Below are 144,096 nucleotides of genomic sequence, written 5' to 3'. Positions count from 1 at the left end.
CAATTTCCCAGAACGATGACTCAAAGCTGGTCACTGTGTTCCTGTCTGGGGTTTGGAGGGTAAGGTAAGGACTTGGATGGGAGTCAGGGGCACTTAGTTAAATTGGGTCGAGATGTGTCCATTCTCCATCCTCCATCTTGGCAGCAATGCCATTGGATAATGGCTCTTCTTTGACCGAACAGCCAGGGAAGAACGGAGTTTAATTACACCTGTGACTTTCCACTTTAATTATTGTCTACAAACTATGTCTTTTAGAAATGAACTATCAGTCCTGCCCGCACCGGAGGAAAGACTGCATAAACAACCCCGTGTCTGTGTTCTGGGACACGGTGTCCAAAAGGGTGAGTACCAGGCATGAACTTCGAGAATTTGGGAGACCACTGGGAGACCACGGAATGGAGAGGCCATCTAGCCAGTGGTTCATTTGGATTCTCTTTGGATCACACATCTTTTTAGGAACAGAAGTTTGGGATTCTTTCTTGAGGAAAATGTCCCTGAGTACATTCTAGAAGATTTTTCACACACAATTTTAGGATATGCATTGGGGGGGGGGGGGCATGGGCTCCAGTAGGAGAACCCCTGGTCTTACCCATTTTTTCTTTGGCTTTGGCTGCCAGGAATCTCCTGCTTGGTTTAATCCTCTGGCCCAGGTCTTGGCCAATCCTAGATTCCTGGACCAGTCTTAGCAATTGGCACCTTCAGAACTTCCTGTGTGCCAGGCACAGTCCTGGGCTTCACATGGGTTACAACCTTTCATCCTCACAAGTACCCTCTGAAGTAGGTACCATGAGTATCACACCATTTTACAGATGAGCAAATAGTGCTGCGGGCAAGAAAGCAACCTGCTACATGTCCACAGGCAGTGGCAGGTCTGTGAGTTAAGTGCAAATTGTCTAACTCCAGATCCAGAATCCGGCTGGGAAATACTCACCGTCTTCCCTGCCACTTTCTCCCTATTTCTGACTTCACCCTAAGCTACCTTTGTGGCTATTTCTTTTTCTTATAAGTCACTCCTTTGCATGCAAGCAGACTAGGAAAAAGTGGGAAAGAAAAGAAGGAAGAAGTGAGGGGAAGAAAAAGAGGGAGAAAGTACAACTATACTACCTACAATTCTCCAAAATTAAATCCAGACACCGAGGAGTTGGGGCAGTGGAAACTCACACTTGTTAATTGCATATTTATGACAAGTCCTGAGCCAGGTGCCTTGCCTATGTCATCCCATTTAGTCCCCACAGTAGGTGCTGAGGGAAGGTTACAGGTGAGGAAATGGAAACTCAGAGGTTAGGGTCTCATCCAAGGCCAATGGGCTAGTAAGGAGATGCAGGTAAACCCTGGTAGAGACAAGGAGATAACCTGGGATTTGAAGTCAGGAGGCCACGTCAACGTGCACAGGTCCTTTAACCATCTGTTTGACCTTCAGATTCCTCTTTTGTGAAATGGAGATAAAACTGGTGCCTGCCCCATAGGGTTACTGCAATGTATAAACAAGATGCTACTATCCTTTTCACTAAGAATTCATTCCTTTAATGCATATTTGTTGAGTAACTACTGTGTGCTGTGAAAAATCAGAGGCACTGTATAGGTTTTGTTGTTTTTCTGGGGGCGGGGGGGGGGGGGGATTTCTTGCTTTTCCTGAGAAAAGTGTCTATTTTATCATTCTATGACATGTTTGGGGGCAGTGCTGTTGCTAAAAACTTTTAAAGTCAAGTCACATGTTGTATGTGGCAAACCCTGCTTGTGTTCCCCATAGTGCCCTTGGAGCTAGGCGCAGAGTGGTGAAGGGGATTGAGGTACACCCTACCATTGTGAGCTACACTGGGACTGCGCCTTTATTTTGGCCAAATGCTTGCTCACAGATGTAGGTACATAGCCTTCTTTTATTAGAGTAGATCCTTTCTTTTTCTGACAAAAGAGGCAGTGCTTCTTGGGTTTGAATCCCCATTCCACTTTCTCGCTTCCAAGTAACCATAGGGTAAATGGGCTCAACACTTCCTTCCCAGGGCTCTGAGGATTGCAGAGCATTGCAGGCCAGTGTTTGGCATCAACCCTGTGAGCGCTCAGCCGAGTTAGCACTTGTGATTGACATTAATTGGGCCTCTATCTTCTGCTCATCACCCCAACAGAAAGATGGAAGCCACAGTGGGTTTTCACAGTTCCATTTCAAATTGCTTCGTGGTATTTTATTACCAGTAGATGAAAGGCCAGATTTCTTGGCAAAGCCTTCCATAAAGGAACTTATCTATCCAACTTCAAAATCCACTGAAGTTGCCCCCAAACACCACTGTTCTCCCAAGTCCCTCGGCATTTCTGTTCGCAGCTGCCTCAGTGTTTGCCAGGGGAAACCCTATTCATCCTTCAGCTTTTGTCACCCTATGTTATTTTGTTTTTGTTTTTGTTTTTTCTATTTCTTTCCTAATCTCCATCACAGAGTGTTTGGACTTTTAAGAAAATATTATCTTTATTGTTGAAAGTATTGCAGATGTCTCTCTCCCCCTCACCCCGCCATTGACTCCTTCCACCCCACTCCTACATGTTTGGACTTCTCCCTTCCTCTTTTCCTCCCTACATATTTCCACAGTGCTCCGAGGCTCCCGGGCTGAGCAGCAAGCAGACAGCCAGGCTCACAGCTCTCAAAGAGCTCTCAGTAGCAGTGGCCAAGCCTACAGGAAGCTCATCCTCACCATGTGCCAGTCCCAGGGGATGGGCTTCCTGGAGGAAACACATAGATTGCTTTGTTTTGTTCATATTGTTTCCTCCAGTTCCTAGCAAGGATTCCAGCTGAATGTTGCATGAGGAAACAAAGCTCTTCACTTAATAATATTCCTTCATTCATTCATACATTCTGCATTTCTCTTTGTGCCTGTGCAGGCCTCAGTGTCGCCTTTCTTGGTGTCCCCATTCCCCTTACCCCAGGATCGGCCACCCTGCTCCCTAAGTGAAATGCGCAATGTCTACAGTTTATGGCACCAAGAAAGCACTTTTCTCTTCCTCCTCCAGCGATGTTCCTCTTACTCAGCTGAACCTCTGAGCCACCTGCATATTTAGTAACAATGGTGTTGAACTTCATTGTGCAAACACAGATGAGAGCAGCTGCTTCCAGAACTCTTCCGTGTAGCATAAGCCTCCAGTCATTGGGCTGAAAGTACATAGACCTGGGAATGCTGAGCTGGAGCCATACAGGGTACCTTCCCCCCGCTTAACCACCAGCGCTGAGAACTGTTTTGGGTGCAACTGCTGGGGCTTGCTGATTACGTTTACATGCTGAGGAATTGTGAGTTTTCTTTTTCTCTTTAAGTTTGCAGAAAATGCCTGTGGTGTGGTGCAGGTGGTGCTCAATGGGTCCATCAGTAACACCTTTGATAAAAACAGGTACTGGGGGAGGAGGGTGATGGGAGCTGGGAGAGGGTGTAGGGAGGATAAATGGTGATGGGGGGAAAAGCAGGTACTTATTTCTTTGCATTCTATTTGCAAGGGTTAGCACAGCCTCCTATTAGATAGTTTGTCTATAGAAAAATATACTTTTCCAGTATAAGGTTAGTCCTGAAGTTTTGGCCCCCCCCCAAAAAAAAGGTAAAAATTTTGTATTCTATGGAGAGATTTTTCTTCCTAAATAAAAATTATTTTTGTCCTTGAGCTGTGTCCAGCTCCTCCTCTTGGCTTTTTGAAGTCTGATGGAATGTTCTCAGCTCTCCCCTCCATTACACTCCATGCTGCCCATTTCCTGCCTTTGTGCACGCTGTTCCCCCACCTGACCTGCCCCCTCAGTCCTTCTGCCTATTTGAATCCTCACCAGCCATGAAAATCTGTCCTTACCCCTGTTGCCTCCAGGAACATGTCCAGTACCAGTCCAGCACCACAACTATTGGGAACATCAGGAGCTGTGCTGTGCTCTTGCCCCTCACTATGTCCTTGTCGTCAGCACTTCAGTTAAAGGCGGGACTCCAAGAGGCCATCACGTATTACATAGGGGATTTTATGCAGGCACTTAACATCTTTGAGCCCCTGTAGTGTGTACCGGCAGAGGTGGTGGTGCTAGGAAGATGAACGGAGATAGTGTGTGAAAAATAATGAGCTCTGTGCTGACAGAGAGAAGGTGCACAATGAGTATCAGCCATTATTCTCTCATTTAATTCAGACCATTGACATGCCAATGCCTTTCTCCTCTGCTGCCTTCCATACTTACAGTTTTCACCACTTGGATTACCTTTTCAGTCTTCGTTCTCCAATCTTTCTTGGGATAAGGCTGGATTGAGAGGAGGGACCACTCTAGGGGCCCCAAATTAAGTTCCCTTCTCTCCTATTTTAATATTTAATTCTATGAAGAAGATTGTCCTTTTGTCTTCTGCTTTTGACCTCGACCTTGTGGGCTTTTGGATGAAAGTGCTAACATTCCAAAATTTTATAATCTGGTATAAGGGACCTAAGTGCTTTCAATGGGAGTGGCAGGTGTCAGAGACTAATGGGGAGGGGTTTAGAAGTGGTGTTAGAGCAGGACATCAGGGTCTTTCTCTCTTTCTTCCTTTTTTAATGTATTTTTATTTATTTCAGAGAAGAAGGGAGAGGGAGAAGAGAGATAGAAACATCAATGATGAGAGAGAATCATTGATCAGCTGCCTTTTGCATGCAACCTGGGCATGTGCCCTTGACTGGAATCAAATACAGGACCCTTCAGTCTGCAGGCCAACACTCTATTCTCTAAGCCAAATCAACTAGGGTGCCAGTGTCTTTCAAAGCTGTGCTCCAACTTACCTGAGCATTTGGATTGCCTGGGGATTGCCCAACTGCAGATTCTGGTCCAACAAGGGGTGGTGGACTGAGATTCTGCCATTTTAACTAGCTCCCAGGTGATGTCATTGTGTTGGTTTAAGGTCCAGTCTTGGGAAAGCAAGTACTTAAAGAATCAACATCAATGTCCAGATACGGAATCTCATTTTGATAATATTATCCACTGGGGGTCATGCTGAAAGAGTAAAGGTGGCATCCGTCCCAGAGGGTGGGTTTTAACCAGTGGCACCCTACCTGCTGGCTTTTCACAGGGGCTAGGGGTGCCAGAAGTATTCAGTTTGGGGTCAACAATGTTCTTTGTCTCTTCTATCTTAGCACTTTTGGACGTGTGGAAATCTATAATTTGCATCCAGGGAAAGTTTCTAGACTACAAGCCTGGGTGATGCATGACATTGGAGGAGTTCACAGGTATATGTTACTACTTTGTACACATATAGTCTCAGGTTTACTTTAGGAATCGATCAGCAAAACAATCTACAGTCTCAAGAATGCATTGAGGAAAGACTGGCTCAGGAAATGAATAGGGCCTTATTCTACATTCAGCCCATCCCAACAACCTCTCAATTTTATTTCCATAATAGGTTTCTACCTAGTTTGCACCTTAGGCTCCCCTGTTGACCTGTGAACTCTCAGAGTTTACCTCTGCTTCACCTCTTTATCCCAGAGCTTTGTGCAAGGCCTGCTACCTAGAAGAAAACGACTCAGGAGATGTTTGCAAAATCTTGTTATTTTAACATTTTCTTCTTTCTTTCCCAGTCACTCATGCTCGAGTCCTATCATAAATGATTTGAAATTTATTTTAAGCAAGAGGAATATTTCATTTACCTGCCAGGATGACTACAGGTAATTGATTTGTTCTTGAAGAAGAAATAGCCATCTTGCCATCTATGGCATCTTCCCTCAGGCCTTGACGGTAATCTGGGATGGTGACCGATGGTGATATCTCTTCCTTCTCTCTCCATCCCCAGCCTAGCCCTTAGGTGTCCCCAGCTAGTGACCTTCTGAAGAAAACAGGTTGCTGCTTTTGCTGTTTCTTGATCATCAGCTGACATTCATGGCCCTTGTCTGTGCCATGCCAGAGCCAAACATTCATTTTCACCTCCACATATCATCATCAAACATCCCTTCTCAGTATTTATTTTATGATTTAACAAGTGAAATGAAACTAAACTGGGCCCCACTTTAAGTCACTCACTCCTGAACATGAGCTTTCTCCATGTTGTTGCTAGAGGAGAGGAACTTGTGTGGATGCTAAGTGATTAACACATACCTTTGTTGCTAACAAAGGGACTTCTTTCCTTGATGAATTGAATGGTAGATGTATTGTTTTGCCTCTAGATCTCTTTTTTTGCTTTCTTGTCACAGGCCTATCAAGTTTCTTCAGTGTGTGAAAAATCCTGACCATTCGTCTTGCAGTTCTATAATATGAACCATCGGCATGGTGCTTTACAATCTTTGAGCCCTTGTGGTGTACATGGCTGTGTGTGACTCAGGAGACACGCTGATGGAAAGCTGAGGATTTGGAGGATCTTCTGTCATCATGTCATACCAGAGATGGAAGCCTTTCCCCCCAAAGTCTTAAAACAGCTTGTTATTGGCATATTTTTTTATTTTGATCTCTTAACATTCAAGAAAAGATTAATTATTATATAAAATTAGAATGAAATTTTTATGTTATTTTAATTTTCATATGATTCTTTTATGTTGTTTATATGTTGGACAGAATACGACTCTGTCTGGAAATAACATTTCCCAAAGACTATCAGGAGCTTCCAGGTTCTCCAGGAGGGCAATAACTGTTTGGAAGCCTCTTAGTCAAGAAGAACACTCAAAATTACCCCACAGGCTGGTCAGGCACAGAAGTCGTTCTTTTCCTGAGGACACTCGGCTGTCACTTTGCCACTGAGATGTAGCCATTGCTACTTCTGGGAATAGCAGTAACCAGAGTAGATGGTTCATGGTGATGGGACATGAAGTAAGGCCCCTGCCTCAGACTCACCAGCCTCAGGTTCATGGCTGCACAGATCCACCTGCCACACAGGACCTAGAACATGGAAAGTGCTTAGAACAGAGTTCAGAGCTCAGTTTTTCTACCTGTGAAATGGGGGTGATGACAGTGCTGACCTCTGGATTGTCTTGAGCATTTGAGCAAGATGCTAGAAGTATAAATCTTAGAATTGCATTTGATATTAGAAAGAGCTCTGTTAAAGTTAGTGTTTTAATTTTAAAAAAATGTTGAAACCTGTTTTTATTCCTGAGGAAATTCCTTGACTAGCCTACTTGTTTAGAAGCTGAGGCCCTGGGAGTAATGGAGATGGGAAGGTTTTGCCCTCTTGACAATCAGCAGGGTCAGACACACTCTCACACAAGGCTTGAATAGTCTTGGGTGGTTAGAACTTGCCCACCTGATGGGACTGAATAAGGTATCCTCCTGAAATCTTTAACTAAGAGCTGGCTCCCATCTCAAGATTAGCATTGACAATGGTATTAAGAGGTGATGCCCCTCACCCCACCCCTCGCCACCAAATCTAAGGATTTAATGTTTGTAATTGTCATTCTGTAGCCACCATGAGTTCAACAACTTCCCCTGGCATTGCCGATCCAAGCCCTGCTTGATCACCAGGGCCCACCACGCTGGTGACAGTAAAGGTGTGCATATCCCTTAGTAGAATGAAGTCAGAAGACACAATGTGTTGGAAGTACCACTTCACTCCAGTGTAATCAGTGCACTGAAAGAACATTGGGGAAGAGTGAGACAGAAGGAATGGGGTAACTAACCCAAGTCTTCGTTACAAGAACAAATCTCCCTTTGTGAATACTACTTAATAATCAGTTCAGTTTCCACAGAGTTGCCTTCCAGAGAATTTCCCTGAAGTGGCAGAATAATCAGATCCAAGTTGACTGCTGGAGGAAGAGAGGCCCCTTTGGAGCCACTAAGTCTCAGATCACTCTTGGTTGCTCAGCATTAATGATTTTGGCCCATAGAACTCAGAGCTTCTCCAAGCACAGATTGCTTGGACCAGTGAGGCAGGAGGAAGTGGCCATGGGTGTCCTTCCTGCTTTCAGCTTCTAGAACATGAGAGGAGTCATTGGGTCAGTGCTGTCAGACTGGATTGCTTTAAAAATGTGTTGTTTTTTAAGTGTCATCCATGACAATTAACATGTCAAATACTCTCTTGTTAATGAACAAAATAGACATTTCTGTAATAATTTATTACAGAATCATGAAAGAATTATAGAACGTTATTGCTTCAGAGCAGTAACTCAACCTCTTCTCTTGGCAAGTGAAGAAGTGGAATCTCTCTCCTGGGAGTCCTAGAGGGTGGGTGCTGAGTGGTTGGCAGTAGCTTAAGAGCCAAGATTTTCCTCACTCGATGTCTCTCTTTCACATCACGAAGCTTAAGCCCTCACAAACAGGAGTGGTGGAGATGACTGGTTCTTGCTTAGTATTTATTATTTTCTTGTTCTTCTTGGTAAATAAACAGTAATCATCAACTCCCCATTATAAACTAGAAACCTGGTTTCCAGCCCACAGAATACATTCTCAGCTCTATAGTCGGGTCTGGCCAATGGGATGTGAGTTTGCCTGGTTATTTTTAAAGACAGAGATACTACCCTGATTTTCCCCTTTCCCTTCCCATTGCTGAACGATAATGCAACTCCAGTAGCAGCCTAAGACCTCAAGATGAAGCCAGAGCTTGTGGATGGCAAATCTGACTGGTCATAGAGACTTCTTCGTCCCTTCCCCATCCTGAGTCACGGTCGCCCAGAATCTCAGTTCCATGTGCGTAGACTTGACCTGTTTTCTTCATTGCTTTATCCTTCACCCCAGGCATGTGTTTCCATGACACCCTGTTTCATTCTTGCCTCTGCATCTCAGCTCCCTCCTCTGGACTTGGCTTTGCTGGCTGCTTCAGCCTCAATATGACTTACCGATTGTTCATTCAATCACCAATATTAGTTGGTCCTTTTCCTGGATAGAGTCTGATCTTTGAATTGAAGAGAAAGGTCAATGTGTAGTTTTAACAACATGTGATGGAAATACATTTTATCTGAATAAATTGTGTATGGAAAGAAAAAGGGTTGGTAGAATTAGATGGAAATTGCATAGATTATTATAAAGTGCTTGAAATGTAAGTTAACATGATGTTTCCTTTTAATTTAACTCAAGTAAGACATTAAGTTCATGAGATGTCACAACATTGTGTACACACCTGTATGTTTTGAATCAGAAACGTGAACTTGAATATGAAACTTCAGAACCAGGTAAAGTGTGTTTATCTATATCTTTTATATTCAGCAGCTTTGGAACTTGGGTGCTTTAAGAGTCTTTGAGGACATAAAATTTAAGGATACAAGCGTCTTCTGATGCTTAGTCAAGGGAAATTTTCCCATCCAGAAGTTATGTGAGCTTCAGAATCCTCACCTGTAAAGAGAAGACAGTACCTACCCACATACCTGCCAACCTGACAGCTATAACACTTCCATGCCAGAACACAGTGTAGGCACTAAAAACAAAGTCCTATGGGTCAATGCAAGCTCCCAAAGGTCATGTTCACCTGGATTTGAAGTTCTAAAAGTTGAAGACTTACTTATGGAAGGAGATTGTATAACACCCTGCTTGAAGGGAAGAAAGAGAGAAGTGCCGAGTCATGCTCTGTAGAGGTCATGGTGGATGTAGGCCCAGATGTCCGGGCAGAAAGAGGAAGCTGTGTGGACGTGGGGGTAGAAAATGGTGTGTGCTCTAGAATTAGGTTCAAATCGCAGCTCTGGCATATGCTGAAGTTTTCAGGGACTATAGGCAAGTCATTTCCTGTCTAGTGCTCAGAGAACACAGGTGCAAAATGGGGTTGGTAATGACAGCTACATCCTAGAGATGTTGGGGTACTAAATGGCCGGTGTACTTACTGTGTTCAGTGCAGGGGCTAGTGTGGCGTGAGAAGGCATTAGTCCTTATTATCAGGGAAGGTTAGAAAAACATTACCTAGGATAGAAAGTGTCACGGTGGTCTCTAGCCTGTTTTTCATGTTATCCAAGGTTCTTAGTCACGTGGAGCATCTTCCTAAGTGACAAAAAAGAAAGGATTCATGGCAAAACTTTCTACCTGAGTCCTACAGTGAGCAAGTCACATCACCTTTCTGAGCCGCGGTTTTCTCTTGCATAAAATGGGAATGACAGCCGAAACCGGTTTGGCTCAGTGGATGGAGTGTCGGCCTGCGGACTGAAAGGTCCCAGGTTCGATTCCGGTCAAGGGCATGTACCTGGGTTGCGGGCACATCCCCAGGAGGAGATGTGCAGGAGGCAGCTGATCGATGTTTCTCTCTCATCGATGTTTCTAACTCTCTATCTCTCTCCCTTCCTCTCTGTAAAAAATCAATAAAATATATTAAAAAAAAAATGGGAATGACATTTTACTTACCTCACTGAGATGATGTGAGATCCAATGAGAAAATGCAGGGGGGAAATGTTAGGAAAAGCATGGGACAAAGGTGAATTATTGATGTGGTGGTGATGATGATGACAATGACATGAGTTTTTTCAATTATCATCTTGTAATTTGAGGCAAAAATAGAATTTCATAAACCTGGCTCTACTTAAAATGCCCTTATAAAAACTGAGTATGTAAAGGAAACCTATAGCAAATATTCAAGGTCAGTAAAATACCAGAACACTACCTAGCAAAGACTAGCCAGTATGTAAACAAATATAAGAACTGCCAGCAGAGGGAGGCAGGTACTGACACACGTACAGTAGCCCATTCTTCTCATCCCCAGGGTGGATTTGACAATACAGACGGTGTAGCATCTCTAGGCTGTTGCTTAGCAAAGGGAAGGAAAATTGGAGCAGTGTCTCTGTCTTTAAGAATAACAGGAAATTGCATGAATCATGCACACTCATATCCCATTGGCCATACCCCACTGTAGAGCTGAGAATGTATTCTGTGGACGGGAAACCAGGTTTCTAGTTTAAAATGGGAGTTGATGAATTCTGTTTATTTAACAAGAAGAACAAGAAAATAATAAATGCTAAGCAAGAGTCAGTCATCACCACTACTCCTCTTCTGTGAAGCCCTCCTTGACCACCCCATATATGTTGTACCCCTCCATTCTTCTTACAGCCTTCTGCCCCTTCTCTGCATTAATTTTCTCCTATTAATTAATTTAAAACTTTCATGGTACTTCCTGTGTGCTAGATACGATCCTGAGTATTTTAAAAATATATTGCTTACTTCTCGAAAAAATCCATATGAGGTAGGCATTATTTTTATTTGCATTTCATAGATGAGGGACAGAAAAGTGTGTTGCTTGACCAATGTTCCAGAGTGAATGTTGATGGAGTCTAGCTGTACAAACCCCACTCCTCAGTCTACTCAGCTACCTCTCGTTGCACTTAGTGCAGTGGAACACAGAATTTCAGTATCCACTTATTTATTTTCTGTCTCCCTTACTGGAATGCAAGCTGTAAGAGGGCAGGAACTTTGTTAGTTCCTGGTCCCCACCTCCAAGACAGTTTATAATAATGGTCTCCTTCTTCTTCGTCTCTAAGATTTTAGAACAGTGGTCTCAACCTTCCTAATGTCGCGACCCTTTAATACATGTAGCTCCTCATGTTGTGGTGACCCCCAACCATAAAATTATTTTCGTTGCTACTTCATAACTGTAATTTTGCTACTGTTATGAATCATAATGTAAATATCTGATATGCAGGATGTATTTTCATTGTTACAAATTGAACATAATTAAAGCATAGTGATTAATCACAAAACAATATGTAATTATATATGTGTTTTCCGATGGTCTTAGGCGACCCCTGTGAAAGGGTCATTCGACCCCCAAAGGGGTCGCGACCCACAGGTTGAGAACTACTGTTTTAGAAGACAGGCTCTCTGCTATTTTCAGTACTTAATTATAATACATAGTGCTTATTGTTTGAAACTTGAGTATAACAGATTAAAAAACAAAACTAACTCAGAAAGATTGAAATCAAGCAGATTCTAAAATCAATACACCAGAAAATTAACCCAACCATATGTCATATTGATAACTCAATCATCCAGACACAGGGAGTTAATTCAAGTCTTATTTGAACATAATACCCACTGTGCAACATTAAGGGTGAAAACCATCACAAATAAATCTTGAACTTTAATTAGCAGTAGGTATTAACATTTTTCATGTTTTGTAGGTTAGACCAAATGAGTACATAGAACACGTATACAAAATGGGAGACCGTGAGAAAAACACCATGGTGTTGGCTTCGAATTGGTGGGATCGCTATGAACTCATACATATTTGCAGGCGCAAAATCATTAGCTACATTGCTATTTTGCTGTATTTATTTTAATTCCTCTGACATCATAATTCAACAACCTTTGTTGAATGCTTGCCATATTCCAGACACTGTTCTGAGCACTTCACATGATGAGCTATTTTACTTAATCCTCGCCTGTGCACTGTGACATGTACACTTGTTATCAAAGCAACGAGAAGCTTGCCCAAGGTCATGGCAGAGCTGGGTTTTGTCTGACCCCAGAATTGTGCTTATGATCACAATAATCTTAATGCACTCTCATTCATTTGTGACGCTGAATGAGATCTGACTTCTGAAATAAATAAGCTTATTGGGGGAAAAAGACCCACTGGAATCACTTAATTTATCAATAAAAGTATTTGTGCCATTTGGCATAGAGCATATTCTAAGTTGCCTGTGAGGCAAGAAACCTGGTTTGAGACCCTCCTCTGCCCATCCCAGTTGCACAACCTTGTGCAAGCACACTAGGCTCTCTGCATCTCTTCCTTCTTTTATAAACTAAAGGAGCGGAGTGACACAGAGAAACACGGACTCAGATGTCTACAGGAGTTCATGGGTGACACAAAAGAGGAAAGTGGCCTGATGACCTGTGTCCTGTCTGTGGTGGCAGTGACCCCTCACCTCCAGCCCAATGTTGCCAGGCAGGTGTGTAGGCTTGAGGTCATCTGATCTTGCAACTCCTCAAGAGAAGCCAGAAATACAGACTTATGTGACTTTTCTCAAATCTTAAATTAAGAAAACATGACATCATGACATACCAGTATGTGGCCCTCAAGCCAATACCTTGTGATTTTTAGATCAGATGAACTCTGAAGTCCCTTTAAAGACTAGTTGTAGAAAACAAAATGATCTCTTAAATTGTGATGCTCAAATGCAATTGTCTGGTTTATCTTCTCAGAACTTTTCAAGGTTTCATTGGGATAGTGGACAAGTCCTGGGACAACATCCCTTGGGCCAACACCTTCTTACCTGTAGAATGAAGTGGCCTCTAGGGAAGAGAGAATGGTGCTAATATATACTGAGCACCTGTTAAATGTCAGAGACTTATCATGAATCATAGCAATTGTATTAGTCATATTAGTCAGGATTCACCAGAGAAACAGACCAATAGGATGCATATATACACAATCTCTTGGCTGTATTCTGATCTCTCTCTCTCTCTCTCTCTCTCTCTCTCTCTCTCTCTCTCTCTCCCTGAAACCATAGAGTCTATAAATCACCCATGTGTGGAAAGCAATGCTGTTTTAGGGAGATTAGTGTAGCAACAGCTTGTAGGATAGACTGAGGAATCTAGGAAACCCCATAAAAGAGAACACAATGTAGAAAGCCATTTAGGATCAAGGAAGGTGACCTTGGTTTTGACCACAATCCAAGAGACCAAAGTACCCAGTGCTTCCCCTTCCCCACCACATGCTATCCGATACCCAGTTAGCTTCCAGCAATTCATGGTAATAATTTCCACCTTCCCTAATAAGGGCCGCCCAACTTAAGCAATTTTCTAATGACTACTCTATAATTTCTTTGAAAGTGATGAACATTCACTATTTTCCCGGAAGTCTTTGCTGTGATTTTGTTTGTTCCAAGATCAGAGAAAGTTGAAAACACTGTTGAAAGGGGTTAACTCTCTTGGCTTCTCACGACCCATCTCCTTAGTTACACCATGTTCAATTAGGTCAGACAGTGCCACTCTGGATGTGATTTGGCATGGAACCACAATGGCCAGACTCATAATTTGGAAGGCGTCAATTTATCTTTACATCTCACACTTTATCTTGGCTTGGCAGAAATTTATTAGCAACTGGAGAAGTTTACATTAAAATGCCCACATTTTCATTAACTTTCAAGTACCCTTGTTTGAGTTCAGTTAGAAGTGTTTGCCAGAGAGAGGTAGTTAAATACATTTATTTGAGCCAATATAGTAAAAAGCCAAACAAATATGTTTTGGGGGAAGGAATGATATTATAAAATATTTGGCCTATAATTTGTCCTTTTAGCCTGAGAGTGACAATATGTTGACTTTTTCTCTACAGACTGAAGACCAAATATAGTCAATTAAGAATGAATTCTAAATAAACAGGTGGCAAAGAAAAAGCAATGGATATAATTTTTGGATGACAGATTCTAGATTGGAGTAAATAAAACATCAGCATTTGGTCCCAAACTCTCAAGTCTAGGCTCTGCATTTCTTGATGTTATGGTGATTTTGTCAGACTCAATTCAGGGAAATTTTTAAGTTCCTTTTGTTGTGTAATCTATCTGAGGTCAGTGAGAAGTACATCAGAGTTCCCTTTTCTCAGTTTCAAAATGAAAATGATTCATAAAATACTCAAGCTATCTTTTTTTTCCAGTACAAAAGAATTAAATAACAACTCTGCATATCCCAAATCTTGAAATTCACAACTTGCTCTTTAAACTTCTGTTGAACTGATATATCTTATTCTTGAATGCCTTGGACTTTGCAGAGTGGAGAGAAAAATTCGAGGTTACATGTTATATAAATATTTTAGCAAATGTTTTTTGAACTACTTGGTAAAATAAACATCTATTTATTGATAAAATAATTTTTATAACTTTGTATAGAATCACAGAACAGCCCTAGCCTGTTTGGCTCAGTGGATAGAGCGTCAACCCCCAAACTGAAAGGTCCTGGGTTTGATTCACGTCAAAGTCACATACCTGGGTTGCAGGCTCCATCCTTGGCCTTGGTTGGGAAGTATGCAGGAGGCAACCAATCAATGTGTCTATCTCACATTGATATTTCTCTCTCCCTCTGTCTCTCCTCCTCCCTCCCACCTTCTACTCTCTCTAAAAATCAATGGAAAAATATTTTTGGATGAGGATTAATAAAATAAAATTTGGAAAATGTGCTAATAAGAGGAAGAAGAAAATATAACCACTTCTAATTCCATCACTTGCAGTTAATTGCCATTTTCATATTTTTTATGTAATGTTGACCTTAATGCCTGAAAGCAAGTCATTACATGCAAAGTATTAGTTCATTGACTATGTCCTCAAGTCTTTATTATTATGAAATGTATGTACTTATAAATATGTTTTTAATTGCAATCATAGCATGCGCACTGTTTTGTAACTATCGAGCTAACATATACCTCAAAATTGCAAGCCAAGGTGAGTTTTCTGTTTCAAAACAGTGCCCTTGGAAATACTTTCATGACTTAAAACAAGTTGGTAGATGTTTTGCTTTGAACCAACCTAAGGCATATGTGTGCTGTAGGTTAGGTTCCTTGGGAAATGGACTTTGAGAAGGTGATTTGAGAGCAGAAAGTTTATTGGGGTGCTCTGAGATAAGATCAATACTTTGGGAGGGAGACAAAAGAATCAGAATTGGGCAAAAGGAGAAGTCTCACTGAGGAATGCTACTCAGCCTTAAGAAAGGATGAAATCTGATTTTTGAGCAACCCAGTGTTTACCAATTATAAGAATGATATTTTATTCTTCATCTGCTTTAATTCTTTGAATATTCTCAACTTGGGTGCTATTTCTCAGGCCCTTAAAGCCTTAAGACATGTTTATAGAGGAAATTTGGAAACTTCAGAGAAGCGCACACAAAAAAATAACATCCATAATTTCACCAAACAAGGGCTATAGTTAATATATTTCCTTCTGCTCATTTTTTCAAGAGCCCTATAACAAATTACAATAAACTGGGAGGCTGAGAACAACAGAAATCTGTTCTTTCACAGTTCTGGAGGCGGGAAATACAAAATCAAGGTGTCAGCAGAGCCATGCTCCCTCTGACACTCGGGGTAGAACCTTCCTTGCCTTTTTCCTGTTCCTGGTTATGGCTGTGATCCTCGGCGTTCCTTGGCTTCAGCACTCCAAACTCTGTCTCTGTCATCACACGGCATTTTCCTCTTCTTATAAGGCCATCAGGCACATTGGATTAGGGCTCACACTAATGACATCTTAATTTGATAACATCTGCAAAGACCCTGTTTCCAAATAAGGTCACATTCTTAAGTACTGGGGATTCTGATTTCAACATTATGAAGGGAACACAGTTCAACCCATAGCATGCATATAATGGTTACCTCCCCACCTACCTCCCCCCCCACTTAATTTGGGTCAAGAACTATTCTACGCCCTGCATAGAATTTCATCTTTTAAAGTTTGCCAAATTTTAAGAAAATATAACATAAAAATATCAGCTTCCGGGATAGAAAATGACTCTGAAGTGATTCATAATCTTAAAAATGATTTAAGCTCTATAAAAGTTCACTGCTGATTTTCTTACAGTGGAGACTTCTGTTTGGTTCAGATAGGATTTGACTTACACAAGTGTTGTTTACACAAAACTTTAAAAGATGGGCTCTATTGTGAACAGTAAGGCCCACTTATAATAAAGTTAATGAATATACTGTCTACTTCTTTCAGGAAGCATGTTTCCTTTTACTGACTTCTGAGAAATTATCAATTGAAATATGTCTGGTCAAGTAATTAGGGAGCAGAGGAAGAGTTGGTATATAATTGTGTGCTGAATTGTGTGGTACTAACTAAACGTGACTGTGCTTTGAAGTCTATATGTCTGTAAATAAAATCTAGAAATTCAAGTTCTATATGCAACTAGAATGGAGTATGAAGAGAAGGAATAAGAATTTTATTATCAATTTGGGAGAACCTGGGATTGTATTCTAATCTCAGCTCTGCTCTTCACTCTTTTTGTGAGCTTGGGGAAGGTAATTAACTCATCCTAACCCTGTTTTTTGTGTGTATTTTTCTTCCCTAAATTTAGTGCTTTAGAAAAATAAGCATTTTATTGGGCACGATTCTGTGGGCTGGGGATCTGAGCAGGGGCCACTGGAACAGCTTCTGACTGGCGCCATGTGGTCTCAGCAGGGCCTGGAAGATTCAAGATGGCCTCGTCTGGTCCTTAGCTAGAACGGATTGAATGTCTGAGGACTGTTAGGGTGAGTGGACCTCACTCTCCCTGTGATGTCGACTGGAATCACTCAAATGTCTGAAATCTAGATTTTCCTCCAGGTGGTCTTTTCTGTCCACACAGAACACCTAGACCTCTTTACGTGGTCAGCTGGATTCCCCGCTGAGTGCAAGAAGAGTCTATGTGGCTTCTTAGGTCCAGGCCCAGAAGGCCCAGAGCATTGGACTGGCTGCATTCTATGGGTCATACCAAGTCACAAGGCCAGCCCTGGTTTCAGGGTTGGGAAAACCGACTCCTGTCCTGATGGGAAGAGGGAACCTAGAGATCATCTCTGCGGGCAATCTGCCACAGAAACCACAGAGGGAAGTCAGCCTTTGCCACACTTCTCTACCAGCCTGTCTTCTCTCTGGGTTAAAGATTAAAATTAAAGAAACTCAAAGCTACCTAAGGAGAGGACAGGGACTTAACAAGGAGAAAAGGGATAATGAAAGAAAAAGTAATGGAACTGAAAAACAATTCTGACAGGCTCGTGCACATTTAAACCTGGGATTGCAAACAGCCACAGCTACCCGTCACTAATCCTGCATCCATCACGGACAGTGCTAATCAACCCCTAACTTTCTAATGAAGTCCATGCACGTCCTTATCATTCTTCTCAAGTCAGGGCTGTAGGCAATCATTGCTGATCTAATAGTCTGAAAAAAAGAAGAAACCTATTGCCCACACTGGCCCACCTGCTGAGGGCTGGGGTTGGGTGGGGGGAGGGGGCCGTGACTATTTTGAATACACTCCACAGGTTGATCCTGATACTCCCTGCCCTCTCCTAGACGGAGGCCACTGCTTCAGCCCCTGAGCTTGGAATTGCTGAGTGGTTAATAAAGTGGTTAATAAAGTGGTTAATAAAATAACCACCTTAATAAAGTGGTTCTCTACAGGACTGTACTCAGTTTTTACAACATAGCTGAAAGATGAGGAAACCGAGACTAGAAAAAGTGGAACCATTTGCCCAAATTCTACAATAGGATCATGGTGGCCCCAACAATCTCTTTCTACTGTCCATAAAGCTTTCATGATCTCAAACTCTCAGAACCACAGGCCCTGAAAGCTGAAGTGATGTCATCAAGTCCAAACTTTTGTTTTATAGGTCAGGAAACAGAGGCTCAGAGAATTAAAGGTCTTCCCAATGTTCAAGTCCAATAGGACAGGTTAACTTCAGGGTTAGAGCCCAGGGCTTCTGATTTCTAGGGAATTGATCTTTACCTCAGTTTCAGAGGAGTTAACCAATCAACCTGGCCAACTTCAAACCTTTGGCTCATCCATTTGGCTGATCTGTGCTCTGAATTCAAGTGAGGAAGGAGATGGTTTCTCATGGATACTGACCCACTGCCTGAAATGGCCCCTGTACCTCAATTCCATGATAAAGGCTGTGGAACATTTAAATAAATCTTTAGGTTTAAAATTGTTTTATCCAAACAGATGACAAAGATGTGAAATATATTACTGTGACAAATTTTGTTATTGCCATTGCTGAAATACTTTAATAGGAGGCATTTCATGCAGTACCTGAGGCATTTTATTATTAAGAATAAAATGTTGCCCTAGCCAGTTTGGCTCAGTGGATAGAGTATCGGCCCAAGGACTGAAGGGTTGGGGGTTCAACTCCAGTCAAGGACACATGCCTCAGTTACAGGCTTCATCCCTGGCCCCAGTTTGGGTGCATGTGAGAGGCAATCAATTGATGTGTCTCTTTCACATAGACGTTTCTCTCTGTCTTTCTCAACCCCCCCCCCCTTCCACTCTCTCTAAAAATTAATGGAAAAATAGTCTCGGGTGAGGATTAACAAGAAGAAGAAAAGAATAAAATGCTTTTAAAAATCTGATGAGTATTTATGGATAAACATAACTTCACTAGCTTCTCAAATTTTATCTATTAGAAGTGCAACCTCACAATAGGGAGGTTTCCAGCCTGAAAGTTGTAACTAGGGAACAAGGAGACCAGTCAGAGATTGTCATTTTTGAGTGCTATCGGGAACTGAGCACTCGCCCACTTAACTCATTTAGCCTTTACAAAATCTGGGTGAGATGAGTATTACAAGCCCCAGTTACAAATAAAGAAAATGAAATCCAGAGAGGTTTTCCATCTACCTGCATCTGTACCCACACAGTTCTTTCCCAACTATCACCATAGATGATATCGAAAACCACTCACTTGTGGACCAGATCCTATTCCTCTAGCCCAGTGGTTTTCAACTTTCTGGCCCTTTAAATACAGTTCCTCATGTTCTGACCCAACCATAAAATTATTTTAGTTGCAACTTCATAACTGTAATGTTGCTACTGTTATGAATCGTCATGTAAATATCTGATATGCAGGATGGTCTTAGGCGACCCCTGTGAAAGGGTCGTTCGACTGCCAAAGCGGTCGCAGCCCACAGGTTGAGAACCGCTGCTCTAGCCTATTCAGGGACACCCCCCCCAAAAAACAAAACAAAACAAAACAAAACAAAACAATAACCCTCTATTCTCTATAACATAATTTTTTGTTTGTTTTGCTTTTTGCCAGATTATTCTTATCAGCACCCAAACATACAGTCAATTTTTCCATTTAATCAAAAACTGACATATAAACAGAAAAATTCTTTTCTAGACTCTTGCATTGGTGACCTCACTTCCTAACTCCCCTTTGCAACAATATTCCATGGAAGAGTTGACTAAACTTAAGGATTCCTATTCCTTTCCTCCTATTCTCTCTTGAACTCATCCAATCTGCCTTTTGGTCCATTTCTCTACCAAGAGAGAGCTCTTGCCAAAGCCGTAATAACCCCCATGTTGCTCAATCCACTGATCCTTTACCTTCCTTGCATTTGACACAGTTGATAATTGCGTTCTCAGTGACACACCTTCTTCACTTGTCTTCCAGGACACGATATTCCTCTGGTTTATTATTGCCCACTCCTCTCTGTCTCCTTCACTGCTTCCTATCTTTCACTCAGACTTCTTCACATTGGAGGCCCAGGTCTCCGTCCTTGGACTCCACCTGCTCCCCTGTTTGCCTCTAATCTCATGGTTGGATCCCATCCATATACTGATGATTCGCACAATTAGTTCTCCTTTCCAAACCTCTTTCCTGAACTTTAGGCTCAAATATGCAGCTATCTCTTGAAATCTCCACTTGGCTATTGAAGAGCTATTTCAAAATTTGATGTATTCCAAATGGACTGATCCTTATCCACGTCCCCTAAAACTTAATTCTCGGGTTTTATCTCTCTCAGTTGTTGGCAACTTTCTCCTTCCAGTGGGACAGGCCCAAACCTTTGGCTTTCTGTTTACATACCACACTCTACATCAGGCAGTACAATCAGTTGTACTTTCAATATATATATATATATATATATATATATATATATATATATATATATATATATATGGCATATATATTGTTATTTTACCTGCTGTCCCCATGATCCAAGACACTCTCATTCCTTATTCCTTATTTGGATTCTGGCAACAATCTCCTACCTGCTCTCCCCCTTTTGCTCTTGTTGCTTTATAGTACTATATCTTCCACAAAATAGCCAGTGATGTCCTTTTAAAATATAAATCAGAACAGGATACTCCTTGGCTCAAAACATTCCAATAACTCCTTATCTCTCTCAAATAAAAGCTGAAAGCCTTGCTGAGGGTCTCAAGGCACCAATGTTCTTTTGGATCTTGTTTCCTCCTTCTTCATGCTTGTCCCTTCGCCAGTTTCACTGAGCTCTGTACTAGTCCTTAGTACACAAGGCCCTGCCTCAGGGCCTTGACACCAGCCCTTCCTTCTACCCAAAATCCTTTTCCCCTAATCAAGTTTCTTCCATTTTCAAGTTTTCCCCAAAATGTCACCTTCCCACTGAGGCCTACTCTAATAACTCTTTCTAGAAGTGCAACTCAAGTCCTCATCTCCCTCACCTAATTATTGAATGCTTTATTTTTCTTTATGTATTTATCAGGACAGTATAATTTATTTATTTATTATGATATTTATTGTCACCCTGCTCATAGTAGGATTCAAGCTCTTCAAAGGCTGTGATGTGACTCTTGTCTGTTTAGTTCTCTAATGTACTCCAACTTCTGAAACAGGGCAGGGCACATAGTAAGTGCTCAGTAAGCCTTGGTTGAGTGGATAAATAAAGTCAATTGTTCTTGTTATCAGCTTTACTCTTAGTAGTAAGTATTGAATCCTAGTCTATTCATCTCCAATGTAATTGTACTTTTCACTTTGTCATAGTGCTCACAGTTCAGCTTGCGACAGCCCAGGTAGTACTGAAAGTGCATTCTATATCCCTTTTGATCCTAAAAAATGATTCTGTGAAGTAGATACTAATACTCTTGATATTTCCATTTATGATACAGGGTTACATAGGTAATGACATAGGACTTCTCTTTGATTTTTTAAATTTAGTTTATTCTTGGGTTACGGGATTTCCTCTCTTGGAATAGAGAGGGCACTGGCATTGTTCAATAGCCAAAACTATTTAGAAAGATGGACATCGAAAAGCCTTGTCTCCTAGTTATTACCTTTGGGCCACTCACAGCCAATTTCCTCATCTGCAAAGCGGGAATAAAATTTTCTATCTCATCAAGTTTTTGCATGGGTTAAAGAAGGAAACCTATGTAAAATGCCCATCTTGGTGCTGTTCCAGTGTATGTATTCAATAAGCAACAGCGATTTAAACCATTTCAACATGGCTTCCACCACTGGGGCTTTCCTACATTCTAGCAAGCTTTCTCCTCTGGATCCGAAACATCTAAATGTACTTGGTGGATGAAAGGAAGACCTTATGTATAGACCACCTGAGATGAACTTGGGCTTGTGTCAGATCCCAGGAGTTTTAGAGTGCTCTCCCAGATTATTCTACATGAACAGGGCAGCCAGAGGTAAGGAAGGAAGCGTTAGACCCTTAGACCCATTCCTCCAAAGCCTCCAGTCTAGTGTTGCATGAGGAAAAGTGGAAATGAGGCAAGAATAAGAGGTCTTCACATTGGAAAAGGACTGCAGGGTACTATAGGGTCTAGTCCCCTGCCTTCAGGTAAGCCGAATATGCATTATCCCCACTTTACAGGCATTATGGTCCATTTGAGCTAAATGACGTGGCCTTGTAGGGTGAGGGCAGTGCAAAGGGGATAAAACCCAGGTTTCTGTGAGTAGGCAAAGCAGCAGACCCATTGTCACACCTTCAGATGCCTGCAGGGGTGGGCAATATGAATGACTGACACAGGCTGTGGTGACTGTGGTGAAGTGGGGGCAGCCATACTCTGTTCCAGTCCATTGTTGCCATGCTCCTGTGGTGTTGCTTATTATCTTCAAGTTTTTAAAGAGAATTGAAAATTTTAAGAGATTTTTGGAATGGGAGCAAACAGATTTGACTATGGTATTTAGCCAAGAGGGGGGTGGTATTTATCTAAGAGGGATTTTTACCAACAACAACAATAATGTTTGACAATAATATAGTATTGTATGTCAACTATACTTCAATAAAAATTTTTTAAAAAAATAATGTCCTATGTCTCCTTTTGCTCATCTGGCCAAGGGTTGGTTCTGGAAAGCACAGCAGTACATTCTTCATTCAGAACATCCAGTGTTGAAAGGATATTGAATGATGCTCCAGGCCGATGTACAGATGAATTCTCTTAATCACAGCAGTTACTCGTGGCCACAGGAAAAGGATGAAAACAGGTGAGTCATTACTGGGTTCAGTGAGAAGTTGTTTCAACCCTGCCCTAATGATCTGGTGGGCAGAGAGTTTGATGTCCTCACAGCTGTCTTCAGGTTAGAACATTGTTAACACAAGTTTGATCACTTAATGTCTCCCTTCAGATTACTTAAATAGGGGAGCTCTCATAATCCAAGAATCACCTATGGAACAATGGGCTGCCAATGGGTCCTCTGATTCATCTTTAAATGTCATAGCACCGTGATTCTTATTGAACAATAAATAAACAGTGATTGTCTCCAGACTAAAAAGTATTGATGGATGGACCTATCAGCCAGACTTCAGAAACACTTCTCTGAAGTAGTTGCCAACCAATACCAGTGATGTTGGACTAAAACACGAAGATGAAACTTTGGATCTATGACCCAGACAGAGCTGTCAGGTTGATTTCTCCAACTTAAAACAATCAGGATTGGTCAAGAGAAAATGATCTGTTAGTAAAACTTCCATTATAGTTGTTTTAAGAACATGCTATTATTGTAAAATGATTTTCTTACTAAAAATTATTTTTAAAAAGGAAATAAATAAATAAAAACAAGAAAAATACTTGTTTTTTTCTGTGGGAGACCACTGACCCCCACCATGTCCCTCCCACTAGTATGAGCTGTGAAATGGATGGAACCCATCTTCCCTATCTATTCTTCCCCGAGGTGCCTGGGTCTACTAGATGTCCAATAATTGTCTGAATGAAATGGCATTTCTCACCCATACATTGGCTGTCTCTGACTCCAGAGCAACTTTGAAGCACAACTCAGCATATTTTTACATTCATAAGAAGACACTGCATTAGATTTTACTGAGAGGTTTTTAGGGAAAATAAGGAAAATCATTTACTTTATAGAGCATTCAGCATTTCACCCTCCAATTCCCCATCGAACAACCCCCATCCTGATGATTCAGGGACCCTCTAGGAGTCACTTCATTAACACGAACTCAGTTATGAAGCAAAGGGACTTCTTATGAATAACAAAGATTCCTATCACCTCTATCACTGTGGAAATTTCAAGAAATGTATAAGCTCTGTACCAGGAACCAAGGACAAATACTGAATTATTATTATTATTAGTAGTAGTACTATTATTATTATATCACAGCCTCTGGCATCTCCCCCTCCAGCCACATTGCATCAGAGACTCTGCTCAAGCTCTTCTTTATCAGAGGTGCACAGGTGTGTTCCCTCACATCACCCTGGTCTCTGCTCAAAGGTTAACTTCACAGGAGGCCATTCTGACCACCACACTCTCTAGCCCCTTCACTTCACTCTATTTGTCTTTGTAGCAATTGTCACTGCCTGACATTCTTTTTTTCCCTTTTTTAAATTATGTTTTTATTTTTTGCTAATTCTCACCCAAGGATATTTTTCCCATTGATTTTTTAAAATGTATCTTTATTGTTGAAACTATTACAGTACCCCATTGTCCCCCTCCACTCTGCACCACACCCCCAGGCCTTCACCGTACTATTGTCTGTGTCCATGGTTTATGCCTATATGTATATAAGTTCTTTGGTTATTCTTTAATATATATATATATATATATATATATATATATATATATATATATATATATTGATTTCAGAGAAGAAGGAAGAGGGAGAGACAGAAACATCAATGATAATAGAGAATCATTGATTGGCTGCCTCCCACACGCCCCCCATTGGGGATCAATTCTGCAACCCGAGCATGTGCCCCTGACCAGAAGCAAACCATTGAACCTGGGACCCTTCAGTCCTCAGGCCAATGCTCTATCCACAGAGCCAAGCCAGCTAGGGCTCTTTAGTTATTCTTTAGAGAGATAGGAAGGGAGGGAGGGAGGAAAAAGGTGAGAGGAAGGGAAGGAGGAAGCGAGAGAGAGAGAGAGAGAGAGGGAGGGAGAGAGAGAGAGAGAGAGAGAGAGAGAGAGAGAGAGAGAGAAACATCCATCTGAGAGAGACTCATTGTTTGTTTGCCTCTGGCACGTGCCCTGACCACTGTACACACTGGTCAGGGCACTCCCTCACATTCTTATAGATGCTTTTTCATTTGTTTATTTCTCATCTCCATCCTCACAAAGAATATAAATTCCATGAAGGCAGGTTTTCACCACTGTGTACCCATAGCATCTAGATCAGCTCCTGATACATGGTAGGAGTTCAAGAAACGTTAGTTGAATGGAAGAGTAAATATTTTCCTAGCTCTGACAGACGGATGGCCTTTGGGTCAAGTTACCTGCTTGATGCTACTAGGATTGAGGCAAAGTGCAACTTCTCAACTTTGCATTTCACAGTTGTGGTGAGGAGCTCTTTCTAATTCCTTTCCTTTCTCCTTTGCCAGGGAAGGCAAAATTGTAAAGTTCTCTTTTTGCTTCATTCAAAAATGGGTGTTTCCACTATGTAAGACAGTATAGAGTTTCCTCAAAAAACTAAAAATGGAACTCCCATTTGACCCTGTGATCCCACTTCTAGGAATATATCCCAAGAAACCAGAAACACCAATCAGAAAGGATTTGTGCACCCATATGTTCATAGCAGCACAATTCACCATAGCTAAGATCTGGAAACAGCCTAAGTGCCCATCAGTAGATGAATGGATTAGAAAACTGTGGTACATCTACACGATGGAATACTATGCTGCTGTAAAAAAGAAGGAACTCTGACCATTTGCAACGGCATGGATGGAACTGGAGAGCATTATGCTAAGTGAAATAAGCCAGTCAATGAAGGAAAAATACCACATGATCTCACTCATTCAAGGATAATAAAGACCATTATAAACTTATGAACAATAATAGATACAGAGGCAGAGCTGCCTCAAACTGATTGTCAAACTGCAGTGGGAAGGCCAGGGAGGGTTGGGGGGCAGGAGGGAGGGGGGTAAGAAATCAACCAACGGACTTGTATGCATGCATATAAGCATAACCAATGGACATAAGACACTGGAGGGTAGGAGAGGCCAGGGGATTGTCAAGGGTGGAGGAAAAAAAGGACACATATGTAATACCCTTTGTAATACTTTAAGCAGTAAAACAATTTATAAAAAAAATGGGTGTTCCTTACTCCAGGTTAGCCAATTGCTCAGAGCTCAGTGGGAAATTTCAAGCCCACCATTCCCTTAACCCAAGAGGAGTTTTCTCTCTGTGATCTCTTGTGCCTTAAATCAGGACCTAAAAAGAGGAGACACTTAATGCATGCTTGATGATATATAAATGGAGAAATGAACAGGTGAGTGACACATGAATAGAAGACACTGCAAAACACACCACACATGGATCAATCCATCTACAGTATTTGCTGGAGCAGGTGACTCAGGATCCACTTTCTATCGCCATATTCTCCATCACTCAAGTTTTGTTATGAACATTTTCAAATATCCTGTCCTCTTTCTTCCTAGAAAAATGGGTGACTCTTATTTGCCCAAGTTTGGAACCTAGCCCTTCAGGAAACAGTTGAGGGATAACAGGTGGAAGCTCATTTTCTTGATCTCCTTCTGAGGTCTGGCCTCTCATGGACACCTAGGTGGTGGAGTCATTTCCCAATTTTTCAACAGTCACCAGCAAGAATGAACATGCAGGCAGTAACAGTCTGAATGGGTGTGCTTCCTCAGGGAAGTGGTCCCTGAAAAATTTCCTTCCTTGGGGCATAGCAGACTTATTCACCCAGGTCATCTGCAAGAAAAAAAGGGTGACAAGACCTCCTTGCAGGGTTTTTTTTTTTTTTGCAATATTTAGTATTTAAATTATATGAATATATTTTGTTAACTAATTTTGTCAATTAAAAAAGTAATAGAAAAAATTAATCTATGTATACATAGATAATCCTCCCTCCTCTGTTGTCTTCCTCAGATACAATTGCTGCTATCATTTTCTTATGTATCCTTCCAGAGACATATTATGCATATACAAACATATTTATGTAGACATGTCCATTTTTCTTATGCAAATGAGACCATCTTGCACACACACTGTTACCTTTCTCCCTTGGACTTGATTTCACATCAGCACACAACACGATTGCATTCCTTTTCACAATGCACACCTTGAGTGGATGACTATGATATACCTTGTCGCTTCCCTTTCAGGTTGCTTCCAGATTTCACTACAACAGCAATCATTCATTATGTTGATGTAATGACTAATCTTGGATAAATGCTGTTCCCCACACATCTGAGTCTATTATAAGGCAAATATCTAGAAATAGATTTTTGGGGTTAAAGGGTTTGTTCACTGACCAGTTTGATTAAATATTGCCAGATTGCTATAGCAATGATAATACCAGTAAGAGAGTGTGAGAATGCCTGCTTCAAAACACCTTTTGTATCCACTCTTAAGCAATTAGAGTCTCACTTGGAGTCTGTTTTAGGAGACGCCCAAGGCCCAGTTTTTGAGAGTGGGGAAATGATCACCAGTCTAAAAATCAGAGCCACTGTGTCCTAGTCCTGCCTCCCTAATGACCTAAAAGACCTTGAACCAGTTACTTCTCCTCTGTGGGACCCAAGTTTCTCAACGGATGACAAGTCCTTTGAACTAGAAAAGTACTGACTCCATGATCCCAAACCTGTGAATCCCATCTGGTATGACAATGGTCATTCACCACAGTGTATAAAAGCAACTCAATCAATAAGCTCTGATGAAGTCCCATTCAGAGCGAAGCTCCGTGTATTAAGTAGGTGCCTGTGAGCTACAGAGGATAAAGCCCGTGGCTTGACCTTTTTTAAAATCCTCACCTGAGGACATGCTTTTTACTAATTTTAGAGAAATCCAAAGAGAGAGAGAGAGAAACATCGATGTGAGAATGAAACATCAATCGGTTACCTCCCACACTCACCCTGACCAGGAACCAAACCCACAATCTTTCAGTGTACAGGACGACACTCCAACTGAGCTCACTAGTCAGGGCAAGCTTTGACCTTTTTAGATCAATAGCTAGCAAGCCTCAAGGAAGTAGTGAACCACAAGTTACAGCGTATAATCAATGTCACATTGGGAGGTATGGGCCATAGGGACCAAAATTGTTCACAGGAGGGAAGACTGACACTATGTAGTTGGTGTCATCATAGCATTAACAGAAAGGTGCCATTTACCTAAGATTTTAAAGGTAAGTGGAAATTCACCAGGCAGTGGTGCTAGAAAGGAAGCTGGGGCATAATAGAACAGGGCTCTGGGACACCGGGAAACCCCCATGGCAAATGTGGTTGTGCCTTATTTCTTTTTGCACCATTGCCGAGAAACAAAAGTGAACCCCTAGTCCCCACCACCAATATTCCTCTTTAGTCTCAGCTAATGGCAACTTTATTCTTTCAGTTTAACCTTCAATTCACTTTTGACTTCTCTTGTTCATGACCCATATCCAGGTCATCACCAAATCCTATCGACTCTACAAAAGAGATCCAAAATCCAGCTCCTTCTTCCTACTTTCACTGCTCTCATGCAGGTCCTCAGTCGCCATCATCTGTCAGCTGCATTGCCATGCATGCCTCTTACCTGGTCCTCTACTTTCACCATGATCCCCTGCATGCTGATCTCAGCATGGGGGTAGAGCGATCCTGATAAAATGGAAGTCTCATCAGATCACTCCTCCAATGGCTCCCCATGCCACCCAGTATGAAGGTCAGTCCTTATAATGACCTATTAGATCCTATAGAACATGACCCTCCACTCCCCTCCTTCAGATCTCATATCTTGTCATTCTTCCCCCTTCACTTACACCTTCTCTTCTCTCCAGCCCACCAGCTTCCTAGCTGCTCCAGATACACTCCAGCCTCAGAACCATTGCACTGGCCATTTCCTCTTCCTAGAAAACCCTTTCCTAAGAACTGCAAGCTCATACTGATACTGTTGTAAGCAAAGGGAAGGCCAAATACTAGAGGCATGTTATTTGGACAGCTTTGTCAGGAAGCTGCAGCTTTACACTCCCCAAGGAGTCCCACAGATCCCTGGGAATGGACCAGGGACGGCGATAAACTCATGACTAGTCAAGTTGGGGGGAATTGGGGAACTTGCTTGCTTCAGCCACATCTGGAAACAGGTCATTGGCCAGAATGGGCATGACCACTCGAAGTGCATGATGATTTGATATATATAATCCCCTAAACAAAGAAGTTAGCTCTTTTGGCTTTTGGGCTTTTGTGCTCTTGGTTGACTCCTCGCTTGCAGGACTCTCACGCTCCTGCTTCCTGCATTCACCCACATGGCCCACCACCACAATGGACTAATGGACTGTAACTAGTCTGATGCTGAACTGGACCCAGCTACAACATGGAATGGAAACTCCGGACACTGGTTTTGCTTTTAGCTCTTTTGAAACTCCAATTACACTACTTTCAGGACTGGATTAAGGAAAATGGGACTTTGGAAACTCAGGGATGTAATTCCGGGCAAATAAAAATCACTCCTCCCCCCATGTGACTCCCAGAAAATTCTTTTTCTTGAGATATCATAAGGCCTCCACCCCCAGCACTCAGTGGGGGAAAGGGATAGCCTACTTCCACCAATAACAATACCCTTGCTATCTTTTCAATGACCTAACCTGAAAATCCTATTATTGTTGCAATCTGCTTTCACCTTCTCTGCACTCTCAATCCCCCTTATCATGCTCTACTTTATCTCATAGTACTTATTTTACTATATAATTAAATTGTTATTTTCTTACATTTATTGTTCACTGCCTATCTCCCCCATCCCCACCCACTAGAATGTCACCTCCATGAGATACAAAGGATAAAGCCTGAGCCTTGATCTTTTTTTTTTTTATCCTCAGCCAACTCATAGATGAACTCAACACATGTTTCTTGAATGAATGAATGAATGAATGAATAAATGAATGAAAAAATCATGGGATTTTCTGATGAGCTACTATGAAAAGAAAATAGGCTCTACAGTTATCATCAAAATGTGTATTTTTCCTCATTCTGTTTTGCCCTCTGTCAAGGAAACTAGAATGTTCTATTTGACTCTCAATTGATGTCAACCAATCTGTTATGGAGTACGAGAAGCAGAAAAGCAGAGTGGTTACACCAAGAGCGTTGCTCCCTGCCTCTGTAGCTCAAGGTCAGATGGAGCTCCTGGCTCCAAGGAATCCAATGGTGGAATTGGTGGGGTGGCCTGGCAGTCACCCTGAAGGCCCTTGCCCGGACATACTCCTCCACTGTTTCCACACCAAACCAGCAATTTCCCCCAGGTTTCCATTTCCTCTCTGTGCAGTTGCCTCCTTATGACAATCTTTGCCAGTGAAGGAGAAAAAGCCAGTTTGTCTTAGGGAACAAAAAAAAAAAAAGCTGGGCTCAAGGCCAACCTTGTAACACATGCCTTCTTGCCTAGTGACTCCCTTCTCCTCCCTTTCCCCCCATAGGAATTAAGGTACCTCCTTTTAAGGGGAGGGGGTTTCAAAAGGAATGAGATGGGTGAGATGAAGGCAAAGGTGGGGGTTAAGAGTCAGTGAAGGCTGGTGGTAGGTGAGGGTAGATGTTGCAGCGGGAAGATCATCCTCCTGCATCCCACAGTGGGCTGAGCTCCATGGAGCAGGTGAGAACCAGGTACCTGGTGAGGGCAGCAACTGTGCTGATTGGCTGGAGCAAATGAGGCAACATCAGGCTGGCGGTGGAAAGGAGTCTGGGAATGGGAAGGGCAGGAAGGACTGGTCTTCTTTTCCCCTGGTGCTTTAGGCAAGCATGTGAACCACCAAGCCCAGGCTGATGCCAAGTGGGTGACTAAGTCAGCCCCAGGCTGGAGAGGGAAAGGGAATTTAGAAAGAATGATAACCGTTTCCTGACTGAGGAATGATAAAGGTTTCCCGACCCTGTACCCCCTATCCCATATTCACAACAGCTTTAAGAACTAGGGGCTGTTTGTATTCCCATTTTATAGATGAGAAATGGAGGACCAGAGAGGTTAAGAACTGCCCACCCACAATAAGCCAGTAAGTATCAACATCAAACTTCCAATCCACAGCACATTGCCTCTAAAGGAATAGAAACACTATAATATATATATTTCCATCAATAAAGCATTTTAAAATTGAAATATAATTGACATATAACATTATTTTAATTTCAGGTATACAACATGATTTCACACTTGTATGTATTGTGAAATGATCACAATAAGTCTAGCTAACATCCATCACCACACACAATTACAATTATTTTCTAATGAGAACTTTTTAAGATGCAGTCTCTTACACATCTTCTCATCTACCCAAGATTTGCTGAGGGACCCAATTTATCCCAGATTTGCTGAGGGACCCGAAACCAATTTCCCTCATTGTAGGTAGTGACAAGGGAGCCCACACACACTTACACCTCCACCTCCACCTCCACCTCCACCTCCACCTCCACCTCCACCTCCACCTCCACCTCCCCCTCCCCCTCCCCCTCCACCTCCACCTCCACCTCCACCTCCCCCTCCCCCTCCACCTCCACCTCCACCTCCCCCTCCCCCTCCCCCTCCCCCTCCACCTCCACCTCCCCCTCCACCTCCCCCTCCCCCTCCACCTCCACCTCCACCTCCCCCTCCCCCTCCCCCTCCCCCTCCACCTCCACCTCCCCCTCCCCCTCCCCCTCCACCTCCACCTCTACCTCCACCTCCACCTCCACCTCCACCTCCACCTCCACCTCCCCCTCCCCCTCCCCCTCCCCCTCCACCTCCACCTCCCCCTCCCCCTCCCCCTCCACCTCCACCTCTACCTCCACCTCCACCTCCACCTCCACCTCCACCTCCACCTCCACCTTCACCTCCACCTCCACCTCCACCTCCACCTTCACCATCACCTCCACCTCCACCTCCCCCTCCCCCTCCCCCTCCCCCTCCACCTCCACCTCCACCTCCCCCTCCCCCTCCCCCTCCACCTCCACCTCTACCTCCACCTCCACCTCCACCTCCACCTTCACCTCCACCTCCACCTTCACCTCCACCTCCACCTCCACCTCCACCTCCACCTCCACCTCCACCTCCACCTCCACCTCCACCTCCACTTTGGGTCATTCTACCCAAAGCCGCTTCTCTTTAATTTCTTGTCACTAAATAAGCAAGTCAAAAATTTAGGAAGTGTCCTCACAGCCCACCCCCTCCAGATTGTTCTGGAGGCAGAGAGAATGGGGCCCATAAAACCCTTCTCTAAACCATCTTGGGGGTTTTCCTTGGTGGGCTGGGGGATCACTCTTCATCACTTACCCACACTAATGCCCCCCAACCCCCGAGTGAACAAGCCAGGATGGGCCAGTCCTCACCAGGTCCTCACCTCTGTGCCAGAGGTGATCCCACCCTCTGTAAGTTTCCAGAAAGCTGAAAAGACATAAAACAAATGTCCCTTAAATCACCAAAGTATTATCTGGACACTAAAGCTCATATGTCCTACTGGCAAATGAGGACATGCTTCAAGGCTTCACTAAAAGCCTAAATGTTCTTATTTCGGTTGCCTAGTTTATGGCCCACATGTCCCCTTTGAATTAACTTTACTTAAGAAAGCAAGGACCCTGTCTGGGTAGCTCAGTTGGTTAAATATCATCCCAATATGCCAAGGTGGGGGGTTTGATCCCTGGTCAGGGCACATACAAGAATCAACCAATGAATGCACAAATAAGTGGAACAACAAATCAATGGTCTTTCTCTCTCAAATCAATCAATCAATCAATCAAATAAAGCAGGGATATGTGTAATCTATTTTCAAATTCATTTATTCAAATGGATTCAAATTTCATAGGTTGTATCCTGTGAAATAGGAAAAATATATATTGGTTTCTGCCCTCAGTTCCTGGCTCAGAGCTCCTAAGCTTTGTAAATTTTTAAGTGAAAGAAGCATTAAGAGCATTTTTTGCTCTAATATTTGTTTTTTACCCCAGTTCCTGGCACAGGGCTCCTAAGTCCGTTGGAATTTCCTGGGTTATAGGAGTGTCTTTTCTTCTAATGAGGTGGACTCCTGGATGGGGGCCGGCCACCAGAAAAACCAAGCCGGGATTAGAAATTTGGAATTTTCAAACCCCTCCCCTCCCTATTCTCCAGAAGGGGAAGAGGGGCTGAGAATGGAGTTAATGATCAATCAAGCTATGTGTGGAAGCTTCCATGAAATCCCCAAAATATGGGGTCTGGAGAATTTCCAGGTGAGGGATCACATCCACATGGGGAGGACAGACCCCAACTTCATGGGGATAGAACCTCCTACACTAGGGACTTTCCCAGACCTTGCCTTATGTATCTCCTTAACTGGCTGTTCCTCTGTGTCCCTTATTATATCCTTTAATAAACTGGCAAATGTAAGTTAGTGTTTCCATGAATTCTGTGACATGTGCTAGCAAATTAATAGACCCGAGGATGGGGTCATGGGAACCTCTGATATGTAGCCAAGTCTGACAGAAGCATGGGCACCTGGTGTGTAGAAGCAGAGAAAGTTACAAATCCCCAAGGCGGGCAAGTTCACTAGAGATGCCATGCTCCCTTGGGGAGGCTGGGCTGGCCCAGGTGGGAGAACAGGCAAGCGTGTCTCTGCTCTAAATGACAGGGCAGCGCCAATAGGAAGGGGGTGGAGGGTGTCTGACTAGGAGTGTGAGGAGCACAGAGTGAAAGACCTGCTTTGTCCTCTGGGAGAAGGTTAGGTAACGGATTGGCTGAAGCCACAATTATCTGCTCTGTGAAGAGTGGCAGGAAAGGCAGCAGGACTGAGACAGAAAACACGGATGATTATTTTCACCCCCTGCTTCCTCTTGGAAAGAGGGTGATTTCTAAAGGGGGCGGGGATGATCATCTGCCTAAAACCACACTGTGTGCCAGACTGCAATTCTGAGAGGTAAGAGAGAGAACTAAGATGCTTTGCAAAAAGAAAAGAGAGAGATTTAAAAATATGAAGTGGGGGACAGTGGAGCCATAGAACACAGATGTGAGCAGACTATGGTCCAAGGAAGGGGAGATAAAGGGGACTATCCTTGAATGTGGACTGGGAATGCATTTTGCTGGGTGGTATGTGATGCCATGGCTCTCCCTCTCCATGACATCCTCAGTAAAATGTAGACCCTCGTGAATGGGATGTTGCAGGTTGAATTTTTTGGAGATACAGCTAAGTATTGAGTCTTACTCTGAGGTGGGCACAGGGGTGAGAACAGAGGCTGCCCAACGACATGCTCATTTCCACTTCTTTGGCCAAAGAAAGTCCAGTGGCCACATCCAAGTTCAAAGTTTGTTAATTCTACTTGTTTGCCAAGGGGAGGAGTTGTTCATATCCATCTCACCTGCGAGGACTGGAAGCCTCCACAGGCAGGTGGTTCCTATCTATCTCAGTGCCTCTAGTCTAGTGTCTTCCACCGTGCTTAGTGCAGAGAGGGTACTTGATTAGTGTTTATTGCATAAAGGCATCTCTGCAGATTTGCCTCATCTTTCCATCACTGCCATCCTAAGTCCAGACTGTACCTGGACTATCCCAGTATCTTTTCCATGGCTCCCCATCTTTTCAGGTTCTCCCATTGCAAATGTACCCTGCATTCAATCACCATAGTCATTTATCTAGCACCACTTTGGTGGTAGCTTGCGTTGACTTAACAAACTTTAACTCCTCCATTCTTCCCTCCTTGGAAACCTTGAAAACCTTAAAGGGCTCCCCACTGCCTAGAATCATGACTACATTCTTCATCCTGAGGTTCAAAGTCGCATGGAGTTCTAAGGATGAAAAGAGCTCAAGGTAGTGAAAAGCTTTTGCAGAACATTCACAAGGATACAGTTATTAGTCATCTGTCGTAGTCATTACTCTTTCCAGTTTTCTCCCACGCACATATGCACAGTAAGAGGGCATTTTTCTGCCCCCCTTAAGCTTGGGTGCAGATACTGGATTTGCATTTGCCAAGGAAATGGAAATGAGTGTCACTGGGTGGAACCTTTAAAAACCTATGCCTGGTTTGCCATGCTTCATCTTTTTTGTGAGTAATGTGACAAGGATACTTTGTCAGCCCATCCCTGAAGGAAAACCCCTGGGCTGATCTGAAAGAGGTGCATGGTAGAAGTGGCTATTCCCATCCCCACTTCATATGACCAAGGAAGGAAGGAAGGAGGCTGAGAAGCCAAATCATTTGCTCAAGTTACCCTGCTCTTCAAGGGTAGAACCAAGGTCTCCCCAGTTCCAGTGGGAGACCTCGTCACCAGTGTAGACCCATTTGGCTCCTCCAGGAAGACATAGACAGAGTGAAAAACACAAAATCTTTGTTGTCAGACCTGGCTCAAATGCCACCTTTGCCATATACCAATGACCCCCAACTTCCCAATCAATAAAATTGCAACAGCAGCCTGTCTCATACGCGTATGGGAAGGGTGGAGAGCCCTGGCAGGCTGTCAAGAAGGACTCGACATAGGTCAGCTCACCTTGTCTCTTTCCCACAGATTGGCTCTTCTCTTTGCCCCTGGATTGACCACACTTGACCTCACTGCTATTTATAAATTCCTCGCCATCTCCTCCTCTTACCACTCTCAAAGCCCAGCTTTTGCACCAGCCCTCTCCTGCATGCATTCCTGCTCACATTCTTTCCCTCAACCTTGGAATTCCACCAGCCCCTGACATTTAATCAGCCACCCATTTTTAACTGTTTCTCCGGCTGAGTGCTTATCTCCCTAAATATATTAGACAGAGAGGGCATTGACCAGCCTCAAGCCTCTTGCATCCTTCCCTGAGCTTGGCCCAGCCCTGGTCCTGACTGTCTTTTACTGAGTGAGTGGCTCTGGACACATCACTGGACCTAATTCGGCATGTGGGGAGTAAATGGGGAGCTCAGAAGGCTGTCCCATTCATGAACACAGGGTGAATGAATTCAACTGCAAATAGGAAGTTACCCGTGAGAATGGTTGGGTTTCCTGAGTAACCCTATGGACCTGGCATTGCATCCAGTACCTAGCATTTTCTCTAGTTGTCAGGAGCCTAGGACATGGTGTGTTTGCAGAGGAAGAACACCAACTTTGGAGGGATTCAGTAGCTCAATTGGCAAAAGTAGGTTGAGAATGATTTCTAAATAATAACCAAATATGTACGTGCAAGGGACTGTGCTAGGGATTCAGAGATAATCACGGAGCTCACAGCCTAGCTGACATGAGAGACATTCAGCGATCATTCTGTCAACCCTTCTCTTCTCACACATTGTTGCATCATTATTTTCTGTGTATGTATGAGAAGCACCATCATCCTTGTAGGTACATCTGACTCAGCACCTTGCATGGATTGTCACCAGGTAATTCCATATGCATTATCTCATTTACTTCGGAACACGTTCTGAAGAAGGGGCATTATGATTGTTCACCCGTGGCTTGGGTTTAAACCCTGATCCTGCCTCAGTTTCCTTCTCTGAAACACAGACGTCCGTACTTTATAGAATTGCAGCATGGGTCAAGTGAAGAGATGTACGCTCCCAAGAACAAGCCCAGTCATCTATCCAAGGACCTCCAGTCCTTGGCAGGCTCTGAATGTGAAGGGCTTTGGGATATTTTTCAAAGAAGCTGTCAGGATTGCTTAAGCAGCTTTTTCTCTTTCAAAGTGAGGAAATCTGTACTGAGGCTCTGGGAACAGGTAGCTACATGGCTCCTCAAACCTTGGCAAGGGGATAATTTGTTTCCTAGTTTGGTTTGCCTTGTGCCTCAGGCAGCATTTGGAGCTGACGGAGAAGCATGCATAGCCCCAAGCTGCCTCCCAACTTGTGTTCATTAGAAGCTTCTTAAAAAGTCAATATTGTCTTGAGAATCAAGGAGCCATTCTTGTCAACTCTCCTGCTAGATTCAAGTTCATGAGCTTTTCTCATTTAATTCTGAGAAGACATGAAATCACCCTGATACTCAGGGGAGAACACATCATGGGTCACCTTCTTACTTTACTGAAAATACCAACTCCAAATTCATGTCCCAATGAAATAGGTCCCTGGTTGGTCTTTTAAAAATTAGTTACTTCTTTCATTGATAAAGAAATGTTAGGTGGGGCAGGGGCTAGGGGGAGAGGAGCATAAGTGTGGGGATGTGGGACATCTGTAATATTGTCAACAATGAGAAATAAATTAAGAAAAAAGCAATGTTAACTTGAGAACATATGAAATTACTGTTTTGTGGATCAAAAGTGATACCGTGTTGACAATTTTATATGGTTCACCCTAACACAAAGCATAGAGAACAAATATTAAAAGTACAAAGGGTACATAGGTCTCTCTCCTATTTCATTCAATCTTCTGTTTTCTCTCCCCAAAGGCAATAGCTACTGCCAGTGATTTGAAAAACAATTTTATACAATTTGAGACATATTTTATACATATATTAATGTATAAACATATGGAAGCATGGTATGCACACTTTTTTAAACACATTTCTTTAGCCGCATTTCTTAGAATAATTCCAACTAACCCCTTCATGGTTTCAACCAGTCCTTATGTATATGCCTGCTGTTTCCAGTGTTTTGCTGCTATAAATAATACCATAATAACACATCTTTGTTATGTGCGAATATATGTGCATACATCTCTACAAGGGGAATGAATAAGCTGAAGGGCTTGAGATTGTAAATTCTGAGAAATATTGACAAGTTTCCCTCAAAATGGGTTGCACTAATTTACATTCTCTTCAACAACGCGTTCTTCTTGCTCTGTAGTCGACGCTTTATCATTGTCAATCTCATTCCTTTGCTCATGACTTGCGGACATTTGGAGGCTCTAAATAGCTCATATCGATGAACAAAGCTGAACAAAATGGTGATGCTCAGAGTGCTTCCAGTGGCTGCTGGCCCTCAGAGCATGGTCCATCTCTCCTGCATTGCCATTGCGTTTGTGGGGTGGCACTGGGGGTGCTGATGCAAACTCATTTCCCAGACTCCCTAGGTCGTTGGCTTCAGGTTAGGATTAGCCAGTGGAACAGTGGGAGGGAGGAAGCCAGGACATTTTCTCTCTGTGTGTCCGGTGGCATTTCTAGCCTCTTTAGTTCTTGTTCCCCGAGAGGGTTCCTCCGTCCAATGTCCTGGCTCCAGCTGGGAGCCCTGGCCCTGGGATCAGTCACACCTGCTTCCTCTGTCTCTCTAGCACTGGGCTGCAAGTAGGAAGCCCCTGGCTTGAGGCTGCCTCACTGAGCCCTTTTAGCTTTTCTTATATCATTGTAACTGGTTCCCTATCTGCAATCATCACTATTGAACTTTTTGTATTTAATTCCCACCTCCACCCCCACCACCTGAACTGGTACACCTGAGGTTGATAAAAATGAGGAGACAGGGCCAGACTCTTATACTGTTGGCAGGAATATAAGTTTTGTAACTTTTTTTTTGGCAGGTAGTTTGGCAATATGGGCCAAGAGCTTTGAAAACGTGCATGCTCTTGCCCTCTCTCTTGGAGGTACAAGTTGAAATATTTACGAATGAAATGATGTGTGTCTGGGATTTGTTTCAAAACAATCCAGGGGAGAGGATAATTGGGACCTTTTCTAGGTGAAGTGAGATTGGCCATGAGTGGATAGTTGTTTAAACTGAGTGAAGGGTACTTAGACATTTAGGACATTCATCTCTTTACTTATGAATGTTTGAGTTTTAAAATAATAAAAAGCTTCTTTTAGAAGCACAGTGTTGGGCCTTGCAATCTGCTTTCTAGGAATTTTCCCTAAAGAAAAAAATCCTAATGTTAAAAAAGATTTATCTTTAAGGATGGTTCCTAACAGCATTGTTTATAATAAGAAACACTTAACAACAATCTAATTTTCCAACAGTGGGATGATCCTACCTTAATTTATGTTGCTCTCTTCTCCACATCTGCCAGTCCCAGCTGTTGATTCATTTTTGGCCACATTGCTTAATAATGAAGATAAATAACCAAGCATTGACCTATGGGCTAGAATCCCTAAGGAGCTTCATCAACTGGGTTTTGGGCTCGATCCTGAGTAGGGGGTGTGCAGAAGGCAGCCGATCAATGATTTTCTCTCAGCATTGATGTTTCTATCTCTCCTTCCCTCTCACCTCCTCTCTGAAATCAATAAAAATATATTTTTAAAAAAGAACATAAAAGGGACTGATGCACCCTATTTACTTAATGGCTTGGCTCCTGCCTGAAGACCACACATGCCACTATTCTCTCATCAAGGGAAGAAGATTGTGAGCTGTGAAGGCAGAATGGGCTTGGAGACCTGTAGACCTAGGTTTCCCAGGTACAGGCTGTGCCTCTTATAGGCTTTGTGACCCCGGCAAGTTGCTCAGCTTCTCTGAGCTTCAGTTTTCTTATCTAGAAAATGAGGATGATAATATCTATGAGACAGAATTGTTGGGAGATTAAATAAGAAAATGGGCAAAGCCTCCGGCACATAATAGATGATCAATAATGGCTGTTTCTTGTTGCTTTTTGTATTAGAGAAAAAACCCTCACACTTTTAAAGTTTACATAATTTTTTGGCCTCCCTCCAAAACCAGTCTTACACTTTGGACTTTAGACCATCATTTGTGTTGAAAACCTACTATGTGAACAGTAGGTGCGACTCTAGGTGCTCAAGATGTATTGACCAATATGTGTCTTACAACAACCCTTAACCCTTTGCGGTCCAATTTTATTTTTGGAATTCAAACAGTATGGTCCAAATTAATTGACGGGATTGAACGTTGAACCGGTTTGCGGTGTTGACCTCAGCCTTGACGTTGGACCTACTCCTAGCGCCTGGTCTGTCGAGTCAGCCTCCATGTTGGACCGAAAAGGATTAAAGATGGTTTCATTATCCCCATTGTTAAGATGAGCTCATTGGAGCTCAGAAGATTTAAATAATTGACCCAGGGATCTTGGTTGAGAAGCAGCAGAGAGAAACCTCTAACTCAGATCCTGCCGACCCCACTATGTTAGAAACAAGGCTCCTCCCAGTTCTGCCATTGGCCAGAGCCATGAGTGACTTAGAAGAACCATTAGCTTTATGGGCTAGAAGGGACCTTAAGAGGGATTTCCCTTTGGCCTGGTCTGGTCTGTTTTCCAATGTTTACATCATCCAGACCAGAGCAGTGTTATTGTTTAATGACTCCTGGAAATGTTTTCCTATTTCAAGACTATGTAGAATTAATATGTATGAGTGGGCAGGGGGGCAAAGGGCTGACAACTGTGTAGACTTTAAGGGAAATGCTCCTGTTGTGTGGCCGGGAGGACCATGAGGAGGGCCTGTGATGTTGGGTCCATACTCTTGGGTGTGGGGATAAGGTTTATAGGTCAGTTGTGTCCTAGAGTGAGTCTGTAATGTTTGATATTTCTGAACATGTCACGCATGACCCAGCTATCGGAATATAAACACCATAAAAAGAAGGATAATTTTCTTTTTCGTTTGCTATTGTTTCCTTCCTCTAGAACCATGCCTGGCACACAGTAGGAGCCCACAGCTTATTAATTAATGTCAGAACACGTGTACCCACTGTCCCCACTATTTAGAACATCCTTACCCAAAAGCGTCACCTGATTTAATGCCTCACTTAATTTAGATCTAGACTCAAAAGTCACCTCCACAGATAGGCCTCCCCTAACCATCTCATCTAAGACAGGTTGTCTTCCATCACTTCTACCCCCTCCTCTTTCTTTACTTTTCCTCTTTGATGCTTGTGTATTTGTAAGCTTACCATTAGTTTCCCCACTGGTAGCCCCATGGGGGCAGAGCATTCATCTCCTGTAGATCGCTGTATTCTGAGCTCCTACAAGAGTCTGATAGTCTGTGCTTAATAAACTGTGTGTTAATTGAGTGAGTAAATGAATAAATATATGTATACTCCATGGGGAAAGGTTAGTATGGTGCCTGGACATAGAAAATGAGAGATAAATGTTGAGTTGATGAAGTTGATGCTGATAATCAAACGGAATCTGAGGCTGACAATGCTCAGTGTAGATCCTGGTAAAATGACATTCTTCCACTCCACTGGCCATTCCTCCCTGCCACCAATCCCCAAGAGGCTCTAAAGAACAGTGCTTTTACCAATTCCGACTCCTCACTTTTTGTTCTTTGTGGAATTGTGACAAGGCGTTGGGGACAGTTTATTCTCTCTTCCCAGCTATAGCATTAAAACACTTTAAGATTCTTCATACTAACATGTAAATTATTGACAGCAGTGTCATCCCTGAACCCCACTACATTCCAGCCATGTGGCCTCTCCCAGCCTCTATAATTTTCTCCTGTCTTTGCCTTTATACATGCTGTTATCTGTCTACAGTGCCTCCATTCTACCCTGTTTCCTACCTAAAGATACTCTCTCCAAATTCCAGCTCCAGTATCATCCCTCCATGAAGCTCAAGCTGAGTTCTTCCAGCAGTTTCTTCCTCTTCTGTTTTTTTCCTTTCCATCCTTTCCATTGGAGCCTTTATCACAGGGCACTGTTCTTATGCAGATCTCTCTCCCTCAGGCTAGAAATGAGCTACTCAAGATCAGGGGTCCTGCAGATGGTGGCTGGCAATGGGCAGCTCTGACTTTGCCAGTAGAGGGTGTTGATCCAGCATGTGGACTTGGCTTGGAGACCTCCTAGGTTCAAATCCTGCCTACTATCTGTGAGACCCTGACAGGTGTCTCACCTCATGCCCAAGGTGCCCCACTTGAAATCAGTACAGTGAGCATCAAACACCACAGAGCAAGGCATGAAAGTGTAAAGATAGGAGTTTGGAGTGGGTTACCTTATGGGATGACTTGGGATGAATGGGGAACAGGAAATCGTTCCTTAGATATTTTTTGCACTGACACGTGGAGGCCTGCTTATGAGTTTGTTGGAACTAGATGCAGAGACACAAACAATGGTTGAAAATTTTTGAAAAATGCACAGAGCTTTATTAATTTTGTTAATTAAACAAAAGAGCATCACACTGAAATCATCCCTCTGGCTTATTCAGCTCAAAGAGTGGTCATTAATGCTCAGATGCACACAGCTTTGTGGGCCATGGAAACACTGCAGTCAACAACCTCTGAAAATCACACCTAAGGAAATGAATATAAAGCGAATTCCAAAAACAAAAAAATTACAAATTCTGTTTAATTCCTGCGTGCTCATAGAAATGTTCGTTTTACAGGGAAATTGGAGAGCTTTACAGCATCCTGAAGGCTTGGACATGCACCTAATGGAGCTCTGTTCTCTTTTGACCTCCTTAACATGATTCACTCTGCACCATGGTGAAGAAGAATTTGCAGAAAGAGCTCCAGGACTCCCCACAGTATTCCAGGGCTGCTTTCTTCTGGTTCATCATGTCTGGGTCCTCCAGACACTCGGGATTGATGGGGGACTCTGCTGGGCCAGCGAGGGTGTTCTCTTTGACCTTGTTAGGCTCCATGAGGGAGGCCTCATTGGTCATGCTCTGCTCCCTGGGAGAGGGCTCCATTGTCTCCTGGCTGGGTTTCTTCCCAATTAGAGTAGAGTTCACCAACTTCAGATTGGATTCTGGGAACTTCTTTCTGCACACCCTGGTCTTCAGGATGCTCTTTGAGTCCCCACAGATGACTTTCTGAGTGCGCAGGCTCCGGCCGATTTGTTTCCAATAGGCACCCTTTTTGGTCGACTCCAGGCACGAAGTTGGATTGCCCGTAAAGGAACAGGAAAACTTGTCATCCTGTCGGGTGCAATCGACCTTCAGGACAATGCCCTCCTCCTTCTCAGTCACCACCCACCTGCAGTCGGCCTGGTCTTGGGTGACAAACTTGCCTTTGGTTAGGTGCTTGGGTGGCTGGCTTCTCTGCTCATTCCAGGGCTTGCCCAGCGTCTGTGTTTTTTCTGTGGTGGCTTTGCTGCCACCTCTTTTCTTTACTTCCTTTTTGCCCTCCACCAAGAACACCTGAGTGGCCAGAAGGAGGACGGACAGCAAAGTGAGGCTGTGAATCCTCATGTCTTTAGTTTGGTGGGAACCTGTTTGACAAAAGGCAGGTGAGTCAATGCTGGGCAGCATTTTCGCACTACAGGCTATAAGCTGACCCTCCCTCACCTGGCACATGCCTGCCTGCCTAGGAGTAAGTTCAAGAATCCTTCTGATTTCTGGAATTACTAGGCAAGCAGTCTGTTTATTCATATTTCTGCTTGACTGGAGTCTTGAATGTGAAAATTTCCTACCCTTCATTCCTTCCTTCACCACTCTCTGAGCCCCATTCATTCACTCACTTATGCCTTCATTTGCTCTTTCACTCGCGCTTTTATTCACTCATTCAACAGGCATTTATGGAGCACCTACTGTATGCCACACACTGGACTAGATGTTGAATATACCAAGGTAAATAAGAAAGTTTCACATCTTAAAAACTTAGAGGCAACTCTTTGGGGATTCTAAATAGTATTGATCAGGAGTCTGTCCCAATTGTGTCCCCAGCTTGATCTTGGGCAAGTCACTCTCTCCCTCTGGGTCTCAGTTATTTTATCTGGAAATCAAGGTGTTGCATGAGACAACTGCCCACTCCTCCAGCTCCGATGTGCTGGATTCCTATATCACAGTTCTACATGGAATCAGATGGCCACACTATGAGGAAGGACACGGGAAATGACATGCAAAGTGATGCTTGACCCAAGGTTAAACATGCACGAGGTCTGTACACTCCGAGATGGGTGGTTTGTGAGGAGGGGCAATTGGGATGAAGTAAGAACCCAAGGACAGGCATAAAGAAGGGGAGATCATTCAATTTGACTGGTCAAAGTGAACCAGGGTAGATAGGAGTGATTTTCCACCACAGCATTTAGACTGCTTAGCACAATCCTGGGCATACAGAATGCCCTTAATCAATTATTTAAAAAAACACACAAAAAAATCCCAAATCATTGAATGAATAGAATGACCTTAAACGCTATGCCAACCTGCATGGATTATGTCAGATGGGCAACAAAACTACACTGAAAAGGAGAAGAAAAATAGCATTTCTGTGCACTTGACCAGCGTCTGAGTCTCACCTTGTTGATCCACACAAGAGTGCTCCTTGGCAGGTAATAATAAATCTCTCCAGGTAACAGATGGGGCAGTTAAGTCTCAGACCAGCAAATCAATTGTTCAAGATCCCATGAAGGGCAAGTGACAAAGCTGGGACAGGCAACCAGAACTTATCTCTCTGGTCCTTTATACCACCCTTCTCACCTTCACCTTACTCTGCCTTTCAAAAATATTGGCAAGAAATAAAAGAGCAATCGTGAACAGCTCAGGATTTGGTTTGGCTTAATTCACAATGGCAAGATGATTCATATTATTGGTGCTCCGTTTTAAAAGAAAATACTGAATTTTATTTAAAAAAAAAAAAAAAAGGCTGGCCTAGGAAATGGCCCTGATCCCATTTCCAGCCTAGGTATTTTGACCTGCTATTAGGATTGAGAAAGGGGAAGGCAGTCATAGGCATGTGGGGTCCCAAAGGAAGGTGGGGCGTGAGGCTAGGTGTACCAGATGAAAACCCACTCATTCCTCATGGCAATGGGACCCCTGCTAGGATCCAGACCTCAGGAACTTGAGGTTGTGGGGAAAGCTGGAAGTGGGGCAGGCAAGCACACTCTTAAAGGGCCAGGCTCTTACCTTGTTCTGAGTATGCAGATGCAGTGCAATCCCGGGTACCAGAGCAAGTCTCATCTGCAGTGCAAGGCAGGGGAGGCCCTTTTTATAGGAGCCCAGGCAGGCAGGGTGTTCACAGGGCACACACCTGTGCAGCTCTCTTCACACTCCTCCCAGCCACGCCCCTTCGGAGGGAGCCAGCGCCTGCAGGGAAAGTGGTTGGTGTAAAGTGGGCGGAGGGTTACACACAGGACATTAGACCGCGCCCTCCAAGCCCTTCCTCTTCCCCCAGCAGCCAGTTTGGGAGGACAGCTCAGCCTCCCAGAGACCCTCTTTGAGGGACTCTTTGATGCAGCAATATCTCTGGAGAAAGTTATAAACAACAAAAATAATCATAGCTGCCAAGCACTGTGCTAGGTCCATTTTACCGAAATCTCGCTGTTCATTCTCAGCGCATCCATTCTATGATATGGGAAGCTGTGATTCACCCCATTTTACAGATGGAAAACTGAAGCACGGAGATATTCAGGTTTTGTCCAAGGTCACACAGCCAGAAGGATGAGGAGCCCAGAGTTAAATCTGGGACTCCCTGCACCCTTTGTCTGATATTTTCCTACCTGCCATTCTCAGTAAATGCTGGGTTGATGAGTGGATGCGCTGGGAAACACATCTCAATGTCCGAGTCTCTGTTTTCACTGAGGCACCTGAAGTGACTATTGGGCAGAGGAATCCAGGGCCTCCGAATGCGGGTAGGGAGTGAGTTCCTGGTCTGGGAATTTCTGCGGAAAAAATCCACCTTCAGGTCACACATGGGATCTTCGTTCTGGTCAACCTTTGATAGGCAGTCTCATACCAGAATGACAGAGCATTCACCTAACCCTTGTCACAGCTGTCACGTAACCTCTCTGAACCTCTGTGTGTGCATCTACAGATTGAGGACAATCACAGTACCTCCCTTAGGTTTTCCTACTAAATTATTTATGGGCATAATGTAATGGAGGATGATTTGGTTCATAATGGGGACTCCAGCTGTATTCCTTAAAAACAGACATATTTCATTTTGATGTTAAACACAGAGAAGGAGACTCACTTGCCAAAGAAGATGTGGACCTCATTATATTTTGCCACCTCCCTTTTCATATCTGGGCACAAGAAGTTGTACCTTTCTTCTTAACTCAGCCATAAGAAGAACAATAGCACACAAATGGCAATAAATGGCAACCAATCTGCCTTTGGGGCTGAGACACTAAAGAGCAGGGGGGACTGTGGCAATCCGGGTCGGTCCTGGTAGTTAGGTCAGCACTCAGCTCCAGTTGGCTGAGAACATGTGGCATTGGGGTTGGTATTTTCAGAAGTCAGAATTTTTTTTTTTTTGTATATACATTTTTTGAAACAAATGGAGAGTTCTTGAACTTTTAAGAAATGCCCCAACATCCAGATGAGAGTATATGGAATTGAGCTGCCATCTAACTGAAATTTTCTAAAAGTGCTGGCCTGGCCCACAATAAAGACACCAAAAGTCCTAATTGTGGTTGGATTCCACTCAAGCTGTGGATGTTGACTGGTTTACTCAGAGGTCCAAAGGGTCTTTACATAAATGCCATCGGAGGTGGCCATTTCCCCAAGCTCTAAGCCTCTTATAAAATCAGCTTATGAAGAGATCCATCCCCATGGTTCCGACCACCATCTTATAGAACACATACTCCCCAAATAGGCACTCAGTGTGGTGTTTTTGGAAACAGCGCCACACTTTGGCCACAGGCCAAAGACACCCCCACCTGCATGTCACTGAAGTCAGTGTTGCCCACTCCCACTCCTACGTCATTTGGAGGTAGACAAGATAAAGCAGCTTTGTTCCACAGGGAGATATAGATCAAGGTGGCCTCTGAAATAATGAGGAATTCATCTTGATCCTCAGGACGCAGCCAGCTTTTTTTTTTTTTTTTTTTTTCTGGAAGAAGACAAAGCGTATTTAAAGGAAACACGTGGACTCCAGGATCTTTTCTGAGAATGCTTCTCTAAGCTTTGACAAGGAACATGGGACTTCCCCCTCTGGCTTTCTGTGGACCTTCAGCCTTCCTGTGATCCCATCCCAACTTCTGCCTTGATCTTTCTATTTCAAGCAAGGGGAGTACAGTATTAGGCCAAGCCATGTAGATCTTTCCCTGTTGACTCAACCTGTCATTCCAAACTCATTTACACACACACACAAAACAAACAAACAAACAAACCAAACAAACAAAAAACAACAACAATCTGGCCACACTAGGATACTCATCCACCACTTTCTGAATACTCAGTTCACTTGCCCACTTCCTGCCTTTGCTTCTCTGTTCCCCGTACTTGGAATGCTCTTCCAGTCTTACTTTGTTAGGCTCACATGGCTCATCCTTCAAGATCCAGCTCAAATAGTGACTTCATATACAGACAACATTCTTTCTATCAGTGTCATTGGTCCCTGATCTTGCCCATGCCTCCACGTTTTTATGGATGTTCATGGAGAGAAATAGACGGTCACCCGAGTAAGTGCTTACAACGCACTGGCATTGTAATGTGTTTTCCCCGTACTATTTCACATCTAGGTACACTGAGAAAATTCTATACTTTTACTACAGGGAACTGGGGAAACTGGAAAGGGTTTGGAGCCCCAGAATGACTGTTCACAGCAGGTTTCTACAACTTCCGTATACTCCCAGGATCCAGGGCATCACTGGCTCATGGACAATGGATTACATAAAGGCGCCTCACTTTGTTCACAAGAATCTGTGAAGGAAAGTCCAGCCTGGATCCTTGTGGTACAGATGTGGAGCTGAGGCTTAGGTCACCCAAGAACATGCCTGACACACAATTCAAGAAGAATTAAATTAAGGCCTTCTAATATTTGTATTTTTAAAAAAAGTAAGGCCCTAACCAGTTTGGCTCAGTGGATAGAGCATCAGCCTGCGGACTCAAGGATCCCAGGTTCGATTCCGGTCAAGGCCATGTACCTTGGTTGTGGGCACATCCCCAGTAGGGAGTGTGCAGGAGGCAGCTGATCGATGTTTCTCTCTCATTGATGTTTCTAACTCTCTATCCCTCTTCCTTCCTCTCTGTAAAAAAATCAATAAAAAATATTTTAAAAAAGGATCATTCTTGGATAAATCTTCTCTCTCCCTCCCTCTCTCTCCTTTCTCATCCTCTCATTAACTATATATATATATATTATTGGTTTTACAAAATATTTTCAAGATACTAGTAGTTACGCTGCCCCACATCTCACCCAGGATTCCCTGTTGATAACCTCTCTGTTGATAATTATTACTCTAGTCCATATTTTGTTTAGACTTCCTTACTTTTTATCTAATGTTATTTTAAAAATCATTTCTAAACTTTATATTTAAGAATGATTTTTGGTTTCCAGCACAATTGAGCAGAAAGTAAAGAAAGTACACCCCACCCCCATCCCCTGTTGCTCATTGACACTGCTTTCCACCCTGTCTCCATTGTCCACCAGAGTGGTACAGTTGTAGCAGGGGATGAGCCTTCCTGACATACCACAATTACACAAAGTCCATGCTTCTTCCAAGAGTGCACTCTTGGTGTTGTTCAATCTGTGGATAGTCACAAATGTACAATGACATATACTCACCATCATAGTGTCATCGAGAGTATTTTCACTGTCCTAAAAATCATCTGTGCATGTCCCCTCTTTCTAACCCCTGGTAATCACTGATCTTTTTCCTGTCTCCATAGTTGTGCCTCTTCCAGAATGCCATATGGTTGGAATCATACAAGGTAAGTTCATTGATCATCTCCAGGTTTTTCATATCTCTTTTAAAAAGGAAATCATTGTGAAACAGGTTAGACATGATTTAAAGATATCTGCTCCTTTTGGATAAAATTCTGAAGCACACAGATGGCTGTGCCCCTCTGTACACACACACACAAACATGCACTTACATACATCACACATGTGCATGCTCACCATCTCCATATTTGGGGCAGAAGAAAACACTGAAGAGTGTCTTTTTGGAATTTCCAGTCTCTAACATGTTCTTTATCAAGAGTGCTGGTTGCCACCCTAGAAAGTTGGAAAAGTGATTCTTTTTCTCTGTCAATGTTGCAAGTCACCACTCACGTCAGCTTGTGACTTGCTACTTCTGTCATATGAAGAGGTGAAGATGAGTACATGAAAGGCACCAGAAACAAGCTCTACAAAGGCCTGGGAGGAAATCCAGGGAGAATGGCACCAGGCCCAGAGAGGAAAAGACTAGCACATGTTGTGGGCTGTTTAGGGGACGTGAGGGAGGCAGGAGAAGACTACCAGAGGAACTGGGGTGGCCTCTAACCAGACTCATTTATTCTGCATGCAATCTTTCATTCTGCTGTCATTCATTCATTCTTCTATTCATTTAAAGAGCACTCATGAAGCAATGAGCATGTCCCAGGGTCTTTCTGTAATGGACTGGAATGCAGCCAAGGAGACATGATCCTTGCCCTCAAAGAGAAGGCAGACAACAGGGGGAAAGACAAGGATGTCAACCATGACAATACACAGGTACTGACTATGTGAGAGGAAAGGCTACGGTGCTCAAGGTGGGGTCATCTAATTGAGCTAGGTGCATCTCTCAGGCATTTCTTAAATCCTTCCTGCAGGGCGTGGGATGGTTGTTGAAAAGGTCAGTAATTGGCCCAGTGCCCAAATTGGCCCAACATTCAAATAATCTTTAGGTCATTGAATGTGAGAGGAGGATATGTATTAGGGATGATGGTATAGTTCAATGCAATCAGTTTAAAAGTATAAATTCAATTAATTTGACAAATATTGACTGAGTGCCTACATGAGCTCAGACAGGGTATGTGTCATTGACTAGGTCCTATAGCCTCTAAAGTAGTTGAATGTATTAGCTGGGTGATGCCAGTTGCTATAACAATAAAGTCCCAACTTAGGGGTTGAACACACTGGAAAGTTATTTCATATATATATATATATATATATATATATATATATATTTGATTTCAGAGAGGAAGGGAGGGAAGAGAGAGATAAAAAACATCAATGAGGAAAGGGGATCATTGATTGGCTGCCTCCTGCACACCCTCCACTGGGGACCGAGCCTGCAACCTGGGCATGTGCCCTTGACCAGAATCGAACCTGGGATCCTTGAGTCCGCAGGCTGATGCTCTATAGTTTATACACTGAGCCAAACCGGCTAGGGCTGGAAAGTTATTTCTGCTTCACCTAAAGCCAAATGGTTGTTTCCACGGTGGAATATCACCAACAAAATTCAGTTGTTGCCTCTATAATCCCAATCTTGCTAGACTTTGTGACTGTAGCTAAATTGTTTACACATTTTGGTAGTTTTCTGTTTTGGGCATGGCTAATACTTTTTTCTCAATCTCTTTGGCACAAAATATCAAAGATCAGTTTGCCTGGAAGATCACCTGGACCTGCAAACACTGTCCTGAATTCTCCCATTTGCCACCAGTGGATGGCAAAAGTAGTGGCACGAGCCTTCTTTCCAGGTGGTGACTACACTGATGATATCTGCTAATAGGCTCCAAGGGAGAGCAGGGGACAGCAGCTTAGGAGCAGATTCTGACTCATATAAAAACAGGGGTGTTGAGTCCTGAGCAGACCTGGGGTCAGCCACCCAAGTCAATTCTTGGGGGTACTAAGGACTGCGGCTCAAATATTGATTCCTGAGACAGTAAAGGAAAAGTCACATGACCAAAGGGAAGCCCAGACTGAGTTGGACTATTTGGGGACAGGAGATAATATGTGCCTCATCTAGGTGTTATTGAGCCCTGTGTATAAACTGACCACAGTTTGTAACAAATTTGCCTGGGTAGCAGGTGTGACAGATTTTGGCCACACCAAAGTAGCACTTGAGACTGAGCTCTGCCATATTTCTGGCTGTCAGGATCAATTACAGCCATATGACATCACACCGTTCCTGGCAGAGGGCTAATGAACATGCCATTCAACAGCCATTTCATGTTTCCTCTCATTCTCAGCTGATGACATCAGCAAGAGGTAGAGAGGACTTTGAAAGCATGACTGGGATAGATCGTGTTGCTGGTCTGATCGCTGGATAGACCGTTTGGGCAGTGTTGTGGACTATCTACATAGCCAGATGTGTGAGCATTATAGCAGCTGAGTCTCAGAGGTGCTGTGACAGCGGCTGCCCACTCCAGTGTGTGCACCTCTGTGATGGGAAGCAGCAATCAGTGATTCAAACACGCATCTCTCATAGGTGAGCGACAGGGTCCTCACCACCCATCCTGGCACTCAAAGTCTGTGCGCAAGCTACTCTGGGAACACATGGACTAGGGTCAGGGATGGGTAGGAGCTGCAGAGCTAAGGGTTGAAATTGAGCAAAGTTAATCATTTACCATGCAAGCCTTCCCCTGGAATTTGCAAGCCTTTACTAGATACCAGAGTTCCAAAAATAGTTACCTCAGACACGCCATTCCTGTCCAAGTGGCAGACAGAGATGCTCCTACTCTACCTATTCCCTTTCCTTTTCTTTTGGAACCAAATGGAGACTCCCCTTCTGGACATCACACATGTAGGCTGACAAGCCTTTGCTTGAAGCCCTACTGACAAGGAGTTCACTGCCTCACAAGGAAACTTGATCTGCTACTTATTGAAAGCCTACCATGGGTGAGTGACATGGGCTCCACTTTGAGTCTATCAGTGTCAGGCATCATGCTGATCATCACACCCATCTAATGAGGTGAGGGCAATCCTCGCCCCATTTACAAGAGGTGATGAGGCTAAGGGAGCTCACGTTGCTTCTCAAGGGAGAGCCATATTGAACTGAGGTCCATTTTTCCTCTAACACATGGCGGGGAACCAAAGGAAATCAAGACAGGAGCTTTGTGCACAAGTGTTAGCGATCTAGCTGGGAGACAGCAATGAAATAAATGCTCATTTAGAATAGATATGTGGTGAAAATCACTGATCAGACCTAGGGGGGTGCTGGCAGCAGTTCAGGAAAGGCAGGAGGGCCTGTAGGAGCCCCTACATGGGAGAAGAGGAGTGGAGACGGACGTTTCAAACTGATGGTCAGCTTTGGGGCTGGTGGTTAGCCCTGGAGATACTCTCAGGACTGGCTCTGCCTTCTGCCTTCCCTCCTGCAGAGGTTAAATAGATACAGGCTGCTTTGCAGCAATCCATTGTTTGTGATGGGGCATAGTCGCATTTCCTGGGCTATAGACCAAGATCGGTCCTTTGTGGTGATTTGCAATACAGCTTGGCCAAGTATAATGTGTTTTGGACTCATCTAAAAAGCTTATTAAAATACACATTCCTGCCCAGCCAGCGTGGCTCAGTGGTTGAGCATTGACCATGAACCAGGAGGTCATGGTTCTATTCGGGACATGGTTCTATCCGGTCAGGGCACATGCCCAGGTTATGGCTGGATACCCAGTGTGGGGGTTGCAGGAGGCAGCCAATCAATGAGTCTCATCATTGATGTTTCTCTCTCTCCCTCTCTCTTCCTCTCTGCAATCAATAAAAATATATTTTAAGAAATACACATTCCTGGGCCTCACCCTCAGTGTGTCCGGGTTGTAATCCGAGAATTAGGATTTCTAGAGCTCCCCACATGCTCCTGTTGCTTTGCGCCCTCAGGCCACACTTTGAACAGTGCTGATTCACATTGCATTTCATCATCAGAAAACACTGGCTACCTATCTGGGGATTTTAGATTGAAATGTTAGGAAATGGTCTGTGCCAAACCCACCCTGGCCTCTGCTGTCCATGTACTAGGAACTAGGAGCCGTGGGATGAGGGATTTGGATCCTCTTCCTACCTGGACACTTAAGGGCTGTGTGATGTTGGGTCACTCGCCTCTGTCAGTTTCAGGCACTTAGTTTATCAATAGGAATACAACTGCTGACCTCATAGAGATGTGGTGAGGATTAGATGAGGGGGCAGGTGAAAGGCAAAGGGCCTTCATAAGAAACAAATGTGAAGGGAGAGGCAGAAATCAGAGTGCTAAGTCCACAAGCCAAGGAATGCCATGGACTGCCTGCAATCATCAGACTCTCAGAGACTGGCATGGATTCCCTCGGGCCCTCTAGGGGAAACCAACTCTGATCGCATGTTGATTTCAGACTTCAGATCTCCATAACCAAGAGACAATGCATTCCTGTTGCTTTAAGCCACTCAGTTTATCCACTTCGTTATAGCCACCCTAAAAACATAATACAGTGCCTTAAATGGTAACTATTTTTTCAAGAAGAAGATATTGAAATAAGAAGGTTTTTTTTTTTCAATAAGAAGATTGGAGTCATATTTTGGAAACCATTCTTTTATTGTTCACACTCATATCTGCTATTTGTGAACTTCTTCCAACTACAAGTCTAACTTTCTGTGCAATGAAATGTGACAAAATTCATGTCTGGTTCCAAAGGCTAAACTGAAAATGAATGAATGTGTTACACGTTTAAACTCTTAGGGAAGACTCAGATGGCGAAAGCCCCACTTCGAAAGGTGGAAAGCAGGGACACACTTTGCGCCCTGGGCCCACGAGGGCATGTTTCGGATGCTACCACCGATTCTGTAAACTCCTAAAGGGCGGGTTCTCTTCCAATACTTGGAGACGCTGCAGACCAAGAACCGTGCAGTTGGATCTGTTCACCAGCTTTGCTCATAGAGGTTTAGAGGCTGACCTGTACATTCTGCAACACAAACAAACATCCCCCAAACACCGCATTATCTCTAAGACGAAGTAGTGACGTCATGGATTACAGAGAGAACATATAAATGGTCATGTGACCACTTGTTAACTCTACAAAGGCAAATGTGCTCCCTTTAAGAACCAAATATTAAAACAACCGTTTTATATATTTGCATTTAACATACAATTTTCTTTAATTCAGCAAGTATTTCTTCAGCACCCATATGCCAGTCCTCATTTTTAAGAGCCATCGGCATTTATTTTTATCTGGACATATCTATTGTTGTTATGTAATTTTAAGACATTATTAATTTAGCTTAAAAAGTCCATTGCATAATAATAAAGACACCCCCCCCCCCGTCCCATCCTAAGAACATGGTTTAAAAAAAGAAAAGGCTTACTTTTTCATGGCTATATTTTCATCACTATAAAACACACAAAAAAATACAATTATTTCTTTTAAATTACTATCATAGCTCAACAGCTGTACCCCCTGCCCCATGTTTTTAGTCTAATATGATGTTGACAGAACCAGTTCAGGAGAAATACAGGTTGAGAAGGAGAGGCGTGATGTGAAAATGAAGTGTACAAGGTCGCAGAACTCAGAGCGAAGGGCAGACCATAGGGTCGAAATGCAAACTAGTGAAAACAGCTACAAAGTCAAGTGCCAAGTCCCCGAGACAGAACTGCAAACAAGAAATAAGAAGGCTGGTTAAGGAAGCCGAGGAGAGTAAGCAAGCAGGGAAAAAATAGTTAAATCAAGCCCGAGAAAGTTGGTACAAAGAAATTATCTGAACAGAGATGACCCAGTAATTTAAAAAAAAGAAAAGAAAAGAAAAAGAAACAAGTTTCATCTCATCAGAGCTCGTCTTTAGCAATCTCTGTGTGGGCAGCAGCAGAGGAAGTGACCCCCAGCCTCTGCAAGTCGCCTGCTCCTACTTACTCTTCGTAGACATCCTCCGAGTCCATCCTCCGATAGTACTTGGCTAGCTTCACAGCAATAATTATAGCCGGAAGTAGCAGTATGGTAGCTTTTCCTATGCCAAACCAAAACAAATTCTAGGGAAAAGGAGAAAACCGGGAGGATTACATGCATGAAGATGGGAAATGGGACACAACAGTTACTTGGGGAAAAGAACTCTATTTTGCAGTTTTTAGAAATGACTTCTAATTTCATTCATTGAAACCACTGGTGAACTTGATAGGAGCCAGCCACTGGGTAACACGCTACAGATTATTATAATTCATTAACTCTTTTTAAAAACCTTGAAGAAAAAGTAACAGAGAGGGTAAGTGAGGGAGCCAGGTTGGCTTCTAGGACATGCAAAATAGCTGTGAGCCAGCCCCCTGTGCTGCCAAGGGTGCAGCATGGACAGCCACAGGCAGGGGCTCCAGTCCCCTTGGTGAGTTGTTCTGATGTTACGGTGACTAGAACCTCTCTGGGCTTTGTCCCGCCTCTGAACCGTGGACAGCAGCGTCCTCACCCTATGACATTACTGTGTGAAGAAGACGTAGCAATGCTTAGTGTGTACTAGGTTCTCAACAAACAGTCCATGTTTATTTTTTTTAACTTTTATGACTCTAGAGAGAAAGAGGAAGGGAGGGGGGGAAGAGAGAAACATTGATTTGTTGTTCCACCTATCAACCTACATTTTTTCATTTTTTAAAATCTTTACCCAAAGGTATTTTTCCATTGATTTTTAGAGAGAGTGGAAGAGAGATGGAAAGACAGAGAGAAATATTGATATGAGAGAAACACATCAATTAGGTGCCTCCTGTAAACCCCCCCCCCCAATCTGGTCCAGGTACATGCCTTTGACTGGTACATCCCCTTTGGTTTGCAGGCCGATGCTCTGTCCACTGAGCCAAACCGGCTAGGACTATCCACCTACATATTGGTTGGTTCTTGCATGTGCCCTGTCCGAGGACTGAACCCACAACCTTGGTGTATCAGGATGGTGCTCTGCTAGTAACCAACTGACTACTCCATCAGGGCAACAAATGGCCCATGTTTAATTGAGCCAATCTTTCAGGTAGCTGGTAAGCTGGATTCAATCCTGTTTTGTCTATAAAGCAATGTTAAAGTATTTTTTTAAATAGTTGCCAATATCCCCAAGTCAGATTTCATAGAGAAATCTGGATTTATGTATTTTCTTGAAAAGTCTGAAGTCATGTCTCATAACACCGAGCCCTTCCTCCCGCATGGCAGCATCGGCTGGGGCTGAGCGCTGGTTCTTCCTTCTGGAGGGTGTCAGCCTCAGTCTGCCACAGCCACACCCCTGACTTTGACAGCCAACGTTGTTTAAACTTGCTCAGCAATCAGAACCGAAGCAGCTGCACCATCAGATGATGCTGTGTGTGCCCAGACAGGGTCTCACATGTGTCCTGCTTTGTGAACCTACAACCCGCCAGGTCCCAGGTTCAAGTATTCATGCTGTGCCTTAGGCTAGTCCTGTAGGCAACTCCAGAGCAGTCCTCCCCAGTCCACCGTGAGGCAAAGGCAGCTTGGGTTAAACGACAACCACCCAAAGCCACCAATGACTATCCCTTTCCAACTATTCTGGACAAATAGTTTTCTTCACAAGGGTCTCCTACCTTCTGTGAACACAGTTCTAGTAAGGAACGAAGAATCACAGCTCAGTCTTTGACTTTTCTAGTGAATTAGGGACACGAACATATTCATTTCTATTTTAGATGTTAGGTCTAAATGTAACACACCTGAGCAGAAAACTATTTTATGTTACAGTGTGTAGCACAATCCTGGGGGGAGGAGAATCAAAGATAATGAGGTTGGCGCCTGTCCTTATTTTGAAAGATGAAATTCTCACCATGGGTCTGGTGATGTAGTTGCACAGAAAGACGTCAAAAGCAGAATCGAAAGCAGTGGCCACAGGTTTGCAGGCTGCGATTTCCTCCATAACCTGAGAGGGAAAGAAACACAGGCAGACTCTGAGCCAGAGCTACAAATGCATGAGAGCCAGGCATGCAGTGCTCCTCCAGCCTGTTTTCACAAGAACGATCTCTGTCCGCTAAGATTCGGAGCTGAGAGCCGGAGCTGAGAGCTGGTTTCTATGGGTGAGTTCAAAGACGTATAAAAGTATGTGTTTGAAAGCAAGGCCCTGAGTCTCTCTGAGCCTCAGTTTCCAGTTTGCTCACCTGTCATTTGTAACAACAGGACCCACCCTACTGGACCCCTGAGAGAATAAAAAAGTACACCTGGGAGAGGATGCGGAGAAAAGGGAACCCTCGCGCACTGCTGGTGGGAATGCAGACTGGTGCAGCCACTATGGAAGACAGTATGGAGTTTCCTCAAGAAGTTAAAAATGGCCGAAACCGGTTTGGCTCGGTGGATAGAGCGTCAGCCTGCGGACTGAAGGGTCCCAGGTTCGATTCCGGTCAAGGGCATGTACCTGGGTTGCGGGCATATCCCCAGTGGGAGATGTGCAGGAGGCAGCTGATCGATGTTTCTCTCTCATCGATGTTTCTAACTCTCTATCTCTCTCCCTTCTTCTCTGTAAAAAATCAATAAAATATATTAAAAAAAAAATTAAAAAAAAAAAGAAGTTAAAAATGGAACTCCCATTTGACCCAGTGATTCCACTTCTAGGAATATATCCCAAGAAACCAGAATCACCAATCATAAAGGATATATGCACCCATATGTTCATAGCAGCACAATTTACCATAGCGAAGATCTGGAAACAGCCTAAGTGCCCATCAACAGATGAATGGATTAGAAAACTGTGGTACATCTACACAATGGAATACTATGCTGCTATAAAAAAGAAGGAATTCTTACCATTTGCAACAGCATGGATGGAACTGGAGAGCATTATGCTAAGTGAAATAAGCCAGTCAATGAAGGAAAAATACCACGTGATCTCACTCATTTATGGATAATAAAGACCATTATAAACTGATGCATGCATATAAGCATAACCAATGGACATAAGACACTGGGGGTAGGGGAGGCCAGGGGAATGTCAAGGGGGGCGGGGGGAGGAGACATATGTAATACTCTTTGTAATACTTTAAGCATTAAAACAAACAAAAAAAAAACCCAAAAAACAAAAAAGAAAAGAAAAGGGAATAGGACTGCAGGCCTTCCTTCCCGCAGGGACCAGTGAGCCACCAGCAGAAAATGAACAGCTCGCGCGTGTAAGCTGCCTTTGATTAACCTGGGCCTCTGGCTCACACCCCTGGGCCTTTGCTCGGGGACTTGCATGGTGATGGAAGGAAGCAAAAGTCTGCCATCCTGAAACTGCTTTTTTGGATATTGATTTTAAGCTGTTTATTAAGAAACAAAAGACTAAGAAAGAACCTTTGACCCTCCCCACCCCCTCTCCCGCCCAAGAGAGTCAGACCGAGAAGCCTGCTTCTGGAAGGAGGTCTTAGGATGCTGCCTTAGCCTAATGAAGCATGGTCAACAGGAGGGTTCAGGCAGGTGCCTGCCAGCTTGGTAGCCCCTGTGCCCGTTGTTTCTGAGTCGGCCAGCAAGAATTGTCCTGCCACGCGGGTTCCGATCTTCCTCAACTACCTGCGAATCGCCACTTCTGAAATCTAATACCCCATTCTCTCCCTTTTCTCCTTTGTCCAAAATGCCCGGCATACCCAATGTTGGACTTTTCATGGCTGTATCATGTCTATGTGAATTCCCCATGCGCATGTACTAAACTCTGATTTTCCTCCTGTTAAAAAAAAATGTACACCTGTCCAGCAAAGTGTCTCAGTCTGAATTCTTACCTGACCCCTTTGGAATCTGACAAAGGATGTGGGAAGAAAATGGAAAGCTGGTTAACTAATAAGTGCACATTTTAGAACCGGGGCCAGCAAACTTTTCCTATAAAGGGCCAGAGAGTAAATAGTTTAGACTTTGCAGGTGAGATTGCCTGACTCTGCCATGGCAAAGGCAACCACAGACAATATCCAGACATGGGTGTGGCTGAGTGCCAATAAAGTTTCATTTACAAAAACAGCAGTACCTGCTGACCTTGTTCTAGAAGACAGAAAACAATGTACTTATTCATGAGGTGAAAGTAAATAAGTTCAGTGAATCCCAGACAGATGCTCTAATCCCATTGACTTAAAAGAGCTACATTCATTCATTCCACCCAAAAAACATTGGAATATAGACAATGGAGAGTGTCTTATTTCTCTTCCATCTTTGGTTGGCTCACCTATAGACCTTACAAGGCAACCCATGTTAATAACCCTGTCTCTCCAAGTTCAAACAACATTACACACACTCTGTATAGGCTTCTGTTAGTTTACAGAAAGTGGGGTAATGGCTCATTTTCTGTATGTTTTTCTGCATCTTGCTTTTCTCTCCAAGTCTCGTGGTGTGGCTCTGATCATTTTGTACAAATGGCCACTTAATATTCCCAGTGTGGCTCGTGTATAACACAGCCATTCCTGTCTAGACTCGCTTTGGTTCCAGAGTGTTTGCTTTGTATTCCAGGTATGAATGTGACCCAAATGTGGTCTCTTGGTCTAGTGGAGGAGATGTGCAGTGGTGATGGTGGTGATAACGATAATGCATTTCCTCCACCACCACTCACTTGGATGCTGGCACTGAGAAGATCCTGAGGTCCTCACACCTGGGGCATGGGAGGAGGTGTGAGCACACACATCAAGAAGCTGGCTCTTAAAGGAGGACCAGGTGCATGGCCCACCAACTGCAGGAGAGTGGGTACCAGAGGCAGGGATTGGCAAGGGGGATATAATATGCAGAAGGAATTGCATGGAGAAATGTGAACATTTGCCTGGCCATCATGGCTTAGTTGTTGAGTATCAATCAACCTATGAATGATATGTCATGGTTCAATTCCCAGTCAAGGCTCAATCTCCAGTGGGGGGGGTGGGGGGAACGCATGCAGAAGGCAGCTGATCAATGATTCTCCCCTCATCATTGATGTTTCTATCTCTCCCTCTCCCTTCCTCTCTGAAATCAATAAAAAAAATATTTTACAAAAAGAAATGTGGAAGTTTCAGGGAATCAAGCAGTGGAGTGTGGCTGGAATGTGGGGTGGGGCAGAACAGAAGAAGATGGCCAGGCAGTTTTGGCTCATATGGTGAAGGGCCAGGGATAGGATTTGAGAAGCCCAGGGCTTCTCAGGGGTAGCCCAAATTTTCCTGAGTTACTAAACTTCTTCAAGTCCATTTGGCTGGCAGCACCCACCCAAGTTAGTCAGCTATAAGCATCACCTTCCCCCAATGAAATAATCCTCGAGGGAAGCCAGCCCAGAGCTCAAGATGACAAAAGGCATTTTTCAAGACACCATATTCCACAAAAGTTGGGTGCTGGGAGCAATGTGCTACCTTAAAACCCCTGGAAACTTTGCTCTTCAACTTTTCTGATATATTCATGGAGATATAACGATTATGGAGTGAATTGCATTCCCCCAAAGTTCACATGTTGAAGTCCTAACCCCAGTACCTCAAAACTATATTTGGAGATACTGTCTTTGAAGAGACAAGTCAGTTGAAATGAGATCATTAGGGTGGACCTTAATCCAACATGATGGGTGCCCTTACAAAAGAAGAGGAAATTTGGACAGACACTCACAGAGGAAAGACCAAATAAAGACACAAAAAGAAGACTGCTAACTACAATCCAAGAAGAGGGGCATCAGAAGGAACTTGCCGGGAGCCGGTCCATCCTTGCTGTTTCAAAGGACCTGGCATATGTGGCATACTGTTCTTAAAATGTTTGCTCACCTTCTTGGCACTATGTGTTTTAACCAAGGTCTCCTCTCTGAGAAAGGTTGTTTCCCCAGGTAGGGATTTTTCCCTGAAGTTAGGGAGGGGATGAAACTCCTTAACTAAGTGCCAGGCGGGTAGTTAATCACTTTAACTACAAACAATCATGCTTAAGCTACATAATCTTTACTCCCTGGAATGGAGATAAGAAACGCCCTAACCTTTGTAATAGAGATTGATAGGATTGAATCAACTGGTATAAATACAGTTGTAACAAGACAACAAGAGACAGAACTTAGGAGACAGAAAGAAGACAGAACCTACACGGAATCTAGAGACAGAAGAACTTCGCTGGAGAGAACATGGCAAAAGGTCCTGGACTGAACCTGACTACAGAAATTGGCAAGAGAACCTGACTAGAACCTGGTGACTGAACCTGGCTGGAGAACCTGGACAGAACCTGGCTGGAGAACCTAGCGAGGGAACATGGCTACAGAACCTGGCTGGAGAACCTGGCTGGAGAACCTAGCAAGAGAACATGGACACAGAACCTGGCTGGAGATCCTAACCAGAACCTCTCTGGAGATCCAGACCAGAACTTGGCTGGAGATCCTGGCTAGGCTGCTGATCAACTGAACGCTGTCTCCGTGTCATTCCTTCTTCGCCGACTCCGTCCTCACCTTTGGGGACCCCTGGACCCGCTGGGGTTGGATCCCAGCAGGAACTAACCCTACCAACACCTTGATCTTGGAGTTCTGGTCTCCAGAACCGTGATATGATAAACCTCTGTTGTTTACACCACACCTAGCTGATGACCAGCCATGTCCTAGGCTTAGTGCTGCCCATGGTGTATACAAGCCAAGCTCCAAATGGACTCGATCTTAGGGAGCTCATGGTTCACTCGGGGAGACACAGTCAAGTGTGGCAAGGATCCCTGGGAGGAAGGTGAGCCCAGGAAGCTGCCGGGGGAGACAAGGAGGGGCATATTCTCCAACCTGGTGGGAGGCCCAAGGAGCTACCCAGTGTGGATGGCACTTGTACTGTGTCTCACGGAGCCTCCAGTTGTGGTCCCCGCATTCAAGGTCTTTTTCTTTATCTCCCACCAAATTCTTAGGAATTTGATTTTTTTAAAAATATATTTTATTGATTTTTTACAGAGGAGAAGAGAGAGGGATAGAGAGTTAGAAACATCGATGAGAGAGAAACATCGATCCGCTGCCTCCCGCACACCCCCTACTGGGGATGTGCCCACAGCCAAGGTACATGCCCTTGACCGGAATCAAATCTGGGACCCTTGAGTCCACAGGCTGACGCTCTATCCACTGAGCCAAACCGGTTAGGGCAGGAATTTGATTTTTATTTCCTTCTGATTTTAACCTAGAAAATGACTGTTCTAACACATGACTTCCGTATGGTCATAAAAGAGAAGCTACTTACAGCGCTCTTGGCCCAGTTCAGATAATATTCAAAATATGAAACGATTATATCTGCATACTCCTTACTTTCCTGGAAAGAAATCAAAGAGTAGGAAAACTGTTAGGATGATACTCTACTGAGTCAGGTAGTTATGGTCACATATCTACTTATTGGCATACTGATTTTTTTTTTATGTCTTTTTTGGCCCCAGCCAGTTTGGCTCAGTGATGAGAGTGTCAGTCCTCAGCCAGTCAAGGGCATGAACCTGGGTTACAGGCTCGATCCCTAGTCCTGATTGGTGTGTTTGCAGGAGGCAACCAATCGATGTCTCTCTCTCACATCAATGTTTCTCTCTCTGTGTGTCTCCCCATCCCTTCTACTCTCTCTAAAAAAATCAATGGAAAAATATCCTTGGGTGAGGATTAACAAAAAAAGAAAAAAAAGGAAAAGAAAGAAAAACTATTTTTAAAAAAGTCTTACTTCAATAATAATAGATGGAAGATCGTTTGTGATGAATTTCTGAGAAGAATCCAAAGCATCAAGAATATTGGTCACTTGCACCTGGAAAACACAGCAACAATCAACATGGTTTCGAGTGAGAAAAGGGTTTCATCGGACAGTTTGAGTATTGATGTGAGTGCTGTTAATTCAATCCCACACCACCACAGCTTGTAAGGCAAGGGGACCATAGAACCAGCTCAACGCTCCGAGGTTCAGGGGGAAGGACATGGATATGTAGCAAGCATTTCCTTTGAGCCAGATACTGGGCTAGGTCCTTTATCTGAATCACATCACTGAATACTCACAAGGACGAAAGGAAGGTACTGTTATCCCCCTTCATAGGCGAGGGGGCTGACTCTGCCCAGTCAACAAGCCGGGAAGCCTAAGACCTGGAATTTGAACTTTCACTCCAAAGTCCACATGCTTTGCACGGTCATACAAATAAGGACAAGGCCACTGCCTACCCACAGGGCAGCTGGGTGCAAATTAGAGGTGCCCAGAGACCTCAGGGCACGTAGCCTAGACCAGGGGTGGGCAAACTTTTTGACTCGAGGGCCACAATGGGTTCTTAAACTGGACCGGAGGGCCGGAACAAAAGCATGGATGGAGTGTTTGTGTGAACTAATATAAATTCAACGTAAACATCATTACATAAAAGGGTACGGTCTTTTTTTTCAATAGTTTTATTCATTTCAAACGGGCCGGATCCAGCCCGCGGGCCATAGTTTGCCCACGGCTGGCCTAGACAGTGAGTCAAGAGTGGCTTTCTGCCCCCACCTGCCCCTCTTGAAGGTCAGTGCATAGCTGCCTGTTGTCACCCTTAATTCTGAAGTGTGTTGGGGTGGCACAGGATCTATATAAGGCCACCGGTCTGTCTCAGATTCCCTTGGCATGGGACACGCACTTATGAAATGGTAACCGTGACTGAAGGTACAGGGACGGTCCAGAGCCGAGTAAACCTAATAGTCTTCAGAGGAACTAAGTCAGACCTTGGTACGTCAACAAAGAGGCAGGCTCAATGCTGCCCAGAGAGAAGACCAAGGGCCACCTAAGGAGCCCACAGTTTCCTGGAGCAGGGGGGTGGGCAGGTGAGACCCAGTCAAATATGGCAAGAATCCCTATGATGAAGGTAAACATGCGGAGCTCCGAGGAAAGCCCGGGGAAGGACATGAAGTTTTCTGTGGTGGGGCTAACCTTCAAAACCTTCAGGGCAGCCCATTGCATTAAATGAGAAATATTCCTGAGCTGCCCATTGCCATGGTGGCTGCAGCTGAATGCAACGCAGCCCCGGAGCTCAGTTTCCATTGTGGAAATGTTTCCAACTCAGAGAGCCCCTGTGGTGAACTGTATTAGTTGGTCACGGCTGCCTGGTGATGACAGGCATGTTCGTGGGGCATGCTTTGGCCAATGGACGTAGAGGAAGTGGCCATGTGCTGGCTCTAAGAAATGGCTTAAAGGGCAACCTGTGTTCCCATTCATCCTCTAAATTCCTGTTCTGCACTCAGAGGACATGAGGCAACCCAGACAGAAACTGCTCCTCCAGGCTGGTCTCTAGGGAGGGCAATGTATGGAGAAGCCTACAGTCCACCCAACAGTGAAAGTCTGTGGTCAGAAGGCACTGAGACTTGAAGGCTGTTTGTTAGGCAGCATTCTCTTGGTGAAAGTGACTGGTACATCTTCTAAGTCTGCATCCTACACATCCAAGTGCAGCTTTCCCATGGGCGTAACCTTGTGCCAAAATGAGGTTTGTACTGATAGAAGTATTTACCAAAAAATCATGGTAGAAAAACCCAGTTTGGCATTTAAAATAAGTGAATCATTGAGACTTTTTAAACATGTAAAGTACCTGAAAAAGCAACATCTCTGAAAGTCTGTATGCGCTTTATAATAAGACCCATGACTGAAAAAGAAAACACATCCTTGCCTTCAATCCACTGCCTCTTTGTTGAAGCTCCTGAATTTGATGGTGTAGTTCTTTCTAGTAAATAAACAGAGGCAACAGTTTCCAGCTTATGACACGAAGCAGCAAGATCACACACCTTGTGCACCCCCCTCACCCGAATCCAACTTTACTCTGAAATGGGTGTGATTCTGAAAAAAACAAAAAAAAAAAACAACCAAACACCAGTCTCCAGTAACCGTGTGCCGCACACACCTCTATGTGGGGAACTGGAAAACCAGGATGCATATTCTAGAGCTGCAAAGGGCAGTATATAGCATACAAGTCTGTTACTTAAAGTAAAGCTGCCCAACACGAGTGGTTTAACGTGTATGGTTTAGAACAGGGACTGGCAAACATTATCAGTTTCGGACCAGATAGTAAAGAGTTGAGGCTTTGCGGGTGATGCCCTCTCCCAACCACTCTACTCTGTGCTCTTGCAGCCAAGAGCAGCCACAGATCATCTGTGAATAAGTGAGCACAGCTGAGTCCCAATAAAACTTTTTGTAAAAGAGGGCAACAGGCCAGCTTTGGCCCACAGGCTGTGGTTTTCAGGGCCAGAGTTAGTTAACTTCTGGTTTACACTATCGGTCATGAGTACAGAATAACTTGCCTATTTGTAGATAGATTGCTCCAGCTCTGAAAAGACCATGGAGCCCTGAGTCTGCTTGAAGGAAGGCATTTAAGAGACATGCAAAACCCATCTTTTAATGTGAACAAATTTGGCCCAGCCAGTGTTGCTCAGTGGTTAAGCATTGACCTATGAATAAGGAGGTCGTGGTTTGATTCCAGTCAGGGCACATGCCTAGGTTGTGCGTTCAGTCCCCAGTGTGGGGCATGTAGGAAGCAGCCAATCAATGATTCTCCTCATCACTGATGTTTCTATCTCTCCCTCTCCCTCTCCCTCTCCCTCTCCCTCTCCCTCTCCCTCTCCCTTCCTCTCTGAAGTCAAATATATATATATATATATATATATATACACACACACACACACACACACACACACGAACAAATTTGTGCTGGGCATAAACAAGTATGGCAGAAAATTGTGATGAGCACAGCACAAACATTAAGAAAATTCAGTAAGAGGATTTTTGGGATACACTAATGAATTAACAAGTTAGAAGAAAAAGAGAGGGACTAGTTCTAGTAACTTCTGAAGTCGAGGTCAGTGAGCTAATATGCTTCTCCAAATAGCTCAGCTTCTCGGCCTGAGGCCAATCGAATTTGACCCTTGTGACATGCGCACGTGTCCTTGGGCCACAGGAAAGCCCGCCAGTGAAATGGGCCGTGGTCAGTTTGCAGGGAGATGCCAGAGGCTGACTGTTACCAGTTGCAGTTCCAAAGGCAGGAACTTGATATTGTGAATGTCTTTGATCTTGATTACGTTCCTTGTCAGGGACTCTTTTAAGACTCCGGGGGGCTACAGAGAGAAGAAATAAACACAGATCAACCCCATTTTTCCAGATGGCAGAGCACTTGAATGCCCAGCCCTTGTGCCATGGTATCTGTGGGCCTGGAAGCTGCCGGGAGGGGCCTCACGAGCTATAAGTTTTAACCCACATTCATTAGCCATCCTGAGTGCCCTGGGCTGTGTTCCCACTCTCCCACCTCCCGTAACAGAGCTAGAAGTCACTTTATAGTACCCATGGCCCTGCTTTGCAGTGAGAAAACCAAGGCTTGACTGAGCCCGTGTTCTTGAACTCACACCGCAGTAGGGTTTACTGTACGAAGGGGTAAAGGTCCTCCTGCCCCGTCTTATGGGTGAGGAAATGAGGGCACAGATGGGGAAATGTCTTGCTCAGGGTCCCACAGTAAGGAAGTGGCTGAGTCAGGATTTCATCCGGGTCTTCCTCCAGACCCCAGGTGCTCCCCCCACCCCCTTGCCGCCGGCCCATGCTCCGCTGCTTCTTGAAAGGGACCATTTTGTCTCCAGCCAGCAGAGCAGCCAATGAAAGGGATGCTGATGAAGGAGGCCCGGATGGGGACACTTCTTTTTTTTTCATGTATTTTTATTGACTTCAGGGAAGAAGGGAGAGGGAGAAAAAGATAGAAACATCAACGATGAGAGAGAATCATTGATTGGCTGCCTCCTGCACACTCCACACTGGGGATTGAGCCTGCAACATGGGCATGTGCCCTGACCAGGAATTGAACTGTGACCTCCTGGTTCATAGGTCGACACTCAACCACTGAACCACGCCAGCTGGACCCCTCAGCCATGCCTTATTAGTGATATGGAGGGCCACAGGAAATCTCCTCCCATGTCCTTAGTTACCATCCCCTGCGCTGCATGGAACACATATGCAAATGGGTTTGGCAGAGGAGGGGTTGCTGAGGAGAAACAGAACCAGTGATAAATCCATTATGGGCACCAGCATCAAGCCCAGGCTTCGGGAAGAGCTGTGTGCACCCCGAGGCCACCATGGGAGCCTTCCCACGCTCACAGATTTTTGGGCCATGCAGCTGTGGCTGCTGATGGAAACTTGAAGAAGTGCTTGTCAAGAAGGGATTATCTGCCAGGCTAGTGTGGCTCAGTGGTTGAGAGTTGACCTATGAACCAGGAAGTCACAGTTTGATTCCCGGTCAGGGCTCATGCCCAAGTTTTGGGCTTGATCCCTAATGTGGGACATGCAGGAGGCAGCTGATCAATGATTCTCTCTCATTGTTGATGTTTCCCTCTTTCCTCCCTCTCCCTTCCTCTCTGAAATAAATTAAAACATTCTTTTTAAAAAAGAAGGGGTTCCTTGTGGTGTGAGGAACCCTTTCAATAGTTCCCCTAACAGCCGTGTTGGCACTGGATATTGACAAGGATTTCAGAATTTAATTGGGCCTTCAGGACTTACCAACTTGTTGGCGTGTTCTTTTAAACCACTTGCATATGTTAAGAGATTCACTTTTGTTAACGATTTACCTGTCTGAAAAAAGAGATTAAAAAGAACCATGTCATGACTATGGTTTTTTAAAATCTTAATAACGTCTAATAGGCAACAGAAGGAACATGGCCCATAAAATCGGGCAGACACTCATGCATAGCGTCTGCATTCGTCTTTAGACCCATGCGACCATACTATGCGACCACATGGAGAACAGATGTACTGACTGGCACGTGCTGTCATGCAGATGAACCTCAAAAATGGTGGGCTACATGAAGGGGTCAGTGAGGGCCATTAAACACAAAGGTCACATCCTGCATGACCCCACTCATATCAAATACCCAGGACAGGTAGGTGCATAGAAATGGAGCACAGGTTGGTGGTGACCAAGGGCCAGGAGGGGGGACGAGGGGCAGCTGCTGAAGGGACACAGGGCTCTGTTTTGGGGCGATGGAGGTGTTCTCGTGCTGGACAGAGGTGGGGCCCTGTGTCCCAGTGCGATTATCCTGAACACGAGCGATTGTTCACTTAAAAATAGCTGCTTTTCTATTATGTGACTATCATCTTAATAAAAAAGTAAATCAAAACAGACTAAAAAAGACTTGTGTTCTAATTCCCCTCCTCCCCCCAAGACCAATTGTGGACACATGGGTCATACATACCTCAGCCAAGTAAGTGTCATAATCGATTTGCTCCACTCCCGAGTCACTGAAATCCAGAAGGTTTCTTTTTCCTTCTTCTTTGAGGACAATGTCATCAAGGTTCACGCTCATCTTTTTAAATTCATTGTTCATGTATCTAATGTGCTGTGCAATAAGAAGTCATAAGTAAGTCCATTTTTCTCCAAAAAAGTCAGAGGAGCAATGAAATTACACCAGACAGCCCTGGCCAGTGTGGCTCAGTTGGTTGGGCGTCATCCCTTTACCACTGAAAGGTGAAAGGTTGCTGGTTTGATTCCCAGTCTTGGCACATGCCAGGGTTACGGGCTCCATCCCCCATTGGGTGGTGGGGCATGCAAGAGACAGTCGATCATTGTTTCTCTCCTTCTCCCTTCCTCTCTCTAAAAAAAATCTGTTTCTTTTTTTTTTTTTAATTACAGGAGCCCGACCAGCATGGTTCAGTGGTTGAGCATTGACCTATAGACCAGGAGGTCAGAGTTCGATTTCCCGTCAGGACACATGCCCCAGTTTCGGCTCCATCCCCAGTAGGGGGTGTGCAGGAGGTAGCCAATCAATGATTCTCTCTCATCATTGATGTGATATCCATAAAAATATATTTAGAAAAAAAATTACACAGGACAAAAAAATTACACAGGCACTTGACTGGCATTTCTTCTTAACTCTTCCCTCCCCTCGCACCCCTCCCCTGCCTCTTTCCTTATGCCCTATGCAGAGCGCTATGTGAGGAGGTGGGGTGCAAAGCAAAATAACAGCACATCTTTAGTCTCAAGGACCTCAAAAGGCAGAGGCAATATCATAATAAAGGCACAGGACCTGCACCAGGACACGAGGGTTGGGGGAGAACCTTCTAGGAGAGGAGGCAGGGAGGGCAAAACAGAGGAGGTGGCTTCTGAGTGAGTCTTAACGAAAGAGATGCTGAAAGGGGGCGGGCAGGCTGCATCCGGGACAGGAGGCACAGGCACTGGACTCAGGTGGTTGGGGAGCATGCATTTATGGGAACAGGGAGGATGGCCTGGGGTCGTCCTAAGAGCCAGCCGGTAGTGCCAGCGGTGTGTGGTGCCCGAGGATGCTGGGCCCTCCGCACCCACCGCTACTCATCCTGGCACACAGAGAGAACGTTTGATGGCAGGCATGATGGGGAAATGTGTGGAGGGCATTTATTTTGGGCTTGGTTACAAAATTACATTTTTATTTATGTATATAGGCAAGGTATATTTAGGGAATATAATCAATACAAAATGTGTATACTGTAACCCCCTTTTTAAAATTTTTAAATTTGTTTTTTTAATCCTCACCCAAGGATATTTAGAGAGAGCAGGAGGGAGAAAGGGAGGGAGAGGGAGAGAGAGACACATGCCTATTGGTTGAGACACAGCTGAGAAACCCAGAGGGCCTAGAGGAGTAGGGGAGTGGGGATGGCCTTGACAGATGGCACCCTGGGCTTAGGCAGCTGAAACTCTCCTGCTCCCTCTGCTGGTCAGAAGGGGCCATGCCATCCTGTCCCCTTCCATTCCTGCTCCCACGCTGTCCTGGGCCCAGGGCCAGCCGAGCTCAGGAGAGCCCACAGCTCTCGGTGCCTAGCCCCGCTCCAGGGATCTGGCAGAAAACGGTGGCCAGTCTTACAGAGCCAATCTCCCTGCGAAGCAAGTGGGGCTTGCTCCTCTCAGAACACGAACCCGCAGGGAGACAGAGTCTTTCCCTTGGAGGCCCTGTTAGGGGACAATCAACTGGAGGTACCCATGCCTCAAGAGAGACACCAGCTGGCGGGGTGGGATGCACGTGTTTTGGAATTAGAACATACGAAGTGTCACTCCAAAATGGTTCATTTTATATGAATTTCACCCCCTTTTGAAGCAGCAAAGACAAGTGGATTGGGGAAAGAGCCACGGGAATGTCCTGGCGGGTTCCGAGTGCGTACCTCCTCAACGGTGAGATGCTCGCTGACATTGTAGAGGTTCTCCAGCTGCAGGGCAGTGTAGATGCCTTTGTTGTCTTTGCAGTCTCTGTGGGGATAAGCAGAGCGACCATGAACCAGAGAGGCAGCTGTGCCCCCCCCCCCCCCGCCCCGTCCACTGCCAACGAGGAAAAGAAGGGGTAACAGTCTCTGTTTACAGTCTCTGTGAACAAAGTGGCCGCTGGGGGTCCATGCAGCAGGCTGTCACCAGCGGCGGCCTGAACCCCCGTGGTGCCCACCATTCCTGACTTCGTTCCCCACTTTACAAAATGTCCCGTTTGGGAACAGATTCAGCAGGATCGGTAAATACGTTCTTCTGTCTGTCTCCCCTGTGTTCCTTCCCGGTCTATAAGGAATAGCACATTTATACATCGGAGAGAAATAAATCCTCACTTAAAAACACCCTAGCCCAGCCTGTGTGGCTGGGTGGTTGAGTGCTGACTCACGAACCAGGAGGTCAGGGTTTGATGCCCGGGTTGGGAGCTCAATCCCCAGTGGGGGGCACGCAGAAGGCCGCTTCTCAATGATTCTCTCTCATCATTGATGTTTCTCTCTCTCTCCTTCTCCCTTCCTCTGAAATCAATAAAATATTAAAAAATTAAATTTCACAAAAAACAAAACAACACTTGCTATAGGTAGGTGTTACCAGGCATATCTTGGGCTTTATTAAAAGGTTCTGTCAAACCTCTGCCAGCCCATCTCTCTCTGTATCCCCTGGGCTGAGCGTCACTCACTCAACACCTGGTTGGAGGCACATTCTAATGGCAGGATGGAGACACCCAGGGGGCTACCGACAGGTCAGGATCCTTTGGCTAGAAACCTGACTTGGCCTCACCCCTCTGCGCTTCCTTAAAATGAGAAAACCACCTCCCCTGAGCCTCATCTGATGCATATTTCTGTCACCCACACAGCCACTTCCTGAGGGTGTGTCCTCCCTGTGCTGCAGCCAGAGCCCTCTAGCCCTGAGAGGTGCCTGGAGAAGAAACAGTCCGCATCCTAGGAGGTGTGATAGCCCTCCGTAGAGAGCCCCAAGTAGGCTGGTGCTTCTGGAACAGAAAGCTTGATGTCCTAACAGAAGGAAGACTAGAGTCCTGCAGGAGCCAGAATCACAAAGAATGTGGTAGTGTCCTCTCCACATAGGGATGGTTTAATCATGCACAGAAACACCAATGGATTGATAATGTCTGTCTAGAACAGTGGTCGGCAAACTCATTGGTCAACAGAGCCAAATATCAACAGTACAACGATTGAAATTTCTTTTGAGAGCCAAATGTTTTAAACTTAAACTATATAGGTAGGTACATTGTTATTAACTTAATTAGGGCACTCCTAAGGCTTAGGAAGAGCCACACTCAAGGGACCAAAGAGCCGCAGTTTGCCGACCACAGGCCTAGAACATGCTGTTGAGAAAGATCCTGAGAGGTCTCTGGGCTGAGTAGAAGACCACAGTTGATTAGCAATGTCTGCCAGGAGGGCAAAGTGAAAGGATGGTGAACACATGTGCCACTCACTCATCTGCTGTCTCTGCTAGAGGAGCTGAGAGACACTGAAATGTCATTCCTATTGTACAGCGAGGAAGTGTACCGTCTAAGATCACAGAAGCCTGGTGGTGGCAGAGCCAGGACCGGAGCCCAGGCAGCCCCCGCCCCACAGACTGGCCCTTGAGCTGCATCACCATTTGCGCATCTGTGGTTTGGACCCACCCACTGACTTTGTGTTACGTGGCATTTATTTGGGGCAGGGTGGTCCTTGAACAAGAGTTTTCACAGGGTCCTGCTATGCATTTTAAAGTCACTTTCACCAGTGTGTCCTAGTGATCCCTGGACAGGGGGACCTTAAAGCACCACCATTCCAAGGTCTAGAAGGTTCTCACGGGAAGGATCAACTTCTTGGTCTTATTTCTACTATTTCTTTGGTAAGACTAGAGAACAGTTTAATTCTGAAACTGGCAAGTCTGATTATTAAAGTTAAAGGCACTTGGAAAATAAAATTATCATTCTGAAAATAAACAACATTTGAACCAGCAAAAAAAACTTATACCTGTAAACTTGTTCAATAGTGAGATTAACATCCATATTGTTAAGTATCTTGCCAGAGAGATAGTATTTCCAATTCTCATTTAGTAAATATGGTGTGTCCATAATCTAGAACAAATTTTAAAACTTTTTAAAAAGAAAGGCAGTTTTCTGGGGGAAGGTCAAGGGGAGAAAAAAAGGAGACATATGTAATACTCTTTGTAATACTTTAAGCAATAAAACAAAACTTTTTTAAAAGGCAGTTTTACACTAACATATACACATATAATAAAAACAATGTTATGTTAAGTATATTTTAGGGATTTTCATGTCATGATGCTCCTCATTGATGTTCAATTTAAAACTATAAAACAATAGTGTGGTTGGAATAAATCAAACCACCACTGGGTAGCATCAGCAGAAATTATTGAAATTACTTTGGAGAACTCTACTTTTTAGTAAAACAAACACATTAGAAATGACAAGGACAGAGCATTTTATTACGAGTAGATAATAGAAAGCCACAAAGTGGTTGACCCAGCTCCTCACTACTTCTCTCTGGACAAAATGAATTAACACTCACACATTCTCTGACTTCACATCATATATATTTAACATGGGCTAATTCATGCATGGCTGTGTATGTGCTTGAGGAGTGGAAATGGTTTAGAACTATCCCCTACTTTTTAAGAATTATTTTTAACGATTTAACACAATATGGAAGATAATAGAGTTTAGTTTGATGTGTTATTACTATTTTTTTTTATCAAGAGTCCATGTGAGGATAATATGACAAATCTATGCTCTCAATTTAGCTTTTCTCAACCAATCAAATCATTAAAATACCATGGCAACAACTGATTAGTTTAATAGCCATTCACCTGATTTTGTGACAGATCCTGAATTGGAAAATATATACAGTAAAACAGGGAAACATAAATGTGTTTAAAAAATCAGAATCTGGAGAAAAACATCGGAGAGCCAAACTTAAAGGGCAAACATGAAAACCCAAACGTCCTTCTAATTAAATGAAGCTAAATGTGAAATGCCCCCCTAGACTATGTGGAAGTTGGGTTTTGAGGGAGAAAATGAGGCTTGAGACCCACTTCCAACTGCCCCGTCATATTCTGCCAAGAACAAACTATCTTGCCAGGAGGCATATAATTTATCATCCCCTTCACTTCAAATATATGGTCTCAAACCATCTGTGTGGGCAACTGTCATCTGGGAAACTCTTTAAAATGTCAGAAACTTCCTGGGGTTTGGAGGCACCCAGGGATTTATCTTCTGATTTTCCAGCCACATTGGGGAACTACTGCTGAGCAAAATTTTCTTCTCCCCAAATATTAATGTCCCCATTGATACACATGCTTTAATTCCTGGAATGATTTCACTTACAAAAAATAATAATAATAACAGCATATATATTTTTTTGCTCTGATAGAAGGAATATCAAATAGAAGGAATCTCAACTTTTTGAATAAAAATCAAACTACTCATCTTTTTGCACTGCTCTTGAAGAAACCCAAAGTTTTGGCTCAAGCTCTGCCTTAATGGTAACAAAAACCTCATTTAGCCGAACCGGTTTGGCTCAGTGGATAGAGCGTCGGCCTGCGGACTCAAGGGTCCCAGGTTCGATTCCGGTCAAGGGCATGTACCTTGGTTGCGGGCACATCCCTACTGGGGGGCGTGCAGGAGGCAGCTGATCTATCTCTCTCATCGATGTTTCTAACTCTCTATCCCCCTCCCTTCTTCTCTGTAAAAATTCAATAAAATATATTTAAAAAAACACACAAAAAAAACCCTCATTTACCTGGAATAACTTCCTGTTTTGGTAAGGTTCACAGACCAATTTTTCCATATTTACACCAATGACAAAAGTAAGAACCACAAAGAGCATCGATATCCAACAAAAGAAGAAACTAACTCCAACCCCACTGCAAAAAAAAAGAAAAGAAAAGAAAAGAAAGAAAGTTAAGAATTCTATAAGGAATTGTTCATTATTCAATATTACCTATCAGTAATTACTGACTCTATACTCAATGTAGAAGAGGAACCTGCATCTTTAGCTGTTTACAGGTCAAATGAGTCAGCTTACCCAGGAGTGAAGACAGAAAGTGGCCAGCACAGTGGCCTTTCAGTCTTGGGCACAATATGTACTTAGGGAACCCTTAAGGCTTATTCCTGGTCCACCTGCAGCCAGTACCATGGTTCAGACATGGGCTCTGAGTTACTTGAGTGAACCAAGACTTTCTGCAGCAGACACTGTGAGTGGGGAGGTTCTAAAGCAAGAAATGTGCCCTTGGGAGTCTGAAGGGGGCCAACATGGCTCTGCATCCAGAGCACAGAGTGTGGTGAATGGCAGCCTGAGAGGCAGGTAGGGATGTACTGCCAGGGAAGGGAGGGGCTTTATGTTCAAGAGAAACACAATGCAACTTCTCTCTGAAGAAGAATACTCTTGGCAGAGCATGAAGTTTCTGGAGTTTCAAAGGGAACAAGCTAGATGATCATATAGATCAGTATCTGATAACAGGTCAATCTTTAACAAGTATCTGGTTAATATACGGACGGATGGATGGATGGATGGATGGATGGATGGATGGATGGATGGATAAATGGATGGATGCATGGCTAAATAGATGGGTGGATGAATGGATATGAATATAGGAAAAAACAATGGGAATAAAGAAAGCAAACTTGGACATAATTTTCATAATAGCTGCTTTAAAAAGGAGCCCACCATAAACAGCATGTTTAAGCTTACCTATCAAAGTGCAACTAATTTAGAATTTTCTTTGACTTTTTACTCTTGATGAAATTTCCCAAATTGATAAAAGTATAATCAACCAACACACCGATGGAACGCAGTGCTCAGCCCAGAGGACCACCATGTCACCTACTCTCCTCCGAGTTCCCACCCCTCCACTGGCAAGGAAGAGCAAACACTCACACCATGAGGAAGGTGCCTCCGGTGTTTGAGACGCAGCCTCGTGTGGTTGGGGTGGCATTCTGTTTATAGCCAAACACGCCACACAACAAGCCCAGGCAATAAAAAATCATGATGAGAGTCAGAAAACAGCAGATAATCAAGCAACTCAGCCACCTGGTGAAACAAGCACAGTGCTATTATACATGAAAGAGGTGACATCCTCATAACACAAAAGCTACCATACCAGGGCAGAAACAATTGAGTATAATGCTTGGCAATGAAATATTAGAAGCCCTTGTTAATTCCTCAGAAGGTGATGTGAAATGGTGCCTTCCCACCGCTAGTCTTCCAACCCAACCAATAAGAAACCTTAATCTTTATCTTGGTTTTGAAGTGTTCTCGCTCCATGGTCATAGGATTATTTTCTTCCTTTGCTTCACTTCTGTGGAGCTCATAAGCAGGGTTTGCTCAACTTCTCCATGGCTACAAGTAACAATGAGCCTTAAGACATTTATGTTCTTTCAAGGTTCCTAACCCTGGATGTACTTATTAGAATAATGAGGAGGTAGAAACAGACCAAGATTATAGTCAACAGACAAAGAAATATTGAGCTCTTTTCCCAGGTATTTCTCTAAAATATTTTGTGACTGTACAGATGTTTGGTGGGCATTGTCTCCTCCACAGAACCAGAAATTCTCCTCTCAGTGAATGCGTTTTAGAATTTAATGAGCATCCTAAATCAAATGCCTGCAGAAGGCAAATACCAATTTTGTAATGGTCCTGCGTGACATTTGAGGGTAATGGATCCTCAGATAGGTCTTCCTGGCAGTCCTAGAGTGTACATGAAGCTTTTCCGGCAGCTGAGGCTAAAAATGCTTCCCAACCTTTAAAACACTAAAAAAGAATTTACTTGTGAGACAAAAGCCTTTCATCCAATTAAAAGCCATCTTGGTAATTATAATAACAGCCACCTGCATTCCTTCTATGGCATTTGTTCCAGATTCTAGGGGACACATAATTCAATAAGCCATGGAATGTGGCCTCAGAAATCCTTTTCCGTTAATGCATGCCTCATTGGCTTAGTTAAATTTCTTTTAAAAATGAGCTGATGGTCTCTGGGCAGGGGGAGCTGACAGGTGGACAGACAACTGTACCCTTCTTTCCATTTGTGAAACTTTAACGAGACTGTAAGTTCACTGAGAAAGGGTCTGTCTTGTTTGCCCTGATTCCCACTGGGGTGGCCTCGCCCCACGGTAGGAAAACGGTCTGTGGATTACAGGGCAATAATGACGAGATAGTCAGATGGGGTTGAAAATGCACCTCTGACGATGCTGTTGCCGCCTTAAGTGAGTCACTTCGTCCTCCTGAGCCTCAGTTATCTACAAAGCGAGGCTATAAATAGAACACAACACAACCAGGGGACGTAGGTGCATATTATACAAGTCACGCGTGCTGTAACCGTTCCCTAATGGCTAGTGATTATTCTTATAGTTTATCTTATGCTCTTGCATAACAAATAACCCAAATAGGAATGAATGTCTCTGGAGTGTCCTTGGGTTTGGGCAGTGAGAACACTTCCAGGGGTGGGTCATGGGGCTGAGCCTTTCAGAGGGGAAAGTGCTTCTCAACGGCTCACCTGATCCTCTGAATCCCTCAAGTCGCCAAGTCCTTCCCTCCCTGGCCCTTGGTCTGATATTCTGCCCACACCTCCCAGGGCCAAACCCCATCAGTAGCACTTTCTAATGGGGCAAATGGCTGCTTACCTGAGCTCTTGGAACAACTGACTGGGTTCAGGGATGCACTTTCTGCAAGCACTGACCTCTCCATATTTATTTTATAAACCAACGATGGAAAGAATATTATCCAACTGCCCTTGTCCTTCTTTTTTTGTTTTTGTTTTTTATTTTAAATATATTTTTTATTGATTAAGATATTGCATATGTGTCCTTATCCCCACGTTACCCCCTCCCCCCCTCCCCCCGCTCATGCCCTCCCCCCCCCCTGTTGTCCATGTCCATTGGTTAGGCCTATATGCTTGCATATAAGTCCTTTGGTTGATCTTTCCCCATTACCCCCACCCTCCCCTACCTTCCCTCCAAGGCCCGACAGTCCAATCAATGCCTCTCCATCTCTGGATCAGTCCTTGTTCATCAGTTTATGTTGTTCATTATATTCCACAAATGAGTGAGATCGTGTGGTATTTATCCGCTCTCCAGTTCCATCCATGCTGTGGCAAATGGTAAGAGTTCCTTTTTCTTCTTCCTCTTCTTAAAGAATACCTTTCAGCATTTCATATAATGCTGGTTTGGTGGTAATGAACTCCTTTAGCTTTTTCTTATCCGTGAAGCTCTTTATCTGACCTTCTATTCTGAATGATAGCTTTGCTGGATAAAGTAATCTTGGTTGTAGGTTCTTGCTAGTCATCACTTTGAATATTTCTTGCCACTCTCTTCTGGCCTGCATGGTTTCTGTTGAGAAATCAGCTGCCTTGTAGGTAACTGAGTTTCTTTCTCTTGCTGCTTTTAAGATTCTCTCTTTGTCTTTTGCTCTTGGCATTTTAATTATGATGTGTCTTGGTGTGGTCCTCTTTGGGTTCCTTTTGTTTGGGGTTCTCTGCACTTCCTGGACTTGTAAGTCTATTTCTTTCACCAGGTGGGGGAAGTTTTCTGTCATTATTTCTTCAAATAGGTTTTCAATATCTTGCCCTCTCTCTTCTTCTGGTATCCCTATAATTCTGATGTTGGTACGCCTGAAGTTGTCCCAGAGGCTCCTTACACTATCGTCATATTTTTGGAATCTTTTTTTCTTTTTCGGATGGGTATTTTTTGTTTCTTTGTATTTCAAATTTTTGACTTGATTCTTGGGATCCTCTTGTCTGCTGTTGGGTGTCTGTATAATATTCTTTATTTCAGTCAGTGTATGCTTAATTTCTAGTTGGTCCTTTTTCATATCCTCAAGGGTCTCACTAGATTTCTTGAGGGTCTCACTAAATTTATCGGCAGTTTCCATAAAATTCTTGAAAAACCTTATAAACGTGGTTTTGAACTCTATATCCAGTCATTTGCTTTCCTCCATTTCTGTCATTTGTGACCTGTTTCTTTGTCTCCGCATTTTTTATGCTTCCCTGTGTTGGTAGAGTGGTTTTGTGTGCTAGGTGTCCTGTAGGGCCCAGTGGCTCAGCCTCTCCCATTACCTGAGGTGGACACTCTTGGTGCACCCCCTTGTGGGCTTTGTGCACAGTCTTGTTGTAGTTATGCCTTGATTGTTGTAGGATCACTGGGAGGAATTGACCTCCAGGCCAATTGGCTGTGAGAATCGGCTGTGTCTGCAGTGGGAGAACTTCTGTGCTGAAGACACCCTTCTGGGGCAAGATTGCTTCAGTGGGGCTTTGGTGCTCACTGCGTCTGCCCCCTGGGTGTGTCCCTTATGGATCTGAGGAGTTGTAATCCGGATGATCCCCCTCTGACCACTGGGTACACTGGCTCTTGGAGGTTACCCAGCAGGAGCTATGAAGAGAACTGCAGATTCCCCTTCCTTTTTTGGAGTTTGGAGGTGCCCTGATGAGGCCCAGCTGTGAAGCAATGCAAGCTGCTGTGGGGCCTTGGGCCTTCTCTTGGAAGTTCTGGGTCTGTGGCCCAGCTGCAGTTTGTTAGGTAATTTTCAGGTTGCAAAGGGCCAGGGCATTCATATGCAAAAGCATCTGCCACAGCCTGGGTGGGGCGGGGTCTCAGGGAATCAAAGGGCAGAGCAAGGAACTATGGCAGATTCTCAGCCCTGCCCTAAGGGGCCGCGAGTGTCTCAGTGTCCTGATAATTTAATTGCTGCAAGCACCTCTGAGAGAAAGCCGCCCTAGAGTTCCGAGTTCTGCCCACTGCCAGACAGTCCAGTTTCTCCCCGTATGAGTCCTGGGTCCCCAGAGACTTCCCGGAACCGGAGTTCAGAGCAGTCTGGAGCTTGTGACTCCCTCCCGATTCAAAAAGACAGCCAAGTCCTCAGGTACCAGCCCCTTTCCGCGCACTCTCGAGCCTCCGTACCTTTGCACTTTACTTCCGCAGCTCCTGACCCTCAATGTGCTTTTCTCTTTCCTTCTAGTTGTAGAATTTCCACTCCGCCAGCCTTCCTGTAAGTTCTGGATGATGTCCGTTTTGTCTTTTTATTGTGTTTTGAAGTTGTTGTAGGAGGCAGCAATTTCGGTGTTTCCCTATGCCGCCATCTTAGTTTCTCCCCTGCCCTTGTCCTTCTTAATTAAAGTTTTAAAATCCTGGTACATGCCTCAGATAATTATCACTACGATTCTAGAAGTCACTAAGGACAACAAAAGTGCAACTTATTAAAAATTTGGCTCAAGAACTTCAAGTCTTCAAGTTAAATAAAATACGGAATGCATCCTGAATTTGCAGGTCAGCTCTGCAGAAACTATGCTCGTGTTCTTCATGTAGTTTCAATTGTATTTTATTTTTTTAATTAAATCTTTATTGTTCAGATTATTACATTTGTTCCTCTTTTTTCCCCCCATAATTCCTCTCCTCCCAGTTCCCACCCCGCCCTCCGCCCTCACTCCCCACACACTGTCCTCATCCATAAGTGCACGATTTTTGTCCAGTCTCTTCCCGCATCTCCCACACCCCTTTCCCCACCAAGAATAGTCAGTCCATTCCCTTTCTATGTCCCTGATTCTATTATAATCACCAGTTCATTCTGTTCATCAGATTATTTATTCACTTGATTCTTAGATTCACTTGTTGATAGATGCATATTTGTTGTTCATAATTTGTATCTTTACCTTTTTCTTCCTCTTCCTCTTCCTCTTCTTAAAGGATACCTTTCAGCATTTCATATAATACTGGTTTGGTGGTGATGAACTCCTTTATCTTTTCCTTATCTGTGATGCTCTTTATCTGACCTTCAATTCTGAATGATAGCTTTGCTGGATAAAGTAATCTTGGTTGTAGGTTCTTGGTATTCATCACTTTGAATATTTCTTGCCACTCCGTTCTGGCCTGCAAAGTTTCTGTTGAGAAATCCGCTGACAGTCGTATGGGTATTCCCTTGTAGGTAACTGAGTTTCTTTCTCTTGCTGCTTTTAAGATTCTCTCTTTGTCTTTTGCTCTTGGCATTTTAATTATGATGTGTCTTGGTGTGGTCCTCTTTGGATTCCTTTTGTTTGGGGTTCTCTGGAGTTGTAAGTCTATTTCTTTCACCAGGTGGGGGAAGTTTTCTGTCATTATTTCTTCAAATAGGTTTTCAATATCTTGCTCTCTCTCATCTTCTGGCACCCCTATAATTCTGATGTTGGTACGCTTGAAGTTGTCCCAGAGGCTCCTTACACTATCTTCGTATTTTCGGATTCTTTTTTCATTTTGCTTTTCCGGTTGGGTGTTTTTTGCTTCTTCACGTTTCAATTCTTTGACTTGATTCTTGCGCTCCTCTGGTCTGCTGCTGGGTGTCTGTATAATATTCTTTATTTCAGTCAGTGTATGCTTAATTTCTAGTTCGTTCTTTATCACAACATCGAGGGTCTCATTAGATTTCTTGAGGATCTCACTACATTTATCGGCAGTTTTTAGAAACTTATTGAAAGACCTTAAAAGTGTGGTTTTGAGCTCTATATCTTCCATTTCTGACATCTGTGTCCTGTTTCTTTGTCTCCGCATTTTTTATGCTTTCTTAGTGCAACCCCTAGTGGTCTTTATGTGCAGTCTTGTTATAGTTATGTCTTGATTGTTGTAGGTAATACTGGTGTGGATTTGACCTCCAGGCCAACTGGCTATGAGAATCAGCTGTGTCTGCAGTGAGAGAACTTCTGTCCTCTAGGGAGGTGCTAATCTAGCCTTTGCCTGAGGCTATCCGGCAAATGCCTCTGTGCAGGGCTTGGGCGGGGTGGGTCTCACGGGATCAACAGGGTGGGCTGGAGCGAGCAGTTATGGCTGCTCTCAGTCCAGTCCCCAGGGGCTCTGCCTCTCTGAGTCCCAGCAACCACTGCAAACCTCGGAGAGAAAGCTGCCTTCGAGTTCCAACCGAAGCCAGACAGTCCCGCTTCTCCCGTTTGAGTCTGGGTCCCTAAAGACTCGCCCGGATCTGGAGCTCAGAGTCTGCGACTCCCTCCCGATTGAAAACGCCAACAGCGCCCTCAGCCACCAGCCCGCTCTGCCTGCACTCCGCACCTTAGTATTTGACTTCAGCACTGCGCCTCCTCTGAGTCGCAGTATGCGTTTCTCTTTCCTCCTAGTTGTAGGACTTCCACTCAGCCAGTGTTCCTGTGGTTCTGGGTGATGTCCGTTCTGTCTGTTAGTTGTTTTTTTTGAAGTGGTTGTTCGAGGCAGCTAACTCTGGCGTTAACCTATGCCGCCATCTTGGTTCCTGTATTTTATTTTTTATTCCCATAATAAATTTACTTATAAGGTTTTATGATCTGTGATTTTTTTTTGATTTTTTTAAATCGTCACTTGAGGATATTTTTCCATTGATTTTTTTTTTAAGAGACAGTAGAAGGCAGGGAGGAAGGGGAGAGAGAGAGAGAAACATCGATGTGAGAGAGACACATTGATTGGTTGCCTCCTGCATACTCCCTGACCAGGGCCAGGGATCAAGCCTGCAACCAAGGTATATGCCCTTGACCGGGAATCAAACCCAAGATCCTTCAGTCTGAGGGCTGACTCTCTAATCACTGAGCAAACCTGGGCAAGGCTGTGATTTTTTTCAATTATAGTTTACATTCAATATCATTCTGTATCAGTTTCAGATGTATAACATAGTGGTTAGACAATCATATACTTTACTGAGTTCCAGCCCCCCCCCCCCCCCCCCCCGCCAATGAAGGGATTAAGAAGTACAAATTGGTAGCCACAGAATAGTCACAGAGATATAAAGTACAGATAGGGAATATAGTCAATAATATTGTAATAACTATGTATGGGACAAGGGGGGGGGGGTCCTTGAAATATCATATAATTTCCATTTTAGTGTATGTCCCAATGAAGTGAACAATTTAACTTTTCCAGTGAGCATCAACTAGGGTGAATACATTGGGTTATGGTCTCTTTGTACAACTTGCTCTCCTAAGATTATCTTGGTTATAAGGTCAAATTTACCAGCTCAAAGGAGGCACTCACCTGTATGACTCATATTTTTCCACCCTAGGCAATTCCCGGTAGATGTTACTTTCAAGGTCATCGATGGAATCCAAGAAAACTGACAGCTTTTCCTGAATGGGAACCTTTTCTGCTATCATTTTGATATTTAAACCAATGTAATTCAAGGTCCTTTTGACAGCTGGAAACAAAAACACCTCAGTCATGCATTCCTAGAGGAAACAGAAGCTTTGTTTGGGCACCAAAATGGAAAAAACCTGAACCACTTTCACTTTTTCCCGTGTTATGTGTGCACTTGAAGTATGAAAAGTTCTGCACCAAGCGGGAATGTAGCCAAGACCAGCAAAAAGCAATTACTTAACAAAACGGCAGGCTAGAGGCATGGACTTTGATGATATGGTGCTGAAATCAAGCCAGAGTTTTCTTCCTACTTATTTTATTTTACCCATTTTATTTATTTATTTTTTTATTGTTTAACTTATTTTTTTTTTAAGGGTCAGATAATTAAAATGTACTGTGTACCTACCCCAGGCCAGGCACTTTTATCAATATTAACTCATTTATTTCACTGAGATAGATATGCTGATTCCCATTTAATACCAGTGACCCTGGGGCTCATAGATGTTAAATACCTGCCCATATGTCTTTTTCAGAAAGCACTGGAAATGGAGCTTATCTAACTCTACAGCTTCTGTTAAGTGACTTCTGGAAAACAACTTCGTAACCTAGCAATTCCTTCCACTATGTGCCGGCATCAGAAACACACCAACTCTCTGGGGCTGAAGTTGTGAACAAGGGACTCCAGGTGGTATTTTTGTTAAATTTTTGTGTGGCTCATGCAAACTGAGCCTTGTCAAAGCACATCTGTGTTTGCTACATGCAAAAAGCAAGAATCTCCCCAGTGGTCAAACAGTCCTCGTTCACCTCCACCCTAGCCTTTCAGAGAGGAGGTTAAGTTCTAGCTTTCTGGAAAGTGTCGGTAATGGCCGGTCGAGAATGAAGGCCACCTGGGGTGCCGGGTGTCCCCTGGCCTGGCATTCTCACAAGGTGTACTGAGAACAGACAAGGCACTTAAAATCCTGACCCTGCGATCTCCGCAGCAGCCAAGACAAGGTGCACGGTTCTCTCGAGGCCATCTGGGTCTCCTGGTGAATTCTGGGTAGATGGGAGCATGGTCCAAAATGGAACTACATAAAAGTGGTGGGAACCTTTTTCAAAGTGTGTTGCTCACAATATCACTGCATGTGGCTCAATGCCTCCTGCAAACAGCTTGCGTGCGAAAAGCCCCAGGATCCTCGGCGAGGTGACTCCATGGGCCTCTTTTTACCTCTGGGATTTCTGGGAGTCAGACAGATGAGATCTATGGACTCCCCCTCTCCTATGGATGGTTCCCGAAACTAAGAAGTGGGCCCCTGTCTGCCTCCCAAGCTGTCCTGCCCTGTCACCCAGCACAGCTCCCCAGCCTTGCGAGCTCCGGTACCCTCTCTTAGCAAATACCTCCTTTAGGCCTCAGAAGTCGCTTCCTCCAGGAAGCCTCCCATCAGCCTCGCCCCACCCCCACAGACCTCAACATGTCACCAGAGTGTGATGAACAGCACCTGTACACATGCCCAGCCAAAGGGGCAGCAGTGGCCAGGCCTTAGTCACTTCCCATCTCAGAGCCCAGCAGAAACCTGGCACACAGTAGGCGCTTAAACAGTGTGCGCAGGACAGGACCAAATGGTCAAACCAGGGGAGCTGAGGGTTTCTATTTGTTTTGGATGAGCAGTTAATACTCCAGCTGACGAAGTGGCACTCGCCTGGACCTGGGAAAACTCTGGCTTGTGTTTAGGCGACGATGGTGCGTGCAAAGGGCTTCGCTCACGCACTCCGCACACCCCGCTTTGCCAGACTTACGGGGGAGCTGCATGGATTGGCAGGAGAGGTCCAGGAAGGGGAGGCAGAGAAAGCAAACAGAGATCAGTAAGTACGTGGCTATCAGAGGTATGGCATTGGTCAGCCTTAGGATGCTGGGAGAGCAAAGCGTGACTTTGTCTTTAACATCGGAGTATTTTTAGGCGAAATATTAGACTAAACACAAAAAAGAAAACCCACAGGGCTTTCTATAATCTACAGCTATATAGTGGGGGGAAAAATTTTTTTAAAACCACAAGTCTTAATGGGTTGAAAGAATAGTATTAGAAAAAAAAAAATCAAGTACCTCTAACACAATATTTCAAACTACTTGGTCAACAGATAAATAGAAGCACTGAGAAAATGATTTGTTTAAAAGAGAAGATAATTGGCCTGCCCAGTGTGGCTCAGTGGTTGAGCAATGACCCTTGAGCCAGAAGGTCAAGGTTAGATTCCTGGTCAGGGCTCATGCCCAGGTTGCTATGGGCTCGATCCCCAGTAGGGGGCGTCAGGAGGCAGCTGATCAATGATTCTCTCTCATCACTGATGTTTCTATCTCTCTATTCCTCTCCCTTCCTCTCTCTAAAATCAATAAAAAATATATTTAAAAATAAAAATAAAAGAGAAGATAGTCTTACACAGCTTCAGAGATGTCTCCTCTTAGCAGACAACCCAGGTTTATGCCTACCCTAACCTCAATATAACGTGATTCAATCATTTGCAACCAGTAGAATTCACTCAACCTCAGTCTGTCTCTCCAAACTGTGAGCGACCTTCAGAATCTAAATACCATTACGTCAGCATCAGAAGACAAATAAACATCTCCAAAGACAAAATAAATCCTTATACATAGTATTCTTTTAATAAAATATCAATTTTAAGTTCTTTTAGGAAATATAATAATCTACAGCTTTTGCCCCAGTGATAACAATCAGAATGCAACTCCAAGCTTTGGCTTCTGGTGGCTCTGATAGCTCACCCTGAGGGCTCATCACTGCAGTGTGGCCCTCAGCCAGGCAGCTTCCCGCCAGCAGGGGGCGATGTCAATCTGTGCTCATACGAGGATTATTATTTTTTTAAATCAATGTCAATGGTGAATTTGGTACCATCAAAAAACTCAGATATTCCTTTAGTTTTCTAGGTCTTAGTGAGAGAACATTTTTTTCAAAATATATCTCATTGATTCTTTTACAGAGAGGAAGGGAGAGGGATAGAGAGTTAGAAACATCGATGAGAAAGAAACATCGATCAGCTGCCTCTTGCACACTCCCTACTGGGGATGTGCCCACAACCAAGGTACATGCCCTTGACCGGAATCGAACCTGGGACCCTTGAGTCCGCAGGCTGATGCTCTATCCACTGAGCCAAACCGGTTAGGGCGAGAGAACATTTTTTTTAAAAATATATTTTATTGATTTTTTACAGAGAGGAAGGGAGAGAGATAGAGAGTTAGAAACATCGATGAGAGAGAAACATCGATCAGCTGCCTCCTGCACATCTCCCACTGGGGATATGCCCGCAACCCAGGTACATGCCCTTGACCGGAATCGAATCCGGGACCCTTCAGTCCGCAGGCCAACGCTCTACCCACTGAGCCAAACCGGTTTTGGCGAGAGAGAACATTTTTTAAGAGGGAAAGAGAACAATGGAATTCTTAGTAGATTTCTTTGTGCTAACCACCAATGCTTAATGAGGAGAGATACAAAATTATTTCAGTCTGTGACTCACCTGGTATTATTTCCGTGGTTTGATTTTGCAGCCTCTCGGGTATATTATTAATGGATTGATAGCTCTAAAAAACAGTTCAAAATAAATTGATGTGCATAGTAAGTAGAACACCAGGGACCGGTACTCATTTAGCACAGAGCAGAAAAGCAAAATATAAATGTAACATTTACCTTAAGGTGGAAATTATCATTATGTGGCCATTAAAAGTCTCAAAAGATTCCCCATAGAGGGGACTTGCTTTCAACTGTACCCATCGAAGATTATGCTAAAAGTTTTTAACTTTTCACTTTTAACTCATGTTAAGTTTGCATGTATCTACACCATACCAGTGTCTCTCAAATGGGGACAATGCTGTCCCCCAAGGAGACATGTGGCAATGTGTAGAGACATTTTGGTTGTCACAGCTGAGAGGTGCTGCTGGCATTGTGCAGGGCAGGGTGAGGGTGCTCATAAATACCTTGCAATGCATAGGAACAGCCCCCACTGCAAGGAATTTCCCAGCCCCACACATCTGTATGCTGAAGTTAGGAAACCCTGATCCATACAATGCACCGTGTGCAGATGCAGATTCACAGATAACCCATATCTGCGAATTTCTAAAATAGCATCTTCTTTTCCATGCAATCACAACGTGAAATTGGGGGTCTAGGCTCACAGAAAACAATAATGTCCTTAAAGCCCAGCTTCTGGAGAATACACATTGCAGTGAGGCAAAAACAAGAACGAAGACAGCCTTGCCCAGCCAGGTTGCTTGAAGGCTAACTCCAGGGCAGGAAAATGTCCTTATTTCCCAAGTCATTCAAGGAACTATCCAGCCTCTTCCCTGGAAGGGGCTTAACTTGTGTTTCTGTGTGTCAGCTGGTGTGTGTCAGCCTGTGAGCACTGCAGCGATTGCAACCTGTTGTGAACACAAGGTCTGTGTCCCCCCTAAAATGCAAATGTTGAAATCCCTCCCCCAGAGTGATGGTATTAGGAGGTGGGCCTCTGGGGGTGATGAAGTCAGGAGAGTGGATCCCCTTGAATCAGGTTGGGGCCCTTATACAGGAGCCCCAGGGAGCTCTCTGCCAGGTGAGGAAAAGGACCCAGTGAGAAATGACCGCCTGCCACCTGGACAGGTCTCTCACCGGATCCCGGACATGCCGGCATTCTGATGGCAGAATTCCCACCACCAGAACTGGGAGAAATAAATGTCTGCCGTGAACAGCCGCCCAGCCTATGATGCTCTTTTATGGCAGTGCAATCCAAGATGTAAACTTCGTGAGGTTTACGGTGCCCCCAGGTTCCACTGCAGCCTAGCAGCATCGATGACATAAAACAACATCCCAACAGAATCTCACTGCTTTTCTTCTGTTTCCTGTTTTCGTACGCATCAGTCTGCTCGTTAAAATAAGCTACTGTATGTTTCCCAGATAACATACCATTTGGACCAGGCTGGATAGATTTGTCTGAAGAACACCATTGACGTTATTAATTACGTTATCCAACAATCTGAGCTGAAATGTGTAAGACAAAACATAAGGCAAGGTGGTTACCCCCAAATCACTTGTCATCTAATATCCAAGTTCCAAGCCTCTATATTATAGGGTATGATCTATATTTTTGGGAACAACAGAGTATTGTGTGGGGAAAACACATTTAGCACAGAATGGCCTGTATCAAGCACTAATTTTAGATGGGGGAGGTCTCCTGCCTCAGGAGGGAGAGAAATTGAACACAGACTGAATAGGTGTGACCTCAGATTTTAGGTACTGAATTTCCTATATAATAAAGATGTAATATGCAAATGGTCATTACACCGTGAAGTGTACCGACCGACCGTGGAATGACTGGACCACGGATCAGCAGGAGGGTGGGGCCGTGAGACACAAGTGGGCAGTGGAGAGCTACAGGAGGGGGCAGGGCAGCAAGCTACGAAGGGGTCGGGGGGAACTACTGGAGGGCAGCAGCAAGCTACTGGCGAGCTACTGGTGCACGGATTCATGCGCAGGGCTACTAGTTGTTGAATAAACAATCTTTTCAAAAACACATTTAAAAGTAATACAATCCGTGGTTCTCTTGGTGCATGATCTGGAATAAATTTTTCATTTTACATCATGCATAGATTTAAAGTGTCCTATCTCTTACCAATACCAAGACAAATATCCTGTACCTCCCGACATGGTATACCGAAGACACAGTATCACTTTTGTGATATCCTGACAAATGTGCATACTTTAAATCTAATCATGAGGAAGCATCAGACAAATATAAATTGAACGTCATTCTGTATAATGCCTGTAGTCTTAAAAAATGTCAATGTAGATCCTAGCTGGTTTGGCTCAGTGGATAGAGCATTGGCCTGCAGACTAAAGGATCCCAGCTTCACCTCCAGTCAAGGGCACATGCCTGGGTTGTGGGCTTGATCCCCAGTAGGGGGCGTGCAGGAGGAAGCCGATCAGTGAATCTCTCTGATCATTGATGTTTCTATATCTCTCTCTCTCCTTCTCCCTTCCTCTCTGAAATCAATAAAAATATATATTTTTTAAAATGTCTGCCGAAACCGGTTTGGCTCAGTGGATAGAGCGTCGGCCTGCGGACTGAAAGGTCCCAGGTTCGATTCTGGTCAAGGGCATGTACCTGGGTTGCGGGCATATCCCCAGTAGGAGATGTGCAGGAGGCAGCTGATCGATGTTTCTCTCTCATCGATGTTTCTAACTCTCTATCTCTCTCCCTTCCTCTCTGTAAAAAATCAATAAAATATATTTAAAAAATAAAAATAAAAATAAAAAAATAAAATGTCAATGTCATAAGAAAAAGATAGACTCAGACACTGTCTCAGATTGAAGAAACTAAAGAAACGTGAAAACCAAAGACCACATGTGATCCTGATTGGACCTTAGACTGAAATGAGAAAAAAATGCATTTTGAGAAAAATTGGCAAAATCTGAATATACACTGTAGGTTTGATGGTAGGATTAGGTCAATGGTATATGTCCTCACGTTGATAATGGTATTACTTGCTATGTAAGGTCAGGAAATATTTAGGGGTAAAAGGGCATAATGCCTGCAACTTTCCTGCAAACAACTGAGAAGAGAAAAAAATGCCTATCATTTTATGTATATCCTAGAGGCCCGATGCATGAAGATTCATGCAAGAATAGGCCTTCCTTGTCCTGGCTGCTGGCATCGCCTTCACTCTGGCCCGGAGTCGCCTTTCGGCCTTCCCATACTGCCCAGAGGCCCAGAGTGGCTGGGGTGGTGAGGAATGCCTGCGTCATTGTCATGGCAATGTCCCGGCCTGGCCGTTGCCATCTTTGTCACGTCAATTTGCATATTCCCTCCTTATTGGCTGTGGGCTCCACCATCTTTGTCGTGAAGTGATGGTCAATTTGCATATTCCATCTTTATTAGACAGGATATGACAATATACCTAGACAGATGATAGATACATAAGTAGATAAATGGATAAAATGATATGATCAAGCAAATGGAGCCAAATGTTGACAACTTGTGGATCTGGGTAAAGGGTGTAGACAGGGGTTCCTGGCACCATTCTAGCAGTCTTTCTGCATGTTTGAAAATATACCAGAATTAATCATTTCCCCAAAAAAGGACTCAATTTAAATGCCAGTACAGATCCTGAGCTCTAAAAGACTGTTTGATGATGACGAAAGTGACTGTAGTAGCTATGAAGACACAGATGCTGGACGTGAAGTGTGTAAGTAAAACTGATGCATAAAATATGAAAATGAGAAAAATGTAGCTAAATTAAAATATTGATTTATGCCAATGTGGTGTGTATCTATATCACTATCTCAATAAATTAAAGACCATGAGCAGATATGATTACTTTATCTATATCCCAGAACTTTATAAATTCAAGTTGCTCCAAATTCTTTTACCTAATCTTTTCTTTGGGAATATGAGAAATTACTTTATATTTAGGCACATGTAATCACTATACCAGGCACATAATCCCAAAATACATTTTAGCTTTTAAAGGTCTATAAAAATGCATTCTAGACAAGTGCTGGTGAGGATGTGGAGACAAAGGAACCCTCTTGCACTGCTGGTGGGAATGCAGACTAGTGTAGCCACTGTGGAAAACAATATGGAGTTTCCTCAAAAAATTAAAAATGGAGCTCCCATTTGACCCAGTAATCCCACTTCTAGTAATATATCCAAAGAAATCAGAAAACACCAATCAGAAAGGATATATGCACCCCTATGTTCATAGCTAAGATTTGGAAACAGCCTAAGTGCCCATCAGCAGATGAGTGGATTAAAAGGCTGTGGTGCATCTACACAATGGAATACTACACTGCAGTAAAAAAGAAGGAATTCTTATCATTTGCAATAGCATGGATGGAACTGGAGAACATTATGCTAAGCAAAATAAGCCAGTCAGAGAAAGATAAATATCACATGATCTCACTCATTTGTGGAATATAATGAACAACATAAACTGATGACCAAAAACAGAGCCAGAGACATAGAAGCATTGAACAGACCATCCAACCCAAGAGGAAAGGCAGGGGAGTTGGGGGTGAGAGATCAACCAAAGGACTTGTATGCATGCATATGAGCATAACCAAAGGACACAGAAAGTAGGGGCATGAAGGCATGTGCTGGAGGGTGGGAGTGGCTGGGGAGAGGTCAATGGGGGAAAAGGGAGACTTATGTAATACTTTAAACAACAAAGAATTTTTTAAAAAATGCATTCTGCTTCCTTTTCTTTTTTTAAAGTTGAGTTCATTTTCCTGTTTTTTCCAACAAGACAACTCTCAAGGGGGGGCTTCCTACTACTTCTTCCCTCACTGCCGCCATTCCAGTGGTGATCAGGTGCCAGGAAGATGGACAGAACCCAGGTGCTGTGCATGGGGGCAGGCACCCACGTGGAGCCCTGCCCAGATGCCCAAAGACCCTGCCTCGCACATGAGGAGGTCGCCCCCTCACCTTGCCCAGGTAGGTATTGTTGTCCAGCTGGTCCAGAGACATTCTGATGGAGTTGCACCTGGCACGCTGGGCGGGTTCAGAGCACACGGGGTCCTTGAGGGACTGCTCCAGGTCTCTTTTCACCTCCCGCAGGCCTCTGTAGATCTCTTCGGGTGATCTCTTTAACTCCCATAAGTTTTTGTTCACGGACACCAGGAGTACTTTGGTGTCTCTGATCTCTGTGGGAACATAGTCCACTTCAGGGCAGAGGCACCCACAGGCTGCTGCGGCAGTACGTTTCCCATCTACAAACTTCCTAAGTGCTCCTGGGAATGCCCCCCCACCCCCTCCCACCCCCCAGGAGCCTGCCACTGCTGGCTCCTCCGCCAGCCCCTGTGACCAGCTCAGCCTTCCTGCTTGGGGAACTCGATGGGGACATCTGGATGTGGCAATAACCACTGGACAGGGCGTGGCAACCTCAGGAAAAGGTGTTGCTGCCCCAGAATCACCAGGCCTTGAAGAGGCCAGCCCAGCCCCAGCCGACGTGGCTCAGTGGTTAAGTGTCGACTTATGAACCAGGAGGTCACGGTTTGGTTCCCGGTCAGGGCACATGCCCTGGTTGCAGGCTCGATTCCCAGTGTGGGGCATACAGGAGGCAGTAGATCAATGATTCTCTCTCATCATTGATGTTTCTACCTTTCCTTCTCCCTTCCTATCTCTGAAACCAATAAAATTTGTTTTTTTTAAAAAGAGGCCAGCCCAGACCAGCTAGCATCTCCACCCCTGAGCAGTTTTCACCCACCTTATGCTGTGGCTAGTCAAAGAGCTGGAAGAAAGTGCAGAGGAACAGGGAAGAGTATGGTTTTGGATTCAGGCAGGTCTGGGTGCAGACCCGAGCTTCCCTATGCACAGGCCGTGTAACTAGAAGCTGAATCCTGAACATTTTGCCGGCAGTTTCCTCAAATGCTGACACCGCCACCATGCTCATCAGGAAATGTGGGGATCAGAAGGACCCGACTGAACCTCCTCAATGGCAGGGAGACCGTCTGTCTTATTTTAGGGGCCCCGCAGCTTGGAACACATCCTTAGACATGGAAATCCCTAATACTTGTTTGCCACCCTGATTTCTCTGGTGCGCAGAGCTCCGCACTCATCACCAGGGAAGTAGCAGATTGCAACTCTTTTCACAGTGACTTACGGCCCGAGAAGGACAAGGTGGTGAATTTAAATAGAGGGCATGCTCTTCTTCTGAGCAAGTAGGTCTTCCAGGCTCACAAAACACATAGCGGAGCCGCATGCGGGGGTTGCTAGGAAAGGGGGAACGCCCTTGAAAATGTGTTATTCCAACTTCCTGGGCTACCACATGAGCGTGAGTGCTAAAACAACAACAACAACAACACACACACACACACACACACACACACACACACTTTAAAGCTTCCATGTGATAGAATCAAAAGTAGTTTGAGGTCTCATCTGATCCCAGTTCTGCTCCTACCGTGTAACAGCACCCCTGGCAAACTCCCCCACCTCTGGGGGCCTCTGTTTCCTTGTCTGTAATGGAGGAGGCTGGTTGGGTCATCTCCTGGTCCCTAGGAGAGTCTGTCATTCTACGCTGTGCCCTAGCAGGTTTGCCCTTAGGAGATGGCATTGCCCATGTCTCCATGTTGGAACCAAAGCTTTGATGAGACCTGGGAGGCTTCCAGGGTGGGACTGTATGACCCTGGGTCCCATCTCCTCATCGGCACAGCAAACCTTAAAGTCTGTTCGACACAATCTTCTCTCTTGAATGGTGCTCCCAGTGCAGCGGAACAACATTTGAGGTCATCACAATATTTAAGACTTTATCCATTTCTCATCTCTGGGCCTCAGTGTCTCGTGTCTTCCACCTCCCTCCCAGAATTGTCAGCAAAGGATAGAGCTGGTACCTGCTCACATTAGAGGCTCAATAAACAGCTACCATAGCAAAACAAGAAACAAAGAACACGGCTGCCACTAGAAACACACAACAGAAAGCACACGAGCACACCCAAACACATTCACATCACACAACACACACACACACACACACACACACACACACACACCTCTCGTCTTCACGTTGTGTGGTTAATTAACCCTCATGGTTTACCTGCACACTTTGGCTTCAAGAAAAGTTATTTTAAGGCAAGAAGCAAATGACAACAACAAAAAGTTATGGATGGTAACATAAACTGGTGGCCCAGAGAACACGTGTCCGGCGGAGCACCATCCATAGACATTCTGGGTTATAGGAAACATTCTGAGGACTGAGGTATAAATATACATATTTTTTCCCAGGGTTTTGAGGCATTTTTATGTCTGTAAAACATCCAGTGGGTTAGAACTCTGGGAGTCATGCCAGGCCTGCCAAGATCACCCACATCATGTATCTGAAGTGAGTGAAAGAGATTTCAGGTTCTCCACGTTAGTTCATTAACATTTTGCCAGCTCACAGTACACTGACTTTACAGATCCCGATGGGCAGCTCAGATGTGATTTGCTCAAATAACTTTGCATGTTCCTGCTCTCTCCAGAGGCTACTAAACGCGTAAGGCTGCGGCGAACGTTTATAAAAAATATTGCTGAAGCAGTTTATTAAGCACATTTTAAACAGCCCAGGCAACACCCAAGGCTAAAGGTTCACTTATTTGGCCCGGCTACACAATAATAGGACTTTAATACTTTAATACCAATACATGAGGCACTGGAGAGGAAAATGAATGTGTTTTAATTGCCTTTGATCCAAAGAGAATTACAATTCAAATATTAAAACTTGGCCAAACCACGGGGTAAAAGTCAGGTTCCCCGCCAACCACATGGCATTGTTCATCTACTTTAAAATATATATAAATATATATTATATATATATATATATATATATATATATATATATTATTGATTTCAGATATATCAAGGAGAGGTATCCATCCTGTGTCCTTCCTGCCCTTGTCCCATTCCTGCTCTCGGCCACTCAGGGTGTGGCACCTGGAGAATCACCCTGACCAGGAATCAAACTGTGACCTCCCGATTCATAGGTTGATGCTCAGCCACTGAACCACGCCGATGGAGGCATTCAGAGTTTGGGAGCTGGAAGAGATCTTGACAGATAAATATTCCAAATGCACAACTCGCGAAGGGCGTGGGACACAGGGACGCCTGGTGTCCTCCCGTGGCCACACCAGTTCTTGGCTCCACATTCCTATCTCTTCCTCCCGTGACACTGTGAGGTCTGGCCTTGGACAGTGTGGAACAACCCTGCATCTTCACACTCCGAATGGACCCAAACACCATCTGGGCTGGTCCGAGCAACACAGGCTTTATAACCAGACTGGGGTCTGAGTCCCAGCTCCACCTCTTCCCAGCACCCTGACCTTGAACTAGATAAACCATCTCTGGGCCTTACTGTACTGAGCTGGTAAAAGGCAGGTGACAGCAGCCACCCACAGAGTTGTGAGCACCTGGTACATAGCACAGACAGTTTCTCAACATCTGGAAGGGCCTGGGAGGTTGTTTTGTAAGTTGCAGTTTATTAAAATCAGTATATCTGTTCACTTACACTGTCGACTGTGGTGACTTTGAATATATTATGGATATTTTCACTTTACAGAACTTGTTCTTTCGGGGGCAAAGGTAAGAGATTAATCAAGCCGGTCTGGTGTAGCTCAGTGGTTAAACATTGGCCTATGAACCAGAAGTTCACGGTTCAATTCCCAGGTGGGACACATGCCTGGGTTTTGGGCTTGATTCCCAGTGGGGGGCCGGGGGAGGGGGGGCTTGCGGGAGGCAGCAGATTGATGATGTTTCTATCTCTCTATCTTTCTTCCTTCTTCTCGCTCTAAAAATCAATAAAAACTGTGTGGTTTTTTTTTAAAAAAAGGAGTAATTAATAGACCCCCAAACCTAAAATTCCATGGGCTACTCATCTTTGATAGCAGCGGCCAACTAGCTTTTCTGGGAAGTTTAGACAGTAAATCTTGCATGCTCCGTGGGCGCCGGGCCCCTGCGGTAACCACCTCTGCCATCCTGGAGAGAATGCAGCCACTGATGTTGCCCAAACCAGTGAGCTCACCCGCGTCCCAATAACGTCACCAACAGAAACAGGCGCCTGTCCCTGTCCATCTGCCACTATTGTTTCAAGTGGCCTGTAGGCCATCAGTACGATGACCATGACACAAGCTTTAAAAAAGCATTATATGGAGGAGAGGTCAATGGAAAAAAAAGGGGGGGGGGTGGACATACGTAATGCTTTCAACAACAAAGATTTAAAAGAAAAAAAAGGAGGAAAAAATTAAACACTCTTATTATGCCCAATCTGCCACTAGTATGCTGCCCTGTGTTTTGGAACAGCACAGGTGTGGCGGTCGGCCCAGGTGACCGGAGGGAAACCCAGGGGAGGGAGAGGGAGCCTGGGAAGCCCGAGCCTTCGGGGGAACATTCCCTCCGTCACTTCGGCCCGTCACAGCACTCACCTTCTGCCATGGCCTCGACGTCATCAAGAACGGGGATCGTTTTAAGTTTTACGTGTTCCTGAATGTTGCCTCCTAGCAAGGTCTTAATATCTAAATGCAAACAGGCATAAGGGAGTGTGAGGGGTGCCCCGTGTCCTTCCTGCCCATGTCCCACTCCTGCTCTCGGCCATGCAGGGTGTGGCGCCTGGAGAATCACCTTTGGTTTCTCCCCCTGTGAATGGCCCTGAGGCCTCGGCCAGACCAGAATCCCTCAACCGTGGCACCATTGCCATGAGGGGCTGCATAATTCTTTGCTGAGGAGGCTGCTGGCTGTTTGTTCTGTGCATTGTGGGATTTGTAGTGGCATCCTTGGTCTCTACCAACCGAGGCCAGTACCCCTGCCGACCCCCTCACCCAGTTGGACAACCAGAAATGTCGCTGCATGTTGCCAAACGTGGCCAGGAGCACACAGCCCCAGGCTGAGAACCACTGTGCAAGGCTGCAGGGGAGCTGCCTGTGGGCATGCAGGGAGGAGTGGGCTCCCCCCGCCCCCCACGCCCCAAGCTTCTCCGGGGCCTGTTTCTAACTTCAACAAGGAACCTGACACCCGTGGGGCATGGAGGATGGGCCCTTGTGACTACAATGAAATAACAGCCTTCTCACCGTAAAGCTCGGTTTCCATCCTGAGCAACACACTGCAAACTGGCACTAACTCTAGGGAAGGACTTTTCCGTTTTCCCCTCCTTTTGCACAGAAATTGTAGAAACAGCATAGTTCACCTGAGTCTGTGTTTTATGGGAGGTGGCCGTCGCAACCTCCAGCAAAACAAGCCCACACGAAAAACTCGAGGCAAGTGGAAATGTCACTTACTGTCCAGATCTGAGATGGCCTTTTTCTTTGTGGTGGTGTACTGGTCCAGCACATAGTGCATTTGCTAAAATAAAATAAACAAAATACAGATGATGTGTTATAGAATTGTACACCTGAAACTTCTATACTTTTATGAACCAAGGCCACCGCAATAAATTCAGTAAAAATAAATAAAATAACATGAAACTTTCTCATCTAAAGTCCAAAGCCACAATAAAAAAAAAGAGAGAGATCTAACATACAAAAATTATCCCGAATCTGGCTGGTATGGCTCAGTGATTGAGCATCAACCTATGAACCAGGAGGTCACAGGTTCAATTCCCGGTCAGGGCACATGCCCAGGTTTCGGGCTCCATCCCCAGTGTGGGGCGTGCAGGAGGCAGCCAACCAATGATTCTCTCTCATCAAGGATGTTTCTATTTCTCTCTCCCTCTCCTTTCCTCTCTGAAATGAACAAAAATATTTTTAAAAATTACCTCGAACCAGAACATTTTTAAAAAGAAAGTAGGTTCTTGGAGATGTTTACATTTTCTAACACCCAGACTTGTTAATGACACTCCAACGCGTGTTGGCGTAAGAAACATGGTTCCGCCCTAACTGGTTTGGCTCAGTGGATAGAGCATCTGCCTAAGGACTGAAGGGTCCCGGGTTCGATTCTGGTCAAGGGCATGTACCTTGGTTGCAGGCACATCCCCAGTAGGGGGTGTGCAGGAGGCAACTGATCGATGTTTCTCTGTCATCGATGTTTCTAACTCTCTATCTCTCTCCCTTCTTCTCTCTGTAAAAAATCAATATATTAAATTAAAAAGAAAGAAAGAAAGAAAGAAAGAAAGGAAGAAAGGAAGGAAGGAAGGAAGGAAGGAAGGAAGGAAGGAAGGAAGGAAGAAAGGAAGGAAGGAAGGAAGGAAGGGAGGGAGGGAGGGAGGGAGGGAGGGAGGGAGGGAGGGAGGAAGGAAGGAAGGAAGGAAGGAAGGAAGGAAGGAAGGAAGGAAGATAGATAGATGATTCCTTAGTTCTCAGGATGCTGGGCAGTGGCTCTGTGGCTGGTCGGGCCGGGACCGCATGGCTGGGACACGAGGGCTACTCCCTCCACGTGGCCTCTCATTTCTCCAGCGTTCAGCCTGGGTGTTTTCACTGTGGTCCGGGCAGTGAAAGAACGGGGCTGGAGGCTCGGGGCTGCAGGAAGCATAAGCCTGGCACTAGCATGTCTGTCTGTCTGCTGAGTTCTTTTGGTCACAGCAAGTCTCAGAGGTAGCCCGGGTTCGACGGGTGTGAACAGTCCTGCCTCTGGAAGGGAGGGACGGGAGAGAATCTGGGGCCACCGGGCACCTGTCACACCAGGGCCCCTGTATCCAGGGCTGGTCCTGAGCTGCCTGTGAGCGTGCTTGCTCTATCTTGGTGTCCTGGGGGCCTCCCCCCACACCCTCACTCACACCCTCACCCACACCCTCACCCTATGCTGCTCTGTTAAGTAACTGACGCCAAGCTCCTCATTGTGTCAGGTTTGTTGTGTTTTTTAAAAGAAATATATTTTATTGATTTTTTACAGAGAGGAAGGGAGAGGGATAGAGAGTTAGAAACATCAGTGAGAGAGAAACATTGATCAGCTGCCTCCTGCACACCCCCTACTGGGGATGTGTCCACAACCAAGGTACATGCCCTTGATGGGAATCGAACCTGGGACCCTTGAGTCCGCAGGCCGACGCTCTATCCACTGAGCCAAACCCGTTAGGGCAAATGTGTCAGTTTTTAACTTTTCATTCCTCCAGCTGCTAGAGCAAGGGTAAATACCACCCTGTTCGGGGCCAGGCATGTTTCCCCTGCAAAATGACTATACATTTTCTGCTCTGTTTTTTAAAGCCTTCTTTAAAGCTCTTCCCTAAAAGTCCTAACAATTCACTACCCTCCCAAGTTTCTGAAAGCAACCCCAACGTGCACCAGCCATGACTGCTACGTATTTAATTTCGCCAACATTTTAGGGGGGAAAGGGTTCACTTTGTTGTCTTTAGAGTGACAGGTGAAAATGTTAAGAATTTTTGTTCACAGATTGGGGAAATGAAACACTTGCCTCTGTGTAATGCTGTCAAGTGATGGATAAAATTAGCGTCTCTAATCTCCATATTTACAAATGCCTTTTAGGTCCAACCACATATTTAAAAACGGCTACAGTATTTAACGTGAGTGCTTCTCAGGCTGCACTAGAGGCGAAGAGCACCCGCTGTGTGAGGACACAGAGGGTTCTGTGGGCTCCCATGACCAAATCCAACGTGCGCTCGCTTCTCTCCAGTGGGACCCGGAGCTCAGCGACGTATTTGAGGGCTAATGTCTGCTCAGACAGTTTGTAAATCAATGTTCTGAAAAGGCAAGTCAACCATGTGTTACTGGGACATAGAAAAAAGGTGCCTTTGGGCATCATGATCCCGGTCCCCAAAGACAACGAGTGTGTGTGTGTGTGTGTGTGTGTGCAGGTACACATACATGTGGGTCCACTCCCCAATCTATACAGATATTAGCAAGTGGATGTTAATAAAGAACAAAGGTTTCATGACAAAGGTAACTTCATGCGAAACAGTGGAGAGTTAACTACACTGCCAAAAAGTGAAGGCTAACGGTACCCAAAGATATTTTTCTATAAAAAAAGAAAAAAGTCATGAGACCCTTAGAATGGTTACGCACTTTTATGACGTGTACTATATTTTATGTTACCTTAATAAAATAAAATGACATCAATTTTGAAGTCATGCTTCTGAACTGTTTTAGACATCACGTACTGGGCGCTTATTTCTTCATCTACAACATTAAAAGATGACACCCGTCTACATTGATGCGTGGGTTTCCAGAAGGTCTGAATGAGGTTTCAAATAGACACAGGAACTCCGAAAGGCCCTGAACGCTACGCATGGCGGGATACACAGACGGGCTCTTACCAGTACAGTCACATTCTGGAGAGTCCTCAGGTCTCTGAAATTGCTGTCAGCCAGTTTCCGGGCCTTTCTGATGTGAGTCCTGAGGTAGTCGTTTGCCATGAGACCATAGATGATACCAATGCTGCGGGGAAAGCATGGGAGAAGGAAGAGCGTTTCCCGGGTGCCCGCCCTCGGGGGATGGCCAGGTGCAGGCAGCATGCTGATGGAGAGAGGCAGGGCCCTGAGCAGAACCCCAGAGGGATGGGACCCTGCTCCCCACCCAACCCCTCCCTCCACTGCTGCAGCCTCCCGCCGTGATCCCATGATGCACCCACCACCTCCACCACCACGTGGGCCGCAGAGCAGGAGCCCGTCTGCTCAGGAAAGACACAGAGCCACGTAAATGCACTGTTCTGGTAAATAGTGAATCGAATAAATGGGACAATGTTCATGATACACTGTGAGGGAAACAGTAACTGACAAAGGGTACAGGGCAGTAGTGTGTGCAATAGTCACATTCCATACAGATGTGATTGCAGGTACACACCTTCTGGTGCAGCACACACACACACACTCACACTCTCACACACACACACACACACACACACACTCTCACACTCTCTCTCACACACACACACACACACACATACACACACACACACACACCTCTGCTCCCCCAAAGAAGACTATCAAGCAAAATACCAAAATGATAAGACTGCTTTGGGCTTTCTATCAGTGTGGTTTCTCTAATTATCTCTGTTAGTTTTTGTATTGTCTGGGTTGAAAAAAACATGAGTCACTTTAGCTGGAAAATGCTGTATGGAAGCTGTGAACAATAATGTACATGCTGTACCATCCCATTTTACGTAAAGCACGGAACCATGCAGGGTGATGCTGCTTAAAGTCGTGGTTATATTTGGGGAGAGGTAGATAATGATGTAATTGGTGTGTCCACTTCATAGAAACTCATGAATATGTATTTATGCCAGGGACTCTTTTCATGGTGGAAAACATACTTCAATAAAGAATTTCAAAAACAGTATCTGAAAGGCTCCTCTACCTGAAAATACAACACATTTTTCAAGCCAAAAAAGGTCTACATTTAATCATTCTGGGGGCTTTTAATGTTGACTAGTTACTAACAATCTCCTGACTTAAATTAATTTGACCAATCAGTTTGTGTTTATGTCAAAGCCTTAGTTAGAACATGAAAATGTCACATTTAAAAATGGCTAATTACCAAGGCTTTGCTAAACATAGCCACTAGGTGGCAGTAAAGAATTATATGAACATAACAACAGACCAATTTACCTACAGAAGTCAGTAACAAAACTGTTAAATTTGCCCTAACCAGTTGGGCTCAGTGGATAGAGCATCAGCATGTGGACTCAAGGGTCCCAGGTCTGATTCAGGTCAAGGGCATGTACCTTGGTTGTGGGCACATCCCCAGTGGGGAGTGTGCAGGAGGCAGCTGATCGATGTTTCTAACTCTCTATCCCTCTCCCTTCCTCTCTGTAAAAAATCAATAAAATATAGTTTTTAAAACTCTGTTAAGTTTGTAACCATTCAAAATAGAAGGTAAGGATAGAACAAAGTCTTGATAGAACAAAGTTTTGCAAATAAGGGACAAACTTTGGGGAGAAAATCCTGATGCAGAATGTCAATACCCTGAGTCTGCACCAAAAGCAAAGTCTCCGGCTTTATGCATTCATATATTTACAGGTAGGGAGGCCAGGTGTCTGTGTTTGCATCAGAAGTTCCGTGTCCCCAGGGGACCTCTCAGTCTTAGGAACATGGAGACAGTCATTCACCCAGTTTATAGTCATCATTCATTCCAAGGAGCATCCGTTCATCATCGGTCTCACTTAGAACATTTCCGCATAGCAGTATCACTTAAAACATTTCCCCATAGCAGTATCACTTAAAACATTTCCCCATAACAGTATCACTTAAAACATTTCCCCATAGTAGTATCACTTAAAACATTTCCCCACAGTAGTATCACATTAGTTTCCCAAATTACTCCAAAAAGAAGTCGGTAATGCACAATATTCAACAATATTTCTCAGGTTTACCGAGTCCCAGTGGAATGTGTACTAGAGTAGAAACACAAGATTTTGCCACTATTATTACCCGTAACTCATACTGTGTGAGCTAGAGAAAGTCACTCTCCTTCTGTGAGCTTCAGTTGGTATCACAACATTGAAAACTAGAGAAGTGCTTGTCAAGCCATGGGGAGAGGGGTACTGGATGTCTATGAATTTTATTTTTAAGTGTGGGTTCGTGCTGATGGTAATCCATCTATCTATCTATCTATCTATCTATCTATCTATCTATCTATCTTCGGTGCCATTTGGAATGACCACCTTATAATCCATTGCTGTCAATCTCAAGTCTGCATTGGTATTTATGAGGCCTACTTCATACCATAGCAATAATAGTTAAGTGGTGCACTCATGCCAAATAAAGTCAAACGACCCAAAATAATGACTTTGGAGCAGCGTGGTCAGAAGGGGAAAACAAGTTGAGTCATAACAATGTATTTGGAGCTTTATTTATCATGCCAAATTCCAAGCATCCATGACAAGTCAGGGTCGTCACCTACATACACCTGCCCACGACATGGTTTCTTACTGGGGTCCTTGCTGTCTCTCCCCAGCATGTCCAAATTATTTGTCATTCATCATGCTCCAGACCCATCGTGCCATAGAGGAAGTCAAAGTGGACTTGAGAAACAACAGCAAGTCCACATCCTCTTGGCTTTCACTGGCTCCCGACCCCCATGGAACCTGGAACTCCCAGAGGACTCTCCTGAAATTCTGATGGTCTGTTTCGCACTTCATACTCTATTTTGTCTTTATTTTTACCTGTGCTTAATTTCTCTAAAAAGAGATGAAAACTGCTTCTTTGTCAATTTTGCATAACCCGGGGGCCTCTAACCTGCGGTGGGTTCTCTAAGAAGGTGCTTTTAGAGACTGGACTTTGTTTCATTTGGTCCATTTAGAAGATTAGCCATAGGTCTGGAGTGTCCAAGTCAGAAACTGTCTTTGAGCCTTTATTGAATAAACGCCTTTACTTACAAGATCATCAATCAGTAAAATGAGTTGCAATATGACACTGAATTTCAATGCAGCATGCAGTATTTCAAAAGACCCACATTTCTGTTGATCAATTATGGGTCCAATTAAAATGAAAGCATTGGTCATTTTTTAAAAACTGTACTAAACAGAATTCTGGAATAGAATTCAGCAACTGTCACAGCTGATTTTTAGACCCATGCCACATTGTAAATTTTATTTATAAATTAAGCATGGAAAATTCAGATGCCTACCTGGGCAGGCAGGAAGCGGGAAGGCAAGGAGTGTGGCAGAGACCTATGGGAGCTAAAGTAGAAGGTGGGGGTGGGGTAGATGCCCTGCAGCCCTAGCAGGTGCCCCCAAGATGGCAGACCAGTACTGCCAGATCTTCTCCCAAATCTGGAAATCTGCATTCTTATGGAAAAATCTCCCATTTTAAATATTAGCAACTATTCAAAGAAACAAGAAAATTTAAATACCAGGAAAAACAACTGGTTTTCATTTGTAATCTCTAATTTGAAACTTCTATCTAAACACAAAAGCTATCAAAACACGCACTTTTTTATGCAGTACAATAAAATCTCTTGAAATCTTTAACAGAAGATAAACATATTACTTTTATGGCAAATTAGCATTATATCTTCTGTATTTTGTAATAGACAGACCAACTTTGTCATATATACACTTAAAAGTAAAGACTTGAAGCTTTTAAAGAATAAGGCCACACCTTTGAAACTCGTAGTAATTTTTTTTTCTACCGGTTTCTACTGGCTTAATGAAATTAGCCAGTGAAAGCCAAATCAATGTTTTCGGTCTCTATCTGATCTCTTATTTTTTTAAAGATAATTTTTAAGTTTAAAATTTAAATAACTAGCCTTCTCATTCACGTTAAGAAAATCTCATGATTTTCACACAGGCTAGTTCAATTTCTCTTCTGGAACCCTGTGGCCTCCAAGCCAGGAACGGACAGTCACATCCTTATGAAAAATGAACTTTGGAAAATGGCCATCTTCCTGAAAAGTGACCGGGACTCCATTTTCACCAGGGTAATTGGCAAGAGCTGGCTTATCACACTCGGAAACCCAGACAGGTGCTGGAGAAATACAGGCCTCGGAGCTCCCTTTGGTTGTCTATAACCTTTCTTGAAATTCGGCAAAATGCAGTGGCGGCAAGTACAAGGGAAAGAAAGAAGGGGAAACCTGGCTTTGTCCGCCGCGAGGCACATCTGCTTCAACAGGTTGCAGTGAGGGGTGGGAATTCCATCTCTGGCTGGTGGTCACACAGACTGACGTAAACACATGTGGGCGTGTGTGCAATTGTAGATGCGCAGCTGCCTTTGTGAAAACCCACACACAGGGAGCAGCTCACCACATATAGTCCATATTACTAGGGGTGCCTTCTCCTTGACACCTATCCCTTTCTCAATTAAAAAAGAAAAAAAATACCTAATTTTTTTAATAAAAAAAAAAAAGGTGGATGAAAAATTAGAGCACTCGAGACTAATTTACACACCAACTCCATTTTTAATTGTGACACTTCCTATAGAGACACAAATAGAATTGAACTTGATAAAAGGCAAGTGAACGACCATGCCGGGGTTTCTGAATTTAAAAAAAAAATCACATATAAAGATCAGTTATCAGCAGTACCCGTCTCTGCTGAGGCCATGTGGGCCTGCGGCTAACAGCTGCTTCTCTGTCCTTTTCTGCCTCCTGCTTTTGTTCACCTGCCTTCCCTCTTATCTCATCTTCTGCTGTCAGAACGTACTTTCCTCTCCCTCCTACCTAATCACAATGCAGAAAGCTGTGTGCTCCCCTGGTCTCCGCACTTCTGGGGTAACTTTGATTACTTATGGATAACACATAGCTATTATTCAACTCATGGTGTTGAAGAGACTTGCAAACGAATAGGGGTTTTTAAACAGAAGGCATCAAAATAGCTTTTTCTAGATTTAATCATTCAAGGTAAAGAAGTTTAAACTTCCAGTCTGTACTTTATTAAACAAACCTATCTCAAATACTACTTTTCTATTTATAATTCATATATAAATTCAATGTGTGCTGTGAGATAAAAGTTTTAAAAATGTCACGTAGCCTAAAGTAATTGGGGCTCCTTGGAATCTCGTTTCTCAAACTTAATTCATCCCAGAAGGCTGTTCAAGAAGCGATTTGTTTGAACTCTGAATCATTTCTTCCCTCCATTAGAAATAATGTAAATTAAATTAATCCATTCCAGACCCCCAAATGACTCCGTTTTAACCTTTCTTATATACAGTACATGACTAATGTACTGTTTAAGCTATAAATATATACTTCTTTTCTGAAATTTATTGAACCACCCCCTACTAGCCTTAACTGAATTTTTCATATATCACTGTCTCCAAAATACTATCACACTATCACCTGCAAACAGCTGTTCTTTTATCCAATCAACAACAGTTTTTCTACCTATTCAATTGCCTGGAATTATTGTTTTTTGAACACTCTCATACCCTTAGCAACATTAGCACTCTTGATGGCCTCTTTATGTTTTAAAATTATGCTAATCATGCATTAGCAAAAGAAAAAAAAAAGCATTCTCTCCTTTGATTTTAAACAAACAGGAAGGGGTTGTGAGGTCGAAAGCTCAAGTTTTGGTTGACAACCAAGACATTTTTTTCTGTGAACAAACTGATCGAGAACCGAATTGTTCGAGATGTTTGATTGTACTTCATTTCTGTGGCTGGCAGGCTGGTTGGATGAGTGAGGAAATGTGGAATGATGAAGAATATCACAACCACGGAAGGCAGTGGCCAATGTCATAGAGCACATTCCTCAGCTGAGGAATCTGATTTAAACTCTTAACAAAATGTCACCATCCTAAAATAAAAGCAGGATACTTCAGATCTGCTAGTCAGTTTGAAAACTTTCAGCAGTACAAGCCACAGAAAAAATATCCTAAACTGGGACGTGTGCTCCAGACTTTAAGAGAGGGGAGCAGCTTAATTGCAAATTCAAGAAACTAGATACAGTGTTAGAAAGTTCATCCCATTCTCCAATATTCTCCAATTGCAAAACTCGGGGACCGTGCCCATCCTTTAAGATCTCCTTGGACATACAAATCAACTAGCAAATACTTGCTCTGCCGTTCTGTAGGCTGCCTGTCCCCAATAGCTATTTAAGAGAAGGGAGATGGCCCAGTGGTTGAGCATGGACCTAAGAACCAGGAGGTCACAGTTCGATTCCCAGTCAGGGCACATGCCTGGGTTATGGGCTCAATTCCCAGTAGGAAGCGTGCAGGGCAGGAGGCAGCCAATCCATGATTCTCTCTCATCATTGATGTTTCTTTCTCTCTCTCTCTCTCTCTCTCTCTCTCTCTCTCTCTCTCTCTCTCTCTCTCTCCTTCTCTCTTCCTCTCTGAAATCAATAAAAACGTTGTTTTAAGGGAAGGGGGTGGGGGAGCCACCTTTCTAGGAGGTAAATGCTTCCTGCAGTCTAAGGTTCACCAGAATGTCTTCAAAGTGAAGAAGCATGGAAGGGCTGGCTGAGCATGTAGGTTAGGGCAGCTTGGTGACAAGGCTAGCTGCTGGTCACAGTGACATCTTTCTGAGCCATCCTGGACATGTTTGTTCTCTCTCTTCTGTTTTTGGAGGGTTTTGTTGTTGTCGTTTCATTTTAAACTAACTCACGGGCTTAACAGGTAAAACACGAGGCAGTCCTCCCCCACCCAAAACCCAGGGAGCTGCTGCCAGAGATCCTACTCGCCTCATAAGCACACAGAGGATCAGGAGGGCCAGGGCGTAGTATTTCCTCCGGAAGGGCCCATCCCTGGTCTGTCGCTGGTGCATTTCTCCGCCGCACTTGTTGAGGCAGCGGCACAGGCCGAAGCAGAGCCCCGCCAGCGGCATGAGGATGACAAAGAGCAGGCCCAGGACAGCGCCGAAAAGAACCCCGATCTCATACTGGATGACCTGCAAGTCAAGCAGAAGAATCCGCATGTGCCAGGACCCAGAACAAGGGGAGCAGCCCCCCGTGAACACTCTTCATTTTCTTGAACCTGTTTGACACTCTGAGCACATATTCCCACTTGGAAGCTCCTCTTGAAACCGAGGCAGCAGAGATTTGAGCGACGCGAACACGAGGTCGGCCGTTTCTATCCTCTTTCAACTCCTGAGAAAACGTCCAAATACAGGGTCAAGTTGCAAATGGTTTTATTTCAACCCCAGACATAGTGTTTTTAAGTGCTGTGCCAATGTTGGCAGACGTGCTTGCGTAATGAAGACATACAGGGTGTTTTTTAAGCAGAAAAATAGGACCAGTGGAAGTTATCAAGGATTCAAAGCAGTTGGATTGAATCGATGAATGTCAAGTTCATGGTCAGTTACAAAAGAAGCTGGAATACACTGAAATTTAGAAAACAGGATCAGACTTTCTGAGCCAGATGTGGCCACTCAGTTTCCTCACCCACACCCTGGGAATAGCATACTTTGTATGGTCATTGTGACCACTGCGGGTAATGTAGGAGTAGCAACAACGTGCCAAGTACAGCACCAGGCATGGGGTGGACTCCTACTAGTGGCACTGAGAGCCAGTGAGGCTGGGCACGGCTGCCTGGGTCTCAGACAGTTACTAGATGCCTAGATGCTTAGCAACTGGCACAAATTCTAGATACAAGCGTGTGACCAAACTATATTTCCATAATCGCTCCTGATTTTATTCTAGGAGACATAAAAATTTGTGCAACTGCATCACGAAACTTCACCTCATTCCAACTCACATGCAGTTACGTTTTCCATAAAATAAGACATTTTTAAAGAATGGCAGAAAAATTATAGGTTGGCAGTTTGCGACAAGGGGCCAGCTAGTCACTTAGCAACAGATTCTACAGCCAAGCTGAGCCAAGTGAATGAAACGTAAGTGTTGGTCCCAGGAGCCAACGTGATCTTTTTAGAGGGAAGGCTGAGCTTGGAGTCAGAAGACGGGCCTTCAATCCCGGCAGGGGCGTCTGGTTCCCTGAACTGGAAAGCGTTACAGTAGCACCGACCCCATAGCACAGTGTGAGGGACACACAGTTAATGGTTTAATGGGAAAACAACTAGCCAACTGCCCAGCATGTAGCAAATACTCAACTCCTATTGGTTACCTCTGGGGGCAAATGCTTAAGAGTAATTATTAAGTCAGGGGCACATGGCACTCGAATATTATCTATTTAGATATTGAGGTTAGGATGCTAAAAGAAAAAAAAAGTGGCAAAATTTTGCCACATTCTTCAAGTACCTGGTCCTAATTAAACTAAGGCCCATGACAGGGAGAGTCTTTATTGGCTCCCTTGAGGATTTACATCATTAGCCAATTGAGAAACCAACCCCAACTCTTATTTATACATTTTGCTATAGTTTCTCAGCAAATATTCTAAATTACTTACTATTTTTCAAGGAATTTATAATCCTTTCTGAGTCTTAAGAAACACTGAACCCAAACCCAGGAGAGAAAGTGTATTGACACGTTTTAAATATCCTCTTCTTAGCTCCAAATACAAATTTTATCTTTGATACACAAGCTTTCCTATGTTACTAAATATTAGGTCAGACAGCATTAGGACAGATGTCATTTCATGGGCCTCGATGACATTCTGAAACACCAGGATCTCTGGGGCGCTTTGGGAACTGCCTTGAAGGGAAGATCGGGATCCGAATTTGCCAAGATGGGTCACTTTTCTCCCCTGAACTACTACAACTGAAGGACAATTAAAGACAACTATGGCAGAGAGCAAAGCGAAACCAATCATCTAAAGACCATTATGGTGGACATGACAGTGAAGGAGAGGAAGTTCTGGAAAAAGCATTACATTGACCCAACTCGCTGGCTTTAGACAGAGCAATGGGGACGAGCAGACAAGGACTTTACCTGCAGAGTCAACACCACGCTTTCTGGCTGCGGAGGCCACAGCAGTGGAGTTTGTGGGAGGCGGAGGCAGCGTGCATCAAGAAAACAGAGAAAGTTGCATGAGAGGTCAGCCGCAGAGAAAAGTCGGGTGAGAGAAAGACCAACACAAGGCAGACACAGAAACCCTGAGTGCTTGTTGGAGGCAGAGTGCTTTGGTAGAATCAAGTTCTGGAACTTACATTTGAATCACATTTGGATTTCTGGGAAGGTTTTGAATAGGTACACTGATCAGGTATGGAGAGGGGACTGGGAAGGAAAGATGCAATTGCTTAACACGCTACCCATGTGGCCTTCGTAAAATAGAGAAGTGGCAGCTGCCTAGAGCCCCGGAGCCAAAGGCACCACCTCCCAAAGTATCCTTTCTAAAATAAAAACCCGGTGGTGTCATTGCCTCGCCTAATAGCATCCCATGGGCCTCACTGTGTTTAAGTCAGGCTTCTTAATGTGGCCCAGTAGGGCTACCCCTGGCTTCATGGCCCCATTCGCCCCGACCACTGCTGTCTCCAGAAAGCAACTGCTCTCTCCCCTTCCTCACTCTGGGCTCCCTCATGTTGCCTCCTTGTCCAGACTATCTTTCCCATTATGCTTCCCCCCAAAACTAAACATCCTTTGTTGTATGCTCCTCCTCGTCGAGATAGACTGAGATTGCTGCCCATCCTCCTTCACGCTGCCTTGGAGTCCTTTACTTGCCCTTTCACAGCACTCACTCCACTTGGGGTGACTGGCTGTACGTTCAGGGGCATGGAGAACAATGACAGCCACCCTTGCCATCCTCTCCCCAGTGCCCAGCCCAGGACCTGGCATACAATAGTTGCCTATTCAGAATCAGATAAATGATGAGTTGAGGGACTAGGAGCCACTGCCTAAGACCAACGATTTCTAAACGGTGGCCCACAGCGATGAAGATGGACCAACCCTCAGGGAAGTCAAAAAATAAAGATGTAATGAGTTTCCCATAAAGCAAAATTCACTCAATTTATAAGACTATCTTTTTTTTGGGGGGGGGAGGCGTGGAGGAGGTGAAATGTGTATAAAAGGAAACAAAAGTTACTATGGTTGACTTAATAAATGTCCTTATGTGGCAAAATGAAATTAGGTGGCTCTAGGTCATTCCCCAGATTACTTCTTTGAAACTGTCTGGTCCAAGAAATCCAAGTATAGAAACTATTGTTTTATATGGCAGATTTCCACAGATGGGAGAGAAGAATGTGATAGTATTAACTTTTAAATGAGATATCCAAAATGTTGGCGGGGGCAGTTCAGATACCTTTGCCTCCAGGGTCACATGGGGCATGCTGAATGACCTCAGCCTGGCTTCCTGGGTGGGGGCCCTCCCCTCAGGCTTGATTCCTCCCAAACTCACTACCACGGGCACCCCACAGTGCATGTTAAACACTGACTTCAGGCTCCTCCTCTGAAGAGGGTGTCAGGAAATTCGGGGAAGAGCAGGAACCTTTAAAATGGCCCTGGTAGTGGCTGTGAGTAGGAAACCGGCTGTTGGTGCCCACGTTGGGCTGCAGACAGGCAGCACAGCCTGTGAGCTACACCAGGCAGCTGATTGTTCGTGTTTCATTCCCGCCCTCGACGTCAGCCTGTCTGTCATGTCTGATGGGGCACCAACAAACCCCTCTGGGGAGCGGGGTGCCTTTCTACCTTCTCCCTGCCATGCTGGTTGTCATGCATGTACAAGGGTATCATCATTGCGATGCCATGGTTTGCAGCTCAGCCCTGCCACTGCGTGTCTGCATTTTCCTATTTTACACGGTTACTGCAAAGACAACCTGAGAAACAGTGAGGAGCAACATGCTTTCTGCATCATTCTGTTCTAAGTGCTTTGCATGTACTATTTCGTGCATGTTAAGTGCGTTAGGTCAGGTGGAGCACAGGCCAGAGCCTGTCAGTGTAATGCTCAATCAGTAACAATAAGAAATAGTAATCAATGCACACCAGCATCGCTCTCATGCCCGAGCTCCAGTGAGCCTCAGATGATGATCCGGTCAAGGGCATTCTTTGCACAGCTTTCTATCCACTCTCGCACCGCCTTCTGCGATACCTAGAAGACGCTTTCCTCATTTGGAAAGGAGAGCATGTTCCTACAGGCAGTGCATCATCACGCTCTTCAGTTGCTCCTAAAAACAACATGGGTTTGAACAGAACAGGTCTGCTCATACCCAGATTTTTTCAATAAATATGCAAAGTATTGTAATATATTTTTTCTTCCCTATGACTTTTTAATAACACTTTTTCTAGCTTCCTTTATTGTAAGAACACAGTACATAATACATATAACATACAGAACATGTGTTACTCAATTGCTTATGTTATCGGTAAAGCCAACAGTGGGCTATGGGTAATAGAGTGAAAGTACATATAGTCGAGCTGTGAAATCAAGTAGGTTGAGGTATGAGGAAGTGATGCTATTTATTCCTGTAAGTAGCCTGGGAACTTAAACGTTTGAACTTTCAAGCCCAGTATCAATGTCTAGATATACAGTGGAACCTCGTTTCTTGAACTTAATCCCTTCCAGAAGGCTATTTGAGAAGCGATTTGTTCAAAAACAGAATAATATTTTCCCCATTAGAAATAATGTAAATTGACTTAATCTGTTCCAGACCCTCAAATGATTCTGTTTCAACCTTTCTTATATACAGTACATGTCTAACTTATCAATAAACACTTTTCTTAAATTTATGCAACCACTCCCTACTAACCTTAAAGAAATTTTTCACGTATCGCTTGCTACCTCAATGCTATCACCAGTTAACTGCTTTTCCTTTATCCAAATCAACAACAGTTTTTCTATCTATTCAATCGCCTGATATTGCTGGTTTTTTGTTTGTTTTGTTTTTGTGATTGCTGCTTTGTGAGCACTTTCCCACCCTTAACAACATTAGCATTCTTTATGGCCTCTTTATATTTTAAAATTGTGCTAATCACCAGCAACAAAAGCATTCTCTGTTTGTAGGAAAGACGCTTTTTGTCATGCTGAGCTATCAGCATGGAAGGGTTGTCAGGTTGAAAACTGAAATTTTGGTCAACAACCAAGACTTTTTTCCCTGTGAACAACTTGGTTGAGAACCGAATTGTTTGAGATGGGAGACATTCAAGAAAGGAGGTTAGACTGTACATCAAATCTCTGGCTACCCCGTGAAGGGCTAAGGCGAGAATGTCCATGTATCCAGACCCTTTGACATCCAGCATCCAGACCACTGGGTCACAGAGAAGATCATGACCTCAGACCAACCCAGAGGCCAAGGACACAGGGTTAGTCTCAAGAACGTGACTCTCCTGTAACAACTCTGAACGTGGCTCTCTCCTTTGGAACACTTCTGGGGTTTGTTAGCTGTGTTCAGTCTGCAGACTCTAAGACCCATGAATACATCTTTGTCATTTATTTCTAGCAAAACCTCCAGGCTCTTTTTGAGTCTCTTCAACAGCTATTGGTAATTAAGGATTTAGGGAGTCAAAAGCTATACCCGAATTTTGACTACATGGGGGTTGGCACCCCAACCCCCACATTGCTCAAGGAACTTCTCCTCCATTAGCTAAGGAAGTAGCCTACTACTGCCTTTATGGAAATTTTAGTTTTTAAATAACATACAATTTGAAAGGTGAAGGTTTCTTTCAATGCTCCTTTTGTCATTTTTGCTATAGTTCAAATGAGATTTATAAGGTGCTCCAATATTACACAAAAGTTCATCAAAAAAGGTTTTTCAGATTACATAACCAGTTGCTTAAAGATTTACTTTTCAAGTCAGTCAAAAATTTTTCATACTTATTTTAATAACAAATACATCAACAAAAATTACCTTCCCATAATCCATTGAGAGTTCAAACTTCTTTTGTAGTACTTCTCTTACAAGATCTGGGGGGCGGGGGTGGGGGAGAAGAGACAGAACAGTGCAAGATTAATTTTTCAATAAAAGTATAAAATGTATATTTAGAGAATAAAAGTCTATATATATTCACAAATTATTGTACCTCTCTATATTAGTGTATTCTTAGAATTTTATTCCTATTTCTGAATGCAGATAAATAATTGAGCTGATGAGGCTCTTAACCATAGCAAAGACAGAAGGGCAAATACACTTGACATACTACTTTGCCAGTGGCAGAATAGAGAGCTGCTATTTTTAAGAGTTTTCAGTTTCTCACAATACACCTTAATATTTATCAGCAAACCACAAACACTTTATTAAAAGTCACTGATAAAATGTTACACAGATTCTTCATTATTTGGAACCACAAGTGCAATTCCTTTTCTAATAATTTCACATATATAATATTTTACAAATGAAAGGCTTCTTATCATGAACCTAACCCAAGAGTTCCAAATCACATGAGACATCCTTCCCATCTCATCTCCAAACACTGCATAGGACCCTGGAAATTTCAGCTACGCAAAGCTGAACTTTTCCATGCATGTTCAATTTGGGCTAAATTCTCACATAGGTTAAGAGCCACTTCTTCTAATTCACCAATCTAGTAATAATATGCACAACTGGCCCTGGCTGGTGTGACTCAGTGGTTAGAGTGCCGGCCTGTACACCGAAGGGTCGCAGGATTGATTCCCGGTCAAGGGCATATACCTAAGTTGCAGGTTCCATCCTTGCCCCCCGCCAATGGGGCAAGTGCAGGAGGCAATCAATTGATGTGTCTCTCCTCTTTCTCTCCCTCCCGCTTGTCCCCTCCTTTTCACTCTCTCTGAAAATCAATGGGAAATTACTAATATATTTCAATAAGTCAAACAAATTTGGAAATTTCTGGTTATTTGGATACTTTGACTTAGTTTACCTTTTATCAAAAAAAAATGTTTAAGGAGCCAACTCATTGCATGAAACTGCTTAAATCTGATCGAATCAGTCCAGTAGGTGTGATCAGCTCTGATAGCTGAGAGGTTAATTGAAAAAGAAAAAGCAGGAAAGCATGCCTTAGACCAGCAGTTCTCAACCTGTGGGTCGCGACCCCTTTGGCGGTCGAACAACCCTTTCACAGGGATCGCCTAAGACCATCCTGCATATCAGATATTTACATTACGATTCATAACAGTAGCAACATTACAGTTATGAAGTAGCAAAAAAAATAATATTATGGTTGGGTCACAACATGAGGAACTGTATTTAAAGGGCCAGAAGGTTGAGAACCACTGCCTTAGACATTTTATTTTAACTTAAGGCATAACACTCAATACACGTCGCCATCATTTGAAGAGAAGCTGGGGTCCATTTTTGAGGATAGAGGTGAGTTAAAATGGCATCTATGATAAAAGAAAGCTCCTCAGTTATTTAAAGGCTGACTTGGGCCAACCACCCCATCTCCAAGACACAAGCTTAAGGTTGATGAAAATGGTGTCATCGCTGACAAAGTCACACCGCCTACACACAGCATGGGTATTTCAGAGAAAGCACTGGATGATCATAGAGCCTCCCTCAAGGTACAAGTGGACCTGGCTTATTTGATTCTTCACTGATAGGAATGGGAAGAGGGCGAGGCTTTTCTCTAACTAAACACTCCTCCCCATCCTAACCTCCAGCCATTGGGATCATTGTGTCCGTCAGGGCTCTGTAAAGAAACAGAACCAGTAAGAGACAGAGATGCAGACAAGGACAGAGCTACATATAAGCTAGAGCTAGAGATACATACAGAAAGCTTTATTTTAAGGAGCTGTGGGGATGAAATCTTTAGGGCAGGCTGGCCGGCTGGAAACTCAGGCAGGAGTTGATGCTGCAGTCTTGAGGCCATTCCGCTTCTGCCAGAAATCTGTTTTTTCCCTTAAGACCTTCAGCTGATTGGATGATGCCCACTCAGTATAAAAAGCAATGTCCTTCACTTAAAGTCGACTAATTGGAGGTGTCAGCCACATCTACAAAACACTTCCACAGCAACACCTGGATTGGAGTTTCATTAACTCGTTGGGAACTACAGCCTGGCCAGGTGGACACAGAGATCTCACCAGCGCCCCACCAAGGCTGGCATTGTTCCCCGCAGAACAGGGATGCCCAGTAAGCGAGCTGGAGCAGAGCGCACCTGAGCACCCCCGGTCAGTACCTATGACCAGGCAGACTCACTACCATCAAGGTCCACTCCTGAGCACCCAAGCCCCCGCCGAGCAAGGGGCCACATTTGGGGCCCAATTAGTGCAAGAGTGGAACCTCAGATAGTCTCTGAGGACAACTGATCTTGAATGGTGGCCCTTAACCACCCCCCAAAACTGACTTATGTTATGTGTGCTGAGTTTAAAGGGAGGCAATCAAATGGCTTTTGAAAAGATTTCCAGCGGAAAATGGCAGAACTACACTAACTTGTCACTTGTAAGGTTAGGTGGCTCTTCTCGGAGAACGCACTCAGCAAGCCCATCTGCCAGCAGCCCCACTTCGTGAAGAGTGTTCTCTGTCCTTTGCCGTTGGGGTGAACACCATCTGTCCACCCCTTGGCTCACATTCTCCTGTGGCTAATGTGGGTGAGGCTGAGCGTGAAGAAGTGATTCTGGGGACCCAATATGATGCGGCTACCTTGGGTCCTAGAGTCCACCGAGCCCCGGAGCAGCCTCTTTCCTGCAGGAGTGGCTGGTGAGCCTGTCTGCATCTAGTGCTCGAGGGGCATGCACTTTTCACCTGCACCTCACGCAGCCACCGTCCTGGGCTCTCAGTTTCACGGCGCCCTTCATCCTGCAGTTCAAATTCTCTGTCAACATGACTGAACTCTTTGGTTTGGTTTTTAATAAGGACATTGAGGCTTCAGACCTTTAGAAGCCGAGTTTGTTAGAACTTGTCAAAAGTATCCCCATGCCTCCAGTGTCTGATCAAGTATTCCGTTACTTAAGATGCAACCAGGCACCTTGGCATGCTTTATTCCTCCGTGGCAGCTGTCAACACGCGGCTGGGCGAGCCTCCTCCCTAGAGGACTGATGCACTGGTGTACATGGGCTTGTCCCAGGATTAACCATGGCACTGACTCTCTCTCTCGAAGAAAAATGCTCGGAAAAAAACGCTGCTAGGGAAGCTGTTCTTGTGAAAATATCTGGGACCAGTCTGGTCCTTGTAGCTTTCTCCAGACACATGTCCACACCAATCCACCAATCGTGAACTGGGATTTCATTTTATCTTTACAACAGGTAACCAAACCTGTTGCTGGCGAAGTTGCCCTTAAATCACCTCAAATTCTTTCAATGGGAGCAGGTGCCCCCTCAGTCACACAGGTAAGGGAGACTTCTGGGGTCTCCTGGGGCTTGGAATCCTTGACACTGTGTGTCCCATAAGGGCTCAGGGCCCAAGAGCCTCCCTAGGGCTGGAAGGGGCCCAGGACCTGGGACAGGCAGGGCAGCCTTGCCACCAGTGACGAATCCAGGGAGGGAGCAGGGAACACAGCCAAAACAGCCATGGATTCCCATGGTGTTTGGTTTCCTCCCCTAAGACATTCCTGGAAAGTGTAATTGTTTCTGAGGAAAATTCGCCTGGAGGATCTCTGAAAGGAATGTGGCCTGAATCACATTATTTCTTGGTCTGCCCCAGGTCCATGTGACCTCACACTCCTGTGAGAATGGGGATCGGCTGAATCCTATTCTCAGCTGCTGACTGTCAGCTACTGACAGTCACCACCCCCAACAGGGAACAGAAAGTGGGATAGGAACAGAGTGAGGGGGAACCTCTTTTTCTGCGTATACTTTGAGCTTACTTTTAATTTTTAAAAGAATAAAGTTTTATAAATAAGGAACTTTTATTGACATACTTCTCTACCCCACCCCTCCAAAAAAAAAGAACAAAAAGAAGACATAGTTCTAACACTATCAAGTTACAAATTCCACTGCCTATAAGTGTTCATCAGATTTTATATCTTGTGTACAATATGTGACCTGGAGCCATTTTTAAACTATTTCAGTTTTTAGTATTTGTCATTTAAAAAGGAAAAAAAAAACTGGGGGGGAAAAAACCCTAAAATCTTCAAAAATTTAGATGCTACCCAATAAGTAATCATCAGAAAAGAAATAATGAAGAATTCAATATCTGGAAGAAACTCAGTTTTTCCCCAAGAAGTGTTTGGTTCAGACAAAATATACTCTAGTCAGCAGGGGTCCTCAAACTTTTTAAACAGGGGGCCAGTTCACTGTCCCTCAGACCGTTGGAGGGCCGGACTATAGTTTAAAAAAAACTATGAACAAATTCCTATGCACACTGCACATATCTTATTTTGAAGTAAAAAAACAAAACGGGAACAAATACAATATTTGTATTTGCATGTGGCCCGCGGGCCGTAGTTTGAGGACCCCTGCTCTAGTGTTTTGTTAATGCCCCAGAACCAGCTTCCAGTGACCCTGTGTCCATCCCTCCCACTTGGCCAGCTGAGTTCTGTGCTCTCCCAGTCTCTCGGTTTATCTCCAAACCACTTTCTGCTGGTTGTACTTGTTGGTGCAATTATACAATTTACGTAAAGATCATGAAAACAGATAAAACATGATTAACCAAAGCAAAAGTTGTTGTTTATTAAATTCCACATTGAATGTTTTTAAAACTCAGTAAAGAGGCATTGTTTTAAAAATTAAAAAAGAGTTGCTGGATTCGCCCAGCCTGCCTGGCTCAGTGGTTGTGTTTCAACCTATGAACCAGAGATTACGGTTTGATTCCTGGTCAGGGCACATGCCTGGGTTGCAGGCTTGATCCCCAATGTGGGGTGTACAGGAGGCAGCCGATCAGTGATTGTCTCTCATCATTGATGTTTCTATCTCTCTCTCCCTCTCCCTCCCTCTCTGAAATCAATAAAAAAAATATTTAAATAAATAAAAACGTTGTTGGATTCAACTCTTTGTTGGGGAGGAGGGATCGGAGGACAAGTCAAAAAGCTCAGAGAGAAAACAAGGAAAAACTAGGGGGAAAGTATCAGCCTGAGTTCACAGCATAAAGCCCTGTTACATGAATAAAACCCAAACTGGAAACCATGAAAGTTGTGTTGCTGGGGAAATCCTATCCGGAGACTCACATAACCAACACTGAGAATATCCAGGGGGGATTCAGGAGGTAAGAATCTGCAAAACAACGTTCCTCCCACCAGCAAGGAGAACTATCCAGATAACAAGTGACCGTGTCGCTTTTCCTGGGCCACCCAAGAGCTGAGGCTGTGAAGCAACTAATTCCAAAGAGTGCCAAGCAGGAAAGAAGAAATCACCAAAAATGTTTACAAGCTCTTAAAGGCCAACTGTGGGCTGACATGTCCATGTGGAAGGTTCTGGAAGGCCCAGAAACAATGAGTTTACATTTGCTGGCAAGCTTCCACTGGGTACTCATAAGAGAGTCTCATTTATCATAATTTAAAAAAATAATTAAACCCTCAAGCATAGTCAGTCTTAAATAATCTACATACATAGACCAGTGGTAAGTATCTTCTGTTTTTCTTATAGGCCATGTCTTTATGTTTAGATTCTATCTGAGAACATAATGTGATTTTAGCTAAATAAAAAACACCAAAAATAACTTGGTCTTGGGAAAAAAATCTAAAAAGCAGGAGAGCAAAATGTAAACATAGGTACCTTTGGGTGGAGAACACACCCTTTTTTACTTGTTTCTGTGCACTTTGCATTAACACATACTACTTATAAAATGGAAATAAGTACTTATTTCCATTTTTAATTTTTTGAGGAAACTCCATACTTGTTTTCCATAATGGTTGCAATAGTCTGCATTCCCACCAGCAGTGTACTAGTGCTCCCCTTTCTCCATATGCTTTCTAGCATTTGTCATTTGTTGAAGAATCACATCTTTTGATTAATAACTCTACCTAGGGAAAGGAATTCTAAATGCATGACTAGCCCTACAGAGAAACTGGAAATAAAAATAGGGAGCCATGAGTCAGTTTCCATGTGATTCCATCCATTCCTGTGGTGAAGTATGAGGTCACGGGCTGGTGGAGGAGGGTTCAGGGTAGAAGTTTGAGAAGAGAAAGAATGCAAGTAAGAAGTTGAAACAACCCGGCCAGTGTGGCTCTGTGATTGAGCATTGACCCATTGACAGTTTCATTCCCAGTCAGGACACATGCCCGGGTTGCAGGCTCAATCCCCAGTAGGGGGTGTGCAGGAAGCAGCCAATCAGTGATTCTCTCTTCATCATTGATGTTTCTATCTCCCTCTCCTTTCCTCTCTGAAATCAATAAAAAAATAAAAATAAAAAGAATGAAATATTTTTTTAAAAAAGAAGTGGAAATGGAGATTGATTGAGAAACAGGTCAGAACTGTCAGGGGCATGAGCGCCCTGGACCTGTGGATACACGTCTAAAGCGAGTCCGTGGGCTCCACAGCAATCTTTTCTGGGCGCGTTCAGTTGCTCCAAGATAGAAATGAGAAAATGGGGCAAGGAGGTTTGGGATTTTGCCAGAAGAAAATCAGTGAGAAAGGAGGGCAAGGTGATGTTTATAACAGAGACTGTGGGTGCTGACAGAGTGAAGATGAGGGGGTGCTGTGAGTGAGATCGGGGACAATGAGTTGGAGAAGAACAGGCTAGGAGGCTGTTCCATCTGAGGAGGAAACCTATGCAGAGACTTGGAGATACGAAGGAGCCAGCCACCCACTGAGAGGATGCGGACCATAAAGAAGGAAGGCACAGCACGTGCAAAGGCACCAGGGTCAGGAAGGAGCATCGAGAGATTCTAGGAGCTAAAAGGCCTTGTGACTGCAGTGCAGTGAGCACATGGAGTGTACCCAAGAGTATCCACTAATGCACACAACAGTGAGTGAGCATTGCACTGTCCCAGGCTCTGGAGACAAGGTATTGAGGAGGACAAGAAAGTACAGCCCCACCTTTCAAGATGTTTAGAGTCCAATAAGCAAGACAAACAAATATTTACTATAATGCCACAAGATGTGCGACAAAGAAAAAAATGAAGTAAGGTAAGGGAGTGGGGACAGGGATCCTGAATTAGACAATGTGGCCAGAGACGCTCTCTCTGAGCTGACACTTGAGCAAAGGAGTCAAATGACATGAAAAGCCATGCAGAAGGGTCCATGCTAAGGGTCTGAGGCAGGACATCATGTGACATGTTCCAGGAAGAGCAGGGAGGCCAGCTGGTGTCACTATTACGGTCGTTAGGAGACTACCATGTATACCCCTCCGCATCGTCTGTGAAAGTTAGGGGGCCACTGCAATGGTCCAGGTGACGGGCAGCCTCAGCTAGGACAGTACTGACCGAGAGAAGTGGGCAGATTTGATAGAAACCTCCCAGTAGAACATCTGGATTTACCTGCAAGCAAAGTGGTCTTTAAGAAGATTGGTTTGCTCCCTGTCGTTGCAATGCAATACTGGGAGACACTCATTTCTGAAGTCGCTATTAACTTCAATTTCAGAGTAGATGTTCCTTTCCACTCAGCTTTATTTCTGTCACTCCAGTTATATGTGCAATGGCTCTTTACAGAAATGCAATTCCCTGCAATGCAGGCATCCCGGGCATCCATTCATTTTGCACCACCCTACACTTGGCTGCATTAAGCACAGCACGTCACAATCGATCTCCTTCTTGGAAGCCTGCTGTCCAAATCTCATTAGGCTGAGTTTCTGGGTCAGCCAGTTGCCAAGAGGGTATTAAAACACATACAACCTCCTCCTCCCCGGGATTCAAGGCGATTTACTTCTGATCAGGTTCGGAGAGAGCCTTCGTCTCAATTAATAAAGATGTCCTATTGAATCAGCGATGCCGTCCATTTAAAATATTTTAAAATGACAATCCAGGAACTTATAGATTCCCACAGGAGGCCACAGATGGTAAAGAAATGCCACACACCAATAAACAGTTGTTTTACCACCTTTTGGCTCTAGTGTTGACTAAGAGGCTTGTTCCCCACAGAGTTACTAAACAGAAGCCTGTGTCTGCAGCTGCTCTCTGTAAACCAGTCGCCCCTCCTGTCCTTGTAAGGCTACGGGGACTTCTTTCCCCTGGACTGCTGCCCTGGGGGTCCTCTCCCTCCCCCTCCTCTCATTCTAAATTCGTTCTTTTTCCAATCCCACCCAATACAAATTTGGCTTTTAGGATGTTTAAATGTTTTAATGTATTTTCATTGATTTCAGAGAAGAAGGGAGAGGGAGAGGGAGAGGTAGAAACATCAATGATGAGAGAGAATCATCAGCTGCCTCCTGCACACTCCACAGTGGGGATCGAGCCCGTAACCCGGGCATGTGCCCTGACCGGGTTGGAACCGTGACCTCCTGGTTCATAGGTCAATGCTCAACCACTGAGACACACCAGCCGGGCTTAAATTTTATTCCTATTCTACCTACGCTAACAGGGATATGTATAAAATTAAGATAACATGGATAAGAAGGAAGAAAAAAGAGAAGCAAGCCCACGGACAGAAGATGGAACTCCTGTGCTCCATGCAGGGACTACCTGGCCCTTGGCTCCAACCCCACAGTGTTGGCTTTTGCAGCAAAAGAACACAGGAAGCAAGGGGCCATTCTGTGCCCGCTGCTAAGAGGGGAAGCCAGTGTTCTAAAATTTTCCAGAAGCCATTTAGAATTAACTGCTCAGGCCGATGGCCCAGGAAAAACGTTAAGACTAGAAACAAGGGTTTTTCCACGTGCTCTCACCAAAAGGAAACTCTGAGACATAATCAACAACTGTTTCAACAACATTCTAAAACAGTAGCAGAGGGAACATTTTGCAATTCCAGAAAGCAAGGGGGAGGGCTGGGAAGGAGGGCTCCTTGGGAATCACCCCAAGTGTGCTGCTCCCAGCTCTGGAGAGAGCCAGAGGATGCATTCGGACCACACAGCTGGGGACTGGGAAGTGTTAAACAAGCGAGCTATAACAGCTCACGCTTAATCTTTGTCATTCAATCCTTTCCAAAAGGTAACGTTTACTCAGTTGACAGTAGTCCAACTGGGTAAAACAAAATAGAAAGTATAAGGTATTAGAAAATACCACATTTCAAAATCTACGGGATACAGCCAAACTGTTCTCAGAAGAAATTTTATACACTTAAATGCATTTATTAGGAAATTAAGATAAAAATGGGGACTCCAAATATTGGGGGGAACACTTTGTAAAGTATATGATTGTCTAATCATTATACTGTACACCTGACCAATACAAAATAAAAAATAGAAATCGCCTGATATTTCTGAGATAAATACTATCTGTCACCAAAAATTCTGTCTTATTACATTCTGGGACTTAAATTCACAAAAGCACTGGGAAGAGAAGTCCACCAATAAATTATAAGCCAAACTCTTAATGATAAAAAATTGAGGGAGATGTAATCAAATGTTTAACTCTAAAAATTACCAAAAAAAATGAAATAGACTTTCAGGTTAGAAGGGAAGAATTACTAAAGATAGATTGAACAAAATGAACATAAGTTTTCGTTAAAAAGCACGTTAGCAGCCGGTAAAGGCCAGCCCTTAATTCTGGAACTCATTCCTGTTCCCGTGGGGAAAACTTATTTATAAAACAAGCAGTGCAATGTCTGAAAAGGCACCTTGGAAATGGTCTAAGAGTCACTGAGCAGCACCTGGACTAAACCTTTCTATCAAAAGCTTCCAATCTTTCCACTTGATTCTCTTCCTGGACTCCTAGAAAGTAGAAGAATTTACAAAGCCTGCCCCACGGGGTGCACTGTCCAGTCCCACTACAAGGCGTTGTGCAATAGCCTAGTGTAAGGAGAATACATGACGGGAGAATGATGCTGAAATCAGACACATCTGAATTCAAATCCCTGCTCTGCCCACGCAAGCTGTGTGGCCCTGGCTAAGGGAGCTCGCCTCTCTGAGCCTCCGTTTCCATGTAGATACTATAGAGATGATGCCCACCTCACAAAACACTGGGCAACACTCAGTGAGATATCTGTGCATTGCTATTGTAGGACTAAACTGGTTCAGTCCCTATGGGGTGCAACGAGGCAATAGCTGTTAAAAGTGCAAATTCACAAAATTATAAACTGACCTGGCAATGCTATTTTTATGAATTTATCCTACATACAGACTTGCAAGTGTGTGACATTACTGAAGTTCCTTATAACAGTGCTTGTGACAGAAAAAATGGTGAACACTGGTTAACAAGTAATGAACTACGATGCAGCAACAAAAAAATAAAAGCTCGAGGAAGTTCTTTACGTACAAATATAAAATAAGGACCAACGTGTATGTTTAAAAAGAAAGTCATGCGTCAAATAAAATAGACAACATATTGTCATTTGTGGAGAAAAGACCACATACACATATTTGCTTGTAGAAAATATGTCTGAAGAGACACAGGCTCACGAATGCACACAGGAAATCTAAAAACCGTGGTTGGGTGTCTGAGAGTCAGGAAGGGAGCGGAGTGTCACACTGCATACCATTCTGTACTTTTAAATTCTGAGTGATGCAAGTATGGTACCTCCTCAAGGAATAAGTGTTTTAAATTTGGTGAGCTACTTTAATAAATCCAAGTGGAAAATACCAATAATTCAACTGAAAAATAAGCAAAGACAAGAACAGGAAGTTTCTTTGAAAAAAAGAAAAATTCAAATGGAAGAAGGGTGTGACTCACTTGTGATTAAAGACACACAAATTAAAACTTGACATTTTTTTTCCTGTGACATGTCAACACTAAAATTCTTAATCACCAGCATTGGAAAAAAGTGTGGGAAAACAAGTATTTTCATGTTTTAATACTGGGACTGCACATTGGTGCACAAATCACACAGCAATTTTGTAAATCAATCAAAACTCTGCAGGCACACACCACTTGCCACAGTAATTCCTTACCTAGCGTCCCTCCTATTGGTTGAACTTGCCCAACTATGCAAAGCTATGCATTCAAGAGTGGTCATTGTAATAATGTTTAAAAAAAAAACACCACAAAAACTGGAAACCCAAATACCCACCAATATTATACCAGTGAAGTGCATTGTCTTATCAGTGGAGCAATGCTTAGCAGTAACCAAGATGAGGGAAAAGAACTAAAATGCCATTGCTAGGGAATGGGATAAACACAACGGGGCTTACTCACACAAAGGAACATCAGAGCGCAGTTAAAATGAATGGGTTAGAAACCCTGGGTTTCAATATGGGTAGACACCAAAAACATAACAGTGAGTTAAAAAACAAAACCAAAGGAACAGACGCAAAACAGTACTCTCAATATATATATAGATCTATATATATAGTGAGTACATGAAAACGTGCATGAGAGAACCCGAGCTTCTGTGGATCAGGGAAGGAGGGATGGAGGGAAGACAGGAGAGAAACTGGAGCAGGAACGTGGGAATGGGGATTCCAATTTCATCACGAAGGTTTTCTTTCTTTTATTTAAAGCAACTCACTACATGTTCATTCTGGGAGAATAAATACACTATGGGTGGTTTATGTACTTTTTTCTCTGTACTTCTCTGCATGTTGTGAAACTAAAGAGAAATAAAATGGATGTCAAGAATAATCTACCAGATGTTAGGTTTTAAAAGCAAGGGGCAGAAGAGCATGTCAAATAATTCCTTTTGGGGGGGAAGTGTGTGTGTGTGTGTGCGAGTGTGTGTGTGTGTGTGTGTGTGTCTAAGTGTGTGTATAAAACATTTGTGGATGTTCATTCCCCAGAACCTAGAACAGAGCCTGGCACTTGGAAAGCACACGCTAAACACCCACTGAATGAATGAGTGAACAAATGGCTACATGAAAACCTTGTTAGCAATCATTACCTTTCAATGTTTCAATGTGATTTGCCTTTTATGTGCATGTATTGCTTTTGTATTTTTAAAAAATTAAAAACTTAGTTATCTTTATAACTAGTGAAATGATCTGAATTTAATTCAATACTTAGTCCTTCTCAGTTCAGGCATCCCCAGGAGCCCTGGTCCCCTTTCCTGTGAGTCCACCAGATGGTCCTCACCTCACAGCTGTTCCTGGCCCTGAGCTCCTCACAGATACTTAATTACTGTGGAGTCCAGGAATCTTGTTGGCTAAAATATTATAAGCTTGAATTTTTCCATGAAAGTAAAAAAAAAATCAACAATCTTGGAAATAAAGTCTCAAGTCTTGGAAACATAAATAGCTATCACAAAATCCATACACTTTTAATTCTACGGGAGAAATGGAGCCACCCACGGCAACTCCCCATATGTAAAGTGAAGGGTGTAACAGGAAGCATTGGGATTTGAAGAAAGCAGAGATGTTCTGACAGCTGACGATAGGGAAATTAAAAGTAATTGCAAACCTGACAGTGAGGGACGTTTTAGAAGAAAATGAGAAAGCAGAGCAACACCCTCTGGAAAGGCTCATGGCCCTGAAGGTGTTACTATTTTGGTAGCTCAGTGGTAGCATCGTGAGGCCAGTATTTCAGGAAAGCACACACAGCAAATACTCAACCTTTTTTGAGTGAATAGAGGGAGAAATTTGGTGGGGTGGGAGAGTTCATCTCTATAAAAATTCAAAAATACTACATCTAAAGCCAGCAACTACAAAGGATCTCGGATGTGCCAGGCATGGCTGGCACCAGTAAGTTTATAAGCTGAGACTGCAAACTTTTGAAAGGCAGTGTGAAGCATGCAGAAGTAAACTATCTAAATGAAACTGAAATGGTACAGACAAAACAATGAGATGAGGGACCAGACTTCCAAAGTATGTGTCACATGAGCAAAGTTTTCAGAAATGACAGTTTGCCAGGAGAAGAGTGAAGGACAAGAGGCAACAGAACAAGGATTCTCATCTTGAGCAAACTTAGGTCCCCACATCAGACAGGGACTGGAGTGACAAAAACCAGGAGTTGTCCATGCAAACCCCTGAAATCGCTAGTGTCCAGCAAACAGTGGCACTTTTCTTTTGAGTGTTGATGAAGGTGAAGGCTACATGATACAATTGTAGAAAGGTGGGAAAAAATCATTTGTATTATTTCTTTCTCGTTTCTTTTATTCTTCAGCACACACAGTTGAATCCCTCAGTTCAATCAATGGATGACGTGACTCAGGTATATAAATGTACAGCAGAGACTCTACTTTCCAGCTGATCAGGTTACCTGGCCATCAGTTCCTTCCCTACAAGACATGTCTGCACACAGTCCCTAATGGGATGCGCCCTTGGCCATCTGTATGTGTTTTCTGTTCATTGAACACTTACTGGATGGGTTCGCTTGCTAGATCTGCCCTGAGTACCACAATTGGAGAGGCTTAACCAACAGAAATTTATTGTCTCATAATTCTGGGGGCACGAAGGCCAAGATCGACATGTTGACAGAGCCATGCTCCTACTGAAGGCCCCAGGGAGGGAACAGTTCTGGGTCTCTCCCAGCTTCTCTTAGTTCCTTGGCTTGTGGGAGCATAACTCCACTGTTGCCATGGCATTCTGTGGGTGCTGTCTCCAAATTCCCTCTTTTAAGAGGACACTAGTCATATCAGATTAGGGGCCCACCCTACGCCAGTATGACCTCATCTTAACTAATTGACTTTGCAACAATTCTATCTCCAAATATGGTCGCGTTCAAAGGTACTGGGGGTTAGGATTTCAATATGAGAATTCAGGGATGGGAAGAGGAACAATTCAACCCATAACTCTGGGTCTGCTCCGAGGCTTCTTCCTGCCTCTTTATGTACAATAAGTAATTAAATCTTACATAAACTGAAGAAATAAGAACATAAAAAGAATGAGCATTAAAAACGACATCAAATGGTCTATTAAGACTTAATAAAAGCCAGTCAATTGGATGAAATTACATGTGGGTAAACTGTAAAAGCCCGGGGAGAAAGCAACAGGCTGCAAATCTAGAACACTGAGTTCCAAGTGTTTTTGTACATTTCAAAGCAAAACAAAGAAGCCAGAATTAGAGAGGATGCATTTTGGGTGGGTGCTGTTTATATCAGAAACATTAATTATAAAACTTCAAACAATTAACTCATAATAAAAATAATTTTAAGCCCTTGGCCCTACATCAAAAGATTGGTGAAAGAATGCCTTAGGGTCCTTGCTAAAAACCTGCTTGTTTTTGGTCAACATCCTTATGGGAACTAACTTGGAGAGATGCCCCCAATATAATGTTAAGTGAAAGACTCAACTTATAGAATATGCAAACTATCCCACTTTTTCTGAAGAGTTTCAACATATTTGAAAACATGTTTGCAAATGATTTTGAAAGGATTAGACCTGTTATGAATGAATGAATGAATGAATGAATGAATGAATAGGTGTAATAGGTTTTGTGGGCTGAATCGTGACTCCCAAAATGATGTGTCGAAGTCCTGAGCCTGGGAACCTGGGACTGTGACCTGATTTGGAAAAGGGGTCTTTACAGATGTAATTAAGTGAAGGATCTTGAAATCATTCTGGGTGTAGGGAACACCCTAAGCCCAATGAGGGCTGTCCCTAGAAGAGAAAGGCAGGGGGAGATGTGAGCCAGGGACACAGACGATGGCCCTGTGAAGACAGGCAGAGACCAAAACTCCTGGAGCCACTGGAGGCTGGGAGAAGCAAGGAAGGATTCTCCCCAGGAGCCCTCAGAGGGAGCATGGCCCTTCCAATAAACTTGACCATGGACTCTGGCCCTTGGAACTGTGATCATTTGTTTGTGATCACCCAGTTTGTGATCATTTGTTATGGCAGCCCCAGGAAGACAATACAGGGAGGGTCAAATACAAGACCAGTGCTCTAACCACTGAGCATGGAGCCTGCAGTCAAAGAAATACTTCTTCTTTAGTCCATGTGATCACCAAGACCTGAGGTTAATTTAGAGCAGTGGTTCTCAACCTGTGGGTCATGACCCCTTTGGCAGTCGAATGACCCTTTCACAGGGGTCGCCTAAGACCATCCTGCATATCAGATATTTACATTACGATTCATAACAGTAGTAATATTACAGTTATGAAGCAGCAACAAAAATAATTTTATGCTTGGGTCACAACATGAGGAACTATATTTAAAGGGCCAGAAGGTTGAGAACCACTGATTTAGAGGCTTTTAAATGAATATCTATTGTATTCATTCATATTTTATTTAACAAACACTAATATAGCACTTTGTATATATCAGATGCTGTTGTAATTTTTCCATAAAAATATTTATTTAAATATTATGATGACCAAAGAAAAACTATTATTATTATTATTATTATTATTTCCAGTTTAGAGAGAGAAAACTAAGAGTTTAAGTAACTTGCCCAAGGTCACAGAGCTAGCAACATCAGAGCCAGGATTCAAACCCAGGCAGCTCTTCCCCATCGCCCAGTATTAGGCTCACTTCCGAATCTAGCCCCCAGCCAAGCAGAGGGTGCACGCCAGGACTGCCTGGAGCCATCTCTCCTGGTTCTGTCCATCCTTATGGTTCTGACCCAGAGCTGCCCTGTGCAGCTACTTTCTAGCTACTTCTCCAGGTGCAGATTTTAAGACTTCTCTCCACTCAACCCCAGAGGACAAGCAAAGCTTAATACCATGTGGGCTTCACCCAGCTGCTGCTGGGTGGCCTCTCTTTATTTGCATTTGCACGAATCTCTCATTTCCTGCAGGTATTTGAAGTCCTCCTGAAAAGACATTGTTGGAGACCACGAAAACAGGAAGCTTTTCTCCTGGTGTCTTTTGTGGGACAGGCCCACATTTCCCAGAAGGGCACACCTGCCGCCCTGTTTACCGAAGGAAAAGCCAGGAGCACGCTTCAGCAGGACCTTGCAGACAAGCTTATGGGAATGAGCTGAGAGGACCAGTTTTTTTTAGTTTAGCTGAAGCAGCTGTACTGTGAAGCGGAAGGTGTGGAAGGAGGACCTGAGGAGTCCCCGTCACAGTCTGCAGACACGTGTGTCCCCTCCCAGACAGCGCCACCCCTCCCGCACTAGGCTAGTGGCAGACTGAGAAACCCGTCTCCAGGACTAGCTGTCTCTCCTATATTCCCAGGCTTCCCTTGGGGATAATTTATTTCCCTTTTATTTGATCATAGTGCTCGTAAACTGGGTGTGGGTCACTGTGAAAAAAAAGAGTAATTTTTTTGCACATTAAAAGTGTACATTGCAGAAGATCACCTGCATGGGTGATGACCAATGTCCTTTCCAGTTGGATGCGTCTGTGATGAGTTTGGCAGAAATTGTGATCTTCTGCAATGCACACTTTTAATGTGCAAAAATTTACTCTCTTTTCACAGTGACCCGTGCTCAGTTTACAAGCACTATGATCAAATAAAAGGGAAATAAATTATCCACAAGGTTAGCAGTGGAATATAGGAGAGACAGCTTGTCCTGGAGACAGGCTTTTCAGTCTGCCACTAGCTAGTTGCATGCCTTGGACGTGTAATAACGTCCTGACTTAGCTTTCCAATCTGTAAAAGGGGTATAAAAAATAGAAATAAGACCACCACCATCTGCCTCTCCAAGTTGCTGGGAGATTCAAACGAGCTAACACTTGGCAAAGTGCATCCTCCGGCAGATACAGGGACAGCAGGAGTGAAGGCAGAAGCAGAGGAAACAAAAGCTGTTAGATGCAGCTGTTCCCGGGGAGGAGCCAAGACCACTCAGTACACTGGCACTGCATCCGAGCTCTGGCTTCTTTACCCAGTTCTGCCACCGCGGGGCTCACAGGAGACACAGCCACCTGACTTCAAGAGGAACGGATCTGCTCCTTAGGAGGCAACTCCCTGGGGACTGTTCCCGAGGGAGCAGCAGCAAGGACGTTTTAAGGTCCCCTCCTGGAAACACCTTCGTTTTCCCATGTCCCCTCCTGATGCTAATCTTGAGGTCAAATTTGGCCAATGTTTTCTCTCAAATAATAATATTAAGAGCAGCCACGAAAGCCTTACAGATAAATCCTATAAAATGCATTATGATGAGAGTCGTAGTACATCTATGAGAACAGTGTCTGAGAATCAAACAGCTTGGTCCGGGTCACCCAGCAGGTAACAGGCAAGAGCTAGGATTTGAACATAAAGTAGATCTGGGCTCCGTTTCCCCCGCTGTGTTTACCTCGTTTTAGTTAGTCTGTTATTACCTGCCCCCCGGGCCCACTGTAGGAGCCTTTATCTCCCTGTGGCCTACCCTAGCTGCTGCTGTCAGATTCTTTTCCCCAAACCCAATTCCGTTTCAATCCTGGCTTACAGCACCCAGCCAGGTACACCACAGGGGCCTTCAATAGTTGCTTGTTGAATGAATGGAACCTCTGCTCATGCTGCCTTAGCTTCCTTCCCTCTACCAAACACCTCGACCTGCCTGTCAGGGTCCTTCAGCTACGGCTCCCCAATCTTATTTCATGGCAACCACCTCCTGGGTCCACCATGAGCCTCGGTCTCCTCCACGCTCCAGACATGCTGTTCCCTCCCTGGAATACATTTTCCTCAACACCCCCGGTCACCCTGCCACCAACACCCTTTCTAAGTTGAATGAATGGACAAAGGATTCTCTTCTTAGTGAGCCCACACCCAGGACACTATTACTCTTGCAGCTTCAGACCAGGGCAGATCTTTATTAAAAACAAAACAAAACAAAACAAACAAACAAAAAATGACACCAGATTCTAGAGCACACTCTGCCTCACATAAAGTCTTCCTGGTCTCTCTAAGCTACTCTTTTCTTTTCCCAGGAAGTTAAGTAGGCCTTTGTCTCAAGTCCCAGCTAAACAAGACCTTCCCAACTTGTATTTTAAGGATACAGCATTGTGTTTCTGCTTAGGGAGTTCAAAATACAAAATTAAATAAAAATTAAATTGTATACCCTTTTGGTTGGACACAGGATGTAAGAGTAGAAAGCTTCCCAGTCCGACGGCAGAGGGAAAGGGAGGCCAGCCTCCAGGGCCCTCTCTTCCTTTTCCGCTCCTGCACGGGGACTTGGCATTCAAAACGCTTGTTCTCCTTCTAATGAAAGAACATACCTATGGGATAATGTCTTCCGTGAAGTTGCTACCCCATAGAAGCCTCACCCTAAAGACTTCTATTTTGGCGAGTATATTAAGTTAGTTAAGTTTATAAATAGGAATCCATCTCTTTTCATTTTATTATTTTTAATCTTCAATTACGCCGATGCTTATCGATGATTTGGCAATCACGAAACGCACTGGCCCCAAGTGGAAAAGCCAGGCTTGTCTGGTGTGTGTCCTTTAAGCTGCAAAGTACCCGATGGGCACTTTGAGACTATTATAAACTCTAGTAACTGGGTGAAAGTATACAAATAATGGAGTGTTGGGGTGGGGGGTGGAGGGGAATCAACACTCCAAGAAGTTACCTGCTAAATTCCCGATTACATTCTTTTAAAGAGCCCTAACAATTTCTTGAAGGAGTAGTGCTGGTCTGCTCTGGTCTACTGTGGAAATGTCTGAGAATTTCTTTCTCTGAAATAAGAAGTATTGAATAAGGTCTAGGGGACCAGCAAGGCTAACTCCCTCAGATTACACTGGGATTTCAATTCTTCAGACGCCTCCTTCTAGACCAGTGGTTCTCAACCTGTGGGTCGCGACGCCTTTGGGGGTCGAATGACCCTTTCACAGGGGTCGCCTAAGACCATCAGAAAACACATATATAATTATATATTGTTTTTGTGATTAATCACTATGCTTTAATTATGTTCAATTTCTAACAATGAAAATATATCCTGCATATCAGATATTTACATTACGATTCATAAAAGTAGCAAAATTACAGTTATGAAGTAGCAACGAAAATGATTTTATGGTTGGGAGTCACCACAACATGAGGAACTGTATTAAAGGGTCACAGCATTAGGAAGGTTGAGAAACACTGCTCTAGACTAATAATGACGCTGGAGTTCAGACTCTTAGAATGCACTGGAAATAGGTTATCTTTTAACCTGGTCATTTGAATGAAGACTCTTTAAAAGACTGCTTTCCCTTGTAAAATAAGCATGAGGAAGCCTCCCTCTAAAATCTAAAGGGAGTGAAATAAAACAACATATGGAAAGAGATTACAGGATTAACACATTACATGATAAGCCTTATGATGACACCTGGCTGCCTCACAATCTTTCTCAAGGAGTCATTGCAAATTCATAACAACTCAACTCTATGTCTCTTACATAAAAAGGAAGCCAGTGGAAACACTAGTAGGTTACTGTTTATTCAGTAATATTTACATCGAGCCTACAAATAAAGAGATGTCTATTGAAAACATAGAATTTGTATTATAAGTAAATAAATAAACTTGGCTTATTTTCGACTTATGTCTTTGGGATTTCCAGATTTAGTCTTGTGAGCAATGACATAAACAATAAGGAGTCTTCAGAACTCTCCTCAATGACAAAAGGGCTCAAAGTCATTTATGTCATCAAATTGGGATTTAAACTTAACAAAAAATTGAGAACTACACTTAAAACTGTTTCACTTGCTTAATCTAAGACAAATAAGTGTAAAAGAATTTTAATATAAATGTATTTTAATGAAAATCCATAAACTTCCCATAATATAAACAAGTGCTGAAGTTTACTAAATGCATTCTCTGTCTCTCTCTGTCTCTCTGTCTCTTTCCCTCCCTCCCTCCCTCTCTCTCATCTCTTTTGAACAATATCTGACTAGCTAAAGAAGATGATAAAGATTACTACAAATTTTATAATTTTAGTAATCATGATAGTGTTCACATCTTTGTAGTTTAAAGAACAAGCTTAGGATAGATCTAACATTAAGCCAATAACAATTTAGACTGCCAAACCCTAGTAACAGATTCTTTCCACAGACTATTTTAATTTTCATAATCTTGTATGGAAACACAAACCCCGAAGACTTTGAGGATAGCTGAGGAGGGTAAACAGTGGTAAGAAGGCCAAGTAGTCACATATACAAAGAATAATAGCACCATAAGCCATGGGCGTCCCAACAAGCGCCATCCCTCCTTTCCTCACAAACTCTTAGAACTGACACACACTTTGTCAGGTACAAAGGTTTGGTCAGGCCTTTCCTTGCATGAAGCAATATCAAAATTGCATTTTTTTGTTGTTGTTGTTAATCCTCACCCGAGGGTATTTTTCCATGGATTTTTGAGAGAGTGGAAGAGAGAGGGAAAGACAGAGAGAAGCATAAATTGAGAGAAACGCATCAATTCGTTGCCTCCTACATGTACCCCAACTAGGGCCGGATCCAGGGAGGAGCTTGCAATCAAGATACCTGCCCTTGACCTGAATCAAACCTGGGACCCTTCAGTCTGCAGGCCTATGCTCTATCCACTGAGCCAAATCGGCTAGGGCCAAAATTGCATTCTGTGGTGGGCAGAGAAGAGTTAAATGTTTAAGCCATGAGGAAATTATTAACTTCTCAGTTGATGACAGAGAATTTGCATTTTTACCCTAATTTTTGCCTTTGGTATGTACTTGAGAATAACTCATTGATCCAGCCAAAAAGAAAATAAATAGAAAATGACTATAGTCTGTATTGGTTGTCTTGTCATTAATAAACAATGTTGAGTGTGTGCACCCCACTGTGTGGAGACCAATCCCACCTTTCCCGCAGTGGTCACTTACCCTTTGGGAAAAAGTTGGGCTGCACCACGTAGAGGAAGATGCGCACCATTTTAAAAAGATTGCCGATGGACCTAGGTGTGTAATCGTCTTTGGTCTCATAGGTCGGCGTGGGCAACTGAAACTTCAGACCATCATTGGTACTGTTTGGGGAGGACGAGGGCTCCTCTGAAATGGTACTCTGGCAGAGCCCCAGCAGCAGCAGGACGCCGAGTGTCAGGGTCATGGCTAGCAAGGTGCTCCACGCATGAGGTAGAAGTGGGGGCCTCCCGCCTCAGAGGTTCTGGGAGCCGTGGGTAAGCCAGGAGCACGGATAAGCCAAGAGCGCGCGTTTCTGTGTAGAAGAGGCACAAGGAGGGGAGGACTAGCCTGGATGGCATGCACGATCTCCAGTGGGGTCAGTCACTCAAGGCAGCATCCCTGGAAGAGGGAGAAGAGGCATCAGTCACTAACGCCGGGCAGGCCTGCACCGGGAGCTGCCCATGAGGAGGCTGTGAGGCTTTAGCAAGCCCATCTGCCTAATCTGTGTGGGGGCGGGGCCCAGAGGCTGCCTCAGGGCCATGGGACTTGAAAGTTCCATGCAGGTCCCTCCTCCGCAAAGGGCCACATGCTAGGTAGTGTAGAGAAGGCTGTACAGCTTTAGAAAGTAACATTTATTGAGCACTTACTACATTCCAGACACTGTTGTCCTTGCGTTAGAGGTAGGATCTTGCTTAAAGCATTATCCAGTTTTACAGAGAAGGAAACTGACTGAGGATTTCCTTGGTGACTTGCCTGAGGGAACAGCTGAGCCCAAGGGGCTAGACTCCGAGGTTCTCCCTACAGAGCCCTCCCTCTCAGGCTCCAGCCAGAGGCTGAGGCCCCAGCAACAGACTGGATGCTTTCTTTTTTCTCCGAGTTTGTGTTGTTTTCCTGGTCTCTGGAGACAAATCTTACTCTGCCTTTTATTCTGCTTATTCGCTCACTGATCTCAGTTCAAACATCCTCCCTCTATCCACCTACAACCCAAACTAAAAGAGCAGGGTCTCAAGGCAAGGGGCCAAACTCTTCAAGGCTGGGTGACATTGGAATTTATCTGTCTCAAAGGTTCACCAGGTAGTCTTGATGGAAATCTTTGCCCCCAAGTCACCACCTGATCAACTAGGGGTCCAGGCGATAAGAGGCAGGGCAGAAGGGGACTCCTGCCCACCCCTGGGAGAGGGAGAAAGAAACAGGGATCCTAAAAGCTGCTACCAACCCAGTGTCTACTGAGAATGCTTAGTGTGACCCCTGTTCTCCTTGTATTTCCGTCCCCAGAACTGAACACAAGGCAGGGCACACAGTAGGGGCTCTGGAAGTGCTGCTGGATATAAAATAAATAAGCCAGAACAGCTGACTTGCTTGTATCATTGCATGAGGCTAGTGAGCTAAAACAGAACCCACCAGGTGAACTGGGATGGCGTCAGGAACCCCGGATTTTATTTATATAGAAGGTGTTAGATAGGCAGGAGCAGAGCAAGGCCGATGGGCCAGGTACAGAAACTCACCAGGGCAGAGAGCCTACCAAGGGGCAAAACTGGGAAAAAAGAACCTTGTCGTCAGGGTAACTGATCCTCCCCTAGCATATCTCTAGTCCCACGGGTTTAGACCCCTGGCCTTCCCCTAAAGATAACATCTAGGCCTCAGTTATATTTCAGCTCCAGGCTCAGGAAGCAGCAAAACCAGAGAAGTGAGGACAAGTGACACGTGGCTGCCTCAGGACCAGCTGCATTGACTAATGACCCCCTGCCCTGGCACTGACCAACCAGTGGAGACTGTGACCCTGAAAGAGCACCCCTGGAAAGCTGATGAATATTCTATTAAGACTCTCCCCTGAGAGCTCCCTTAAGATTTCTACCTGCAAGAGAGAGATAAATATGCTTAGGACAAAGGACCCAGTGTGCGCTCTCCCCTAGGAGAGCACACCAGTGCCATTCCCTTCCTCCTTCCCCTCTAAGGCAGCGGTTCTCAACCTGTGGGTCGCGACCCCTTTGGCGGTCGAACGACCCTTTCACAGGGGTCGCCTAAGACCATCCTGCATATCAGATATTTATTTACATTACAATTCATAACAGTAGCAACATTACAGTTATGAAGTAGCAATGAAAATAATTTTATGGTTGGGTCACAACATGAGGAACTGTATTTAAAGGGCCAGAAGGTTGAGAACCACTGCTCTAAGGGACCCCCACATACTTGCAACCAGGGGACCAACAGGCAGCGGCAGCTTGTCCTTGCCCTGAACCTGTCTCCAAGGCCCCTTTTCTCTGGCTTCTCAGTGAGCCAAAGCAGCTGGCCTAGGCTCCCCTGCCTTATTTCACTGTCCTAAGTATGTTTTTGCTGCCATCCTGGGCCCAATACCCTTTGGCTCAGTTCTGTGTAGCCCTTCCCTTTAGATATCCCCATCTCCCACCTCCTTTTCTTTAAATAAATTCAATTTTTCTTTATCCATCATCTGAGATGGCTCTTCAGCCTGCCCACACATCACTGACTTTAACATTTCAGTTGACACACACAGGTGCTCTTGAAACACACACTATGAGAGCACCCATCAAGAAAGTGGCACACCGTACAAGGGAACAGTGGCCCCATTACCTACATTCCACCAAGTCAGAGGAGGAGATAGGATTTCAGGAGCTATTTGAATGAAGATGTGAATTCCTAAGGAACCCCCTTAGAGATTGCCTAAGTCCTGTCCCCCTCCAATTACTCTGCAAAGAGCCACCGATACAATGACCCTAAACTCTGCCTTTATCAACTCAATGCTGCTAGATCCTCAGTGTCTCTGGCGCCAGCCTCGTTAACCCCAAGCTCCATATCTGCTCCCCATTTCACCACAGATACACCAGGAGCTGGTAACTGCTTCCCAAAGGCGAGCTCCCTGCCAGGCACAGCCATTGCAAACCCTTGTCCTCAGGCTCTGCAGTGTCCCAGCCTGCACTGCTTCTAACAGGAACCAGGGCTCTGCTTGGCCCTCAAACCCTTTCCAGAGAGAATGAAGAAGAAAACAGAGTGGCAGCCTTTGCAAGTCCTTTTGTCTGGGAAACTCCGGGTTGCACAGGGCAGGAGAAAGTATGAAACAAGGGATGCGTGTGGTTATTCAGACATGAAAAGGCTCCTCTAAGCAGGCAGGCAGGTGTGTGCACACACACTGCACACACACATATCATGTACACATAAACCACACACTGATATACTACCTGTACACACAGAACATACCACCACCCATAAATACAGGGTGGACAAAAGTAGGTTTCCAGTTGTGAATACATAAAACAGAGTATTCTTATATTATTATTTATTAACTAGAGGCCCAGTGCATGAATTCGTGCATGAGTGGGGTCCCTCCTGGCCAATAGGGGCCATCTCTCCCCAGTCCCAATTGGGCAAGGTCACAGCTGAGGGACCATGGGCCGAGGGAGGTTGGCTGGCTGCAGGAGGTTAGCTGTGGGAGCACACTCACCACCAGGGGGCAGTTACTACGTTGAGCGTCTTTCCCCTGGTGGTCAGTGCACGTCATAGCGACCAGTTGTTCTGCTGTTCTGTTCATTTGCATATTAGCCTTTTATTATATAGGATTATTGTACTATTTTCCATACAAACAACTGTAAACATAGTTTTGCCCTACCCTATACAGGTATGGACACACACAATACACACACCACATACCTATATCACACACACCACACATGTACACACACTAACACACACCACATACATATGAACCACACATTGACACCCTATATATACACACCCTACACATACTAACATAGCATACACACAGCACACACTAACACACAACACATGTACACATATGGACACATACCACACAATACACACACCACGCACACATACCCACAATCGCATCTTGTTTTCTGCTAAAGGACAGGCAAGGAGCGGAGCAGCTAGAAGGAGTAAGGGCTCAGCTGCTAAGAAAGGCTGGCTTCCTGGTAATGCCACCAAGCCTCCGCCAGGGAGAGACACGGCAGGAGAGAAGTGGCAGGGGACCCGTGGGAGAGCCAGGAATAAGCAGACTTGCAGGCTCCCTCCGTGAAACACAGGAAAGGGAGGTGCCAAAGGAGGTGCTGCTTCTCGCTGCTGGGGAGGTATAGGGTGTCCCAAAATTCACGCAAGATTTGAATTTTGCATGAGCATTAACAACAACAACAACAACAAAATAAAAGCCTAATTTTACTTGGTTTATTGAATCAGATTCTAATATCTGTTGCCCTTTGATTTCAATCCCTTCAATTTGATAAGCATTACCAAGTACCAATTATGGCCCAGGAGCAGGGACAATGAAGACCACGGATTTGCATATGTACCAGCAAAGCTGTGGAGGCCATTTACCCAATGTGCTATTCCATACATAACCCTATACTGTATACTTTATGAATCAATAAAAAATTTACAATTTTTAATTATAAACCTGTGTTTTCTATCAAAATTACTTCTTGCGTGAATTTTGGGACACCCTATAGGAGTGTCGGTGGGTGTCTTTACTCCTTGCTCCAAAGTGGAGGTTCCTCTTAAAGTTTAGAATATATTTTAAAAAAATAAAATAAAATCTCACTACACCTGAAACACTAGACAACTGATAAAATCCAAGTGCAAAAGGAAACGTTTCCACCCCGTTTTAATCGGGGTGTCACAGCTGTGTCAAGAGGCCCCAGGTGCGTGCCTATCAAACCACATGTAGCCTGAGAGCAGCTCCCAGAACTGCCCGCAGGAAAACCTTCATGGACCAACAGCTGCATCCGCATAAAGGGGCTGCTTATTCAAAACACAGATGATCAGAACTAATTTCTAGAGTCGGGGCCATTGATCTGCATATTTAACAAGCTCCCCTGGCGAATGATTCTTAAGACATCTCAGGTTTGAAAGCCAGCACTGTTTCTGACAGCTGCCTGGCTCATTCCTGCCTCTGTCCCAAACGCAACCTCGGGACAACAGAAATAAGGCAAAAGCTCCCAACAGCCTGGCCCATAGTGTATGGAACTGACTGGCTGCTGTGTGGGGTGTCTGACTTACTTATCTCTGTGCCCATGCATGGAGTCAGGCACACAGTAGGTGCTCAATAAGGACTGCTGAAATCAAATGGACTCACAACATGATCATTTTACCTCTTTTGAAATCATGCCAAGCACTTGCTTATGAGCAGTCCTGTGGCCTCTGGAAGGAAGGCGCTGGGTTGCTTGTGGCTACTTCCTGCAGCACAGGCAGCCACGGTGTCCTCGCTGGCGTTACCAATGGGAGAACTGGTCTGCCCTCCTGGGGGCCATACTTCCTGCTGGGATCCTCACCTTTACAGGCTTTGGACACTGCTCTCTGGTGCTATCTCCTTGCCTAGGCACTAGGCTGACCAATAAATGGGGTGTAGTTTCCTGGTTTTCACTCCAAATGCACTGAGGGCAAACTGGGGAAGGCGCCCAAGAATGTGAATGTCGAGCAAACACCTCCCATGATTATGAGCCTGGCGTCCAGAGTTGGGCACTACCACAAATCCCGGTTTAAAAGCAAACATGGCCCTAACTGGTTTTGCTCAATGGATAGAGCGTCAGCCTGTGGACCAAAGGGTCCCAAATTCAATTCTAGTCAATGGCACACACCTTGGTTGCAGGCTCCTCCCCGGCCTGAGATCTGGTCAGGGCTCATGCAGGAGGCAACCAATCGATATGTTTCTCTCACATAGATGTTTCTCTCTGTCTTTCCCTCTCTCTTCCATTCTCCCTAAAAATCAATGGGAAAGCATCCTCAGGCGAGGATTAACAACAACAAAACAAAAGAAATGAAAGCAAACATGGTGACCATCCAGCTTCATCTTTTCTTTTGCTGGAACCTTTGCTGGGATGTCTGTTAAAAGGATCTCTGCATAGATATTTGCCATCTGGGTTTTGGGGGTAGGAACGGGTGTGGTGGGAGCTGCCCAACTTTTATTGATTTTTTACAGAGAGGAAGGGAGAGGAATAGACAGTTAGAAACATCAATGAGAGAGAAACATCGATCAGCTGCCTCCTGCACACTCCCTACTGGGGATGTGCCCGCAACCAAGGTACATGCCCTTGACCGGAATCGAACCTCGGACCTTTCAGTCTGCAGGCTGATGCTTTTATCCACTGAGCCAAACCAGTTAGGGCGCTGCCCAACTTCTGAGCCCACCTTTGCCAGTCTCTCACTGCAAGGCCAGCTGAGGCCCCCAAACTGTGCACTGGCACCCGGGTAAGTCAGGCTCAGCCAATCAGATGCTTACTCCTGGGTTTGCACACGTGGAGCACCCCATGGAGGCAGAGACTGTTTCTACCCCATTCAGCAGCCACCTTCAGAGCCTCATCGTGGTGAGAGCCACGGCCATATAACAACCGGGAGCTCTTCCTGTCATTTCTCGGAGCCACCCAAAACAATTATCCAGAGTTGGCTCCTATTATTTTTAAACTATATATATTTGTATTGATATCAGAGAGGAAGGGAGAGGGAGAAAGAGATAGAAACATCAACAATGAGAGAGAATCACTGATCGGCCGCCTCCTGCACACCCCCACTAGGGATCAAGCCCGCAACCTGGGCATGTGTTCTGACCAGGAATTGAACCCTGACCTCCTGGTTCATAGGTCAATGCCCAACCACTGAGCCATGCTGACTGAGTGGCCTCTATCATTTGTAACAAAGCAAATTCCAAGGGAGTAAAACCTATCTCCGTCATATTTTAAACGGTTAACAAAACAGTGTTTGGTTTAAAGTTTTATTATTTAACCTGCCCTCTGATGCACTTGTTTGCATCATTGCCCAAGACTCACAAAACAGTCCAGGGTGGAATCATAAGGAAGCTCGTAAAAAACATTATGAGACGCATTAAGGAAACAGAACAAAACTAAAGGGCACTGCTGGGGAGATAGTGGAGCTGGAGGCTGGAGTCGGCCTTATGAGCTCTGTGATGGTTGCTTAAACCTCTCCACCGTTCCCTTTGCTCCTCTGTGAAATAAGATTGCGAATGGTGCTAGAGGGTTAAAGACACAACAGGCTCAGCACCTGGCACACAGCTGGCAGTCGATGGTAGGTCTGTACTGCTCCTGCCAGCACCAATACTCTCACCTAACAAGACAGGGCAGCTCCAAGGATATTGAAAGAGAAAATTCCCAAGTAAGTGAGAAAAGAAAAATAAATATTAAGTTGCCCATATTCCTGTTTTCTGGCCACACACACACACACACACACACACACCAAAATGCAGTTTCCTATAGTTCAACCTAAGCATGACCACAGTTGTTTGAGCCTCCACGGGCTCTGTGGCAGCACAGGGCGGGGGTAGGTTTAAGGACCCCAACCGCACACCTTATCCTCACCAGGGCACCCACCGCCCACAGGAGCCCGGGAAAACCTTACAGGAGCCGGCAGGGAGGGCAGAGAATGGTCAGCAGCGCTGGGGCTGCGGGCACAACCAGCTGCTGCAGGAAGCCTGGGGCCCGCGCTCCCCTCCCATGCCGCCTCGCTGGCCCCCTTCGCCCCGCTCCCACCTCCCCAGGGGCCTCAAAATAATGGGCTGCAGGACACAAAAGACTGGACTGCAGGGCGGGTTGGGGAAGCTACTCCAGGAATCCACCGCCTCCTGGGGGAGGGGGGTTGCCCGAGTAACTTGGTTGCCTGGAGCGCTCGGCTCCGCAGCCCGGGTTGGCACGGATCGGGGTTCCCAAGAAGAAAGGGGCCCGGAGCGGTGTACCTCCCACCCAGTCATCGCATCCCTCGGCCCTCTGGACGTGGGCTTTCGGAGAAACTGACCTCAGCCCGACTGTCCGACTCTCTCACCGCCGGGCGCTTCCTCTGTCCACGCGTCCCTTTGATGTCCTGGCCCCGCGCCGCACCGCCAGGGGCGCCCCAGCACCTAGTTCTCATCCCGAAACCGCTGTGGGTCGCCGCGCGCGTCCCGGGTTGGTGAGCTCCCCGCGGAGCCGGAGATGGGTCCCACTGCACCCCAGATCCCTCCCCCCCCCCCCCCGCTATGGTCGCTTGCACAGCGCATTCCAGGGGCAAACCAGAGAGAGGTGACCCCTTCCCGTACCCGCAGGGAGGATCAGTGCCCCGCGCGCCCCCTGAGCACCCCTCCGTCCCCAGCACGCCCTCGCCGCAGAACAGCGCCCAAGCTCCTGGGGAGCCTCCCGGGGCCTGCTGCCCTCCCGAGATCCACCCTGTGGCCTTGCGGGTCGGGGTCCTGGTTCTGTTCGCGCCCCCCGCCGGCTCGCGCCCGGACCAGGCTGGCCTCCAGGGGATGGAAAGAAGACCCGCCAGGCAGCCTGCAAAGTGTGTGCGCGTCCACGCCCTGGCGGGGTGCCAGGACCACCTCGCCCGCCTTGTAGCCCCTCCGGCTCCCCGGCCGCTTTGGGGGTTCCCATCACCTGCCTAGGTGCCGGGGCGCGGGGTCTTGGGGAGCTGGGAGGTGAGGGGCGCAGAAAGAGCTGCTCAGTTCCCCATTCCCCGCCCCAGTTTTCTAGAAGGGGATGCGCGCACCAACTCAGCCCACCCCCCAGAGTCCGCAGACGGTTCCCAAGCTCGGGGTAAGGACTTGGCCACTCACCGTGCGCCCCGTCCTGGTCCAGGTCCCGCTTCGGCCAGCACCGCCCGCGCTGCCCTCCCCCCGCAGCCTGCTCTCCAGCCGGCTCAGGAATGATTTATGTGGGGACCACCGGGGAGGCTTCCGAGAGGCTAGGGAGGAGGCAGCAGGACAGGAAGACGTCTGCTCCGGGGGCGCTAGCGAGGCCGGCGGGGGGCGGGGGGCGGGGGAGGGGGGTCTGGGGGACCTGTTGCCGCCAGCCGTGCTCCCGTAAGTCCGCCTTTAAGTCCCAGTTTCCTTAAAGGTTCTCACCTGCCGCGGGACAGCGCGTGCGTCCAGGTGCCTGGTGGGGACCCTGCGGGGGGTTTAAAGATACTAAGCCCGGGGTTCGGGACGCGCTCCCATTGGACCAGCCGGGCACGAGGCCCCCGGCACGTGGACTGCATGGGTTTCCTGAGGCGCGAGTCCCGCTCGCCCGCCCGCCCGCCCTGCGCTCAGCACCCACACCTCCTCCACCGCCAGAGCCCTCGGCTGCTGGCTCCGGGTGCCACAGCCCTTCTCCAGACTCCGCCTCTGTCTGGCTCCAACTCTGCCAGGTGGACTCCCTCAGCCGCCACCGGCTTTTAACAAACGATTCACCAAAACAAAACAACACCCAAATCCTTGGGTCCCCTAGTATGTATCAATCACAATGCTAGTGGCCTGAGCCATAAAACAGCATAAAGCAGTGGTTCTCAACCTTGGCTGCACATTAGAATCACCTGGGAATCTTTTTAAAATCCTGATTTCTGGGCCCCATCCTCCAGAAATTGTTTCTTTGTTATGGGGTGAGGCCACAGCATTAGTAATGAATCTTTTTAAAATCCTGATTTCTGGGCCTCATCCTCCAGAAATTCTGTTTCTTTGATACTAATGTTGTGGTCCCACCCCATAACAAAGAAACAGAATTTCCAGAGGATGAGGGCCAGAAATCAGGATTTTCAAATGATTCCCAGGTGATTCTAATGTGCAGCCAAGGTTGAGAACCACTGGCATAAAGCCTCATTCTCCCATGTGGGCATACAGGCATCGCTGACCGGGAAACACATGGCGCCTTAATCAATCACTTCATGCTGGTCTCTCTGGGCTGTGAGCTGCCCGCCATCCCCACAGCCTTCACTGCTGCCTGGCTGCGCCTGGGGCACCTCCCCGCAGGAGGTTCTCACTCCCCACTCCCTATCTTGAATTGAGAATCCTAAGAGGAAACATGAGAAGCATGAAGGAAAGCGCTTTCAAGATGTGGCTAGTTCACTGTAGGTGTTTAACGTTTGTAACATGGATAGATAGATGGATGGACAGACAGACCACTGAATGATGGACAGGAACATTAACTCAGGGCACTTTTACTTTCTCCAGAATCTACCAAAACAAGTGCTGGTGCCTGGCTGGTGTGCCTAAGTGGTTAAACAGTTGGCCAGCGCATAGAAGGGTGGCAGGTTGATGTCTGGCCCAGGGAGCCAGGGAGGGGAGACGGGGGGAGAGGGGGGACAAATCCATGTGTCACTTTCTTCTCTCTCTCTCTCTCTCTCTCTCTCTCTCTCTCTCTCTCTCTCTCTCTCATTCCTTTCCTTCCTCCCTTCCACTCTCTCTAAAAATCCATGGAAAAAATATCCTTGAATGAGGATTTAAACACACACACACACACACACACACACACACACACACACACACACCAGGTGCTGGCAACTTTGATTTAAAGTTTAAACTCATCCTGAAAGTGCATCTTTCCAGGACAACTACTACTACTTCAGGAAACTTCTGAAAGTTACACCACAGGCATGGCAGAGGCCTGATGGTCCCCTTCTGAGGCTCCCGCTGGTCAGAGGCCCCAGCTCAGAGGCCCCAGCACCTCTGATCAGAAGCAGCCTCTCGGGGTGGGGCCCAGAGGTGAATTCTCCCTCCGGAGAGCAGCCAGCTCTGACTGACCTGCCTCAAATTTTGGTCCTGACCCTTTTCACCACTGTGACTTTGGCTGCTTTATCTCACTGTTTCCTCACCTGAAAAATGAAGAAAAGAAGAATGAGCCAGGCTCATTTTTATTTCTAATAATAACCATACCCACAACAGTAGTAGTAGCGGTGAGTGCTAAGGCTTAGTGGGTGTTCGCTATGAAGGAGGCAATATGCTAAGTGCTTTAAGTGCATTATTTCATGTGATCTTAGCAACAGCGGCATCACACTCTCTCCATCTTAAAGAGAAGGCTACTAGTAAAATCATGTCAGTCATTTGTCCAAAGTCCCAGAGCTGGTAAGTGAAGCAATAATTTCGAACCCAGATCTGGCCTCCAGAGCCCTAACACACGAGACACCCAATGTTAGGTGAAACCCTCGAGACCTGTGCTCCCCAGTAGACAGTATGCTCCAGCTATTTTTATCCATTTTCATTACCCCCAAAGCCTAGCCTACCTAGGCCATCGTAGGTGTTCAATCGGTGAATGAACAAATACTAAACACAGGGCACAATATGAAGATCTGGTCTGAGCAGTCTTGGGCAGGCAGTGACCGGGCCTCATGATTCGTTCGGTCCCAGTTTGGCTTAGGGCCCTAACCCTACAGTCCTGCATTTTTAGTGCATCTGAATTTCTATGCCATCTGTTCTATGCAAGGATAAAAGGGGGTGATGTTATGTCCATACACACACGCAGTCATTAGATGCAAAAATTAGGTCTCTCTTTCTGAAACTGCTTCTCATTTTTCCTGCCCAAATGAAATCTAAGTATGAGGCACCATGGCATCCCAGCTAGAGGCAGGAGATTCACTCCAGTTCCATCGCTAACTGCCAGTGTTACAGGCCTCCAGGCCTTCACATTCCTCACTGGACCAGGAGCCCCGGCTCAATGACCACCTGGGGCTGGAGGCTACCATTAGGGCAGTGTAGATAGAGGATGTCTGTCATCACGGACAAGTCTGCTGGGTAGCAGACTTGTAATTTTCCATAGTAAAGGAAAATTACACTACCACAGGGATAAGAAGATTGAGTTTCAACGAAGCTATCAGGGTTCTGTGACATTGGAAATGAGATGTTGATTGAGATGAATTATTGTCAGATTACCCAACACTTAGTCATTCAACAATCCGAACTATGTCTTTGACAAGATGTTTCTTATGAAGGACTTTGGATATTTTTATCTGAGTCACTAAGACTAAAACAAAAGAGGTTAGAAGTATATTACTCTAGTTAATCTGACAATTCCTACCACAAACAACTATGTTAAAAAAAAATGACCAACGAAAACAGCAGTTTATGACCCTTTAGAAAAACAGGATAGGGCGACATCCAGTCAAGATGGCAGTAGGTAAATGCGGTACCCTCATCCTCCCACAACCAGAGCAAAATTACTAGTAAACTACAGAACAATGATCATTCAGAACCATCTGAAATCTAGCTGAATGAAAGTCCTACAAATACAGATTTAAAGAAGCCACATGGAGACTGGTAGGAGGTGCAGAGACTTGGAAGAACGGGGCCCATACCCACATATGGTGGACACAAATTGGGAAGGATATCTTGGCTGTGGGGTTCCCCCTAAGGATTCAGAGTCCCAGCACTGGTTCCAGTGCCAGGAAGAAAAGTCCCCACAACTGCTGCCTGTAAAGACCAGCGGGAATTGAGGCTGAGGGAAAAGGAGAGCTGCAAGAGTCTCAGGCATTCCTCTTAAAGGATTACACACAGACTTACTCAGACTCATATCCTCCGACCTTACAATGCTGGGGCGGCAGTTTGAAGGGCAACAGGGATATATGGGGAGGAACTGAATTGTCTAGCATCAGGATGAGGGCTAAAAGGGAGGCTTTCGAACCAGATCTGGCCTGGGGTCAGAAGTGCACTGGCATAGGCCATTGTTCCTTTTCTAAACCCTCCCTCCACAGAGCTGGCAGGCAGGCACCATATCCGAGTCTCCATCAACCTGGCTAACACTATTAGCCCCACCCTGCTGATTCCCTGAGACCCCATACCACTCAACTTGTGGGCCCATCCAAACTATTGTCAGTGGCTTTTCCATACAAACAGCTTGTCTTGGCTCATACTTCAGACTTTCCTAAGACCTTTCAAAAAAGCAGCATTTGGACTTGGCATGGCCCATACCTCTCGCTACGTGGCCCTAGGCCTTGCACTAGTGGCAGCCAGCCTTGGTTCACAGCTTGGCCTCTCCTGGGCACCTCCATGCCCAGCACAAGTAGCAGCCATCTGCAGATTGCTTTGTAGCTCATGTATGGTGTCAGATAGGTATGAGATATATTGGGACTATCACTGAGTAAGTTATATGATGTCTAATTACTGGGGTGTACACCTGAAACTAATATGATATTGTATATAAACTGTAATAGAAAAAAATGATTTAAAAAAAAGAATGCAGAACTAAAAAGCATGTGCATTTGTAATTTTTGATGGCTATTGTCATAATTTTAAGGGATCCTCTACTTTATACTTCTAT

The 144,096-nt window shown here is 44.6% G+C and overlaps 3 protein-coding genes across 3 annotated transcripts in view; 1 reads left to right on the top strand and 2 right to left on the bottom strand.

Moving 5' to 3' along the window:
• The window catches only part of CD38 (CD38 molecule), a 28,340-nt gene extending 21,878 nt beyond the window's left edge, over positions 1 to 6,462 (top strand). Inside the window, exons 4-8 of the mRNA XM_081102003.1 lie at positions 256 to 341; positions 3,296 to 3,369; positions 5,101 to 5,193; positions 5,542 to 5,628; positions 6,151 to 6,462. Coding sequence (XP_080958129.1) covers positions 256 to 341; positions 3,296 to 3,369; positions 5,101 to 5,193; positions 5,542 to 5,628; positions 6,151 to 6,214 — 404 coding nt within the window. The 3' untranslated portion in view covers positions 6,215 to 6,462. The remainder of the gene's footprint in view (positions 1 to 255; positions 342 to 3,295; positions 3,370 to 5,100; positions 5,194 to 5,541; positions 5,629 to 6,150) is intronic.
• A 34,981-nt stretch (positions 6,463 to 41,443) lies between these two features.
• On the bottom strand, positions 41,444 to 47,397 carry FGFBP1 (fibroblast growth factor binding protein 1). Its single transcript, XM_081101219.1, has 3 exons — positions 44,764 to 47,397; positions 44,171 to 44,350; positions 41,444 to 42,537 (listed from the first exon to the last, which is right to left on the bottom strand). Exon 3 carries the CDS (start codon positions 42,515 to 42,517, stop codon positions 41,786 to 41,788), a length of 732 nt encoding a protein of 243 aa, XP_080957345.1. The 5' UTR covers positions 42,518 to 42,537; positions 44,171 to 44,350; positions 44,764 to 47,397; the 3' UTR covers positions 41,444 to 41,785.
• A 5,033-nt stretch (positions 47,398 to 52,430) lies between these two features.
• PROM1 (prominin 1) lies at positions 52,431 to 140,118 on the bottom strand. The gene is made up of 25 exons (XM_081101209.1): positions 139,647 to 140,118; positions 131,066 to 131,482; positions 110,506 to 110,561; positions 104,516 to 104,721; positions 97,717 to 97,837; positions 94,790 to 94,853; positions 93,941 to 94,030; positions 89,472 to 89,689; positions 85,955 to 86,029; positions 84,537 to 84,600; positions 80,937 to 81,096; positions 73,846 to 73,998; positions 72,709 to 72,832; positions 70,921 to 71,024; positions 68,845 to 68,929; positions 66,909 to 67,052; positions 66,217 to 66,288; positions 64,701 to 64,793; positions 63,356 to 63,409; positions 61,411 to 61,491; positions 60,952 to 61,020; positions 55,644 to 55,736; positions 53,759 to 53,874; positions 53,217 to 53,240; positions 52,431 to 52,816 (listed from the first exon to the last, which is right to left on the bottom strand). Exons 2-25 carry the CDS (start codon positions 131,286 to 131,288, stop codon positions 52,786 to 52,788), a joined length of 2,520 nt encoding a protein of 839 aa, XP_080957335.1. The 5' UTR covers positions 131,289 to 131,482; positions 139,647 to 140,118; the 3' UTR covers positions 52,431 to 52,785.
• Positions 140,119 to 144,096: the final 3,978 nt, after the last annotated feature.

The sequence above is a fragment of the Myotis nattereri genome (genome assembly GCF_964212035.1).
Source record: "Myotis nattereri genome assembly, chromosome: 1".
NCBI lineage: Eukaryota > Metazoa > Chordata > Mammalia > Chiroptera > Vespertilionidae > Myotis > Myotis nattereri.
The sequence above is the reverse complement of the archived record's forward strand: the minus strand, read 5'-3'. Positions and strand labels throughout refer to the sequence as shown.

Bases quoted from the DNA above. Each gene is read 5' to 3' on its own strand.
- FGFBP1 (XM_081101219.1), bottom strand. From the start codon at position 42,517: ATGAGGATTCACAGCCTCACTTTGCTGTCCGTCCTCCTTCTGGCCACT.
- PROM1 (XM_081101209.1), bottom strand. From the start codon at position 131,288: ATGACCCTGACACTCGGCGTCCTGCTGCTGCTGGGGCTCTGCCAGAGT. The intron at 67,053-68,844 runs GTACGCACTCGG...CTTATTGCACAG, and splicing joins AGCATCTCACCGTTGAGGAG to CACATTAGATACATGAACAA. The intron at 66,289-66,908 runs GTATGTATGACC...CTCTTTTTTCAG, and splicing joins ATGACACTTACTTGGCTGAG to ACAGGTAAATCGTTAACAAA.